This window comes from Bos taurus, chromosome 15, assembly GCF_002263795.3.
Source record: "Bos taurus isolate L1 Dominette 01449 registration number 42190680 breed Hereford chromosome 15, ARS-UCD2.0, whole genome shotgun sequence".
Taxonomy (NCBI): Eukaryota; Metazoa; Chordata; class Mammalia; order Artiodactyla; family Bovidae; genus Bos; species Bos taurus.
This window is the reverse complement of record NC_037342.1, coordinates 65,169,720-65,313,898: the sequence shown is the minus strand read 5'-3', so window position 1 is coordinate 65,313,898 and position 144,179 is coordinate 65,169,720. Positions and strand designations below refer to the sequence as shown.

At 42.4% G+C, this 144,179-nt stretch overlaps 1 protein-coding gene, 1 long non-coding RNA gene and 1 pseudogene across 8 annotated transcripts; 2 read left to right on the top strand and 1 right to left on the bottom strand.

The window, feature by feature from the left end:
- Positions 1-39,515: 39,515 nt before the first annotated feature.
- Positions 39,516-127,516, bottom strand: EHF (ETS homologous factor). Of its 7 annotated transcripts, none has more exons than NM_001038036.3 (9): positions 121,948-122,123; positions 105,304-105,403; positions 101,251-101,496; positions 98,749-98,811; positions 95,397-95,465; positions 95,209-95,277; positions 89,780-89,842; positions 87,891-88,086; positions 83,660-87,787 (listed from the first exon to the last, which is right to left on the bottom strand). In NM_001038036.3, exons 2-9 carry the CDS (start codon positions 105,398-105,400, stop codon positions 87,688-87,690), a joined length of 903 nt encoding a protein of 300 aa, NP_001033125.1. In that variant the 5' UTR covers positions 105,401-105,403; positions 121,948-122,123; the 3' UTR covers positions 83,660-87,687. The 7 variants fall into 7 exon arrangements, with proteins under 7 accessions (XP_015330334.1, NP_001033125.1, XP_005216430.1 ...); XM_005216373.5 differs by lacking the exon at positions 121,948-122,123 and adding an exon at positions 127,381-127,516 and having other exon boundaries at positions 83,668-87,787; XM_024975071.2 differs by lacking the exon at positions 121,948-122,123 and adding an exon at positions 126,597-126,729 and having other exon boundaries at positions 83,668-87,787.
- On the top strand, positions 54,814-57,917 carry LOC100140140 (protein kintoun-like; annotated as a pseudogene).
- Positions 122,187-127,662, top strand: LOC132342357 (uncharacterized). The gene is made up of 2 exons (XR_009490699.1): positions 122,187-122,275; positions 126,894-127,662. It is a non-coding gene; the product is annotated as an uncharacterized lncRNA (long non-coding RNA).
- The last annotated feature ends 16,517 nt before the right edge of the window (positions 127,663-144,179 follow it).

Below are 144,179 nucleotides of genomic sequence, written 5' to 3'. Positions count from 1 at the left end.
TACCTGGCTCCTTTCACTTAGCATAATATGTTTGAGATACATCCATGATGTTGCCTGTGTTATACTTTTTTTCATTGCTAGTAGGATTCCACTGTATGAAAATACAACATTATTTATCAACATACAAATGGATTTTTTTTTTTTTTGCTATTACAAAAAAATGATGCTTGATCTCACTTGTATGTGGAATCTAAAAAAGTAGAAAGCATGGAAGCAGAGAGTAGAATAAGGTTATCAGGGTTGGGGAGTGAGGGAAAATGGGGAGATGTTGGTCAAAGGGTACAAAATTAGCAGTTGTGTTGAATGAATAAGTCTAGAGATCTAATGTACATGATGACTATGGTTAAGAATCCTGTTTAAATACTGGAAATTTTATGAGAGAGTAGATTTCAAGTGCTTTCATCTCACACACACGCAGAAAGTTTAACTGTGGGGAGATGATATATTAATTAGGTTGACTGTGGTAAATTAATATTTCACTCTGTTCTTGTCTATCAAATCATGTTGTACACCCTAAATATACACAGTTTTTATTAAGAAAAATACTCCTATAAACACCTGTGTGCAAGTCATTGTGTGGACATTTTTTACCCACTTATCTTGAGCCAAATCCTAGGAGTGGAATTTCTGGATAATATGGTAAGTTTATGCTTAATTTTTTGAGAAATTGCTAAACTGTTTTCCAACGCAGCTGCACCATTTTGCATTGTCACCGGTGGTGTATGGAAGTTTCAGTCAATCCATTTCCTCATCAGCTCATAGTACTGTTGGTCTTTTAAATTTTTGTCATTCTGGATGTGCTTAGTTGCTCGGTCATGTCCAACTCTTTGCAACTCCATGGACTGTAGCCTGCCAGGCACCTCTGTGCATGGGGATTCTCCAAGCCAGAATACTGGAATGGGTTGCCATGCCCTCCACCAGGGGACCTTCCCAACCCAGGGATCGAACCTCGGTCTCTCTCATTGCAGACAGATTCTTAACCATCTGAGCCACCAGGGAAGCCCTTCATTATTCTGGTTTATAAGTGGTCATATCTTCTTGTGGTATTGTTTTTCCCTGATGAAATATGATGGTCAGCTTTTCCTGTGTTTATTGTAGTCCACGTATCTTCTTCAGTAAAGTATCTCTTTCAAATCCATTACCCATTTTTAATTGGGTTGTTTGTCATCTTATTATTGAGTGTAGAAGTTTTCTATATATTCTAGACATATCTGCATTATAAGACATACTTGCCTTTTTACTTTCTTAGTGATGCATTTTTGAGATGTAAAAGGTTTTTTTTTTATGAAGTTCAATTAGCAAATGTTTTTAGTTGTTACAGATTGTAGTTTTGATGTCAGATCTAAGAACTATTTGCCTAACCCAAGGTCACAAAGACCTTTTCCTATGTTTTCTTCTGGAAATTTTATCCTTTTAGCTCTAAAGTTAAGGTCTACACTCTATTTTTATTTAAAAGTTTATGTGTAAAGGGAGGCAGAATCTTAGTTCATTTTTTCACATGGATATCCAATTATTTCAGCTTCATTTTTTAAAAAAAACTATATCCGCCCCTTCCCATTGAATTATCTTGGTATCTTTGTTGAAAACCAATGGAACAAAATTATATGAATTTATTTCTGGATTCTCTATTCTGTTCCATGCTTTATATGTCTACCCTTATGCCAATACTGCACTGCCTTGAGTGTTTTAGGTTCACAGTTACTCAGTCTTCAAGTTAAGTAATAGAAATCTCCCAACATAGTCCTTTTTCAAAAGTCTCTTGGCTATTCTATGTCCTTTGTATTTTCATATCAATTTTGAATACACTTCTCAATTTATTCATACAAGCCTTCAGGGATTTTGTATGATTCTGTGTTCAATCTAGAAATTAATTTGAGAAGAATTACTATTTTAACAATACTGAATCCTGTAATCCACAAAAATGGCTTTTCACTTATTTAGATCTCTAATTTCTCTCAGCAATATTTTGTTGGCTTGAGTATCTTTCACTGCTAATGTTAAAGTGTTCCGACGTATTTATTCTGTCTGATGCTAATATGAATTGAATTATTTTATTAATCATTTTTTTTGGAGTGTTCATTGCTAGTATTTTGATTTAGTATTTCTTCTTGAGTCAGTTTTGATAATTTATGTCTTTCTAAGAATTTGTCCATTTCTTCTAAGTTATTGAACTTATTGCCATAAAGTTCTTAATAATCTTCCTTATAACATTTTAATTTCTGTAGGTTTAATAATGATTATAGTATAGTGATTTTATTCATGATTTTATTACTTTCTGTTGTCCCTTTTTCTTCATAAACCTATCTTAATGTTTATTAATTTTATTAATCCTTACAAATTATTAAGTTCTGGTGGATTAATTTTTGATTGTTTTTATTTTGATTTCCACTCTGATCTTTATTTTTCTTCTGTTTATTGTAAATTTTATCTGCTCTCCTTCATTTCTTGGGATAGAAGCTCAGATTACTGAATTTTAATCTTTTTTCTTTAGCATGTAAGTGTTTAAGGCACTGCTGTAGCTGCATATACAAACTTTTATATGCTGTGTTTACATTTTCTTTCAGTTCAGATATTTTCCAATTTCCTTTGTGATTTCTTCTTGTACCACGGGATATTTATGAATGTATTACTTTCCAGATGATTGGAAATTTCCAATATTTCTTTCTGTTGTTGATTTTTAATTTAGTTAAATTGTGGTCCAGAGCACATAAATGCTGTTGTTTCAATTTTTATATATTTATTGGAACTTTTTAATGATTTAGAATATGGTCTATCCATGTGGAATGTTTCATGGGTGCTTGAAAAGAATGTGTATTCCACTGTTGAGTGGAATGTTCTATAAATGAGTATATGTTGAAGTGGAATCAGTTCAGTTCAGTTCAGTAGCTTAGTTGTGTCCAAATCTTTGTGACCCCATGGAATGCAGCACACCAGACTTCCCTGTCCATCACCAACTCCCGGAGTTTATTCAAATTCATTTCCATTGAGTCAGTGATGCCATCCAACCATCTCATCCTCTGTCATCCCCTTTTCCTCCTGCCTTCAATCATTCCCAGCAACAGGTTCTTTTCAAGTTGACCAGTTCTTTGCATTAAGTGGCCAAAATATTGGAGTTTCAACATCAGTTCTTCCAATGAACACTCAGGACTTATTTCCTTTAGGATGGACTGGTTGAATCTCCTTACACTCCAAAGGACTCTCAAGAGTCTTCTCCAAAACCACAGTTAAAAAGCATCAATTCTTCAATGCTCAGCTTTCTTTATAGTCCAACTCTCACATCCATACATGATTATTGGAAAAACCATAGCTTTGACTAGGTGACTTTTGTCGGCAAAGTAATGAAGTGGTATAAAATAATGAATAAGGCATAATTTTGCCCTCTAAATGCTTAAATCTAGATGAACAGTAGTTCTTAACTTTGGGCAATTTTGTCCCCAAGGGGACATTTGGTAAAGGAAACCAGTCCTGGGTGTTCATTGGAAGGACTGATGCTAAAGCTGAAATGCCAATACTTTGGCCACCTCATGCGAAGAGTTGACTCACTGGAAAAGAGCCTGATGCTGGGAGGGATTGGGGGCAGGAGGAGAAGGGGACAACAGAGGATGAGATGGCTGGATGGCATCACCGACTCGATGGACATGAGTTTGAGTGAACTCCGGGAATTGGTGATGGACAGGGAGGCCTGGAGTGCTGCGATTCATGGGGTCACAAAGAGTCGGACACAACTGAGCAACTGAACTGAATTGAACTGAACTGTAGACGTTATTGGTTGTCACAACTAGGGGGTCCGTGGTACTGGCATCTAGTGGGTAGCGGCTAGAGATTCTGCTAAACACTTTACAGTGTACAGGACAACCTCTACGACAAAGAATTATGTAGCCCAAAATGTCGAAAGTGCTGAGATTTAGAACCCCTGTTGTAAAGGATATAAATGGTATTTCAGTTCAGTTCAGTCACTCAGTCGTATCCGACTCTTTGCAACCCCATGAATCGCAGCACGCCAGGCCTCCCTGTCCATCACCAACTCCCAGAGTTCACTCAAACTCATGTCCATCGAGTCGGTGATGCCATCCAGCCATCTCATCCTCTGTTGTCCCCTTCTTCTCTTGCCCCCAATCCCTCCCAGCATCAGGGTCTTTTCCAATGAGTCAACTCTTTGCATGAGGTGGCCAAAGTATTGGAGTTTCAGCTTCAGCATCAGTCCTTCCAATGAACACCCAGGACTGATCTCCTTTAGGATGGACTGGTTGGATCTCCTTGCAGTCCAAGGGACTCTCAAGAGTCTTCTCCAACACCACAGTTCAAAAGCATCAATTCTTTGGTGCTCAGCTTTCTTCACAGTCCAACTCTCACATCCATACATGACCACTGGAAAAACCGTAGCCTTGACTAGATGGACTTTTATTGGCAAAGTAAGCTCAACATTCAGAAAACAAAGATCATGGCATCCGGTCCCATCACTTCATGGGAAATAGATGGGGAAACAGTGTCAGACTTTATTTTGGGGGGCTCCAAAATCACTGCAGATGGTGACTGCAGCCATGAAATTAAAAGACGCTTACTCCTTGGAAGGAAAGTTATGACCAACCTAGATAGCATGTTCAAAAACAGAGATATTACTTTGCCAACAAAGGTTCGTATAGTCAAGGCTATGGTTTTTCCTGTGGTCATGTATGGATGTGAGAGTTGGATGGTGAAGAAGGCTGAGCGCCAAAGAATTGATGCTTTTGAACTGTGGTGTTGGAGAAGACTCTTGAGAGTCCGTTGGACTGCAAGGAGATCCAACCAGTCCATTCTGAAGGAGATCAGCCCTGGGATTTCTTTGGAAGGAATGATGCTAAAGCTGAAACTCCAGTACTTTGGCCACCTCATGCGAAGAGTTGACTCATTGGAAAAGACTCTGATGCTGGGAGGGATTGGGGGCAGGAGGAGAAGGGGACAACAGAGGATGAAATGGCTGGATGGCATCACCAACTCGATGGACGTGAGTCTGGGTGAACTCCGGGAGTTGGTGATGGACAGGGAGGCCTGGCATGCTGCGATTCATGGGGGCGCAAAGAGTCGGACATGACTGAGTGACTGAACTGAACTGAATGTCTCTGCTTTTTAATATTTAGCTATAATGAAAAGCTTCAGATAGTAATTTCTGTGCTATGGGAATGACTTCACTGTAGCTGAAATTAATCAACACTTTAGGAGTTACCACATCTCTGGCATGTTTGTTTGTCTGACTTTCTCCCTAGAATGTGAACCTCATGAGTGTGAGATCCACCCAAGACTTTACAGTGGTTAAAAGCAGAGCATCTGGAGTCAGACAGACTTAGATTTCAACCTTATTTCTACCTTCACTAGACATTTGACTTTGGGCTAGTTACTTGACCTCCCACACCTCAATATTCTCTGTTGGGTAATATGAACAATGTACCTATCTCATAGGATTATTGTGACAAATAAACTAATCAAGGAAGCCACTTGATATAGTCTTAGCACATGCAGTCATCATTTTATTACTGTTATTGTTATCTGCAGCACCTAGCCCAGTGCCCTGTAAATATGTGCAAACAAATGAATGAGTAATTAAGTCACTTCTCACCTTCTTTACCTCCACAATGGAGCACTGGCTCTACAAAGTAATCCTGATCAGGATGAGAACTGTCCCTTCTTATTCCTGGACCAAGGCATAGCTCCCATAGAGGAGGCCTCCTGTGTCTACAGGAAATGGACGGCAGTCCAAATAGCACAAATAAGTACAAGACAAATAGAGGCTGACTTCAGTTCCACCCTTGAGACTCCTACTAACGTGATATGAAATGATCATGAGGGGAGTCACCGAGACTCCTGCCCCAAGGGGCCCCATGATGCTGTTCACTGTGTCCCACTCTGTACCATCTTCCCCAGTTCTGCTTCAGAGAAGCAGTTCTTTCTTCTCAGTGGCTATCACCTGCCACAACACTCTCCACCCCATTCCTGAGTCTTGGGCACTTCCTCCACACTGGGAACCTCTCCCAGACAGTCTGATTACCTATTAGGCAACTTCTTTGATCAATTTTAAAGGCCTTTGGACCCCTCCCTTTGTACCTCACCCCCTGTCCCCATCTACTTCTAAGTGACCTGGCAAAGATCACATCCGTGAATCAGTTTGATAACTCTTAAAAAGGGTGGGTGAGAGCAAAGCTTTGACAACCTGATTTCTCACCATGTTTACTCTTGAGGGAGGAGTTCACAGTGAAAGAAAGGATCACTTCAAGCCTCTAAAGAGCCCCTTGGTATCTGAAGCAGGATTCACATGGTGCCTGGCAACCACTGACCAACCAGAAAGGTACAGCTTAGAAGCAGAAAGGGGTCACATTCATTTGACATAGAGTGCAGGGCTCCATTTTACTCTCTGGTTCCTAATATGCCTCAGGTTGGCAAGCATCTTAGGGCACAAACAAAATCTGGAACCATTCTCCTTATTGAACTGTATTATTCATTCATTGATTGATGCCCTTAATCCTCAAAAAAAAAAAAAAAAGTAATTATTGGCTTTATGAGGTTTCTTTGGCATTGCCTTTCTTTGGGATTGGAATGAAAACTGACCTTTTCCAGTCCTGTGGCCACTGCTGAGTTTTCCAAATTTGCTGGCATATGGAGTGCAGCACTTTCACAGCATCATCTTTCAGGTATTGAAATAGCTCAACTGGAATTCCATCACCTCCACTAGCTTTGTTCATAGTGATGCTTTCTAAGGCCCACTTGACTTCACATTCCAGGATGTCTGGCTCTAGGTGAGTGATCACACCATCGTGATTATCTGGGTCATGAAGATGTTTTTTGTACAGTTCTTCTGTGTATTCTTGCTACCTCTTCTTACTATCTTCTGCTTCTGTTAGGTCCATACCATTTCTGTCCTTTATCTAGCCCATCTTTGCATGAAATGTTCCCTTGGTATCTCTAATTTTCTTGAAGAGATCTCTAGTCTTTCCCATTCTGTTGTTTTCCTCTATTTCTTTGCATTGATCGCTGAGGAAGGCATTCTTATCTCTTCTTGCTACTCTTTGGAACTCTGCATTCAGATTCTTATATCTTTCCTTTTCTCCTTTGCTTTTTACTTCTCTTCTTTTCACAGCTATTTGTAAGGCCCCCCCCAGACAGCCATTTTGCTTTTTTTGCATTTCTTTTCCATAGGGATGGTCTTGATCCCTGTCTCCTGTACAATGTCACGAACCTCTGTCCATAGTTCATCAGGCACTCTATCTATCAGATCTAGTCCCTTAAATCTATTTCTCACAATTGCACTCATCTCACACGCTAGTAAAGTAATGCTCAAAATTCTCCAAGCCAGGCTTCAACAATACGCGAACCGTGAACTTCCAGATGTTCAAGATGGTTTTAGAAAAGGCAAAGGAACCAGAGATCAAATTGCCAACATCTGCTGGATCATCGAAAAACCAAGAGAGTTCCAGAAAAACATCTATTTCTGCTTCATTGACTATGCCAAAGCCTTTGACTGTGTGGATCAGGAAGCAACAGTTAGAACTGGACATGGAACAGACTGGTTCCAAATAGGAAAAGGAGTACGTAAAGGCTGTATATTGTCACCCTGATTATTTAACTTATATGCAGAATACATCATGAGAAACACTGGGCTGGAAGAAGCACAAGCTGGAATCAAGATTGCTGGGAGAAATATCAATAACCTCAGATATGCACATGACGCCACCCTTATGGCAGAAAGTGAAGAGGAACTAAAAAGCCTCTTGATGAAAGTGAAAGAGGAGAGTTAAAAAGTTGGCTTAAAGCTCAACATTCAGAAAACGAAGATCATGGCATCTGGTCCCATCACTTCATGGGAAATAGATGGGGAAACAATGGAAACAGTGTCAGACTTTATTTTTCTGGGCTCCAAAATCACTGCAGATGGTGACTGCAGCCATGAAATTAAAAGACGCTTACTCCTTGGAAGGAAAGTTACGACCAACCTAGATAGCATATTAAAAAGCGGAGACATTACTTTGCCAAAAAAAGGTCCGTCTAGTCAAGGCTATGGTTTTTCCAGTGGTCATGTATGGATGTGAGAGTTGGACTGTGAAGAAAGCTGAGCACCAAAGAATTGATGCTTTTGAACTGTGGTGTTGGAGAAGACTCTTGAGAGTCCCTTGGACTGCAAGGGGATCCAACCAGTCCATTCTGAAGGAGATCAGCCCTGGGTGTTCTTTGGAAGGAATGATGCTAAAGCTGAAACTCCAGTACTTTGGCCACCTCATGTGAAGAGCTGACTCATTGGAAAAGACCCTGATGCTGGGAGGGATTGGGGGCAGGAGGAGAAGGGGACGACAGAGGATGAGATGGCTGGATGGCATCACTGATTCGATGGATGTGAGTCTGAGTGAACTCCAGGAGTTGGTGATGGACAGGGAGGCCTGGCGTGCTGTGATTCATGGGGTGGCAAAGAGTCGGACACAACTGAGTGACTGAACTGAACTGAACTGATGAGGTTTCTTTATATAGTTATATAAACACATCCTCTCCCTGATGACAGTATGCAGCAGAGATCAAGGCAATATAAGATCAAAGTGATCTGGACCCAGAAGAAATACAGGTACAAACATCAGAAAGTGTTAAGGACAGAGTATTGACCTTATTTTTTAAATATCATGAAACAGACTTTTCATTTTCTGTTACTTTAATATTAGGAACTCATAACAAATATTCCTACTTTGTTGAAATTCAAACATTACAAAGAAAATAGTAAAAGCTAACATTCGTGAATGCTGAATGTGTGCTGCATATTTTTCTAAATCCTTTATGTATTAATTCATTCACTCATTTAAGAAATCCTTAACCATGTAATCCTTGGCCAGGCATTGTTCTAAGTTCTGGGCATAGAGCAACAAATAAAGCCCTCAAATATCCCTGCCCTCATGGACCTTACAATCCTTGGGGAAGTCAATAAACAAATAAATATGCAGATTATATAGTACCTTAGGACTTCCCTATAGCTCAGATGGTAAAGACTCTGCCTGCAATGCAGGAGACCTCTGTTCAATCCCTGGGTCGGGAAGATCCCCCGGAGTAGGGAATAGCAATCCACTCCAGTATTCTTGCCTGGAGAATCCCACAGACAGAGGAGCCTGGTGGGCTACAGTCCACAGGGTTGCAAAGAGCTGGACACGACTGAGCAACTAACACTATTACTATATGGTACATTACACAGCTGAAATTAACCTGGGCAAAGGGATAGAGAGAGTTGGGTTTAGGGTGCTGCAACTTTCAATCAGGCATTTAGTGAATGTCTCACTGAGAATCTGTCATTTGGCCAAAAGCTTGAAGGAAAGCTCACATTTAATAAGACGGGGTTGCTGTTGGGTGTTCTATTTGGTTTTTACTAAACCTTGTACTAACCCCCTAGCCACCAGTAAATCTGTGTGAAACTCTACATTTTGTAAATGACTGAACCTTGGTCAGGTACAAGTGAGCTAAGGCTGAAGTCACCCATGTAGTCACTGGTCTCATTCTGTGGTAGATCCAAGTGCTGTTGATTTTTCATGCTACTTGGGGGAATGAGCAGTGTGCTTCTGAGGGTACATTGGTATCATGGGCATCTGGAGGGGTTTTCTCTGGACTATCCTTCCCCAGATGAATCATAACATGCTTTTCTTTCTTTTTTAAATTGCCCTATTTCCAAGAATTTGAATTTCTTATTGACAGAATTGATCTGAATGCTAATATTCAGAATCTCCACATGTGAAAAAAAGAACACAGGGACCAGGCCTTCCAAGAATTCAGGAGAGTCTCAGCCCCTGAACCTGTGACCTGATCATAACTTGGCCTCTGCCATTTTGTCCAGCATAAACCCAGGCTGTTGTTTTCCAAGTTCCTCCAGATAGCTTCCCCAAGTCTCTCAGCTATCTCCTCTCCAACACCACCTCACTGCTCCACCAAAGCCCAATCAGCTTTGAAAGATATAATATCAGCCGTGCATCATATTAGTTTGATTTTTCAATCTAAGGACCTCCTCTCCCTTAAAGCTAACAGTGTTTTAAGACTTATTTCTAATTCTGCAAATGGGATTTTAATCATCAAGGAGCCAAGAAACAAGAGAGAAAAGTACTTAAGACAAGTGACCCTTGGGAAGCTTTGAAATTCTTTCCATGTGATGGGTCACACAAGTATCTTGCTTTCTCTGATTTGCATGATGTGATAGTTTCCCTATAATGATACATAGGAAGGCCACAAGTACCCTGATACTTTGTGTGTGAGCTGGGCAGAACAGAAGTGCCGAAAGTCCCCTTGTCCATAAACGTCCTGAATGGTACTTTGCAAAATTCACTTATTGGTTTCTCCTACAGCTCTGTGCATCAGGGTCAAGTTCAGTTCTTCTCCAACTTTCCACCAATAAGAATTCTTTAAATGTTTCCCCATTCTCCATTATTTTAAAGATTTCCCCTGTCAAGCATTTATTTAATAATAGTGATATTACAAACTCCTGGCATGGAATAAATACTCAAGAAATAACCCAATATCATGGCTAACTCTTTTTGTTTTTCCAGCACCTTTATATTTGGGAATTACCCTATGCTTTATTGACTATGCCAAAGCCTTTGACTGTGTGGATCACAATAAACTGTGGAAAATCCTGAAAGAGATGGGAATACCAGACCACCTGATCTGCCTCTTGAGAAATCTGTATGCAGGTCAGGAAGCAACAGTTAGAACTGGACATGGAACAACAGACTGGTTCCAAATTGGGAAAGGAGTACGTCAAGGCTGTATATTGTCACCCTGTTTATTTAACTTATATGCAGAGTACATCATGAGAAATGCTGGACTGGAAGAAACACAAGCTGGAATCAAGATTGCCGGGAGAAATGTCAATAACCTCAGATATGCAGATGACACCACCCTTATGGCAGAAAGTGAAGAGGAACTAAAAAGCCTCTTGATGAAAGTGAAAGAGGAGAGTGAAAAAATTGGCTTAAAGCTCAACATTCAGAAAATGATCATGGCATCCGGTCCCATCACTTCATGGGAAATAGATGGGGAAACAGTGGAAACAGTGGCTGACCTTATTTTTCTGGGCTCCAAAATCACTGCAGATGGTGACTGCAGCCATGAAATTAAAAGACGCTTACTCCTTGGAAGGAAAGTTATTACCAACCTAGTTAGCATATTCAAAAACAGAGACATTACTTTGCCAACAAAGGTTCATCTCGTCAAGGCTATGGTTTTTCCTGTGGTCATGTATGGATGTGAGAGTTGGACTGTGAGGAAGGCTGAGTGCCGAAGAATTGATGCTTTTGAACTGTGGTGTTGGAGAAGACTCTTGAGAGTCCCTTGGACTGCAAAGAGATCCAACCAGTCCATTCTGAAGGAGATCAGCCCTGGGTGTTCTTTGGAAGGAATGACGCTAAAGCTGAAACCCCAGTACTTTGCCCACCTCATGTGAAGTTGACTCATTGGAAAAGACTCTGATGCTAGAAGGGATTGGGGGCAGGAGAAGAAGGGGACGACAGAGGATGAGATGGCTGGATGGCATCACTGATTCGATGGACGTGAGTCTGGGTGAACTCCGGGAGTTGGTGATGGACAGGGAGGCCTGGCGTGCTGTGATTCATGGGGTCGCAAAGAGTCAGACATGACTGAGCGACTGATCTGATCTGATATGATAGGTGGTAAATATATATCTATATATTTACAAGTTATATATATATATATATATATATATATATATATATATATATATATATGGCAGGGTGACCACATGACCCAGGCTGTCCAGCTGAGCATTTGCTTACTGTGGCCCAATAATTGGTTTTGAAGATATCATTTAACTCAAGGCAGGCCAATCAGAATGACCCCCAGAAACTCACTGAAACTATTAGGATACAGGTAGTCTTTCTTTCCTGGAGTTACTAGTTGTAAGGATCGTGCAAGTTAAAAGCTGCCAGTGGTCATTTTTGCTACCGTGTCAGAATCTACCTGAGAATAAAACCAATGAACTACACAGATGAATGAAGAAAGGGAAATGATGACCAAATGCCCTAGTTTTCCCAAGACAGAGGAGTTTCCCAAGACGGAAAACTTTCATTGTCCCTGACTAAACCAGAATGGTCAGTCACCCTGGGATGGAGCCCTGATGATATCATTTTAACACTCGTGGGTCTGAAGACAGCTTATCTTTGTACTGCTTAATCATAAGAACAAATAAATTAACTTCTTTGCTTTTGCAAGTTGAATTAGGTTTCTATCACTTGCAGTTTCCTGTTCCCTAAATAAAGAGATATTTCTACTAAGCTGTGCTGTTTTATTACAATTTCCAATAGATAACAGCCACCAAAGTTCAATGATTATCATTATTTTTAAATTTATGGAACCCTAAGAATTCAGAGTACCCAAGCTGGAAACCATTGAAGTGATATGACCTTCTTTTATAGATGCTGATTCTGAGTTTTACTTTACTGTTAATTCTTAAAGCTTAAGCTCCATACCCACTTCCCTATGAAAGGAAGGAAGGAAAGAAGAAAGAAGTAAGTTTTCCTCAAACATGTTTGAGAATAGAAGACCAAAGAAACATTTTGGAAGAAGGACCCTGGAAATAGAAATGGACTGGTATTTCAACCTTGTCTTCAGAATGACATTTATAGACTATTAATCAAACATTTAGCAAATGTAACCGTGCAAGGTGCAAGCTACTGTACCTAAGGTAAATAAGCAAATGGAAGCCCAGCGTCCTGAGGCATCCAGCTCAAAGCAGATTAGTCACAGAGGGATTTGAGGAATGCAAACTCCACCCCTGGTCATTACCACCATTTTATTGCTCTTCTGTCTTTCTTATTATTGCTGATCATGGCTACTTATCTGGCTATTTTCATAGCTAGGGCAAATATTTCAACTTATATGAGCCATGATAATCATGACCCACAAGGAGGAAAATAAGAGAAGAAAGAACATCTAAAAGAAGTTAGAAAAAAACAAACAAGTCAACAAAATGGTATGTTAGATTGTAGAGTCATTGTTGTTCAGTTGCTAAGTCATATTCACCTCTCTGCGACCCCATGGACTGCAGCAAGCCAGGCTTCCCTGTCCACTGTCTCCGGGAGTTTGCTCAAATTCATGTCCATTGAGTTGTTGATGCCATCCAACCAACTCATCCTCGGTTGCCCCCTTCTCCTTTTGTCTTCGATCATTCCCAGCATCAGGGTCTTTCCAAAGAGTCGGCTCTTCGCATCAGGTGGCCAAAGTACTGGAGCTTCAGCTTCAGCATCAGTCCTTACAGTGAATATTCAGGATTGACTTCCTTTAGGATTGACTGCTTTGATCTCCTTGCAGTCCAAGGGACTCTCAAGTCCTTTCCAGCTCCATAAGGAGATTGATTTGTTTGCTAGATCAACTGACATTCTTGAGGTGTCAGATAATTTCCCCTGCACTAATGTCTGCCTCCCCATTTTGTGGCTCCCTGATGAGTTCCAAGCAGTATGTTCCTCACTGTGGGGAAATCCAGAAGGACTAGAATGCGTTTGCATATCACCTGAGTAGCTCCTTGTTGGCTACCTACCCTTCCTTTTATCATCTCCTCACCTCTCTAGTCATGTTCCCTGCATTTCCTAAGTGAACTGCTGCTGCTGCTATTTAGTCACTAAGTCATGTCTGACTAGTTTCTAAAACTGAACATTGAATTTCCTAGCTCTTTGAGCCTGGATAATTTATTTAAATTTTCAGTGTCTCAATTTCCTCATCAACAAAATGGAGATAATAGTGCTCATCTCACAAGTTTTCTAGGGAGATGTGGGCTCAATTTCTGGGTCCAGAAGATCCCCTGGAGAAGAAAATGGCAACCCACTCCAGTACAGATGAGCCTGAAGGGCTACATTCCATGGGGTCACAAAAGTTGGACATGACTTAGGAACTAAACAACAAAGGTATAAAGTGGTCAGAATATTGCCAGGGGCTTAAGAAAGACTCTTTCCTTGTGGTGTAGGGGCTAAGATTCCATACTCCCAATGCTGGGAGCCCAGGTTCAATGCCTGGTCAGGAAACTAGATCCCACCTGCCTCAACTGAAAGTCCTAAGTCCTAAGACCCAGTGCAGCCAAATAAATAATTTTTTAAAAGCACTGATTGAATATATATATATATGTATATTTTATATACATATATATAAAGCTTTTGCTTTTTCTGCCATTTTTGCCCAATCCTCTTCAGACAAGGGATCACTTTTGCTTGGGCAAGTAGAAATAAGAAATCACAGTGCATTTAAAAATATCATCTTGCTACTTCCATAGAATTTGAGACTTGATATTTAGATTCCTCTTGTGCTCTGGGTGTATTAATATTCAAAGGGAGAAGAAAACAGAAGGTAGGATGCTTGTGCCTTGGGGGAATTTCCTCCAATCAGTAAAGTCCTAACCAATTGAATACCAATGGCTTTCCAGTGGCCTCTTCTTCAGAAACATGACGTTAAACAAGTGATTTAGAGAGAAGGAACCCTCTTGCCTTGGTGTATATGCGTCAGTGATGCAGCATTTCTGCTGAGGTACTTCTGCCCCTGGCATCTAACACTTTGTCTTTTCTACCTTTTGGAAATTCTAATATCTTAAAAGCTAGTTCTGGTGTTCTGTTTTCTTGGACATTTGCCAAGCTAATTTCCCAACACTAAAGAGTGTTATGGAAGTTAACCTGCATGAAAAGGAATAATAATTTTGTTCTGCCTATTAATATAAGGTTTAGGGTCAGCACTGCCTTTGTAAATTTGTGTGGTTTTCTTGGGCAGCTGCCAAATAGTTTTCTTAGCCACCAGCACTTTACCCTCACATTACCACATCAGTTAGCTTTTTATTCAGTTTAGTTAATTTGGCTGAGGGAATTGTGCCAAAAATTGCTATTAGGAAGCTAATCATATTTGCCCCAAAGCAGCTAAAGGATTCTCAAAGTGATTTTCTCTGATTTTTTAAAATTAAATTGTTTTAAACTTTAAAAAATCTCATTTTTTTCTCCTATTGAAGCAAGACAAGGAAACAAGTTACGAAGAGTCTATATCATTCAGCTGTAGTTGATGAGGGAGACAGAACTAAGTCAACTGTAGCTCTCTCCATGTCTCAGATTTTAAGATCTGAATTTAAGGTAAAAAAATAAATAATGAGACAAATGAAGAGTTGAGATTGGAAGGTCTGTAAGGTGTATCCTGGTTGCAAAGCAGACGAGTAAATGTCATTTTCTCATGCTGCAATATGACTCACACAAGCACGGGAACATGGGGTCCCTTTGGATTATCCTAGATGCAACCTCTGTGAGGGAAGGAGATCCTCACTGTCTGACACTGAAAAATAGACCTTAATGTGCTTTTAAAATTAAACAAAATTTTATTGATGTATAGCTGATAGACAGTATTAGTTTCGGATGTACACCATAGAGATTCAGTATTTTTTGCAAATTATACTTCATTATAGGTTATTATGGGCTTCCCTGGTGGTTCAGTGGTAAAGAATCTGCCTGCCAAGAGGGAAATGCCTAGGTCGGAAATATATCCTGGAGGAGAAAATGGCAACCCACTCCAGCATTCTTGCCTAGGAAATCCCATGGACAGAGGAGCCTGGCAGTCTTTACAGTCCACGTGGTTGCAAAGAATTGGACACGACTTAACAACTAATAACAAAATATGGGTTATTACCAAATAATGGCATTCCTGTGTTTTAAAGTATATTCATATTGCTTACCCATTTGATACATTAAAATACATATCTGTTAATCCCATACCCCTAATTTGTCCCTCTCTCCCTTTCATCTCCCCTTTGTTAACCACAAACTTGTTTTCTATGTCTGTGAGTCTGTTTTTGTTTTATGTATACATTCATTTGGTGGTTTTATTTAAATTTTTTTGGATTCCACATATAAGTTATATAGTATTTATCTTTGACTGACTTCACTAAGCATAATACTTTCTAGGTTCACTCACATTGCTGCAAGTGGCAAGATTTCATTCTTTTTTATAGCTGAGCAATAGTCTATGATATATATATATATATATAATATCTTATATGTATCATATCTTCATAATTAAGAAAATATGTATATGTCACATCATCTTAATTATATTGTTTGTTGATGAGCACTTGAGTTGCTTCTGTGTCTTGGCTACTTGGCTATGTATCTTTTTGAATTAGTGTTTTCATTTTTTTCCGTTAATATATGCCCAGGAGTGGAATTTCTGGATCATATTGTAGTTCTATTTTTAGTTTTTTGAGGAACTGCAATACCGTTTCCCATAGTGGCTGCCCCAATTTGCGTTCCCACCAATAGTGTACAAGGGTGTCCCTTTCTTCATATCCTCTCCAATATTTGTTATTTGTACTTTTTATGATGGCCAGTCTGAAATGTATGAGGTGATATATCATTGTTTTGATTTGCATTTCTCTAATAATTAGTGATATGGAGCATCTTTTCACATGCCTGTTAGCATTCTAATATCTTATTTAGAAAAATGTCTATTCAGGTCTTCTGCCCATATTTTGATTGGGTTACTTTTTGTTGTTGTTATTGAATTGTTTGAGCTGTTTGTACATTTTAGATATTAATTCCTTGTCTGTAACATCATTTACAAATATTTTCTCCCATTCTGTAGATTGTCTTTTCATATTGTACATGGTTTCCTTTGCTAAGCAAAAGTTTTTAAATAGGTTCTATTTGCTTATTTTTGCTTTGATTTCTTTTGCCCTCAAAGACTGATTCCCCCCAAAAATATTACTATAGTTTATGTCAAAGAATGTTCTGCTTATGTTATCTTCTAGGAGTTTTAAGGATTCAGGTCTTACTTTTAGGTCTTTATCCATTATGAGTTTATTTTTATATATAGTGTGAGTAAATGTTCTAACCTCATTTTTTTTTTTTTTACACATAGCAGCTTTCCTAGCACCACTTACTGAAGAGATTGTCTTTTCTCCATTGTATATTCTTGCCTCTTTTGTCATAGATTAACTGGACATAAATGTGAGGATTTATTTCTGGGCTCTCTATTTTGTTCTGATGTTCTATGTGTCTATTTTTGTGCCAGTATCATGTTATTTTGGAGAAGGAAATGGCAACCCACTCCAATATTCTTGCCTGAAGATTCCCATGGACAGAGGAGCCTGGTGGGCTATGGTCCACAGGGTTGCAAGAGTCAGACACGACTTAGCAACTAAACTACCACCATCACGTTATTTTGATAACTATAGTCTGAAGTCTGATAGGGTTATACTTCCAGCTTTATACTTTCCAATCTCTTAAGACTACTTTGGTAACTCAAGGTCTGTTGTGGTTCCACATGAATTATTAGGATTATTTGTCTGAGGTGCTTTAAACACCAAGTCCTTTAATATTTATCCATCTTCAGAAGCCAAGTGTGTTGTTTTAGTCACTTGGCTGTGTTCTACCATTTGCAACCCCATGAACTGTAGTCTGCCAGGCTCCTCTGTCCATGAAATTCTCCAGGCAAGAATACTAGAGTGGGTTGCCATGACCTTCTCCATGGGATCTTCATGACGTAGGGATCAAACCTGGGTCTCCTGCATTGGAGGCAGATTCTTTACTGTCTGAACCACAAAGACAAAATAATAAAGACTGTTGAGCTTCAGAAGTCAACTGGAGTTGTGTGAGATTCCTTGGACCTGCCAATGAAAAGCTGTTCTTAATTTGAATGATTACATAAGGATGCCCAAGGGGCTCTGAGATGCTGCAGTCAACAGCTTCGCGTTGTGCAGAAGTTTTCTCACCAGCATGGAGCATTAATGTTATGCCAGTTAAGGTGACTCAATGCCTCTACATCCTGGTACCTTCCTTTCTTCCTTTCTCAGAGGAGACTTCCCTTTTCTGTAACTTTATTCATCCCCAATTCTTTCTGTACTAAAAAATTAGTCCAAGAGGTTCTCTTGATATTTGTTTCCATTCCAAATCAACACATCTTCGATTTCAAGTCTGAAAGTGCATTGATTTTCCTAAAACTGAGTGGGAAATTAGCTAATCTTTGGAACCACCACTATCGATAGATGAGTTACAGTGTGTGCATGCTAAGTCGCTTCAGTTGTATCCAACTCTTTGCGACCCCATGAACTGTAACCTGCCAGGCTCCTCTGTCCATGGGATTCTCTGGCAAGAATACTGGAGTGGGTTGCCATGACCTCATTCAGGGGATCTTCCCAACCAGGGATTGAATCCATGTCTCCTGGGTTCCTGCACTGCGGGTGGATTCTTTACCCCTGAGTCACTAGGGAAGCCCCATTTATCATATGAAACAGGTATTATTGTTATTATGATATCCATTTTACAGATGAGGAAACTAAGGCCAAAAGACACTCGATTGCTTGCTGAAAGCTATATATTTTGTAATAAATCCAGGTCTATCTGTGTTATAGCCCATGCTCTAGCACACATGCATAGCATAAGTGAGATGATAAGTGGAGATCGTGGATATAAAGCAGTGAGAGAAAGTAGCTATCACAGTGTAATCATTCGTTCTTCCTGAGGTGGTCAGGTGGGGAAGGAGTAGACATAGCTCCATTTTACAGGGGCGGAGTGCACGTGTTAGAGATAAGTGATTCCCATCAACCAGCCGATTTAGTTCCAGATCAGGAGCAAGAGCTCACGTCTCCGGATTCTTTAGCCTTTTTTCTTTGGCTTGGAGACAAAACTCGAATGAGGCTTTATCCTCCTGCTAATGACAGCCCCCTCCCAAGTCCCCAAGGGCCCAATTCAACTGCTTTTCAGCTCTGAAACCAGATCACATTTCCCATTTCCATTTTCTAAATATCTATGGAGCCAATTTCTGTTGTTATTTTTGCAGGGAATTGGCAAGATCTGATTTTAAACAGTTCTGCTGTGATGGAAAGGACAATGGCTGAAGGACTTGGGAGCCTGGGTTTCCTTTTGAGAGGCAGCATAGCAGAGTGTCGAGAAGCTTGGATTTGGCCTCATGCCATATGTCCTATTTTTTCCCCGAGATAGCTTACTGTATGGATGTATCCCCAAAGTAATTCTTATTAGCACCTTTTTTTAATTCTTAAAACTGTTCCAATTGGGACTTTAAAATATGTAGTCACCCTAACTCTAGAGTCAAGACTATCTAGACTTAAATCCCATACTGACTACATACCATTTTTATAGCAAGTCACTCCATTGTGCCTCAGTTTCCTCTGCTGTAAAAAGGAGATAATGATAATAAAAGGACCTACCCTTGGGATTATGAGATTTCAATGTGTTAATTTCTATAAAATGCTCAGAAGAGTACCTGTCACCTACTGTGCACTATGTCAGGGTGAGCTATTATTAATCTCTTACTAGCAAAACCAGTGGACACCCAGCCCCATTTAAAAATGTGTTAAAAGAGAATTATGATATCTGGCCTCCTCATTTTACAGAGTTCTTCTGGAGATCAGAGGAAATACTGTAATTAAAACATATTAAGCAATTTATTATTTAAAGCATTATTGTTACTCTGGGAATATGACTAATACAACAGTCAGTGAAGTATGGAACAAAAAGCACCAAACGTCATCACGTCATCAGAGCTATAGCTCCTTTTTCCTTTTCTTTTTTTCAAATTACTCTTTACATTTTAAAATGACTGGACATTTAAAAATTCAATTCATCTCCATATCTCACTCTCATACCTCTCTCATCCGCTAGAAAATCCTGCCACTGTCTTAATCTTTTTATAGGTATGTATTATTGTCGGAGAAGGCAATGGCACCCCATTCCAGTACTTTTGCCTGGAAAATCCCATGGGCAGAGGAGCCTGGAAGGCTGCGGTCCATAGGGTCGCTGAGGGTTGGACACGACTGAGCGACTTCACTTTCACTTTTCACTTTCATGCATTGGAGAAGGAAATGGCAACCCACTCCAGTGTTCTTGCCTGGAGAATCCTAGGGACAGGGGAGCCTGGTGGGCTGCCATCAATGGGGTCACACAGAGTCAGAAATGACTGAAGTGACTTAGCAGCATTACTGCAAAATAAACAGTTGTAGTTTTGTGTTTTTATGCTAATTGGTTATATATATGAATTTATTTCTTAGTATTTTCACTAAACACTATTCTTGAGTCCAGCCATGTTTTCATGTGAGTGTGTAATCTTTTGCATACTGTGATTTCTTAATATCCTATGGTGTGTGCCATGTTTTATCAGTGATGGACTCTGTGGTACTCTTAGATGATGGTTAGCATTTTATAACAATACCTTATTTTTAAATTAAGGTATATATGTTTTTAAACATAATGCTATTGCACACTTAATACACTACAGTTCAGTGTAAACATAACTTTTATATGTACTGAGAAACCAAAACATTTGTGTGATCCACTTTCCTGATATATTTACTTTATTGCAGTGTTCTGGAACCAAACCTGCAATATCTCTGAGACATGCCATGTATAAATACCTTTTCAATTTTAGATAGTGTGAAAATCTTTATCTTCCCTGTCATTTGTCAAATAAATTTGTCCATAATGTCCTTCGTTGAAAGAGATCTTTATTTTTGCTTAGAAATCTTTTCCTACCCTGAGATTACAAACATGTTTTGCTTTGTTCCCTGACATTTGATGTTTTATCTTTCACATTTAAATGCTTTATTCATCTGAGACCTCTTTAGGTAGGGATCCTGTTTTATTTTTCCCCAAATGGTGAAGTGCATTCCTGTACTCCTTCTACTAAACAATCTGGCCTTTCTTCCACAGAACTTCGATGCCTTTCTATGCCGTATACGATGCTCCATACACACATGGGTCTGACTCTTGCCTCTCTGGATGTCTCATAGACCTATTTGTCCATTTTTAAACAATTCCAAACTGTATTTTATTACTGTCACCCTGTGATGCATCTCAATGACTGGCAAGGCAATCCTTCCCTTATATTCTATCCTGGAATGTGAAGTCAAGTGGGTCTTAGAAAGCATCACTACGAACAAAGCTAGTGGAGGTGAGGAATTCCAGGTGAGCTATTTGAAATCCTGGGAGATGATGCTGTGAAAGTGCCGCACTCAATATGCCAGCAAATTTGGAAAACTCAGCAGTGGCCACAGGACTGGAAACGGTCAGTTTTCATTCCAATCCCAAAGAAAGGCAATGCCAAACAATGCTCAAACTACCGCACAATTGCACTCATCTCACATGCTAGTAAAGTAATGCTCAAAATTCTCCAAGCCAGGCTTCAGCAATACGTCAACCGTTAACTTCCAGGTGTTCAAGCTGGTTTTAGAAAAGGCAGAGGAACCAGAGATCAAATTGCCAACATCTGCTGGATCATGGAAAAAGCAAGAGAGTTCCAGAAAAACATCTATTTCTGCTTTATTGACTATGCCAAAGCCTTTGACTATGTGGATCACAATAAACTGTGGAAGATTCTTCAAGAGATGGGAATACCAGACCACATGACTTGCCTCTTGAGAAACCTATATGCAGGTCAGGAAGCAACAGTTAGAACTGGACATGGAATAACAGACTGGTTCCAAATAGGAAAAGGAGTACGTCAATGCTGCATATTGTCACCCTGCTTATTTAACTTCTATGCAGAGTATATCATGAGAAACGCTGGGCTGGAAGAAGCACAAGCTGGAATCAAGATTTCCGGGAGAAATATCAAGAACCTCAGGTATGCAGATGACACCACCCTTATGGCAGAAAGTGAAGAGGAACTCAAAAGCCTCTTGATGAAAGTGAAAGAGGAGAGTGAAAAACTTGGCTTAAAGCTCAACATTCAGAAAACTAAGATCATAGCATCTAGTCCCATCACTTTGTGGGAAATAGATGGGGAAACAGTGGAAACAGTGTCATACTTTTTCTGGGCTCCAAAATCACTGCAGATGGTGATTGCAGCCATAAAATTAAAAGACGCTTACTCCTTGGAAGGAAAGTTATGACCAACATAGATAGCATGTTAAAAAGCAGAGATATTACTTTGCCAACAAAGGTCTGTCTAGTCAAGGCTATGGTTTTTCCTGTGGTCATGTATGGATGTGAGAGTTGGACTGTGGTCATGTATGGGTGTGAGAGTTGGACTGTGAAGAAAGCTGAGTGCCGAAGAACTGATGCTTTTAAACTGTGGTGTTGGAGAAGATTCTTGAGAGTCCCTTGGACTGCAAGAAGATCCAGCCAGTCCATTCTAAAGGAGATCAGTCCTGGGTGTTTATTGGAAGGACTGATGGTAAAGCTGAAACTCCAATACTTTGGCCACCTCATGCGAAGAGTTGACTCATTGGAAAAGACCCTGAAGCTGGGAGGGATAGGGGGCAGGAGGAGAAGGGGACAACAGAGGATAAGATGGCTAGATGGCATCACCAACTGGATGGGCATGAGTTTGGGTAAACTCCAGGAGTTGGTGATGGACAGGGAGGCCTGGCATGCTTTGATTCATGGGGTCGCAAAGAGCTGGACATGACTGAATGACTGAACTGAACTTAAAGTTGACTTAGTGGGTCTCTCTTCCTCCAAAGACATTTTAAAAACCATTTTTTGAGACTTCCTTGCCGGTCCAGTGTAAAGATGCCATGCTTTCAGGGCAGGGACTCAGGTTCAGTCCTGGTTGCGGAACTAAGATCCTGCATGCCGTACTGTCGGCCAAAGCAAATGAACAAAACACTTGTTTTCAATGTCCTCCAAAAGCCCAACTGGTATCTGATCACATTAAATGTATGGATTAATCTGGGAATAATTGTTACCAATATAATCTCAAAACACCCACTGAAGAGTGTAAAATATCTCAAATCGCCACATATTCAGGTCAGGTTTTATGTTTTTCTATAGAACTTAAAATGTTTCTGCATGGAAGTCACATGTATTCCATGTTCATTTATAGATACCTATAATCTTTGTTGCTTTGGCACGTGTAACAATTAGGTTGAAACTTGGGTTCTAAAGTTACTCTGTCACTGATTATGCTCTATGAGTTTAGGCAAGTCATTCCACTGCTCCTTGGTGCCAATTTCCTTATTTATTAAAAGATCAAATTGAAGTTGATGGTCCCTATGCTTATCACAGATAACAATAACAATGACCAATCCAGATTAAAATCTCAAAATGTTAAGTTTGGGGGGAAAAAAAATCTCAAAATATGTCAGCCTTTGCAGAGAGAGGTGACTGCATGTACAGTGCTTAGCATGCCTGGGACACAGTTGTACTCAATATATGTTAACAACTACTGTTATCATGCCTACTTAAAACGGAAGAAGCAGACACTCTTGAGAGGTGAAGTAACTTTCTCAGCTAGTAGGTGGCTGGTTTGGGACATAACACATGCTAAAATCTTCAGGAGAAACTCCTTGCAAGCAGTGATATGTCCTACCTTGATCAGCTCCTACAGCCTCCAAAGATTTGCATTACCAGCTCAGAAATGCCTATCAATGTACTGGTTATCTTGCCTGCTGGAGCTCATGCCATGCTCCCAAACACAAGAGGCCATGAACAATGTCCAGAACTTCATTGTGTGCACATCTGCTAGAGTTACCATCAGGTCTGGCTGCATGCATTTGCTCTTGTAGAACATCACTTTTCCTAGAAGTCCAACGTGTTCCTGGATGCCGCTGGCTGATAGTGGAGTCAGATAACAGCCTGGGAAGGCAGCCGACATTCACAGAACAGGAAGTGGGTGCCATCCAGCCAGCTGGGTGAGAATCAATGCCTCTCTCAGGTTGAGCATGAAGATTAAGGTGGGGATGATGGAAATCTCCAGAAAAGTGCTTTCTCTCCCCAGCAGCCAGGGAAGGTAGCCTTGAAGCCCATGAAGGCCCAGCCTGTAGCCAGATATGAGGAGAGAATGTGAAGAGAATCTCCTGATGAGTTTTTCTGCTTCCGGGTTGTAGCCCATTTGTCAAGACCCTTCCAACTGCAAATGACAGGAACCCAACTCAAACCAGCTTAGTATGGACTAGCTTAAACTGAGTTGAATAAAAACAGAAATGTTATTAGCTTAAGTAACCCCTAGATAGATTTAAGAGTCAGATCCAGAATGTTAGAATTATTTCATCAGTCTTTCTCTCCCCTCTTCCCCTCCCACCCCTCTTCCCCCCATCTCTCTACCCTACCAAACTGTTCAGGTAAGCCCTCTCTGAAAGAGGGAAATATGGCTACTGGTAGCCCCAAGTTTATGTCTTCCTTAGGATGGAGTCCCTCATTCAGCATCCATATCAGTTCCTATAAGGATTCTGGATCTGTTTGGGTCAGGGGCGCATAGGCAGAAAATAGAAAGCCATTGTTTAGTTGTTAAGTTGTGTCCAGCTCTTTATGACCCCATGGGCTGCAGCATGCCTTCCCTGTCCTCCACTGTCTCCTGGAGTTTATTCAAATTCATGTCCATTGAGTCACTGATGCTGTCTAACCACCTCATCCTCTGTCACTGCCTCCTTTTGCCCTCAATCTTTCCAGGCATCAAGGCCTTTTCCAAAGAGTTGGCTCTTCACATCAGGTGGCCAAAGTACTGGAGCTTCAGCTTCAACATCAGTCCTTCCAATGAATATTCAGGGTTGATTTCCTTCAGGATTGACTGGTTTGATCTCCTTGCTGTCCAAGGAACTCTCAAGGCTCTTTTCCAGCACCACAGTTCGAAAGCATCAATTCTTTGGTGGTCAGTCTTCTTTATGGTCCAACTCTCACATCTGTACATGACTACTGGAAAAACCATAACTTTGACTATATTGACCTTTGTCAGCAAAGTGATACCTCTGCTTTTTAATACACAGTCTAGGTTTTTCATAGCTTTTCTTCTAAGGAGCAAAGGTTTTTTAATTTCATGGCTGCAGTCACCATCTGCAGTGATTTTGGAGTCCAAGAAAATAAAGTCTGTCACTGTTTCCATTGTTTCCCCATCTATTTGTCATGAAGTGATGGGACTGGATGCCATGATCTTAATTTTTTGAATGCTGAGTTTTAAGCCAACACTTTCTCTCTCCACTTTTGTCCTCATCAAGAGACTCTTTAGTTCCTTTTTGCTTCTGCCATTAGGGTGGTGTCATCTGCATATCTGATATTTCTCCCGGCAATCTTAATTCCAGCCTGTGCTTCATCCAGCCTGACATTTCTCATGATGTGCTCTGCATATAAGTTAAATAAGCAGGGTGACAATACATAGCCTTGAAGTACTCCTTTCCTGATTTGGAACCAGTCTGTTGTTCCATGTCTGGTTCTAATTTTTACTTCTTGAGCTGGAGCATACAGGTTTCTCAGCAGACAGGTGAAGTGATTTGGTATTCCCATCTTTTTAAGAATTTTCCACATCATTTTGTATCTTTCTCCTTACCTTCTCAAACTCCAGGAACAAGAGCTCTGTGCCTTGGCAGGATTGAGAGCTGGTGAACTCAGGTGGTATTGGTGACCTCTGTGCTTCAGTAATTATATGCTCTTCTAACTCTCTAGTGTTGGTATCTTTATTTCAGACTGTAAACTTGTGTGTGAGTGCTTAAACCAGCAGAAAGCCAAGTTCATTTTTTAAAAATTCAACAACTATTTATTAGGGACCTACCAGGTGTCAAGCACCTCCTTCCTGACTGGTTTGCCAAGAGTAGCCCTCGCCTTCTTCTTGGCAGCCAGGGCTTCCCATAGGCTCAGCCACGCCCTGCATCACTCCAGAAATATGAGTCACACAGATAGTGAAGGCAATGGTATGTCCTGGGTGTTGTGCATCACAGCAGCCCTGCTGGCAGCTCTCACTATTCAATTTCTAGTGAATAAGAGATAATTAAAAACCATTGAATACATCAATTTAAAACTTAGACTTTGGTTCCAAATCCAGCTCAGCCAGTTGCCTGTAATGCCATTCAGGGCTTTCAGCTTCTTTTTTCTCACTTGGAAAACAGAAATCTTGGAGCCTCTAAGGATTATTGGGAGGATTAAATAAAATAACATGTATGCAAGGAGCTCTAAGCATCATAGTTGGCACCCAGAAAGGACTTGATAAATGTTAGCAATTATGACCCTCATGGTTGATATATATTTGACAAAATTAATATGCTGGGGGTCTTTCGTGGTCATAAGTAATTCAAGACAGCAGTATAATCATCTCCTTTAATAGAATGAGCCTGTCCACTGCTGCATGCATAGGTTAGCCCAGGGTCAAGCACATAATAAGTGGTGGGTAATGTTTGTTGAGTGAATTTACACATCACATCTTCTGTTTTCATAGTTGTTTACACATGTCATCACACTTGGACTTGAATTCAGTTCAAGAGGTAATTGTGACAGAGAGAAAACAAGAAGAACCTAATGCTGATGGAGGTATTGCTAGACTTCGGACCTGTGCTTTATAAGCATGGTATCACATAACATTTAATACAGCCTTTGGGCCCCATATTACAGGTAAGACTGAGGCTCCAAGAGGCCATTACATGCTCAATATCCCCCAGCTAGCAAGTGGCTGAACTAGCTTATGATGGAATAGGGATAGTATTCACCATTCAGTAAACACTCATTCAATTCTAACTGCATGGCAGCCAGGGCTAAGAACTGGGGTTCAGAGGGCAGAGAACAGACATCTCCTTAGGGTGTAGGCAAATAGTTCATTTTTCTTCATCAGGTTGTTCTGCTCTAGCTTTATATGGAAACATTTTCTGCTCAAACCTGAAAATGAAAAAACAAAAAGGAAAGAAAAGGAAGCAGCAGCAACTTGTGCTCTTTGCACAACATCTGGGGGTCCATGAGTAAAACCAGCATCATAATTATACAGTGGAGGAAACCCCAAACAAGTGAGGCATTTTGGCCCAGACCACAAAGTGTGTTATGACATGATCAAGGCTAAGGCAAGGGACCCTGACTTAGTGCAGAGGAATAGAGAGGTGAGTAAAAGCACAGGCACTGGGATCAGGCTGGCTGGGTTTGAGATCTGCCTCCACTTAGAAGCTCGAGTGGGTCATTAAATCAGCCTGAAATTTAGTTTCCTCATATGTAAAGTAGGACAATGCTGCTGCTGCTACTGCTGCTAAGTCACTTCAGTCATGTCTGACTCTCTGCGACCCCAATGACGGCAGCCCACTAGGCTCCTCTGTCCCTGGGATTCTCCAGGCAAGAACACTGGAGTGGGTTGCCATTTCCTTCTCCAATGCATGAGAGTGAAAAGTGAAAGTGAAGTCGCTCAGTTGTGCCCGACTCTTAGCGACCCCATGGACTGCAGCCCACCAGGTTTCTCCGTCCATGGGATTTTCCAGGCAAGAGTACTGGAGTGGGGTGCCATTGCCTTCTCCAAGTCGGACAATGAAAGTAAGTAATTGATAGCCTGGATGAATCTTACAAGCATTACGGTAAGTGAAAGAAGCCAAAACAAAAAGCTACATACTATATGATTCCATTTATACGACATTTTGGAAAACAACAAAAAACAGATCAGTAGATGCTTGGGGGGTGAGGGGACAGGACTGACCATTAAGGAACATAGATTCACTCTTTGGAGTAATGGAAATACTTGATATTTTGGTTATGGTGTGGCTACATCTGTGTATATATTTGTTGAAATTAATCAAATTATACACCTAAAATGTGACCCCTACTGTATTTGAATTGTAGCTCTATAAAACTGACTTAAGAAAAATAAATAGTTCATGGGTTCTTACGTGTGCATGCGTGCTAAGTCGCTTCACTCATGCCCCACTCTTTGCAACCCTATGGACTGTAGCCCTGGCTCCTCTGTCCATGGATTCTCTAGGCAAGAATACTGAATTCAGTTGCCTTGCTCTCCTCCAGGGAATCTTCCCAACCCAGGGATCAAACCTGCATCTCTATGACTCCTGCATTGGCAGGCAGGTTCTTAAACACCAGGGCCGCCTGGGAAGCCCTCATGGGTTCTTATTACCATTAAATTAACTAATAAGGCACTTGGAACATCACCTAGGAGAGTCAGCCCAGATGAGCATTTGATCTTCTTGCCAAGTCAGCTCATTCAAGTGTGCACATCTCTGAAAACCAAAAAGGATTCTGCAAAACTCTGGATTAAAAAAAAGGAAATTTCTTCTTGCATTCCTAAAATTTGATATTTATCATTTAATGGAAAATGATGCAGGAAATGTTAAATTCACTGAAATAATTGCAAATCTTCTAATGTACCATGACAAGACCAGCTCATATCAAAGTGAAAGATAGAGACAGGTAATGGGTTAAAATGGCAATTTAACCTATGAAAGAGGAGAATGAAAAAGTTGGCCTAAAGCTCAACATTCAGAAAACTAAGATCATGGCATCTGATCCCATCACTTCATGGGAAATCGATGGGGAAACAGTGGAAACAGTGTCAGACTTTATTTTGGGGGGCTCCAAAATCACTGCAGATGGTGATTGCAGCCATGAAATTAAAAGACGCTTACTCCTTGGAAGAAAAGTTATGACCAACTTAGATAGCATATTCAAAAGCAGAGACATTACTTTGCCAACAAAGGTCTGTCTAGTCAAGGCTATGGTTTTTCCTGTGGTCATGTATGGATGTGAGAGTTGGACTGTGAAGAAAGCTGAGCACTGAAGAATTGATGCATTTGAACTGTGGTGTTGGAGAAGACTCTTGAGAGTCCCTTGGACTTCAAGGAGATCCAACCAGTCCATTCTAAAGGAGATCAATCCTGGGTGTTCATTGGAAGGACTGATGCTGAAGCTGAAACTCCAATACTTTGGCTACCTCATGCGAAGAGTTGACTCATTGGAAAAGACTCTGATGCTGGGGGGAATTAGGGGCAGGAGGAGAAGGGGACGACAGAGGATGAGATGGCTGGATGGCATCACTGACTCGGTGGACGTGAGCCTGAGTGAACTCCGGGAGTTGGTGATGGACAGGGAGGCCTGGCGTGCTGTGATTCATGGGGTCACAGAGTCGGACACGACTGAGCAACTGAACTGAACTGAATCTTCATGTCCAACTCTTTGTGACCCCATGGACTGTAGCCCATCAGGCTCCTCTTTCTCTGTCCATGGGATGCTCCAAGCAAGAATACTGGAGTGCATTGCCATTCCTTTGTCCAGGGTATCTTTCCGACCCAGGGATCAAACCCAGGTCTCCTGCATTGCAGGCAGATTCTTTACTGTCTGAGCCACCAGGGAAATCCATAATATCTTCTGGCTGTGTATAAATAGATACTTATTTTAAGAGGGTGGAAGAAAAAACAACTCGTGCCACTCAAATACGCAGGCTATTCTCTCCCTTTTCCTAGAATCAACCTAAAGTTGCTTGATTTCTGACATTTCTGAGATTGTTTTTGTCTCCAAACTCTGATGTTAGCTATTCCAGGTACCTAAATCTAACCCAGAAACCATAGTGGAATGGGCTTAGACTGTTGCCCTGTTCAGGAACAATTGTTCTACAGCCTCATATGTTTGTGCTTTAGAGACATGAGGTTGAATCCTACTTCTTCCACCAACTGATGACCTGAGGCCAGATTCCTATGTCCCCAAGCTTTAGTTTTCTCATCTGTCAATTCAAGAAGTAAGACTAGATAATATGCTAAACCTTTCACATCCCAACTTCTAGAATTCTACAACCCTTGGGATGAAGAGGCAGACATGTTTTGATCAACTTTCAATATCTCCCAGGTATAAACATTCTCTGGGGCAGAATTTCTTATGCATAAAATGGGATAATAATATCCACTTCAACAGGCTTTTGTTGAGTGAATGAAACTTTGTGTGTAAAAGCTCCTTATAGTTTCTAGCCCAAAGATTTAATCTTCTTTCCTCTCTTCTTCTATTCTTTCTTTTCCCCTCCCTCTCTATTAGTGTAAGGGGCTTCCCTGGTAGTTCAACTGGAAAAGAATCCACCTGCAATGCAGGAGACCCCCGTTCGATCCATTGGTTGGGAAGATCCCCTGGAGAAGTGAATGGCTACGCACTCCAGTATTCTGGCCTGGAGAATTCCATGGACAGAGGAGCCTGGCAGGCTATAGTCCATGGGGTTGCAAGGAGTCAGACACAACTGAATGATTTTCACACATATTAGCAGAACAGATTTCTACAGAATTTTAAGAACTCACATTCTTGCTCCCTTTATTTAGAAAGCACATGTGGTCTTGAACCTGTATATTTGTCTGTCACAAGTACTGATACATGGTAAAAGTACTGGCTATTCATTAGAAGAAAGTTTAAATAAATTTGTAATTATTACAAAGGTAAAATAGCTCAGAATGCTAAAACTGACCTCTTGCTTTTTCAGATGTATCAGTAGATTGGAATTGTCTTCAGTGCGTAAAATTATCATTTACTTCACTCATTCATTGATTCATTTGACAAATTTTGACCCCTCTATGTGCCAAGCATAGTGCTAGGTCATACAGATACGATATGAATCAGATGTTGTCATTAAGCTCAAAAATCATCCAGGTAACTGGAAGGAGGCACAGGGATTGTGAGAGAAGTCCATTCAGGGTACATTAGAGGTCCAAAGAAGGATGTGGTGGATTCTTCCGGGGGTGGTCAGGAAGGCTGCACAGAGGAGTGGAGGCTGGCCTCGAATCATAAAAGATGAGGAGGTATTCACCAGGTAGAAGTGGTAAAGAAGGGACCTGCATGCAGAAGGAGCAGTGTGTGCAAAGACCCGGGTACGTACAGTAGTCCTGCATAATCTGGAAACACGAGTGGGTCAGGGTGGTAAGAGTGGAGGGTCCAGTGTGGAGGATCCAGTGAGAGAAGGAGCTGGAAGTCCTAGACATGTTTTCTTTAAGCCAAAGCAGTTCTGTTCAAAAGGAAGGACATCAGATGCTGCACAATTGTTGATGACAACAGCAGGGAAACTCAACTATGGCCCAACTCAACTGCCAACCACTGACCTTGACAGGTCATAGCTCTGTTGCACATGATGAATCTGGACGTGGTTTTCCAGGCACTCAACACCAATTGGATTGATTTCTTTCTATGTCAGATCATCATTGTTAGAGACAGCAACAGGTGAAAGCCATTTGTTTGAATTCCAACACTGTGGTGGAGTTTTTCTTAGAAATGGGGTCATATTTTTTACTCTCTGCTAGTTGCTCAAGTGGAAGGATAGGAGTTACAGATTAAAAAATAGATTTGTTTTTAACAGGGCAATGATCCACAATGTTCTGGTGAGACGAGGTGAATTGTCAATAAGGAAACCAAAAGTCGTCTAACACCTAAATTGTACTAGCTGCTTTCTAACTTTGTCAGCGCTCTGCATACTCCAAAACATACTCATCCCACTTGACTGCCTTGCCTCTGAAGGGTCTTCTTGTAGAACCTTGGGTATGTCTTAGCATTTGGCTTCTAAGGAGCAAAAATAAAAGGAAGGTAATGAGAAGACAGTGGTCTCCTTCTCTTCTTATACAGTGAGGCCACTGACAAATACCCACAGCTCCAGGTTGAGATTTAAGTGAGGAATAAAGGCTGGGCTTTGGAGCTAATGAAGGAGCAGTGCTAGACTATCCTAAATGTATGAAACTAAGAGAAGCACCTTGGAGTTCTGACTCCTATTCTTTCATGGAAAGAAGGAGGGAAAAAAATAAACTTACAGATACAGCAATGTGCTGGAACAAAGGTAGGAACGAGAGTAGTAAAAAGAGCAAAAACCAAAATGTCATCTCTTTCAGAACCTATCAGCTCTCTCCCATATTACAAAAAATTCTTCCCCCATTAAATGTCTGTATTGCTTTCTTTTTCTCGCCTTTGCTTTTTCATTCCTCCTTATAATCCTTCCTTCCATTATGCCTGCCTTTCATTCCCCCCTCTCTCTCTCTTTTTTTTATCTCTTGCTGTTGCTTCTGTACTGTCAGTCTCTTTTTTAAAGTTCAAATTGAAATACCAGCGTTAATCCCTGAGAAGCAGCTCTGTTTTCCCTGCCACCGCGTTGCACAACTTGTGGTGTGGCTTTGTGCCACCATCACCTATGCAGCGAGATTTTACGTGGCCAAGGAACATCGTGTACAATGCCACTTTTGATCAAAACCAAATAGCATAACAATGCATACAGGGCTCCGTTCACATCAACCTCATAAGATTTCACTATGATAAAAACAGTGAGGTTGAAATAGAAAATCCATCTCTGTTTGAAAAGAAACAGCCCTGGTGCCTCTCCCAGGCCCCCCTCATAAGCCCCCCGCTGCTCCTTCATTCTTTCTCCTCCCCACCCTCTTGTCATCAAGTGCTTCTTTTGGCCTCCAACTGTTCAGGTTTCACCAGTCTGGTGACCTATTAGGATGAGGTTGCACCATACTGGGGTGGGGCTGGAGCGGAGGGAGGGAAAAGGCTTAAGCTGAAAGTCCCACTGAAGCTGGGTTTTACTCCCCGACTATCGTGGTCCCCATAATCCTGGCTGGGCAGGAAGGTCTTAGGGATGAGTATTCTCGCTGTGGTGATCAGAACAAAGAAAGAAAAAGGAACATCTTCAGATGTAAGTTACAGCTGCTAATTCAAGAGATGCCTGGCCTTGCTTGTCAGCTTAGAGATGTCCTTAGCCAAAGAACTCAGAGGAGAGGAACGGGCGTCAGGAAAACACTGACTGGAACACAGCCCAAGATCAATGACAGAAGCCATGTTGTCATGGTGTAGACATGTCACAGGCTTGGGATTAGGGAGGCATGGTGAAGGATGCCCTTTCCCCTTCATGACCCCCTACAAAATACTTTCTAACAATAGGGCTAAAAAGGACTGAGACCTCTCTTTGTCTTGACACAATCCTAACCTTAACCAGGATTAAGAGTCATAGGATTCCTAACAGGAAGGTTTTATGCTCTCTCCCTGAGCATGGAAGCAAGACCTTCAATGCTGGGTAGGTAGGAGAGAGGATGGAAACAGAGATGACTTGCTAAAGCCAATGAGAAGGATAATTCCTCAGTTGGAAAGTCCTTGCTCTCCCTCCAAAAACATAGACTCAAGACTGGGCCTTCCCCCTATCTAGTTTGTGGACATCATTCATTCATTTACTCATTCATTTATGTCAGAAATTGTCATTAGATTTCTACTGTATATTAGCAGTGTTCTAAGGCTCTGGTGGTAATGAAATTTACACAAGACAAGGTCCTTGTTTTCACACAGAGGAAAAGGCATAAAATAAATATATAGGTAAGATAAAAACATAAATTCAGCTTGTGATAAGTGCTATGAAGTCCTTTTTTTCTCTCAAAAACAAGATATGGGAAATCAATGAGCATAGGAAATAAGTGGCCATTTTAAATTTAGGTGGACAGGTTGCCTTCTCTGAAGAGGTAACATTGAAATGAGACCTACACGGGAGAAAGAGGCAGGGGAAAGCATCTCAGACATAGGGATAGCAGGTGCAAAGGCTCAGAGGTAGGTGCAGGTCTGGCAGGTTGGAGAAATGCAAAGAAGTCTCATTAAGTCTGGAATGAGATACAGGGATATGGAGGGTGCACCAAGAGGTCATGGAGGCAGGGCCCACCTCCAGCCGACTTCCTGCTGCCTCTCTCCCCCAGCTATAAGTGCCTGGGTACATCCAATTCAAGACGATCTGGGTCTGGATTGGAAAGTGATTCCTGTTGTGAGAAGGACCTTTTGAGAGCTCCACATGGCCTCCCCAGGAGAAAGCCAGCTCTCCACCTCCCCACTGCAGCCCCAAACACAGAGATTAGTGAACGATTCTCTGAGTGTCAGCCCTTGGGTGTGAGACTTAAACTCTTAATTCCAAACCATTACAACATGGGTATCCGATTGCTGCTGATGACTTCAAATGGTTTGCTTGTGAGTGCCAGGCATTTTTTGTCAATGAAGGATTTCTCTCCCGGATTTGGTTTTGTGTGAGTCTGATGTTTGCCAAAACTCCAGCTTAATTAAAAACAAGCTAGATGGTTGAGAGAGTCACTAAAAGTCTCTATGAAAGGATATATGGGTGCTCGAGAGGAAAAGAATATTAAAGTGTGTGAATTAGAGGGTCAGATGAGTGAAGCTACTAACAGCAGGAGCTCTGGGTTTAAATCCTCTCCCTGGCCCTTGCAACTAACTTATCCTCTTTGGGCCTCAGTTTCCTCATCTGTAAAATGTGAAGAGTGGTAGTACCTTTAGTTGTGGATGATTAAAGGCGTCAGTAACGTGAAGGGCTTAGAACAGTGCCTAGCAAGTTACAAAGAGGCAACGATTGCTTGCTTTTTTGCTGTAAGAGCAACATCATTGTGCTCCCAGGTCTGAATTCTCAGTGGCTTGGGTCAGCCAGGTATGGCAGTGGGACACCGAGGCTGACCGTAAGCTCAGGGCCTTATGTCTGCCTGTTAGTTCTATCTCTTTTTGGAATCATACCACATTCTCAATCCCCAAACATTCATCTCACAGACAGAGGTCTTTGGTCCCAGAAGGGAATAAATAAATAAAAGAACGTAAATAGGGCATCATGAATCCTTTCTTCCACTGGGAAAAAAAACCCAACAAACTCAAGGTCATAGTGGTGAGAGAGAGGTCCTTCTCCTGCACCTGGTCAGGGAGCCCCTGGGCTTGACACAAGGACCCACTGGACAATCAAAAAATCTAGTCCCTAGAAAGGTGTGTCTAGGTCTGTGCTTTCAAACTTCAAAAAAAAGTTTTTAAAATAATTGACCTTTAAAAATAAGTGAAATCTCACAAGGAATCCCAATACATGAAACCAAAAAAAGTGTTGAAGAGCTGTACCTTCTCAGCCTTTCCTTTCCCTCTGTGACTGTCCCTGAAGCAACTGTTGGAACATTATGTTAAAAAAAAAAAAAAATACAGGCTTAGCTGTCAAAAGCTTCAAAGAAAAGAAGTTTGCATTAACTCCCTCAGTTACTCATCCTCGGGCACTTTTATATTAATTTATTTAATTTTTGAAAATCATTTGTGTACCTAGTTTTTTTAAAAGTCAGTCTTAAAATGGAAAACAGCAGTTTCCACTCTACTTCTTCTTGCCCTTGAGTTGTTCTCCCCAAAGGCAATGACTTTTAACCTTTCTAGCTGTTTCTTTGGAATTTACCTCTTTACCTTGAAATGACATGCTTATACTGCTGATTCTTGATTTTTCAATCTCAGACATTTATCTTTGACTTTCTCTGATTAAAGATAAGCACCCAGCTCTTTACAGCACTTTTCTTTAGCTCCTCCCACGTCCCTCCACAACACACTTGCCCTCCCCTATTCATTCACATAGAACGGCACCAGTTTTTCCTTAATCTAATATCAACTATTTACTTGATCACATCTATAAAAATATTGTTCACAGATGAGTCACATAATGTACCACGATTTATTTTTTCTCATGTATATTTCTTCCTATAGTTACCTATTGACTCATTTTCCTTTGTGGTTTTGTGTTCTCACGTAGAATTTAAAATTTCTCGCGATGAAATCAAAGTCGTCTAAAAGGTTCAGAGTTCTTTTGTTGGGAACGCATCCCTTACAGAGACCCTTGGTCCCGCTCCGCTCTGGATTGGCTGCTTTTTCCGTCTGCTTGGTCCCGCTCCCCTCTGGATTGGCTGCTTTTTCCGTCTGCTTGGTCCCGCTCTCCTCTGGATTGGCTGCTTTTTCCATCATTTCAGTCTTTGTTTTATCATCATCCCAAGAATCCTCTGAGGCTTCCCTGTAGCTCAAACGGTAAAGAATCTGGTTGCAACACAAGAGACCTGGGCTCAATCCCTGGGTCAGGAAGATCCTCTGGAGAAGGAAATGGCAATCTACTCCAATATTCTTACCTGGAGAATTCCATGGACAGAGAAGCCTGGTGGGCTACGGTCTGTGGGATCACAAAGAGTCAGACACCACTAAGCAACTAACACTTCTATTACTACAAGAATCCTCTGAACTCCCTTCTCGACTGGATCCCTGGATCCCTGGAGATTCTATGTCTTAATTTACTGCCCCTTTTCAGTGAAACACATCCTCCTGTAGCTTCCCAAAGAAATAAGCTTGGAAAGTGACTTTTCGAGAACATGCATATCTGAAAATATTTTTACTATATGCTCACACAATTTATAGTTGGCAGATCAATCATTTTCCTTGCTGTAAATTTGATGGCACTTGTTAGATCCAAGTATTTTGCTCTTTGCCCAAAAGTTGAAAAATAGGTGTGTATTTAACTCCACATATGAGGCATGATCCTCCACCTCTCTTGTGAAAGGATTCCTGGAGACATAAATATCTGACTCTGCGTACATGACACGCCATCTGTCGCAAGACAAGGCAAGAGATAATTAACCCTATCCTTCACCCATTGTCACTAGCAAACACTTGTGGAAAAGTGCCTGCACCGTGTGCCATGTATTGCGCTCAATGCTGGAACTTGTTTTGGTTTGGGATGATTAATTCATGTGTATTTATTTTGACAGGTTCACATGGAGGCCTCAGGCCATATAGCAACACTAAGACTTTTCTTTCAAGCTATTCTCCTCAACTAGGTCAGCTTCCCTTACTTTAGTCAGCAGACGCCAAACTCAACAGATGAGTCTGCCAAGAGAAGGGCACAGCAATGAATATTGGAGTCTTGCAGGTGTCACCGGGCAAACAGCATAGAAGACCTATTGTCTAAAGTTGAGGGGCTCTGAAGGCTCAGGAAAAGCTTACCTCACCTGCTCACACAAAGAATGTACCAGAACCTCTGTGCTATGCTCCAAGGGAAGTCAGTAGAGCTCCCAGAAACGGCCCACTCCCCCCTCGTGAGACCAACTGGAGGGGACCTCAGAGCAGGAAAACAGTACAGAAGATAGCATTACAGCAATAGCAACAATGACAACAACGATAATAATTGTTTTTATTTTGCTTATAAAGCCAGAAGGGAAATTCTGCTTTCAAGTAGCTATTTGGGACGCTAACCCTGTGCTAGGAACTCAGTAACATTAAGATAGAATGCTCACATCTGCTTTGCTTCCCAGGGTATTTTTCATTATCATTAAGTAAAACTACAAGAAAGGGATCCAACCGAAATAAGGGCCATTGTGCTTAAAAAATACATTCCCTTTCTGACCCAACAACATTACTCCAGAATTTATCCCTAGGAAGTAATAAATGAGATGAAGTATCACTGTTAGAAACGATGATATAATGAAAGACGTGAGAAAAGATAGAATCTTAAAGATATTTACTGAAATACTGCTAGAAAATTAATACTGTTCAAAATAGCCTACATATTTCCCCAATTAAAAATTGGGGCAGTGCCTTCACTCCGTGAAATACCATTCAGCCATTAAAAATTATGTAAGAGAAATGTGTCCCTTGATGTAGAAAGATATTTCTGACATATACTATTTTTATATATGTATATGTACATGAATACATATGTGTGTGTATATAACTACATATATTTCAAAAATATTGATAAAGAATATATCAGGAGTTAAGAGCAGTTATCTCTGGGTTGGTGGAGTAAAGGTTGGTTGGGCTTTTTTCTTTCTTTCTTTTTTTGGGGGGGCTTAGCTCTATTTTCCACAATGTTTTGCTCTGCAATTAAAAAACATCCACCAAAAGGTATTTTAAATATCTAGGATGAAAAAGAAAGAAAGGGCTTCAGCAAGCCAAGGGTAAACCTTGAAAGACGCTTTCCCCAGAGGCACGATTTCCCAGCAGCTTCCTCTGTGCATCCCTCCCTCCTGCAGTCTATGGTTTCTGTAGCACAGGCTTGAGCACACCTGGCTGCAGGTGGCCTGGAGGTTAACTGTTGGCTGTGGCCGCAAGGGTCCCAGCCACCCACGTAAGTTGGTGAGTCAGGGCTTGTTTTGTGCTGTTGCAAGAAGCATCCAAGCATCAAGCCGGGAGGTCAGAGAGAGGTCGTCTCCCATCAAGAGCCCATACAGAGGTGCTGATCTGGTAGACAAAGCTTTTCCTTAGGGCAGATTCTGGAAACCACCCCACAGTCCCGAGCTGCATTTCACATGCCTCCAATTAGCTTATGGCTTAGGTACAGCCATGCTCACATCCTTGAAACGTGGCACTATCTGCCCAAAATTAACTGCTCATTCTCAGGGCAAGACACTAGCCATCACTGTCAGCTATAGATCACTTACTATGCACCAGCTGCTGCTGCTGCTGCTGCTAAGTCGCTTCAGTCGACTCTGTACGACCCCATAGACGGCAGCCCACCAGCCTCCCCCGTCCCTGGGATTCTCCAGGCAAGAATACTGGAGTGGGTCACCACTTCCTTCTCCAGTGCATGAAAGTGAAAAGTGAAAGTGAAGTCGCTCAGTTGTTTCCGACTCCTAGCGACCCCATGGACTGCAGCCTACCAGGCTCCTCTGTCCATGGGATTTTTCAGGCAAGAGTACTGGAGTGGGGTGCCATTGCCTGCTCCACTATGCACCAGACACCTTGCTAAACTTTCTGTACACATTGTTTCCCACTTGTTATCGTTATGCATGCCAGATGTTATTATATCTATTTTCTCAACAGCAGAAATTGAAATCGGTGATTTGTCTGCCCTTCCCATGAAGGAACAGAGCCAGGATTTGAATTAGGTCTGTGGACTTCTCATATAAAAGGCTGCTTTTCCACCATTCTGGCTTTTGGTTGGGAGCCCCCATTCTGGCAGCAACCATATACATCTTTGTGGGTGACTCTATTGTTTTTAGCCATGTCAGGAGCTACGCGTCTCTTCCTTTGGGTCCCACGGAGTGCCCAGCAATGGACCAGAGCATCGTGGATGAGAGAAACTGAAGTTCTGGGCTAGTGAAATCAGGTTTAGGGAAAATCGTAACTTCTAATCTTCTGCCTCGCTCCGTTCTCTGCTCCATTGTCTCTCAGCAATCTTGGAGTAGGGGTTGTGTTCCTAAATGCCTGTGGTCATATTAAACATTCTTCCAATGCTTGAGGTCATTCTCGGGCAGCGGCAGAGGAGAGCACCAAGATCTCCTCTGGCTGTTTCCTTATCCACCTGTTCTGCCTTATCACCCATGTGTCTCCACCTCAGTCTTCAAGCCCAAGCTGTCTTTTGTTCATCATTCCCACATCTCAGGCTGTGTCCCCACTGTGTCTGCCACCTAGATTGCCTGACACTGAGGAGATAATAAAGAGTTGTTGGGTAAGTGAATGCACCATGAGTAGATGAGTGAATGCCTTCCCCTTCATCTAGTTAAGTCCTGCCCTTCCTCCAAGGTCGGGCTCCAGTCCCACCATCTCTGTGAAGCCTTTCCTCCATTGCCCTGGGCCTCAGAACGAACTCTTCACTCAAAATACTTGGAACACGTGCAATCATGGCACTGGTGTGACTCAGTATGTGCTGTCTCATACATATAAGGTGTTTGTGTGCCCTGCTTTAGTGAATATATGATGCTATTCAATGATTTTGGAGCCAGAGAGACTTGGCTTCCAGTTTCGGTTCCACCTGTGTGACCTGGAAAACTTGGCTTAATCTCTCAGGCTCAGTTTCTTAATCTATTAAAAAGGGACAATGCCTACCTTCTAAATTGTCATGAAAGGGAACTAAGAAGTGCCCTTTCTCAAAATGCCAAAGAGTCAAATGACAAAATAATATGTAGAGCATGATCTTACTCTCTTAAAAATAGGCATTTCTTTTTGTAGACTTGCTTGCAAGTGTTTTGTGAGAGAATGTATGTGTAAGTCTGAAAGAACACACACTGAACTACTAATATATACAGTTAATCCCATCATGAGTGAATGGTATAATAGCATTTGTTCATACTATGTAATATAGTATAATAGTGATTTGTGCAAATATTTATTTCCCCCCCAACAAATAGTAACAATCTGAAAGGCAGAAACTGATTTTACCCATTAGGATGCTAAATCATGCAGTGGTAACCACTTCAAAATCTCAGATGCTGAAACAGCAAGGTTATTTTTTTGCTTCTGTGGCATGTCCATTGTGGGCTTGGCTGGCTCTAAACATCAAAATCTCTAAGGGGTGCAAGCTGCCAGACCACTGCCATCTTGAACATTACCAGGTAGCACATGAAGGGAAAACAGAGAGGGACAAAGTGTTTGCTCAGACTGCTTGGCCACTCTGAACTTTAAGGAGGCAGAAAGATGCAATCTTCCCATGTGTCTGGAAGGAGGTAGCATCCAGGGTATCTGTGGAGTACCCCGCTGATTCACCTGCTGACAACTTCTCGTCTCTAAACTTGGGGTGGTGCTTGGCACATGTGGTCACTCAGGTAGTACAGAAGATAATGCAATGCAATAGCATTCAGGTGGTCTTTGAGGCTCTGGAGAAAAACATAAAAATGGATAAGACTGCCAATTTAATAAAAGATTAGTGAGAGAAAATACACATGCTCAAGCAATTACAGTAGGTATGGTGCACACATGCTCTAACAAAATCACAACACCTTAGGAAAGTGCATTAGTTTTCCATGGCTGCTATAACAACACATTCAGCAGCTTAAAATAGCACAAATGTGTTAGTTTGCAGTTCTGTAGGTCAGACTTCTAACACAGGTCTCACTAAACTGAAACCAAGGGGTTGGCAGGATGCATTCCTTTCTGGACGATCTTGAGTTCATTTCCTGCTTATTCAGTTGGCTGACAGAATTTAGTTCCTTGGGGCTGTAGAACTGCCGTACCATCTTTTGTTGGCTGTCAGCTGAGGACTCTTTGCAGTTTCTGGAGGCTTCTACATTCTTTGGCTCATAGGCCCCTTCCTCCATCTTTAAAGCCAGCAAAGTGGTGGGTCTAGTCCTTCTTGTTTTGCGTCTCTACATCCCACTTTCCTGATTTTCTCTTCTACATTTTTAAAAAACTTTTTGTTTTATCTTGCAGGATAGTTGATTAACAATGTTATGATCATTTCAGACGTACAGCAGAGTGATTCAGTTATACCTGTGTGTGTGCATGCTCAGTTGCTTCAGTCATGTCTAACTCTGTGTGATGCCATGAACTATAGCCTGCCAGGCTCCTCCTTCAGTGGGATTCTCCAGGCAAGAATACTGGAGTGGGTTGCCGGCCCTCCTCCAGGGGATCATCCCGATCCAGAGATCAAACCAGTGTCTCCTACATCTCCTGCATTACAGGTAGATTCTTTACCCACCAAGCCACCTGGATAGACCCCTGGTGATACCTATACATACACCTATTCTTTTTCAGATTCTTTTCCCATTTAGGTTGTTACATAATATTGAGGAGTGTTCTTTGTGTTCTACAGTAGGTCCTTGTTGGTCATCCATTTTAAAAAGAGCAGTGTGTACATGTCCAGCCTAAACTCCCTAACTATCCCTTACACTCACTCTTCCGTTTTTAAAGACACGGTGATCACATGGAGATGACCCAGATAACTCAGGACAATCACCACATCTCAAAGTCTTTCTTTGTAACTGTATCTACAGAGTCCCTTTTGCCTTGCAAGGTGTCTTATTCAGTGGTTCCAAGGAACAGGGCATGGATGTCTTTGGAGGACTATTTTTCTGCTTCCCATAGGGAGTTTTAAAAACTATATATACATAAATATAAATTGTATATATATGCATATGTACATGTATATATATTTAATTATAACTTAATATATTTTGTGGTGGTGGATTCCAGGCTGAGGGTCAAACACACACAAAGGGAACAGTGAGTCTGTGCCTGTTGTGTTCAAGGAACCAAAAATGGGTCCCTGCAGTAAGGGAGTGATGCCTCAGGAGACACAAGGCAGGACAGGAAGGTGAAGCAGACTTGACTGGCTGACTTGCTAGATAAAGTGCATGGGGCCTGTGAAATTAGACAGACCTGGGTTTGAGGTCAACTCTACCACTTAGCTGTTTGATAATGAACAAAGTGACTTAACCTCTGTGAACTTCAACTCCTAAACTGTGAAAAGAAGCTGCGAACAATAATGCCTATTTCATAGGGTTGTTCAGAGGCTTATTTATGATAACATTTAAGGTGTTTAAAATTTAATGAAGGGTACCATTGTTAATATTACCAGCCATGTCTTTCCTGGCTGTGGTTGGGTCACCTGCCCTGAAGGGCAGAGTCTGAAGGAACCAGACAGGTGGGCTGCAGGAGAATTCTTCCCAGCCTCCTCTCCTACCTCTCAAGCCAACCCCATGGGTTGCATGGATGACTTTTCCACTCATCAGATGTGCTTACTGTACCTTAAGGAGAGAGCCTGCTTCTACAAAAACTCTCTTTGTATGTTCTGAACTTGCCCTGATACTATGGTTAACCACGATGGACAAAAAGATGGTACCAAGACCAAACCTCAAACAAACTCATGTTCCCATATCCTCAAAGGGGTCTCAGGCACCTCTTCAATGCCCAGATACTTTTACCAATTCATTCTTCTATGATCCAAGGCAGTGAGCTTGATGTGTCCAGATCTTTTCTCAGTCTAAAAATTCTGGGCCCTAAATACAGACAGAGATGTCACAAATAATTGAACTCTGGTCAAATGTTCAGAACCCACCTGCAGAGAATTGGGGAAAGAATAAATAGGCTTTGTGTATGTATGTATGTGTACGTAAAGAGAGCAAATGTACTTTGCAGAATTATTGATTTTAATACACTTTGTAATTCTAAGCTAAAAAGCAAGTGAAAGAGGGAAAACACATGTAGCAGAATTAACAGTGAGTGCCAAATTCTGAATTTTTTCTGCAAGGCTATAGCTCATATGTGGTGGTGGTGGTGGTGGTTTGCTAAATAAACAGAACAGGGTTTTGAGCCCAAACTGCCCCAGATGATGCAGGTGGCAGGTGAGAGCAAAGCCTTTAATCCTTGCCACCCACACCCTCTGCCCCTTGGTGAAGGATGACTTTTTTCATCCTAGTGCTAGTGCTAAGTTGCTTCAGTCGTGTCCGACTCTGTGCGACCCCATAGACAGCAGCCCCCCAGGCTTCCCCGTCCCTGGGATTCTCCAGGCAAGAACACTGGAGTGGGTTGCCATTTCCTTCTCCAATGTGTGAAAGTGAAAAGTGAAAGTGCAGTCGCTCAGTCATGCCCGACTCTTAGCGACCCCATGGACTGCAGCCTTCCAGGCTCCTCCATCCATGGGATTTTCCAGGCAAGAGTACTGGAGTGGGGTGCCATTGCCTTCTCCGTTTTTATCCTAACAAGGTAATAAATAATCATCTTAGAAGATACAGGTTACTAAACAAGAAAAAATTTATGTACTAACTTACCTCCTAGATAAATCACAATGTTTTACAATATCCTTTCCATTTTATTTCCACACAAATACTTTTCAATTTTACCAAAATAGAATGACTTTGCATATGTTATCTTGAGAATATGAATATTTATTAAGCACCTGTATGTCACCTCCTGAACCCTAGTTTCCTGCTCTGTAACTCAAGGGTATTTGTAAACTAGTACTACAAATATAAACATAGTCAATACATATTAACAATGATCATATCATAAACAAGAATCATAACTATTATTGTCTTGCTTAGTCATTACAGAAACTCTGCCAAATTATTACATAAAAAACAGAGGCTTGGAGAATTGTCATGTAATCAACCTATATAAGTTGGAAGGAGTAAATTTATAAAAACCCAAATTTATTTGATCCACAACCCAAAGTCAGTGCTTCCCTAAAAGATGAAAAAGAAGAGAGAGCAAATATTCCACAGGAGATTTTTTTAGTCTAGGATAAGACAGTTTGCTTCAGAATCTTCTTTCATCAGCCACACTAATTCATAACCAATTTTTTCCACCCAGATTAATTGCTCCAAACCTTCCATTCAGAGAAGGATCTGCAAGATCCTTCTGCAAGATCCAACTATTCAAGATGGCTTTTCCAAACTGTAGTCACCTCCACTTTTGCCTGGTTCTCTTGACTTCTAGCTTTGGTCAATTCCTTTTTGATATTAATAACTTCAGCACAAATAATAGATCTTCCAGCAACAACTCAGTTCCCCCTCAACCCCTTGTAAATGCTGTGGAATTAACAATTGAGGCCTTGCACCTCCTAAGCTTCTCGTTAGAACACAAAGTTGAGAACAGATTTAAATGAAATTCAACTATCATTGTCATCCATCCGCAGTTCATTAGATTTCATTTGTTGGGTTCCCACAGGCCTCCTGGCTAGAAAGACTTGGGCAGGTGTCACCCTTGCTGCCCTGCCTCACACACAGATACACGTGCATGTGTGCATGAGCATACACAAAGACACACACACAAATGCACACACTGAGCCACTGTAAATCATGTGTCTGAGTCTCCCAAAATGTGGCACCTCACGCTGGGCTGGTCCAGATCATACCAGGTAGAGGTTGGCTTGGCACAAAGCTTGGCTGTCTGAGGGATATAGATTCAGGTGGAATTAATTAAGGTTAAGGGCGACCCAGTCTCCAGCTCTTAATTAATGTGTTGCACTTGCATCCAAGTGTGTTGCTCCACTGAGACCCAAGACCAAGTCCAAGCAAGACACGGGGCGTGAGGCCGCACCAGGATGAAATTCATGTTTACATGGCCTGTGGGACTGTGTGAGGAACTTCTGCCCAGAGAGCTCCATTGCTAGCGTGGTTTGTCTACTGATGCTGACAGATGCCTGGATTTCTACCCTTAGAACTTCATCCCTGTGGATGAAAGCTTCGGAGTAGCAGAATATATCTGTTAAAATGCACATACTGGGACTTCCCTGGCAGTCCCGTGGTTAAGACTTCACACTCCCAATGCAGAAAGCACAGGTTGAATCCCTGGGAGGGGAACTAAGATCCCCACATGCCCCACAGGCCTCAGTAAATAAATAAAATAAGATGCACATACCTGTGGGGGAATAATATAAGGCTTATTAACCAGTAATGCATTCATGTAAATTATTGCATTGGACAGCTTCATGGCCCTCAAGGCATCAGGACACAGAAGTTTGAATGGAAGGCTTTACCAGGATAACTGGAAAGGGGAACTAGACAGTAGGAGAGCATTGGGCCCTGGGGAGGAAGGTACGAGAGCAGGGCTGACTTCATAAACTTGATTTCCACTGGCTGGTGGGGTGACTGAGCTGCAGACACTGCTGGGTGACCTTCGGCAGATCCATGGCCTGTCTTGGTGACTAAGCCACACCCTGGAGGTGATTGAGGTGACCTACAGCTCCAGGCAGCTGGGTGAAGAATTAATTAATGACTATGAAAGGGACCTGAAAACACCAGGTTCTTTGACATGCAAGGCATGATTATTAAGTCATTAGGAGGACTGGCTAATTATTATTTCAAAAGTTGCTAGTGGAAGGGGCAACTACCTATTGCACTCCATGGGAAAAACTTTGAGAAGGCTATGGGATGGGAAGATGGAAGGGATACAAGTGTAGCCCTCACCACTTGCTCTCAGCCTGTGATGGAAAATTGGTCTTTCTGCATCCAGAGTAACCAGATTGTGGTACCATGTTGGTATGTATTAGGATGTATGAGGACCAGCAGTCTGCAATGAGTTTTCTAGACTTCTGATTTGGCTTTTCACCACCATTCTCCCTGGAAATTAGTTCTCCCAGGAATTAGGAATACCAAACACTAACAGGAGGAACTGGTCCTAGCAACTCACACCCACCGTCCTTTTTTGGATGGCCCAGGTGGTAGGTGTGACCAAGTACTCCAGAGACCAGACAGGGAGGTGGAGCCCAAGAAAGGTGTGGTTAAACTCAGCCACTAAAGACATATAGGATCTGGTGCAAGTTATTTCCTTAAACTTCTGCACTTCACCTTCTTCATCTACAAAATGGGGTCAAAAGCCCCATCTTACTTCCCTTCTCTGAGGACTGATATCAAGACCAAATGGGACAGCAGATACAAAAGTTCTTCATGCAGCATAAAACGCTCATAGGATACCATCTTTGTCACTGATCTTTAATATCAGCGTCTGAAACTGTACCTATTTACTCCAGAAGCTTTATCAACCTTTACTTGGAGATTGAGACGTCTTTAAGTTTGACATGATGAATGAAGAAGAAGATGCCTCAGGGGTATTATGTGAAGTTTTATTTGATCCATTGAATCTCACCCAACTGTCTGCCATGAGCACCTAAAATTTTGAGCACTTATCGGTGTTTTCATTAAAGGATTTTCCCTCTTGAAGGTTCATCTTTAAAATGTTCATCTTTAAGAACAAGATGGAGGAGAAGTGGGAGAATCCATGTTTATCTACTGATGCGTTCATGTTTAGTCGAGTCCAACTCTTTGAGACCTTGTTGACTGTAGCCTGCCAGGGTTCTCTGTCCATGGGATTCTCTAGGCAAGAATACTGGAGTGAGTTGCCATGCCCTCCTCCAGGGGACCTTCCCAACCCAGGGATCGAACCTGCGTCTCTTATGTTTCTTGCATTGGCAAGCGAGTTCTTTATCACTAGCGCCACCTAGGAAGTCCCTATCTATTGATAGATAAATAAAATTGGTTCATCAGATGAGCCAGTTTTCCACCATGACCCTGACAGATGGGACTTGGGGTCTGTAACTTTTAATGAATGGGAAGAAGAGCTCAAGGAAGCAGCAACAATAGAACAGCAAGAATGCTTGGTGCCCAAAAGGTTCAGAGAGGAGAATCCTATAAAGAGAAGGATGAAAAATAGAAACATGTATTGCTAATTCTATTAAGACTTTTGTATATGGAGGTGAGGGGTGGGAAGGAGGTTCAAGGAGAGGGGACATATTTATATACTTACAGTTGATTCTCATTGTTGTACAGCAGAAACCAATACAACATTGTAAATCAATTGTCCTACAATTAAAAATAAAATTTAAAACAAAGCAAAAGACTTCTGTATAACCCTTTAGATTGGAGCCTTTGTGCATATTTTCTCTCCAAATCCTCACAGGAGTCTGGTATATTATTATTAATATTTCCTTTCTAGAATTATTTCCTTTTTAGAATTTCTTTTTATTATTTCCTTTTAGTAGAATAAACTAAGATCTAGAAGCTTAAATGACAGATCCAATACGTGGTGGAGACAGGATTCAGATGCAGGTCCTGAGTCCCTAAGTCTGTGCTTTTCCGACACATCCTCATGGCTACACTTCACATTTTACCTGGAGAAAATCTCTTTTCTAAGTTCAATTTTCCTAGTCCTAAAGATTTTATCTGTCCTCCTCTTAGAGAATGACTGAGACATTGGGAGTATTCTGTAAGTAGCTGTCTCCTTTCTTCTCCTTTCCCTTTTAGTAGGTCATGTCCAATCTGTTCAATGGAGGAATAATAATAGTAGTTGACATCCATGGAGCATTCTTATGTGCTGGGTGTTTTGTCTGTAGTATATCTAATTCTCACCACAATCTTTAAAATAGGTCTCATATCCTCAGTCTATAGAGGCACAGACCAAGGCTTCCAGAGTATAAACAGCTTGCCCAAGGTCAAAACAGCTTACCAAGTAGCACTCATGTTAAAGAACTCACCTGCTGATGCAGGAGGTGTAAGCGAGGCATGTTTGATCCCTGGGTCAGAAAGATCCCCTGAAGAAGAAAATGGAAACCCACTCCAGTATTCTTGCCTGGAGAATCCCATGGACAGAAGAGCCTGGCAGGCTGCAGTCCACAGGGTCACAAAGAGTCGGACCCGAGCACGCGGCAAACAGGAGGGCCAGGATTCAAGCCCAGTCTGCCAGTCCTTAAAGCCCATGTAAGAGGCATTGTCATCAGTACACAAAAGCTATCAGTTGGTATCTTTTTCCTTTTTAAAAAAAACTATCTGTTCTCAAATTTCTATGAAAGCTAAACCATTAGAAGCCACTTTTACTTATAAATACTTCTATCCATGTTTTAGTGGGGCCCATGAGCAAGATCATGGCATCCAGTCCCATCACTTCATGGCAAATAGATGGGGAAACAGTGGAAAAAGTGGCTGACTTTATTTTTCTGGGCTCCAAAATCACTGCAGATGGTGATTGCAGCCATGAAATTAAAAGATACTTACTCCTTGGAAGGAAAGTTATGACCAACCTAAATAACATATTCAAAAGCAGAGACATTACTTTGCCAACAAAGGCCCATCTAGTCAAGGCTATGGTTTTTCCAGTAGTCATGTATGGATGTGAGAGTTGGACTATAAAGAAAGCTGAGCACCGAAGAGTTGATGCTTTTGAACTGTGGTGTTGGAAGACTCTTGAGAGTCCCTTGGACTGCAAGGAGATCCAACCAGTCCATTCTGAAGGAGATCAGTCCTGGGTGTTCATTGGAAAGACTGATGTTGAAGCTGAAACTCCAATATTTTGGCCACCTGATGCAAAGAGCTGACTCATTGGAAAAGACCCTGATGCTCGGAAAGCTTGAGGGCCGGAGGAGAAGGGGACGACAGAGGATGAGATGGTTGGATGGCATCACTGACTCAATGGATATGGGTTTGGGTGAACTCCAGGAGTCAGTGATGGACAGGGAGGCCTGGCGTGCTGCAGTTCATGGGGTCGCAGAGTCAGACACGACTGAGCAACTGAACTGAACCAAGGAGCAAGACTTTCTCCATGTTATACATCTAGAAGCAGCATTTGTGTTTCCTCTAGTGAAGGGCATTTTCATCTTTACTAGGTAAAGTGGTATCAACTGAGATAGCTACCCTGAGAGACTGTGAAAAAAAAAGAGAGAAAAATTGCTCGCTCTACTTTCTACTCAAAAGTTAGCTTTGTGAAAGTTTTATTTTCCCCAGCCTAGTAGAGTAAAATGATGTCTCAGTGTGGTTTTCATCTGTATTTTCCTGAAGACTGATAAGATTGAGCGACTTTTCATGGATTTTGGCCATCGTGTTGCCTCTTCAGTAAAACCCCTATGCATAGTTTCCAATTTTACTGTTGGGTCATCTATTTTCTTGATTTGTGCAAGCTCTTTATATATGAGATAATCTGGCTACCAATTCTTTGTGGATTATATGTATAACATATATTTTTTTCTCATTTTTGTGGCTGGCATTTCACTCTATTATGCCCTTCAGTGAACATATTTTACTTTTAATATATTAAATTAATATATTTTAAAGGGTTTTGCTTTTTGTGTCTTATTTAAGACATTCTCTGCTACTCTGAAATTATATAATATTATTTATATGTTATCTTAAAATTTTTTAAATACTTAAAAACAGCAACGCTTTTTAGTGTTCTCATTAATTTTAGTAACTTATTAGTAAATGTTTTTGGGTCTTCTGGGAGTCAGATTTTGTTGTTGTTGTTCCATCACTAAATTGTGTCCAACTCTTTTTCGACTCCATAGACTGTAGCCCAACAGGCTCCTCTGTCCACAAGTTTCCCAGGCAAGAATACTGTAGTGGGTTGCCATTTCCTTCTCCAGGAGATCTTCAAAATCCAGAGATTGAACCTGTGTCTCCCACATCTCCTTCTTGGCAGGCAGGTTCTTTACTGCTGAGTCACCAGGGAAGCCCAGACAATCATATCATTGACTAGTAGTAATATTTGTGTTTCTGTCTTTCAATACTTATATATTTTTTAAATTTGCTTTTCCTGACCTACCATCTTGTAAGGACCTCCAGCAGAAGGTTCATTAGAAGTGGTGATGATGGGCTGTCTTGTCTTGCTCTTGATTTTACCATTATATAGGATCTAGGTTGTAGATTTAATTTGATAAACTTTTTTTAGGATAAGGAATTTGCTTGTGGACTAAATTTAATAAGACATTTTTACATGACTATGTGTTAAATTTTACCTATTCTTGTTCAGTATCTATTAAAGATATGTTTTTTTTTTAATCTTTTAATGTGGTGAGTTATATTGTTTTCCTAACGTTAAATCAGCTTTGCATTCATGGTATAGAGTCATGTCATTCTTATTCATGTGATTTACTAAAATACTGCCTCCACACTGAGTGAAATTAGTTGTACTTCTCTTTCTCATACTGTATGTACCTGGTTTTGGTATTAATTGTTATACCAGCTTCATAAAATCAATTGATGGGTATTACGTCTTAGCCTACCCTCTAAAAGAGTTTGCTGCTAAGTCGCTTCAGTCGTGTCTGACTCTGTGTGACCCCATAGACGGCAGCCCACCAGGCTTCTCCATCCCTGGGATTCTCCAGGCAAGAACACTGGAGTGGGTTGCCATTTCCTTCTCCAATACATGAAAGTGAAGAGTGAAAGTGAAATCGCTCAGTCGTGTCCGACTCTTAGCGACCCCATGGACTTCAGCCTACCAGGCTCCTCCACCCATGGGATTTTCCAGGCAAGAGTACTGGAGTGGGTCACCATTTACATAAGAACTAAAATGATGGGTTCCTTGAATATGTTTGATAGAATTTCTTGTAAAACCATCTGTATCAAAAAAAAATTTTTTTGGGGGGGGGGTAAAATTTTAACTCCTGATTTGTTATCATTAATGGTCACAGAGCAGTTATGATCTGTAATTTCTTCATAAATGATTTTGTTGATCTGTATTCTTTGGTATTTATAATTTTGGTCCATTCTGTCTACAATTTCAACTTTGTCTTATCATCATCATAGTTTTTGCTGCATCTCAGTTTGAAAAAAGTTATTTCTAACTTTTTTTAAGGTCTTCTTCCTTATTTTTTTTTAAATCCCTGTTGTCTTTTCTAACTCCTGGATTCTTTGAAGTTTACTACAGCCTGCTTATTTAACTTATATGCAGAGTACATCATGAGAAATGCTGGACTGGAAGAAGCACAAGCTGGAATCAAGATTGCTGGGAGAAATATCAATAATCTAAGATATGCAGATGACACCACCCTTATGGCAGAAAGTGAAGAGGAACTAAAAAGCCTCTTGATGAAAGTGAAAGAGGAGAGTGAAAAAGTTGGCTTAAAGCTCAACATTCAGAAAACAAAGATCATGGCATCTGGTCCCATCACTTCATGGCAAATAGATGGGGAAACAGTGGAAACAGTGTCAGACTTTATTTTGGGGGGCTCCAAAATCACTGTAGATGGTGATTGCAGCCATGAAATTAAAAGACACTTACTCCTTGGAAGGAAAGTTATGAGCAACCTAGCTAGCATATTGAAAAGCAGAGACATTATTTTCTCAACAAAGGTCTGTCTAGTCAAGGCTATGGTTTTTCCAGTGGTCATGTATGGATGTGAGAGTTGCACTGTGAAGAAGGCTGAGCACCAAAGAATTAATGCTTTTGAACTGTGGTGTTGGAGAAGACTCTTGAGAGTCCCTTGGACTGCAAGGAGATCCAACCAGTCCATTCTGAAGGAGATCAGCCCTGGGATTTCTTTGGAAGGACTGATACTAAAGCTGAAGCTCCAGTACTTTGGCCACCTCATGCAAAGAGTTGACTCATTGGAAAAGACTCTGATGCTGGGAGGGATTGGGGGCAGGAGGAGAAGGGGACGACAGAGGATGAGATGGCTGGATGGCATCACTGACTCGATGAACATGAATTTGGGTGAACTCCGAGAGTTGGTAATGGACAGGGAGGCCTGGCGTGCTGCGATTCATGGGGTCGCAAAGAGTTGGACACGACTGAGTGACTGAACTGAACTGACAGCAATTTTAGCTATTAATTTCTTTATATCTATCCTGCTTGTAATTTATTGAAATTGAAGTCTCTGAATCTAATTGGTTTATTTCTTAAAATATGGAAAAATTTTAATTCTCAATATCTTCTTAATATTGCTTTCTACAAATCTTTCTATTCTCTGGTACAGCAACTACTGTTAGATATGTTAGCTTTTGCCAATGTATCACTAACCCAGTTTCCCCTTTCATCCTTTTGTGTCTCTATACTTTTTTCATATTTTCCACATCTTGATCTCCACAGGCTGTTTACAACTTAGTGACCAGAGATGTATTAATATGTCCTTTGTTACCCAAACTTTGTTGACCAGAGACATTTCAGTATTCACCTACATAGTAAATTGCCAACCAAAGGCAATCATTTCTGAAAAAAATCCCTCAGTTAATAATGTGTTAAGATAATTTCTTTAGATCTGTCTTTAATTCTATAAGGATTTTGACTCACTGCTATTTTCTTAATTTCTAGAAGTTCTATTTTATTATTATCCAAATCTGCCTGCTCATCATATTCATTCATCACGTTTTAAAATATTTTAATTACTTTTTATAGTTGCTTTACAATGTTGTATTAGTTTCTGCTGTACAGCCAAGTGAATCAGTTATACATACATATATATCCACTCTGATTTAGATTTCCTTCCCTTTTAGGTCACTGCACAGCACTGAGTAGAGTTCACTGTGCTAAAGAGTAGGTTTCATTAGTTATCTATTTTATATATAGTAGTGTGTGTAAGTCAATCCCAATTCCTAATTTATCCCACCCCCCTTCCCCTCTTAGTATCCGTAAGCTTGTTCTCTTTATCTGTGACTCTATTTCTGCTTCGCAAATAAGTTTGTCTTTACCATTCATCATGTTTTTAATATTTAATTTTTATTCAGTATGAGCCAAGTATGGGTCTGTTTCTCATTTATTGTGGCTTGTTCTCTCATGTATATAGGAAGTTTTATTTACATGATATTAAAACATTACCTATGGCTGTTCTTTGTGTTTGGGTTTAAATGGCAATCCACCACAGAAGACTAGCATTTTCTCCTGCCAGTTACTTGAGAGAATGAACTCAGGAACTACTTTTGATATTTGGTTTGAAGTGTTTTTGTAAACACACAGGTAGTATGAATTTGAATTCAAGTTCACATGATGACTTATGAATAGAAACTCTTGGAGGAAGCAGTTTTTCTCTTTACTCAGAGTCATAGCTGAAACATACCTTGCTCCTTGCCAACCTGCTTACTGGGTAGATCTTGTTTTCCTAGATATTGTTTCTTTGAGGGAGAGGCCCTCTTGGGGTCCTGATTTTATATAGCAATCTCTATTCTGACTTCCTCCTCATGTGTTACAAGGATAGTTGTCAAGAACAAACAAAACACTTTAGGTTATAAGTTGTTGGAGAAGCCGCCAGATTTAGTGCTTAACTCTCTGGGACTGTATTGCAACTTTGGATTTAGCCTCTGAGGGATTCTTTTCTTGAAAAAATCTGCTAGATTGCTTTAAATTTTTTACTTTACCTTTTATCTAGCATTTCTCATTTTTCCCCTCCTTTCTTTTTCTTTCTTTCTTTTTTTTTGGTCAGAAGGATTTTATACTACCCAGTCCTCTATATTTCTGGAAATAGAAATCTCCATAACATATTCCCATCTCCTTCTCAGATGGAGAACCCTCACTTATCCTTAAATTTCTCACTGAGATGTCATCTCTTCTGGGTAATATTCACTGTCTCTCTCTCTTTCCCCCTCCCCTCCAAAAGCAGAATAAATGAGCCCATTGTCTGTGTTCTCAAATACTTGGAATATATGTCTAATAAAGATCTCCCACATTTTTTATTATGGTGGTTTGCTTATCTGCTTCCTCCTACTGTTCTGCAAGATCCTGGCAGAGTGTTTTAATGATCATTTTACATTCAGTATTTAACACAATGCTGGACACAAAATAAACACTTGAATGGATATTTATTTGAGTGTGAATAAAGAAACAAATATCTTTATTTAGCAAATGAAGTCCAAGCTCATCAGCATGTCATTCGGGTACCTCCATGATCTAACTGCAACCCACTCTTCCAGCCTTATTATTCAATTAATGCATTATTAATGAGTGCATCGATTCTCTATTAACTCATTCATTCATACATTTATTCATTATACAAGTACTTTTTGAGTGCCTATTATAGGCAAGACTCCATGCCCAAAAGTGGGAATATCTTCATGATCTCAGTCTTTGTGGAAAATGTAGCAAAGGGGAGAAAATATTAACAAGTAATTACATGATACTTAATTACATTGTGATAAATGTTAGAAGGAGAGATAAGAGCCCTACAAGATAATGAAATGTGATGCGCATGTGGGAAGAGCATCCCAGATGGGAAGGCTCTGAAACAAGAAAGCACCTGGTGAATATTTCCACTGCTACCTCTCACTGGCTCTGCAACAGCAGCAAAGGACCAATCCTTGTTCCCTGAACAGCTCCACAGTAATATCTGGGCTCAACTTGTTCCCTCTGCCTCATCTGTCCTTATCACTCATTTATTCCCCTCCACCTCTATCTGTCAACATATCAGGATCCTACTTCTTTCCCAAAGGTTTTGTTCCTGAGGCCTCCCTTGGTCTGGAAATGATTTTACTGCTCCTTGTTCCCACTTGGTATCTCCAATTATGGTGTTTATCTTATAATTCAGTTATCTATGTATGCAAACTACGTGAGGGCAAGCAATATGTTTTATTCAGCTTGATGGATTTGTGCTTGGGTAAAATCTCAATTTGGCCACAGTTTACTTTTGTGGCAAGGTTATAACCAGATTGTGCCAGACCAGAAACCGCAATAACGTCAGAAAAGAACTTCAAACTGGTTTACCAAGAGAAGAGTTTTTTTAAAAACCAACCATGCCAAACCACAAGTTCACAGCGTTTTGGACAGGTAGCCAAGACCAAGACCTTTTCAAGCTTCCTTAGCACTATGAACCCACTGATCTGGCATGAAATAAAAAAAACCCCGAACTATGTAACTTGATTTGGTCATGTTGAATAACACCAACTATTCAGCTCTGCAGGCAAGGAGTTAGTGTGAAATGGTTAACTTTTCCCTGCTCCTTCCATAAGGAATAGATTCCAAGTGCTATCTGCCCCAACCATGCTGGGTTGGAGGGCAAGGTATCTTGGGTGGGAGTACACTTAGGTAAAATCAAAGCAAAATTTAAAATGAAGACCAACACACCATATTTTTAAATACTTTAAATTTTTAAATTATAATCATACACAGTTAATTGAAACATGTTCCATCCTCCTACCTTGACAAATAAACCCTGAGAACAACGTAGCAGACTAGGTGCAAGTGTGGAATTCTCCAGCGCTCTGCAACATGGTGCTCAAGAAAAAGCAGTCCCTACTGTTTTCCAGGAACCCTCCTCCCCTAACTGCATCCTACACCAGGAGTGTCTTGCATACACATAAATGTAAATATCCTAGCCCACGCATTCAAGCTGCACCATACTTCTCACAAAGTGGTGCCCATTGACTAACTCTCCCAGGGGCAGAGTTTATCCTCAGGAACAGTCCTTACTAGGGAAGAAGGCTGGGCAACCCCAGAAGCAAGTTCAAGACCTCTTGAACAGGGAATTACTGGGTCTAGAAGCATGGTCTTGAAGGAAGGATATAGGCTTCAGGTGAGTGCCTTTCTTTGGTTTCATGGACCAGGTGCCCTAGCCAGACAAGGGCCAGAGTAAAGTCTTCCAAAGGGTAGGGCCTGCATCAGGAACCCCTCTTACTTGCAACTAAGGGTCAGAACCATAGAAAGTGACTATGGTCTTGGTACTAACAGTGGTAACAAAGAGGAAGGCAGTTTCCAACACTTCAAGGTTGGAGACACTGGTAAAACCATGACCAGTGTATCTTAAAATATCTTCTATATTTACATTAACACCTCAGATGATCTCATTCAGTTTTATGAATTTCAATATCACCTATATGCAAACCAAAGCTGTTATTGCCATGATATCTATCTACACTATAAGAATTGATACAGGAAGTTTATCAAGTGGAAGGACATTGAAACTAGAAGAAAAGTTGGCTCTACTTTAAAGAATGAAGAGAAATGAAAACTAAAACTAAAGCCCAAGAAGTAAAACAGTATTTGCTGCTAAGTCGCTTCAGTCGTGTCCAACTCTGTGTGACCCCATAGATGGCAGCCCACCAGGCTCCCCCATCCCTGGGATTCTCCAAGCAAGAACAGTGGAGTGGGTTGCCCTTTCCTTCTCCAATAAGACAGTATTAGTGATAAAATTGAATCCTAAAAAAAAATCATTTAACCCAAAATAAGGCAAGATAAGGGAAAGAGAAAAAGAGGAACAAAGACACAGGGCATAAATACAAATCACAGGATAAGAGATTTAAATGTATCAAATTGATAATGATATTAAGTGTAACTGGTCTAATCACTTGACTTAAAATCAGAGTCTTTCAAAAAATATAAGAAGGTAAGACATAACTAAACTATGTCTAAAGAAACATAATTTAGATAAAAAGACACAGGTAAATTAAAAGTAAAATGCCAGAAAGTGGTACATCATGAAGTACCAAGCAAAAGATATCTGGAATGGCTATATTTTTATCAAACAAAACAGAATTTGCAATAAGGAATATTCAGTCAGTTCAGTGGCTCAGTCATGTCCAACTCTTTGTAACCCCATGGACTTCAGCACACTAGGCTTCCCTGTCCATCACCAACTCCCAGAGGCTACTCAAACTCACGTCCATCATGTAAGTGATCCCATCCAACCATTTCATCCTCTGTTGTCCCCTTCTCCTCCCCTCTTCAATCTTTCCCAGCATCAGGGTCTTTTCCAATGAATTGATTCTTCGCATTAGGTGATCAAAGTATTGGAGTTTCAGCTTTAGCATCAGTCCTTCCAATGAATATTCAGGACTGATTTCCTTTAGGATCGACTGGTTGGATCTCCTTGCAGTCCAAGGGACTCTCAAGAGTCTTCTCCAACACCACAGTTCAAAAGCATCAATTCTTTGGCGCTCAGCTTTCTTTACAGTCCAACTCTCACATCCATACATGACTACTGGAAAAACCATAGTTTTGACCACATGGACTTTTGTTGGCAAAGTAATGTCTCTGTTTTTTAGTATGCTGTCTAGGTTGGTCATAGCTTTTCTTCCAAGGAGCAAGCGTCTTTTAATTTCATGGCTGCAGTCACCATCTGCAGTGATTTTGGAGCCTCAAAAATTAAGTCTCTCACCGTTTTCCTTGTTTCCTCCATCTATTTGCCATGAAGTGATGGGACCAGATGCCATGATCTTAGTTTTCTGAATGTTGAGCTTTAAGCCAACTCTTTCACTCTCCTCTTTGACTTTCATCAAGAGGCTCTTTAGTTCTTCATTTTCTGCCGTAAGTGTGGTGTCACCTCCATATCTGAGATTATTGATATTTCTCCAGCAATCTTGATTCCAGCTTGTGCTTCATACATTCCAGCATTTCTCATGTTGTATTATATATATAAGTTAAATAAGCAGGGTGACAATATACAGCCTTGATGTACTTCTTTCCTGATTTGGAACCTGTCTGTTGTTCCATGTCCAGTTCTAACTGTTGTGTCTTGACCTGCATACAGATTTCTCAGGAGGCAGGTCAGGTGGCTGGTATTCCCATCTCTTTAAAAATTTTCCAGTTTGCTGTGATCCACACAGTCAAAGGCTTTGGTGTCAATAAAGCAAAAGTAGAGTCTGACATGACTGAGCAACTTCACTTTCACTTTTCACTTTTCACTTTCATGCATTGGAGAAGGAAATGGCAACCCACTCCAGTGTTCTTGCCTGGAGAATCCCAGGGACAAGAGAGTCTGGTGGGCTGCCATCTATGGGGTCACACAGAGTCAGACACAACTGAAGTGACTTAGCAGCAGCAGCAGCAGCAGTTTTTCTAGAACTCTCTTGCGTTTTTGATGATCCAACGGATGTTGACAATTTGGTCTCTGGTTCCTCTGCTTTTTCTAAATCCAGCTTGAACATCTGGAAGTTCATAAGTCACATACTGTTGAAGCCTGGCTTGGAGAATTTTGAGCATTACTTTGCTGGCATGTGAGATGAGTGCTTAAACAAAGATTGTTTGGAGGAAGGGTTATTTGTCAATGAAGACAACTTTAATGAGTTTCTTGAAGAGCTCCTGAGTCCTCCATTCAAACAGACAATACCCCTGAGACCACCATTAATTGAAGTTCCTCAGGTTACTGATAGTAGGGCTGAAATACCTGCAAAGTTGCCAAGAATGCAGTAACTCTGAGCAGCTTTATGAAAAAGAAGAGTCAATGAAGGAAGTCCTCTAACAGAAAAAGAAGATCTAGAACGCCACCACCTCAAAACCTGATTCTGATTCATCTGTAGCAGTACTAGAAGAAGACAGTTGCGATTAAGTTGCATGCTTGCAACAAGAGGCTCTTGATGTTTCTCAAAAGCTGTTTGCAAAGTCTCAGCATTCTAAGTTAGAAAAGGAACCTGAAGTTATAAAAGACAAAAGTGCTGTTTATGTAAATTAAAAAAAAGATAATTTAAAAGAACCAGTAATAACTGAAGAGAAAGAATTGGATGGAAATCACCCATCTTCATTAGTGAACAAAACCGCAGTTCACAATACACCTGGTTTTGACCACTAAAGTAAACCAATATGCAAGATGATAGTGATCAGGAAGCTTCTATAACCCTCTTATCCCTATCTATCAGAGGGCAGACAGAATGAAAACCACAATCACGGAAAACTAACCAAACCGATCATATGGACCACAGCCTTGTCTAGCCTAATGAAACTATGAGCTATGCTGTGTATGGCTTGGGCCACGGAAGTTGGACGGGTCATGGCAGAGAGTTCTGATAAAAAGTGGTCCACTGGAAAAGGGAATGGCAAACCACTTCAATATTCTTGCCTTGAGAACCCCATGAACAGTATGAAAAGGAATATTACCAGGCACAAATAGGAATTATTTTATAAAATTGATTAGATCATCAGAAAATGAAAGCCACCCATTTGTGTCCGAGTCTTTGCAACCCCATGGACTGTATAGTCCTGGAATTCTCCAGGCCCAGAATACTGGAGTGTGTAGCTGTTCCCTTCTCCAGGGGATCTTCCCAACCCAGAGATGGAACCCAGGTCTCCAGAACTGCAGGCAGATTCTTTACCAGCTGAGCCACGAGGGAAGACCAAGAATACTGGAATGGGTAGCCTATCCCTTCTCCAGTGGATTTTCCCAACCCAGAAATTGAACTGGGGTCTCCTGCATTGCAGGTGGATTTTTTACCAGCTGAGCTAGCAGGAAAGCTGGAAATCATCAGAGTTCAGTTCAGTTCAGTCACTCAGTCGTGTCTCTTTGCCACTCCATGGACTGTAGCAAGTCAGGCTTACTTGTCCATCACCAACTCCCAGAGATCGCTCAAACTCATGTCCATCAAGTTGGTGATGCCATCCAACCATCTTATCCTCTGCCGTCCCCTTCTCTTTCTGCCTTCAATCTTTCCCAGAATCAGGGTCTTTTCCAATGAGTCAGTTGTTCTTCATATCAGGTGGCCAAAGTATTGGAGTTTCAGCTTTAGCATCAGTCTTTCCAGTGAATATTCAGGACTGATTTCCTAGAAGACCTAAATAATGCTATCAAACTAACCTGAACTAACTGGGATTTATAGAACAACAGCAAAATATACTTTTTTTAAAAATATTCATGAAACATTCACTAGACCACATTCCTGGTCAGAAATCTGCTTCATTTATTTTAAAGCATTGAAATTATACAGAGGTTGTTTTTGAACAAAATGGAGTTAAATTGAAAATCATAATAAAAATATATGGATAATTCCAAGTTTGGAAATAAAGCATTTGGAAATTTTAAAATATATTTTAAATAATTGATGGGTCAAATAAGCTATCATAAAGGAAATTGGAAAATGTTTAACTGAGTAAAAATGACAACAAAATATATTAAGACCTGTAAGATAGAATTAAAGTAATGCTTAAAATGAAATTTTGGTGTCTCAGAAGATAAAGAATCTGCCTGCAGTGCAGGATACCTGGGTTTAATCCCTGGGTGGGGAAGATAACCCTGGAGAAGAGAATGGCAACCCACTCCAGTATTCGTGCCTGGAAAATTCCATGGACAGAGGAGCCTGGTGGGCTACAGTTCATGGGGTTCCAAAGAGTTAGATTTGACTGAGTGACTAACACTTTCACTTTCACTAAAATGAAATTTACATTATTAAATGCTTACATAAAAAGGAGAAAGACCCGCTATTTGTCTAAGTTTTCAAATTAAGAAGCTAGAGAATAAGAGTAAATTAAACCCAAAATAGCAAGAAGGAAGGAAATAATAACAATAAGACAGAAATCAATGAAATAGAAAAACGACAAACAATAGAGAACATCATGAAATCAAAATCTGAGTCTTTTGAAAAGATTAATAAATTTGGCAAATCTGTACTGATCAAGGCAAAAGAGAAAAAGTATAGATTATCAATATCAAGAATGCAAGATGGATATCACTGCAACTCCTACAGACATTAAAAATATAACAAGTTCATATAATAACCAACTGTAACAATAAATTTTAAACTAATCTAAAGCTACCAAAAGCATCTCAAGAAGAAAGTTTAAAATCTTTACAGTCCTGTAACTATCAAATAAGATTACTTTATAATTTAAAATGTACCCACATTTAAAATCCAGGCCCAGATGGCTTCATTGCTATATTCCAACATTTAATTAAGAAAGTATATCAACCAAAAAGCATGTTTCAGAAGGGCTTCCCTGGTGGCTCAGATGGTAAAGAATTTGCCTGCGATGTGGGATACCCAGGTTCAGTCCTTGGATCGGAAAGATCCCCTGGAGAAGGAAATGGAAACCCACTCCAGTATTCTTGCCTGAGAAATTCCATGGACAGAGGAACCTGATGGGCTACAGTCCATGAGGTTGCAAAGAGTCAACATGACTGAGTGACTAACACATTAATTCATAAGCATGTTTCAGAAAACAGACGAGGAGAAACTACTTCTCAATTCATTTTATGAAGCCAGCAGTACTATAATTTCAAACAGCTATTTCAAAGAGGAAAAGAGAGCAAAAGCAACAGATAAGTATTTCTTGTGAACATAGATGAAAAATCCTCAACAAAATTCTAACAGATTGAATTCAGCAATCTATAAAAAAGATAGTATATTATGACTATATGTGATTTATTCCAGAAAAAGAAAAAAACCACGATGCTATAGAAATGTGTCCATTTACATAGAAGTACATTGGCAAAGAGACTGGAGGAAAATATCAGGCCATAAAGAGTATCTCTTAAAGGAGAAAATATATAAATGTGTACAAACAGAAAAGAATCTCAGTGACTTCCATACGTTTGATGGAACTGTCTGATTCAAGACCAGAACAATGACTTTCCATATAAAAGTAAGTATTGGAAAGACACTGTAAAACTCAACAATAAGATGTACTAGAAACAACAAATGTAAAGTTATGAGTGTTGGTTAAAGTCAAAGATGAACTTGGTTCTGGATCCTGAAGCACATAGTAACAGCTGAGTCTGTTCCTGGGAGGTAAAAGGAGCAAAAAGTTTCATCTAATAAGTATCACAGTACTGCATAATCCACAGATGGTTGAATCCAAGGATACAGAACTTGGGACAAAGAAAGTCGACTGTAGAATTAAATGTGGATTTTCCACTGTGTAGGAAATCAGTGCTCCTAACCCCTGAGTTGTTCAGGGTCAACTGTAGTTAAAAATATTGAATATAAAAAATAAATACAGTCACAAAGGAAAGAAATGCAAAAGATAGAATCAACTCTAAGTTAACACAAAGAGAGTATCAGTTAACTATACTGTGCTGGGAAGCTCATCGAAAACATAGCATAAAGAGACAAAGATCTGAAAAATTAAGAGAGGAGATAAGAGACATGAAAGATAGGTTGTCAAGCCTCCAAAGAGGAGAGAGAAAGAGGTAATAGTAGGGAAGCAATATTTGAAAGAATAAGAGCTAAGAATTTTCTATGATTGGAGAAGAAACTGAATCTTCACATTTGAGATTTGAATGTCAAGCAGGATAAATAAAGATAAATCTATCCTTTAGGCAAAATGTGGTAAAATTGTATAACATTAATGATAACTAAGAATATTAAAAGCTACTGAAAAAAAAAAACCAGTCTACAGCAATATTGATTTCCAGAAACAAAAGGGTAATTTCTTCCCACTAATAAGGAAAAATATCATTAATTAAAAATTTTAAAAACAGTTAATAGTTAGTTGAGTGAAAGCTAAATTAAGACATTTTTAGACACAAAAGTACCAAGAGAAACTACCTCACCAACCTCAAGAACTATTAAAAGATATGTTTCATCAAGAAGACAATCAAACCCATAGAAGGAAGGTCATTGACAAACACAAAACTTATAAAATATGTCAATAAATTTAATTAACTAATAACTTTTATTTTAAAATTGTATTTTTCTTATTTTAGAAGGTAAAAATAAAACTTCACACAACACAAACAAGATGAGGAATATGCAGTGGATAAACTTAAGGCATGCTTAGTTCTGAGTCTTGTGTATGAAAAAGCAGACATATAAGGCATTGATAAACTTTGGACTGTCAGAAAAAATTCACAGTTGTGTTTGTATGGCAAGTTGTAATTCTATTCAACAAAGTTTTTGCTTCTTGTGAGATTTCCCTGCCTTTAAAATAATAATACTTCTCTGAATTACTGACATTAGGCTTGGTCATTAGACTTCTTTGACCATTGCAATGTATTTGGTAATAATATACATTACTTTCAGAACCATTGTGTACTCCATGACTTCTTTTCCCTCTACTTTCAAACTGGCATTGCCAGATAAATTGCAGGCTAGCCCATTAAATTTGATCTTCAGAAAAATAACCTACAAATTTTAGTATATGTCCCATACAATATTTATGACATGCTTACACTAAAAAATTACTCATTGCTATCTGAAATTCAAATTTAACAGACATAAACATCCTTCCCCCAAATTAACTCAAAATGTGTCACAGAACTAAATGTAAAACACAAAACTGTAAAATTCCTTGAAGATAACGTAGAAGAAAACCTAGACAACCTTGGGTGTGGTAATGACTTTTTAAATGCAAGATCAAGGACCTGATTTGTGAAAGAAATAATAAGTTGGACTTCATTAAAATTTAAAACTTCTGCTCTGAAAAAAAAAAGAAAACCAGTGTCAAGAGACTATAAAGACAAGACAGACATGGGGAGAAAACATTCGTAAAAGACATTTCTGATAAAGGACTGTTATCCAAAATATACACAGAACCCTTAACAACAAATAACCTGATTTTTTTAATATAAATTTATTTGTTTTAATTGGAGGTTAATTACTTTACAATACTGTATTGGTTTTGCCATACATCAACATGCATAACCTGATTTTAAAGTAAATCAAAGATCTTAACAAGCATCTCACCAAAGAAGACACACAAATGACAACTAAACCTATGAAAAGATGCTCTACATAATATGACATTAGGAGAACGCAAACCAAAACAATGAGATGTCACCACATATCTGTTGGAATGGCCAACATCCAGAACACTGACACCACCAGACGCTGACGAGGCTATGGAGCAACAGGAGTTTCCATATGTGGAGCTGATCCACATTATCATACAGCAGACACTAACAGAACATTGTGAAGCAATTATACGCCAATAAAAAAATGTTTGAAAAAAAGTTGGCCAAGATTAAAGTGAGGGAGAGGAATGAATAGGCAAGCAAGAGACTTTTAAGGTCGTGAAAATGCTCTGTATGATAATGAATATCATGAATATATGTTATTATATGTTTGTCCAAACCCATAGAATGTACAGCACCAAGAGTGAATCTGAAGGTAAATGATAGACTTTGAGTGATTATGATGCATCAATATAGGCTCATCAGGTATAACAAATGTACCACTCTGGAGGGGATTGTTGATAACAGGGGAAGCTGTACATGTGTAGGAGCAGGAAATATATGGAAAATCTCTGTACTGCCCTCTCAATTTTGCTGTGAACCTAAAACTGCTCTAAAAATATTGTCTTTTTAAAAAACAAAAAAAGCATATACTGATTATAGATACATAGATACTTGCAAAGTTATACCCACAAATGGTTTCTATCCAGCATGTTATTTAAAATGCTTACAAATCAATAAGAAAAATTATCAATGCAATGAAGTATGTTCAAATGAACTGTCAATTCACAGGAAAGAAAACTTGAATAATAATAAATATATGAAAATGTACTCAACCTCATTAACATTTGTGGAATGCAAATTATAACAAAAATGAGATATAGTTTCACATCCCTCATATTCGTGAAAATTCAAAATTTTCAAAAAATATATATATGTAAAGTATCAATTACAGAATGATACAGACAGCATAAAGCCATCTATATAAAATTTTAAATTGTGCAAAATTCGCTACTTGCAGCTTAGAGATGGATACATAGATAGCAAAAGTATTAAATTCAGCATGAGAATTAAGGAGAGTGGTTATCTTTCAGAAGAGAAAGAAGCTAATAGAATATGGGGTAGGTACCCAGGGGATTCCATTTGTATCTGTCCATGTAATTCTTTATTTCTCAAATAGAAAAAGCCTATATGCTTCTTTATATTTGAAATATTTCAATGACTTAAAAATTTAGAAGGAAAAGTAAAATCAAGGAATTGACAGTGCTTCTCTCTGAGTATATGAATTTATTTTATTGTTGTTTTAGGATTTCTCGTTTTCATTGTTGTTCAAAGAAGGAAATTCTTTTTTTTTCCTGAATATTAAATAACTAGGCTTTTCTCCAACCCGAATATTTTGGATGTGTATATGAGCATATGTATGTGTGTGTGTGTGTGTGTGTGTGTGTGTGTGTGTGTATCTATATATATACACACATACATATACGTGTGTGTATGTGTGATGTAACATATGTATATATGTGTGTATGTGTGATACTACACATATTTCTTAATAGTAACCATGACAACACAATTGGAGACATTTTTTTTCTCCATCAGTTTTCTGGAATGCTTGGTGGAAAAGGGTTTTTCTGGGCCATGCAGATGGTAATCTCACAAAGGTCGTGGCATGTGCAGAATGGCCTCACCCATGGTGGTTTCCAGGGTTTGGACGAGAACCAGTTTCTGGCTATTTCACCATCTCAGGAGAGGTGAGAGGTGTTGCTCTGAGACACCCAGTCAGCACCGCTTCTACCTGAGAGGCCCTGCCCAGCCTTGAAATCATTTCTGAAACTAATGAGATCAGCAGCTTTTCACGAAACCATGAGTCACCTGTTGGTGAAGATTTCCAGGAGCCTGAGGAGTGCCTTCAAGTGCTGGCTTCGCCAGATGTGGGAGAATCACCAACCCTCCCCAGCACCTAGTGCTGCATCCGGCCCATTGCCCACAGTCATGAGGTCACAGCTGCCAAAGAAGATGCCTTGGGTTTCAGGTGAAGACTGTAAGAGTAATGCAGTCCCAATAAAAATTCCAGTCAGATTGTTTTTCAGGAACTTTATCATTTAACACTTACGTTAGCTCAAAACTAATTAAGACATTACTAATTTTAAGACACATTAGAAGACCAATAATAGAAACTGTATGGTATTCAACAGAAACAGACAAATCAGTCAGTGAAAGAGAAGGAAGTATGTCATATAAAGACAGATAGACAGATAGTCTGAAAGATTTATTGAGACACTTGCTTAATAAATAACATTGAGAAACTAGAAAATTGACTATTATAGGAAAAAATTCTGAAGCTAGATTACTAACCCCATTAATAAGGGTAGATTTTAGACAGATAAAAACCTCAGATGTGCAGATGACACCAACCTTATGGCAGAACATGAAGAAGAACTAAAGACCCTCTTGATGAAAGTGAAAGGGGAGAGTGAAAAAGTTGGCTTAAAACTCAACATTCAGAAAACGAAGATCATGGCATCTGGTCTCATCACTTCATGGGAAATAGATGGGGAAACAGTGGAAACAGTGTCAGACTTTATTTCTCTGGGCTCCCAAATCACTGCAAATGGTGATTGCAGCCATGAAATTAAAAGACGCTTGCTCCTTGGAAGAAAAGCTATGACAAACGTAAACGGCATATTAAAAAGCAGAGACATTACTTTGCCAACAAAGGTCCGTCTAGTCAAGGCTATGGTTTTTCCAATGGTCATGTATGGATGTGAGAGTTGGACTATAAAGAAAGCTGAGTGCCGAAGAACTGATACTTTTGAACTTGGTGTTGGAGGAGACTCTTGAGAGTCCCTTGGATTGCAAAGAGATCCAACTAGTCCAGCCTAAAGGAGACCAGTCCTGAACATTCATTGAAAGGACTGATGCTGAAGCTGAAACTCCAATACTTTGGCTACCTCATTCGAAGAACTGACTCATTGGAAAAGACCCTGATGCTGGGAAAGATTGAAAGCAGGAGAAGGGGACGAGAGAGGATGAGACGGCTGGATGGCATCACCGACTCAATGGACATGAGTTTGAGTGAACTCTGGGAGTTGGTGATGGATAGTGAGGCCTGGCATGCTGCAGTCCATGGGGTCACAAAGAGTCAGACACGACTGAGTGACTGAACTGAACTGAAAAACCTAAATGTGAGCGCTAAAACTATAAAGTTAATAGAATAAACTGTAGAATATGGAGAGAATTTAAAGCACTATTATAACTATGCTACCCACTCCAGTATTATTGGGGTCCACTGGTAAAGAATCAGCCTGAAATGTCGGAGACTTGGGTTCAATCCCTGGATTGGGAATATCCCCTGGAGCAGGGAAAGGCTACCCACTCCAGTATTCTGGCCTGGAGAATTCTATGGACTGTATAATCCATTGGGTCACAAAGAGTCCCACACGACTGAGTGACTTTCACTTTCACTTCATTTTCATACCTAATGTAAAAAATAAAAAATTGAATGAGGTATATAATCAAACATAATTGACATAAAATAGAAATAATATACATAGTGTTAGTCGCTCAGTTGTGTCTGACTCTATGATCCCATAGACTATAGCCTCTGTCCATGGACTTCTCCAGGCAAGGATACTAAAGTGAGTTGCCCTCTCCTTCTCCAGGGGATCTTCCCAACCCAAGGATTGAACCCAGGTGTCCCTCATTGTGGGCAGATTCTTCACTGTTTGAGACACCAGGGAAGCCGTACTATATAATCAAACATAATTTACATAAAATTGAAATAGTACACATACAGTATATATTTGAAGAACACGTGTTTTTTTAAAAAAATGAATGTGAACCACCACAAAAACACATAGATAGAATAGAATGGTTGTTCATGGAAGTGGGTATGAAAAAAAAAGACAGTGAGTAAGTAAGTCAAGTAAAAAAGAAACCCTTGAAAGGCCACTAATAATTATGTCCCATAAACTGAAGAATGTGATTAACTCTGCAACTGAAGATACACTTGCCCTGTAAATGCTCATACTCTCATATGGAAAAAGATTCTACAAACATTAAAGAAATTATATATGTATTAAGGAATTCACGTGCTATCCAGCAGAGAAGATACACTCATTATACAGATGCTCCTATTTAAGCCAGGCAGACCATAATAAAAGCAATCATATAGGATGTATTACAGCATAACAAAGAGTGTAAGTAAGTAAGTAAGTGTTAGTCACTCAGTCGTGTCTAACTCTTTGCGACCCCATGGACTGTAGCCCACCAGGCTCCTCTGTCCATGAGATTTTCCAGGCAAGGACACTGGAGTGGGTTGCCATTTCCTTCTCCAGGGGATCTTCCCAACCCAGGGATCAAACCTGGGTCTCCTGCACTGCAGGCAGATTCTTTACTGACTGAGTGACTAACATCTTTTTTTTTTTTTTTTTATGGATAAAAGATCTTAGATGTCTTCTTCTAGAAGTATATTAATGGAACAGTTTATTCAATAAAAATCTAAGCACAAATTACCAGAGGCAATGCATCACAGATGCATGTGTGGGAATTGATGGAACTGCATTAGGGTATTGCCATCTTCATCAGCACTTTGGATAGTAAGTGACAGAAATGTGAGCCTATCTATCTTTTGCAGTATCAATAAACTGTTTATTACTTACATTTATCTAAGTTTTTAGATTTTATGATTTTGTAGAAGAAAAAAGTACCAACAAAGAAAATGAACCTTTCCTTTGCACTCTTTTCTCTCCCATCTCTAGAATTTCTCCCCCATCATCTTTTAATACTTTTCCTACTTTAATTAAATAAGAATAATCCTAAAGATTTGCTGGGCTTCCTTGGAAGCTCAGACACTAAAGAATCTGCCAGGAGTACAGGAGACTCAGGTTCAAACTCTTGGGTGGGAAGATCCCCTAGAGAAGGGAATGGCTACCCACTTAAGTATTCTTGCCTGGAGAATTCCTTGGACAGAGGAGCTTGGTGGGCTATAATCTGTGGGGTCACAAAGAGCTGGACACAACTGAGTGATTTTCACTTCACTCACTTCATTCACAATCCTAAAGGAAATCAACCCTGAATATTCTGTTGCTGTTGCTGAAGTTGAAGCTCCAATACTTTGGACACATACTGTGAAGAGCTGAATCATTGGGAAAGACCTTGATGATAGGAAAGATTCAAGGCAAAAGGAGAGGGAGGCAGCAGAGGATGAGATGGTTACATAGCATCGTCAACTCAATGGACATGAGTGTGAGCAAACTCTAGGAGATAGAGAAGGACAGAGGAGCCTGGCGTGCTGCAATCAATGGGTTCGAAAAGAGTTAGACATGACTTAGTGACTAAACAATAATAACAACCTTATTTAAATGGTAAAAAGGTTGAAATAACAAAAATGCCCCCCAAATAGGGGAATAGCTAAGCCAATGATGTTTCCCATTTGATAGATTATTATAGACTCAAGAAAATTATATTAAAGTAGAAGAGGAAGAATGAGCACTAAGGAGGTGCATTGTGGCTGGAAACACAGATCCACAAGCAGAGCTCAGTTTCTCCCCGTGAGTTGTTCTGGCTGGAATCTCTGGTGATTTGTCTCATCTGCATTGCAAGCATTATTTAACAAATTCCACACCTCTACCAATTCTTTAGGAATTCAGAATGGTTTTTGCTGACAGTGGGAGGTCATGCAGGGAAAAATATTTTTTCAAAACTGGTTGGATGAGGGCATAGAGATTTGTAGAGGGGTCATAAGTAATTGGCATAGCACTACTTAATTTCATCTGTGTTAACTGTGTTAATACTCCATTATTTTATGTATTATTAAGTAAGAAAAACACCGTCAATTTAACTATGACATAATGGAGTCCTTAAAAAAACAATACAGCAGTCTGGAAAGCTGGGGTGTATGTCCCAACCCTTCTACTTCTAGCTATGTGTCTGTGAACACATGAACTAACCTCTCTAAGCCTCAGTGTCAGCATTTGTAATAAGAAAACAGTAATAGGATCCACTGAGAAGTCTGTGTAGAGATTAAACGAGAAGAAAACACAGTGTTTAGCATGGTGTCTAGAACATAATGAAACAATGGACTGGTTCCAAATTGGGAAAGGAGTACGTCAAGGCTGTATATTGTCACCCTGCTTATTTAACTTACATGCAGAGTACATCATGAGAAATGCTGGGCTGGATGAAACACAAGCTGGAATCAAGATTGCCGGGAGAAATATCAATAACCTCATATATGCAGAAGACACCACCCTTATGGCAGAAAGCAAAGAGGAACTAAAGAGCCTCTTGATGGTGAAAGAGGAGAGTGAAAAAGCTGACTTAAAACTCAACATTCAGAAAACTAAGATCATGGCATCCGGTCCCATCACTTCATGGCAAATAGATGGGGAAAAAATGGAAATCGTGACAGACTTTACTTTCTTGGGCTCCAAAATTACTACAGATGGTGACTGCAGCCGTGAAACTGTTGCTTGCTCCTTGGAAGAAAAGCTGTTACAAACCTAGATAGCATAAAAAGCAGAGACATTACTTTGTCAACAAAGGTCCATCTAGTCAAGGCTATGGTTTTTCCAGTGGTCATGTATGGATGTGAGAGTTGGACTATAAGGAAAGCTGAGTGCCGAAGAATTGATGCTTTTGAACTGTGATGTTGGAGAAGACTCTTGAGAGTCCCTTGGACAGCAAGGAGATCAAACCAGTCAATCCTAAAGGAAATCAACCCTGAATATTCATTGGAAGGACTGATGCTGAAGCTAAAGCTCCAATACTTTGGTCACCTCATGCAAAGAACTGACTCATTTGAAAAGACCCTGATGCTGGGAAAGATTGAAGGCAGGAGGAGAAGGGGACAACAGAGGATGAGATGGTTGGATGGCATCACCAACTCAATGGACATGAATTTGAGCAAGTTCTGGGAGTTGGTGATGGACAGGGAAACCTGGCGTGCTGCAGTTCATGGGGTTGCAAAGAGTAGGACACGACAAGCAACTGAACTGAAATGAACTAGTACATACAGGCCATTGATACTTAAAATATATTAGAAATTTTAGGATGAATGAAAAGTTTGTAAGAATATAGAATGTGTTCACAGAGTTAGCATGCTCAGTCATGTCTGATTCTTTGTGATGCCATGGACTATAGCCAGCCAGGCTCTTCTGTCCATGGAATTCTTCAGCAAGAATACTGGAATAGTATTGCCTTCTCTAGAGGATCTTCCTGACCCAGGGATTGAACTTGGGTCTCCTGCATTGCTGGCAGATTCTTTACCATCTGAGCCACCAGGGAATCTCCAAAAGTTGGTAATAATATAGTGTGTACTCATGGTATAATGTAATGAAAAAGCAAGAGATAACATTACTATAATCTCAACTATATATTTTTTAAGTAATGTGTAGGAAAAATACTGCAAAGAAATATATCAAAATTTTCACATAAGTGTTAACATATATAACACACATTTGGAAGGTAAAACAATGGGTTATTTTTTCTTTTTTTTCCTTTTGTATTTTCCTGGCTTCCTAACTTCTCTATAAAATTAATTTTAATGGGAAAAAGGTATTTGATTACTTTTATGATTTATTCCTAGGTGCTTTTTTCATACTTGGGTACCACCATTGAATGAGGAAACAAATGCACCCTCAATGTGGCTACGAAGCATCAGTTCACCACTTATTCTAGCCTGAGGACATTGCTGATTAAACAAAGCCTCCTGTGATTCTCGCCCTGAATTCTATTAATACCTGATATTTACAAGCCTTATAACAATAGTCCAGCTCTTTCCTTCTAATCAATTGAAATAGCACAAACTGGTAAAGCCTGTCTTCGGTCTCATGCATTATTCCTCCCCAGGATATTTATACATTAACTATTAACATATTTGATCACTAGGTCAAAACTTCAGGCTAAAGACAAAAAAGAAAAAATCAAGGTGGAATTTTAGGAGGCCAATTTTTGGGAAAGGAGATTTGGAAAGAAGGACCTTTCAACTGCAACACCTTCATTTTCTTTTACCAAAAGACCATAGGCTTACCAGCAGAGCTTCATGTCCGTAAACCTCTGGCAGGATTCCAGATTTTCCTAAGCAGTCCTACTATTGAATGTTCTACCACTTGTACTGGTCAGGCACTGTGCTCCAACCTTGGTTTTCCCTCTAAGATCCTGTGAACTCATCCCTTTTTATATTCCAGGCACCTGGCTCTTGGCAGATGTTAAATCAATTGGTTGCCCAGTGATCAATTTCTTCTAGCAAAAAGAAGACCTCTTCCCTTCCTAGCAAAGCCATAAATTTCCCCTCACTCTCAGACTTTGTGCCTCACCTCTTCAGACCTCTTCTACCAGGATGGCACAGCCCATCTGCCTCATGCGTGAACTAGACTAGTCCTCCCAGACGTGTCCTGGAGCCAGTTTCCCAGGAGATGAGAACAGGTGGTCAGGGCCATGCCATGCCCATGATGTGGAAAGCCACTGGAAATGACTGGTAAGTGAGTCATATAGCTGTGTCACTGTTTGTTTACAGAGACCAAAGCTACATTTGTCCCAAGCTTGTAGATTCAGAGAAGAAAAAAAATCTCAGGAAAAAACCAGAGGCTCATATTATTCCAAATTACCTGCAAAAGGCAGAGTGATAGGCGGCCTGCAGGTCGAGATAGGACAGCTCTTGAAATTCCACTGAAAGGCTGCACGCACCTGTCCCCAGGTGTCGTGGGTAGCTGGCAGAGAGATGTTTCCCTGTGAAAAGACTGAAGAAGAGATACTGTCTTTGATGCGCCCAGAGAAGGGGTTCTTGGACAGCCTTTGGAACTCTTGGTTGGTGTAGCAGAGAAAACTCATGACTTGGTTTCAGAAAGCCTGCATTCAAGTTCTGCTTCTCTCACCTAATGATGGTATGATCTTGGGTGAGTCTCTTAATTTCCCTGAGTGTCAGTTTTGTCATCTGTAAGCTGGTGGCAGTAATTCCAGGGTGTTGAGATAATTCAGAGAGTTTACATGAATCTTCTGGCATATAGGAAGTGCTCAATGAATGTTTCATTCCTTATCCATTCTGTGGAAATTTAGGCTAGGAGAGATTCTATGATTTGCCAAAGGTCTCCCACATCAACGGTGAATGAATGACAGACCTCCATTTTCTGCCTGGAAAGTGGGAGAACTGGGACTCGAGTCTAGTTAGTTGCCTGTTTTAAAATCAAGGAATTTCCCTGGTGGTCTAGTGGTTGAAACTCTGTGTTTCTAATGCAAGGGTTTGGGTTTGATCCCTGGTTGGGGAACTACGATCCCAGATGCCATGCAATGTGGAAAATAATTACTTACAAAAATAAAATCAAATGCATTTTTCTGAAGATTCTTTTTGCCTTCTTGCCAGTCAATGCCAACTGGTGGAGGCCTAGTCAGAACCGAAGTTGAGGAGGGGAGCACAAATTCTTAGGGCCGAGAGAGGAGAAAATCCAACAGGCAGAGCTCACTGAGAAAAGCCCTGAGCTCTGTGCTGCTGTCCTCCTCCGCAGCCAGTGAACCAGGTAGAGGCGGCACGTGGGAGGGTCCAGCCCAGAATCGTCACATGTGGGTGCTCCCTGCAGTCACCTGGCACTGCTGACCCAGGACCCTCTCACTGTAACAGCAACAGCCATACAACGACAGCTCCCACTTACTGACTGCTTCCTGTGTAGCCAGTCACAGGTCAAACATGTCCCTTAACAAGGTTGTTGTGGAGACGCAATAAGGTACTGTCTACAACACTGGCCAGAGCAAGTGGTCTATAGTAAGTGTTCAATTAATGGTAGCTTTGGGCACTTTATATACAGTCCCCTTTCATCTTTCCAATGACTTTATAAATTGCTTATTATCAAACTCTCTGGGCTTTCCTGGTGGCTCAGACAGTAAAGAATCTGCTTGCAATGTGGGAGACTCAGGTATGATCCCTGGGTTGGGAAGATCCCCTGGAGAAGGGAATGGCAATCCACTCTAGCATTCTTGCCTGGAAAATTCCATGGACAGAGGAGCCTTGTGGGCTACAGTCTATGGGATTGCAAAGAGTCGGACATGACTGAGTGACTAACACTACCATTGAGGATATGGAGGCTTAGTGGATAAAGGAACTTGGTCACAGACAAAAAGCTGACCATCAGTAGAAATCAGGATTTAAAGTCGATATATCTGAGTCCAAAGCCTGTGCTTTTAACCATTAGGACATAGTAGCTCATAGGTCAGCTAGTGAAAGTTGTGAGTCACTGGATAGTCTCAGTGTAATGTTGCCAGAGTTCCCTCTTTCACAGGGGAAATTGTGCTGAGCCCTAAACAGCACAGCAGGAGGGAAACAAATGCCCTGCCGGCTGGCTCCCTCCTCTGCATTGCAGGCGCCTCTCTGAGACTGAAGACTGGTGGCTAAGGAGAGAAATGAACTGGGTTTTTCTAGGAGAAACCTTAGAGGTTTCCTGATCTCAAGGTCAGTAGACTGGTTTGTCTGTTCCAGTTTGACTTGGTTTGATTTTGCTTTGGAACACTTTGCTCAAATGAAATTTTATAGGAAAGTCTGAAGTGTGAAGTCAACAAAAGTGAAACCACTCTGTTGAAAATGAATGGAAGGGCCAGAGCCTCACCTCCTCCAAGGAACTCTGATATGTGCACCTCTTAATGTGGGAAAGGAGGCCATGCATTTGGGGAACAAAGGACCATGCCCTCTGTACATGGATGGAGACAATATGGGCAGTGCAAAGTGTGTGGGGCTTTGAAATCAGATAGAACTAGGTTCTCATCTCTCTTCCTTAACCTATGTCTGATTTGAGCAAGGAAAATCATCCTTCTTAGCATGTTTTGTCCCACGGAAAATGGAGCTCTGATCCCAACCCGAGAAGGTTGTTGACAGAAAATGGAACAATTGGTGAAAATGGCCTCAAACAGTAAAAGACACAGAAAAGAAAGGAAACAACTGTTAGCTCTTGGATCACCAATCAGGTTTTGCTTCTTTTATTTTCATGAAAGGAAGAATAAATTTTTATGGGTTAAAATGAATAAAGAAAATATACCTTTTAAAAAAGCATATATAATCACAAAACCTGAAAAAATGCACATCCTGAGACTTCCCTAGTGGTCCAGTGGCCAAGACTTCCCAACACAGGGCACCCAGGTTCGACTCTTTGTCAGGGAAATAGATTCTGAGAGCTGCACCAAGAGTTCGCATGCTGCTGCGGAGAGATCCAGAATGCCTCAACTAAAAACCCGGCATGCCTCAATGAAGGTCGAAGACCCAGTGTGCCACCACTAAGACCCAGGGCAGCCAAATAAATAAATAAATAATATGTTTAAAATCCACATCCTTGCCTTCATTCAACATTTGCCACGTGCCCAGAACTGTGTGGTACCAAGATGAAACAAGGGGTACGACTAGCGTCTGCCCCGGAAGATCTTACAGTGCAGTGTATGCACAACCACACACACACAGAGGAGAAATTTCCAAAGTCGTCCCAGTGTGGCGAATGCTGACAATGCAGCAGCTTGACGTCCTGAATCCTGGGAATCCCTCCTCTAGTTCTTGTCAGAGCAGGAAAAACACCAAAGCAGTGAACCGTCCATCACCCTCCCAACTTAGATATGGTAGAATTCCAAGACTTTATGTACCAGAACAAACACATTTTTCTACTATTCTTCGTCCAGTGAGACCAGAAAGGCAAATATTTTAGATAAAATATAGTGACCATGCAACCCTTCCTTGCATTTATTGAGTGCTCACTCTATGCAATGTGCAGACATTACACGGATTATCTTTGGGCTCCAAACTACTTAAAAGCAGGGAGTTTTGTGTTCCCAGAGACAGAGCAAAGGACTAGACTTTTCAGCTCTTTCCAGACTGAAATAATTTTTTTGTCCCCGAAGAATTCCTTTCAGTATTTGTCTTGGTGTAGCCAAAAAATAACTAAAATTATAAAAATAATATAAAATAATTCCATCTATATAACCTATCTTTTTTTTTTTTTTTACTGAATAGCTCGTCCATTAATAAAATTTATATGTAAGGTTTCACAGTGTGAAATCATGCTTTCACCAAAATCCTCCAACCTCCCAAGTCCCAGCCCTTAATTCATCTATCTTTTTATTAGTCTAGAAGCCTGGAATGACATCCACCAAATGTGTACATGATTATTTGGAGTGGTAGGATTTGGTTTTTTTTTTCTTCATGTTTTTCCATACTTCTTTTTTCAAATAGTGATCAGATATAGTTTAAATTCCACTGTTGTGTGAAGACTTTGCTGATTGTCAGGACCAGAAATTATTTCTTTCTTCTCCATCATCCATATCCCTTACTCTGCAGCACTCGCACGTTATATATATACTCTCTGAGACCGATGCTATTTGTAGACATGCAATGCATTCCTGCTGTAGCAGCTCCCTGGAAGTCCAATCTGTGGTTCCACCATTAGCATTGAGTTCAGTTCAGTTCAGTCGTTCAGTCGTGTCCGACTCTTTGCAACCCCATGAACCGCAGCACGCCAGGCCTCCCTGTCCATCACCAACTCCTAGAGTTTACCCAAACTCATGTTCATTGAGTCAGTGATTCCATCTAACCATCTCATCCTCTGTCATCCCCTTCTCCTCCTGCCCTCAATCTTTTCCAGTATCAGGGGCTTTTCAAATGAGTCAGCTCTTTGCATCAGGCGGCCAAAATATTGGAGGTTGGGCTTCAACATCAGTCCTTCCAATGAACACCCAGGACTGATCTCCTTTAGGATGAACTGGTTGGATCTCCTTGCCATCCAAGGGACTCTCAAGAGTCTTCTCCAACATCACAGTTCAAAAGCATCAATTCTTCGGTGCTCAGCTTTCTTTATAGTCCAACTCTCACATCCATACATGACCACTGGAAAAACCATAGCCTTGACTAGACAGACCTTTGTTGACAAAGTAATGTCTCTGCTTTTTATGCTGTCTAGGTTTGTTATAGCTTTTCTTCCAAGGAGCAAGCAACAATTTCATGGTTGCAGTCACCATCTGTAGTGATTTTGGAGCCCAAGAAAGTAAAGTCTGTTACTATTTCCATTTTTTCCCCATCTAATTGCCATGAAGTGATGGGACCGGATGCCATGATTTTAGTTTTCTGAATGTTGAGTTTTAAGTCAGCTTTTTCACTCTCCTCTTTCACCATCAAGAGGCTCTTTAGTTCCTCTTTGCTTTCTGCCATAAGGGTGGTGTCTTCTGCATATATGAGGTTATTGATATTTCTCCTGGAAATCTTGATTCCAGCTTGTGCTTCATCCAGCCCAGCATTTCTCATGATGTACTCTGCATATAAGTTAAATAAGCAGGGTGACAATATACAGCCTTGACGTACTCCTTTCCCAATTTGGAACCAGTCTGTTGTTCCATATCCAGTTCTAACTGTTGCTTCCTGACCTGCATATAGGTTTCTCAAGAGGCAGGTCAGGTGGTCTGGTATTCCCATCTCTTTCAGAATTTTCTATCGTTAGCATTACAGGGACCAACTAACCTCAAGAAAAGATGATATCTATCATGAGTTTTGAGTTTCAAATTACACTCAATGCCCCAGGAAGCTGTTTATTTTTGCATTTTTGGCAAAATTTGACTTCCTGTTTCTAAGAAAGCCTACTCAACAAAAGAAGGGACTTTGCTCAGCTGTTTAAATTTCAGGACATTCTTCCTCTAGCAGCTTAAGGGTTCATGCAATAGAAATGTCATTGCTTGGGAGCTGTGTTCAAGTTCCAATTCTGCTATCCGGGCAAACTGTTTAATCATACTAAGTCTCCACTTCCTCCTCCCAAGGGAAAGATGGTAACAATGCTATTTACCTACTTCATAGAGTTAAATGAGATCATATAAGTAAAGTGTATGGTACGCTCCCTATCAGAGTAAGCACTCCATAAATATCAGCCCTCACTGTTACCCTTGAGTCATATTCCCAGGAGCTGCTTTCCCAGATGGAGATATGGTTCTTAGATCCTGAAGGGCAGCTTTCTCTGGAGTTGACCACATGTGTCCAAGGATCCAGGCTCTGCGGCTTTTGTCTCGACTCCCCTCACTTCCACAGCCTTACAAAACCATCAGAGATAATTTCACGTTTACCTTAGTTCACCAATGCTTCCCAGGGCAGAATCATAAATACTTAAATATATTTCAGATTACATTCAAACTTAATTTCATAAATTCTTGAAACTTTCTATTTGGGACAACCTCAGACATGATCTAGTTCAACCTGTTGACTTACAAATGAAGAAACCAAAGCAAGAGCATTTAAGAAACTTGCCTAAAGGCCCATGGCCAGTTAGCCATGCCTGGAACCCAGGTCCCATCTTCCTGCAAGTCCCTATTATGGATTGCTTTGCCATGTAATATGCTGGTTAATTGGCTGTCTCCCCCAGAAATTATAAGCACCAGCTTAGAACACCTGCTTGTTCATGAGGAAGCGGAGGTTTAGAGCTTAAGTCATTGGTCACCGAGGTCACCCAGCTGGCCAGTGAAGGTATGAGATTTGGAACTTGGATTATTCCCATTCAGAAGCCTGTACTTTTTATTCTACTAGCCTGTTTTCCAGTCTCAGTGACTTAAAGATATCTCCTTTCTCAAGAAAGAAGGAACATCAATGGTGGATGCAGAACAGTGGTGTAATAACAGGAAGTCAAGGGGCTCATACACTAACCTGCTGTGTGAACTTGGACCAGTCATTTGACCTTGCCTTGTACTGTGTCTTAAGCAGCAAGACTGTGGCAGCCTCTAGTGCAGTGCATGGCACCCGGGATGCCATGGAGATCCATATGGAGCTGAAAATTGTTGACTGTGGGAAGCCCTTTTCCCCCAGTACCACATAGCCACCACATTCTTTACTTCTTGTTTTCCCTCTCACAGGACACCTCAGTGGAGAGTCCATCACAAGCCCGGAATCCTGTGTCTCCCTCCCCACTCAGGTGAGGCGTGTCCTCAGGTCAAAATGAAGAGATCGCCTCTGTTTTCACAGCTTCAGCAGGGATCACCGGCTCTATCAAGTGTGAATCCACTGTTTGCTTTCCTTTTTGTCTCTCTGTTTGCCATTGGAAAAGTCCATTAGTGCTGAATGACAAGACTAAATAGTCAAGGGGAGAACAGTTGATGTGTTAATAACTCTTGGGTAAATACCATTTGTTATTGTCACCACTGAGGCTTTCAGAGACATGGCACCATTCCGGGCCCTGGACTGGAACTGTCGTCTTGTCAGCTCCCCGTCTTTCAGCAACCTGGAAAGACAGGTTTGGAGAGGGAAGGAGTCTGAAAGGGATTGGTGAGCAAGAGGAAGGGAAGGTATGGGAAAGAAACAGGGACTCTGAAAGCAATACAGAGAGTGAGAGAGAGGAGGGTAGGCTCATATACGTGCCCACACGTGCCTCAGCACACACCACACACACACACACACACACAGTGATGCCAAGATGTGAAGTCAGAGAGCTGGTGATTAATGGAATTTTTACCAGATTTCATAATCTCTTATATTCCTTCCTTCCCAGTGCTAGGGATCTCTGCATTCATCACATTTTAGCAGCTCTGACTTTGTTCCTTTGGTTCCACATCTGCTCTTCTACTGACATCCAAGATGTGCAATTTGTCCTACTGAGCCTGTCTGGGACCCAGAGGGGAGGTGATGTTGAAGAACCAGTGTAAGATTCAAAGGGTCAGCATAAGAAGGTCACATGGCATTACCATGGAGGTCAGGAGAAAAAACTTTGTAAAGGATATCTCCATGTTGCGGAGGATGGTGGAATCCACAATCAGGAAAGCTCACATTTGCATGAAAAGATTCGTGAACAGAAAAATTGGGAAACTGGCTTCTGCTCTTAGTTAAGAGGCTGGGTGACCACCTTGGGTCTGTATATTAAGTTCTCTGCACTTGTATTATGGTGTGTGTGCTCGCATGCTCAGTTGCTCTGTCATGTCCAATACTTTGCAACCCCATGGACTGTAGCCTGCCAGGCTCCTTTTTCCATGGGGTTTTCTAGGCAAGAGTGCTGCAGTGGGTTGCCATTTCCTCCTCCGGGGTTTCTGATGGCAGTTTGAACCAAATGATCTTCCAGCTCCAAGCATCTCTGGGACTGAGATCTTAAGGCAGATCAGACACTGAATACTCTTTGAATCATCATCTCTGGCTAGGAATGATCAAGTATGACTTTAACACAAGGTAAAATGGCTTGAAAACAACCGTGTTGGTTAGAGATCATTGGGTTCCCAGACTAAAGACCTTAAATACCTATCTTAGAGTCGTCACAAATTTAGTAATAATTCGTTTACATTTCTTAGTGGTTAATTCTTTTCACAGCACTCTCCAAGAGAGGCAATAGAGCATCAGATTGAGACACCAACTCTGGACTCAGCCAGTGTGTGCGTGCATGCTGGGTGGCTTCAGCTGCGTCCCACTCTTCATGACCCTATGAACTGCAGCATGCCAGCTTCTTCTGTCCATGGGATTCTCCAGGCAAGAAAACTGGAGTGGATTGCCATTTCCTACTCCAGGGCATCTTTCTGACCCAGGGATCAAACTGGCATCTCTTACATCTGCCTGCATTAGCAGGTGGGTTCTTTACCACTCAGGCAGAGGTTCAAATCTCAGCTCTGCCACACACCGGCAGGGTGAAGTCAGGTAAGATTCTTTGCCTCTCTAAGCCTCAGTTTCCTCAACTATGAGATGGAAAGAACAGTGAACCTATCTCATGGGCAAAGATTTAAAGAAACAAATAAATAAACAAATGCAAAGTGTTTAGCACAGTGTCCATCTGTATAAACCCTCCATAAATATTAGACTCTGTCCACTCCATTCCCACAGCACTGCTGTGAATTAAGTGTGTATTTCCATTTAGGAGAGTAAGAAACTAAAAAATGGAGAAGTTAAATGACATGACCACAGTCTCCAGCCAGTTAGAGTTGAAGCCAGGACCAGAAAGAAAATAGCCTGTTCATCCCTCATATCATCACAAAGTCTCTAAACTGAGCTTTCAAGAGCCTAAGCTTTGAGGGTGAGAATGTAAAGAGACGAGGGTAAGGGCTAAGGATCTTATCTTGGGGAACACATGTCGTTAGAAGGATGGGAAGGGTAAGAACTGAAGAATGAGGAAAGCAAGAGAAGAAAACTGTTGCAGCAAAGGAAATGCATCTTTTCCAAAGTAGAGAGGGAGGTCCACAATATCAAAAACCATGAAGTCAAAAGAAAGGTCTTGGAATTCGAAAACAAAAAAAGTCCTTCATTTATTCAACAAATATTCATTGAGCCAGATACATATGTTAGGCACATCCTAACGCTAGGAATATGTTGGTGAATGTGGTGGACAAGATACCTGCTCTCTTGAAGCTTCCATTCTAGCAGGGAATATAAATAATGTAAGAGTAACCTAATGTCCTAAAAATATAATTTCAAGCAGTGATAGTTCTAAAAAGAAGATAAAATAAGGATAGTACAATAGCAAGTCATGGAGAAGGTGGGTGAGGACCTAAAGCTCAAGTGATTAACAAAGGTGGCTTTAGGAATCTACCAACCACAAGGCTGTCAAAAGTGTATTTTAGGTGAAGGGAACAACTGAAACCAAGTCCCAGAGGTATCGATGAGTTTGACTATGACCTTCAGGGGGCATTTTCAGTGACTTGAACAGGGGCCAGATTATGGGTTAACAGAAGAGAATTGACACATAAGGAAATAGAGTCTATAGGTCAACTGGGCTTCCCTAGCGGCTCAACAGTTAAGAATCCGCCTGCTAAGGCAAGAAACACAGGTTCAATCCCTGGATCAGGAAGATCTCCTGGAGAAGGAAATGGCAACCCACTCCAGTATTCTTGCCTGGGAAATCCTACGGACAGAAGAGCCTGGTGGGCTACAGTGCGTGGGGTCACAACTGAGTGACTAAACCACCACCACCATTGGTCAACTACTCACTCAAGAAGTTGGTCTTGAAAAGTAGGAAGAAAATGGTATTCATGGCATTTATCGCTGACAGTGGCAGTATCAGCTATTCCTATTTTGGACGTTTCATTTCCCTTCCCATTTCAGTGATATCTCCTCACTACCAAAATTTTCAACCAGAGAGCCACATTCTTGGAACATTCACATTATAGATGGGGAAACAGTGGCTGACTTTATTTCTCTGGGCTCCAAAATCACTGCAGATGGTGATTGCAGCCATGAAATTAAAAGACGCTTCCTCCTTTGAAGGAAAGTTATGGCCAACCTAGACAGCATATTAAAAAGCAGAGACATTACTTTGTCAACAAAGGTCCGTATAGTCAAGGCTATGGTTTTTCCAGTGGTCATGTATGGATGTGAGATTTGGACTATAAAGAAAGCTGAGCACCAAAGAATTGATGCTTTTGAACTGTGGTGTTGGAGAAGACTCTTGAGAGTCCCTTGGACTGCAAGGAGATCCAACCAGTTCATCCTAAAGGAGATCAGTCCTGGGTGTTCATTGGAAGGACTGATGTTGAAGCTGAAACTCCAATACTTTGCCACCTCATGCAAAGAGCTGACTCATTTGAAAAGCCCCTGATGTTGGGAAAGATTGAGGGCAGGAGCAGAAGGGGACAACAGAGGATGAGATGGTTGTATGGCATCGCCAACTTGATGGACGTGGGTTTGAGTGAACTCCGGGAGTTGGTGTTGGACAGGGAGGCCTAGCGTGCTACGGTTCATGGGGTCACAAAGAGTCAGACACAACTGAGCGACTGAACTGAACTGAACTGAACTATAAAATATTTGTGGGACTTGGAGATAAGCATACTCAATTCCTCCCACTCCAAGACTCCACTGACAGCATGGAACTTGTTTGCACTCGTAGATAACTGTCACCATTCCAGCAAACACAGAGATATTTGCTTTGGATCTTTATTAATTTTTTGTTCTCTAGAATTCAGGGTCACCTCTGGTTTCTAAGGCTTAGTGGATCTTATTTCACTGTTGATTATTTTTGCTCACTACCCTTTCCCCTTTCCACCCTTACCCCATCCTCCCAAGTCAGATTCTAGAGCAGTGCTGTCCATTGGGACTTTCTTTGATTATAGAAATGTTCTATATCTGTTTATCCAATAGAGAAACCTTTAACCATATGTGACTACACATATGGTAGTGCAATTAACAAGCTACATTTTCATTTACATAATTTTAACTAACTTAAATGTTAATCACCACATGTGGGTAGCACCTATAGTTTTGGACAGACAGATATTTCTAAAGATTAAAATTCAGGAGAGTTCCTGTTTCCCAAAGAGGAGACACTCTGCAAGATCTTCATGATTACTGAGAAATGTGTCAGTGCAAATAACTCCCAAGGCAATGAGGGAATTTCTCTTCCTTGGAGAAAAATGGAATTTATATAAAGTGGGCCGAGTTTGATGTGCTTGAATATTATCAGCATACTAATTTGGCCTGAAAATGAACATACTGCTTCTTGTAGCTCAGAGAGGTAATCTCAAAAGATCATCATTTCCCTAATAGTGTTCCAAAGGGTGCTGATTTCATGAAGTCTTCTTTGATGAAAAAGTTCCATTGTCAAATAAGCTTGGAGAATTGGGAACACTTTTTTACCTCTCTTACAGATTCACAATGCACGTCATAACACAAAGGCTCTGGAAAATCCCACAATAAATAACTCTGTAATACATCATTTGACTCAGTACTATTTCCTCAATGTCTTTAACCATGAAACTCTGTGTGTGTGTGTGTGTGTGTGTGTAAGACAAGACATTAGTGTTCTGACACATTAGAGAAATGTTAGGGTTATGAGTATGGACTTTGGGGGAATGCCCTGGTGGCCCAGTGGTAAGGACTCGGTGCTGTCACTGCCACAGCCCCTGTTAAGTCCCTGGTCAGGGAGCTAAGATCCTGCAAGTTGCCTGGTACAGCCAAAAAAAAAAAAGAACGTGGACTTTTGGAAAAAGAGAGCTGAGTGAACAATACCAGTTCTACCAATTACTACTAACTATGTGACCTTAATAAAGCCACTTAACCTTTCTGACCTTCATTTCCTTCAGTTGAAAATTGAAGATAATATTTATATATAACAGGAAAAAAATGGAAATTATATAAAGCGGGCCAAGTAGATTAAATGCAATGTAGATTGCATGTAGATTAAATGCAATCATGTATACAAAGAACACATCCCAGTTCCTGGGATCAACTGCTTCTTCCCCAAGTTATTTTCATTGTGACTTATGAACTTAAGTGACTGAAGGACTGCAGACTCCGCACCCCCAGGAGAAATATGCTATGAACTGGTAGAACGCATGTCCTGCCTGGAAATATTTTTAAGTGTGGTATTGGAAAGCTGGATGTGACAGTGGTCTTTCCCGCCTCCCTTTGTTCATCCTTCACCAAGAATGTACACTCAGCATTGAATGGCTTCCTGCAATTTATTCTTAACAGAACAGCTAGAAGGACCCTTTCAAACCAGCAATGGAGCACGGCATTCCTCTCTGGCTCCCCATCTCACTCAAACTAGAGCCTTCAGCATGGCCTCCAAGCTCTAACATTATTTCCTACTATTGCTGAGTCTATCTTGCAAACAGACTACCCTCCTTTTCTTTGGATATCTCAGGAACAGGTGTCAAGAACCTCAGGAACTTTGCATTTGAGGTGCCTCCAATAGGGTGCCATCCCCTTCCCCCACCCCCGCCAGCCCCAGCTATCTCCACGGTTCCTTTCCTTCCATCTTTCCTAACCCTGCCAAAAGTTGCAAGCACCCCCCATACTCCAGCACACTCTACTCCACTCCTTGCTCTACATCTCTTGACTACACTTCTGATACTCCATGTTGTGTTTATCAATATCTTGTTTCTTGTCTGTTTCCATCCAATAGAACATAAATGTCACGAGAGCAGAATTTTTTTGTCTCTTTCATTCTCTGCCGTAATTCAGCGCCTAGGACAATGCCCGGCCCGTAGGAGTAGATGCTCAGTAGATGATTATTGAGTAAACACATGCAGAAACTGCCTACGTTGTGTTGCTACAGACTAAGTGCATTCCTCTAAGCCTGGTTTTGGATGGCTTGTTGAAGCATCAAACACACGGTTACAGGCTGGTCTCTGTAATTTTTATTAGTGTTTTCTGGGACCCATCAAACAAACAAACAAAAAAAAAACCTGTATTTTGAAAAAAATAATTCTTTCATAAAACAGAAATACTCAGTTTTAATTTAACGAAGTTTCAAGGGCAAGGTTTCTGATTGTTAAAAAAAATAGCGGCAGTAGGGTTGCTTCCCCAAAAAATGTCAACCCAGAAGCCAGATGAGAAGAAAAGCAAGAAATAGGTAGACAGTTACAGAAAGATTAATCCCAATTAAGCTAAACTCATGAAGGCTTACACATTTCAGTGGTTTGCAACACCCAGTCTCAACACGTTTTTATTCAATGTTCTCTCTCTTATTCCAGAAATGGAATCCTGAGAAGCAATGCTGAGGCTAATTCAGCTCACGTACTTTCTTTCACACAGGAAGTAGCCATTCCATGGGCTCCTCTGGAGTTTCTCTTACACCCCATATAGTTAGACAAACTCCTCCCGAAGATGGTTCCATGCTGTGCACACAGGTAGGCACTCAACAAACTTTTTTTTTTAACTATAGAAGAATAATATAACTGCCTTTTTCTCTTACTATTTTAACTTCTCCTATATTTTATACATTTGAAAAACAACACACTTGAAAACTAAAATCTAACATGCATGACTAACCTTATCAAAAGATCCCTCAATATTTTTCAAAAAGAAAAAAAAATACAAACCAACCCCAAAATACTAAAACTTAGAACTGCTTTACACTTAAATAGAAATTTACATCATATAAACATTCATAATCTTCATCGTTTAAGACAGGTTCAAGGTTCATGACTGGCTTCTCATATACCGGGTAATTCTCACAGTTCCCAGTGAGGTGACAGAATTCTCACACAACATAGGCTGATTTGCAGAACCAAATAACCTGTTTTGGTTTTATTTCAGCACAGGTAGGAAGGCAAAGTAAAGAACCTCACAGTAAAATGTTCATCTGACAGATAGTAAGTCCTTGAAGTTTTGGCTGTTGTGCTCTTTGTCCAGTAAAGAAACAATTTATATCACAATTATGGATGTGGGCTCCCAATCCGAGGAGTCTTCCAGAAGACATTTATTCATTACCTCATCATATAGTTACTAAGGACCTATCTCATGTAGGTATTGAAAAAACAGTATTGCTAAGATATCATCCCTGCCCTCACAGAGCTTACAGTCTAGCGAGAGAAGAGTTTGAAAAAGAACAAGCACATTTCAAAGAAAAACTCACTGCCCTGGTCTGTGCTGCTCAGAAAGCAACTTCCAGAAGTTGTAGGCACGTTGCTGGGGGTCAGGGCTTTGCTCGTTTCATCAAGTCAATTATCTAGAGGCCCCAGATGATCTGAATCTAGTAAAGTCTTAGCAATACATTTCCTTCCTCAGGTTCCCATGCAAAAATAAAATAAGAGCCCAAGCCTTTAGTGTAAGAGGGGTTTAAGGAGGCCATGTGTAGTGATCTTAGGAGTGTTGGCTCAGATGAGAGCTTCTCAAGTGAGAAGCTGTGAGTTGCCAAAAGAAGGGGGCTTCTCAAGTAAGAAGCTGTGAGTTGCCAAAAGAAGGGGGCTGGCTTGTTGCTGAGATTTTGCTCTCCCTTGCAACACTGGGGTGGGAAAGATTCTGTTCACACCCCAGGTTGGCATGGCTCAATTACCTTGAGTTCTCCAAGTCACGAATAGCACATAGAAAATGCATCAAACTCAAGCCAAGACAATAGAGATATATGCTGAGAACTTAATACGCCAACCTATTTAAGTAGGAACCAGGTGCCAAGAAACCGTCACTTTCAACAAATAACACAATCTGCTAATTATCTGCAGTGTTCCAGTCAGTACATCCCAGACTTACTACCTAGCAGGGGTTGCTCTTCAACAGAGAGGGTGAAGAAACAGCCAAGACCAATTTGGAGGAACAGGAGAAACTTACAGTTTTGAGGAAGGGAGAGCTCAGAGAATGATCCAGGCAGCTTAGATGATGAATAGGCCAAGCCAGAGGACAGCAGAGAGCAAATTAGCAGATGTCTCTTAATAACTACACACAGACATGCAAACATTCACATGTTTACATTAATTCAAATATCTGGAAGTTTAATCTCTTCTGTGGAAAGTATGGTCAACTGCTGGGAAAGCCTCAGTTCTATAGCCTTGCTTGGAGAGCAAGGTTTGTCTTTCTTGTGGGAATGTCTCAGATTTGTGCTGCTCATCGTCCTTCTAATGAGAGCCATGATGGCCAGTGACCTTGGAACACAGCTTAGTGAGATGAATGACCTTCTGAAGGTACAACTGAGTTGTTTTTCTTTCTGCATGACTTGGTCACCTCCAGAGGTGCTACTCAGCATTGTCAAAGTACAGATACTGAGGAAAGTCTCTAACTCCTTCCTGGCCACAGCTCCTGAACTGAGTTTTCTGTTTTTCTCTTCCATCTTTCTTTCTCTTCCATCTTCCTTCCTTACCATCCTTCGTTTTCCTCTTCCATCCTTTCTTTCTTCTTCCTTTATTTCTAAGGAAGTCTTTTTTTGTTTGTTTGTTTTAACATTCCTCTAGATCCAAATCTAGGCAAGACAGCATTCACTTTGGAATGAGTTAAAATGCGACAGGAAGGTTATCCCAAAGAGGAAAGATTATAAGAAGCAATATCTGCGAATGTGTCTCCCTGGCACTAACCTCTCTCTGTCGGTCTCCCTCTCTCTCCTCTGTGTTCCCTTCCACAATATTATTTTTTCTCTGTTTTGTCATTCTACTGAAAATGTGTTGTATTGTTAGCTCTTGTTTAAGTTATCTGATTCTAGCTTTCATCTGGGGTTCTGAAAAGAAGTCCCTCTAGCGATTTAAACTCACTGTCACAACATTTTAAAAATGAAAAATAAGTTGACTTTAAAGTCTTCACTCCAGGGATTTTTGTTGTTGTTGTTCTGAGAGTAAATCACCATCTTCATCTTGACTGGCTAAACCAGTGGTTCTCAGTCAAGGGCAATCCTCCCACCTAACCAACCTGCGGGACATTTGGCAATGTCTAGAGACATTTTTGGTTGTCGCAACTTTGATGACCACAGTGCTATTGGCATATAGAAGGTATAGGTCATAGATATGCTAAACATCTCAAAACACACACTACAGCCAAAATAATACACAACGAAGAAGAATTCAGCCAAAAAATGTCAGTTGTGCCAATTTTGAAACCACAGACAATGGGAATACAAGAGAAAACTCATCATCTCCTTTTCCCACTTATTTTTTAAGCAATTAATATAAAAATAACCAAGGCCAGACCTTCTCTTAAATAACCAAAAGTAAGCAGAGGTGGCAATTGAAGTTTTTCACCAATGAGTTGAGAAGGAGGAGGGAAGATAGACTTCACCCCAGGTAAATCATTCCTGAATGAGTATAAAGCCCCCTGCACCATTATTCTTCTCTGATTTAAACAGGAAAGTTATGTGATTATGCAGTGATTACAGTCCACCCTGGACTGTGGAAGTCCTCAGTCTCCACTCGCTCACGCCTGAAGGTCAAGGTAAACATCCCATGCATCCTTCTGGTTCATCCCATCAATCTGAGACCCTGAAGTTCATCCTGGCGACCACATCCACCTCACTTGAGGAGGCCACATGAATGCTTACGTGTGGAGGACACGTCACCTTTTCCTAAATCATTTTGCATATAAAAACATTTAATGCCCTCTGATTATTTTTCTTTCTCTTAACAAGAAGCACAAGACTCTGTCCTTCTTGCAGCAGAAAAAAAGTTCACAATAGAGTCAAAAATTACAACCAGACACAGCGTCATATTTCACAGAAAACTGTGTACGTTTGTTCCCCATATAGGACATACTTCAAAAGTAACAAAATCATTTTATCAACTGTCATGTTCCTTCTTCCTGTTAGAAGTAGATGTATTTTTTCCCCCTCGTGGTACATAAATATCAGAAAACAAGTAGTCTTTGAAATATTTACGTCCGGGAACTTCATGGTTGGTTATCATTTCGGGGGTTATTTAGCTTTATGTTCAAAGGTGTCAGCAGCTTCAGTTTTCATTTTCCCTCCATCCACGTGCATTCTTGCCAAATTTATATACCAGTCTTCGTCCATCCACACGTTCCAGAATTTCTCTTTTGTAGTAATATCTGTAACAAAAGACATTGCGTAAGGGGCCTGGTCTAATTAAGATGGCTGCGGGAACAAATGGTCACGTGGTCTTATCATGTTCGGAGACGTGAAACTCCTAACCTCATGGCTCGGCTGAGTTTTTCGTAGGTCATGCTGCTGTTGTTTTTCTTTTTCCCCCATAGCTGGGCCACAGCCTCTGATTTCAAGAACCTGAAGATGCCCTCAGACCGGTCTTCCCACTTGATTAACCCTGGATTCTTGTCTGGGTTTAGCAGGATGTCGCGGATGAATTCCCATAAGTGAGTCCCTCTCGGATCTGAGGCCAAGTGGAAAAGAAGAGTTTATTCACAGCTTAAGTCACAGCGAAGAACAGCTCGAGGAAGCCTAGAGTTGAAACATCTTCCATCAAGTAAGAAATACTCAATACCTTGCTACCCATCTATGACACCATATCACAGCATCTCCAGTACTGAGTATTTAAGAATGAACTAGCAGAATTTTTTAATTTTACAAGTCAGAAAGCTGAAGCATGGAGAACTTAACTGACTTGACCAAAGTCACACAAGCAAATTAGCGGCAAAGCCAAGACAAAAGAATAGGTCTTACCTAGAGAACAGATTTGTGGTTGTCAAGGGGAAGGGGTTGGGGATGGATGGAGTGGGAGGTTGGGGTTAGCAGATGTAAGCTGTTATAGATAAAGTGAATAAACAACAAGGTCCTACTGTATGGGACGGGGACCTATATTCGATATCCTATAAATAAACCACAATGGAAAAAATATTTTTAAAAAGGATGCAGAGGGAGGGGATATATAGATATAGATATAGATATGACTGATTCCTGTTGATGTACAGCAGAGACCACCACAATATTATAAAGCAATATCCTCTGGTAAAAAGTAAATAAAATAATAAAAAAGAATGTGTGTGTATACATACATATATATGTATAACTGAATCACCTTGCTGTACAGCAGAAATTAACACAACATTGTAAATCAATTTCAATAAAAAAAACAAATGTAAAAAATCAGTCCTAGATCACCTAGGCTAGTGGGAGTACCTTCAAAATATGGTTGACAGATTGCTGGGGACTCATTTCAACTTGTTACTTCCCAGGAGAACAATGCTCAACCGCTTTTATTTATTAATAGGACCTCAACCAATTTGACGGCTGCAACCCAACAATTGTGTGTCAGCCAAATGCACAGGGTTCTAGAACTCTTAGGCCTAGAATATATTGCGGTGGGGTCTCACGGGGGTTGAGGGAGTCAATCTGAAAATAAAACAGCAACTGTAATGACATTAGCAACCAAATTCAATTCTGTCCCCATTGGATTTGTGACACACAACTCCCTCCCCAAGCCCCAATTAGCGAGGCTGTGTTCCTTCAGTCCTTCAGGATGACGTGGAGTAGCAGATAGCAAAGATGTCCAACCACTACAATTTCCAGATTATACCACCTCGATCTCTTTTCCCCACCAACTCCACATCTCTGGTATTTCATACACTTTCATAAGATTTTATTATTGGGGGAAATATAGCTCCACAAAAGCACTGCTGATGCTTAAGAATAAACAATATTTCTTGGAACAGTAACTCAACAAAAGAAAGAAGCCAACATTCAGCAAAAGAAAAAAAGAATATACCTCAGCTGTTTCTTCCCACCTTTCTCCTCACCCCATCCCTTTTTTTTTTTTATTTTCTGTAGAAAGGGAGATAGCCCACCGCATGCCTGTAAGAAGTTCCCATTCACAGAGGTCTCAGTGTTAGAACAAATAGAACAGAGTGAGGAGGAAATATCCATTGAAATTCTACTTTGAGAAACCACTGCAGAGGGGTTGCTTGGCCAGCAAGTGATGCCTCTCTTTTCACACCCCACCCAGTCTGAGGTGAAGAAATGCAGGCAGCAGGAAGAGGCAGTGTTTGCCTTAAAACTGGTGGCCTCCAGCAACCCTCCACTTGAACGAAAGGAACGGCCAGGAGGCAACTGAAAGCCAGCCAACTTACTGTGCTTTTTGGTGTGGGGCTTGGTCGGGTGGTCTTGCTCCTTTTTCGTATCAGGTGACTCTGCTAAAGAGAAGACAACGAGAACTGCTTCATTTCCCTGTTTCCTGCAATTGTCATCTCCATTCGTCCATTCATTTCATCAGGATTTATTAAACACCTACTACATGCCTGGCACTGCTCATGTAGTTGGTCATGATCAAAACAGAGCAGAGATGATAAGTGCTCCAGAGAAAACATTTCAGGATAAGCAAAAAAGGGTAGACATGTGGGAATGGGAATAATTCGCAATTAAATATAGGGTGGTCACAGAAGAACTGATAAGGGGACCAGAAGGGTGTGAGGGAGACAGTCACACAGAGAACTTGTGGAAGAACCTGCTGTGCCTGAGAATAGGAAGTTCAAAGACCCTGAGGCTGATGTGCACAGAATAGAAGGAAGCCAGTGTGGCTGTGAGCAAGGGGCAGAGGGGAAACAGTGGCGTTCAGATCACTAAGGCCTGATAGGATATTATGAGGATTTTAGTTTTTATTCTGTGAGAGATAAGAAGCCATTGAAGGATTTATGTCATCAGTTTTTTTTTTTTTTTAATGAAATACCAAAATGTAAACATTTAAAACAAAGAAAGATGACTTTTAAGCCAAAGGAGTGCCTTTTTTGGCATGCAAAGTTACATTTTAATCAGCCAGACAAAGGTGCCATTGACTGGCCTGAGCTCAGCACAGAGAGCCACAGTGGACTGTGGAAACACAAATTAGTTTAACAAATGACTCATTATGGTGACCCTTGAGATTATCAACAAGAGAAAATTACAGAGGCAAATTTGTGAAATAAAACTTGTTAAAAAGAAAACTAAATGACTTAGCAGTGTGTGTGTGTCTGTGTGTATGCCTCTGTGTGTGTGTGTGTGTGTGTGTTTGTGTCAGTGGGCATGTCCAGTATCAGGAGAACTAAAGCAGATCTTACCAAAAAAAAAAATCCCACCATCAAAAATCTGCCAACTTGAATACAGAGCTGCTTGTAAGTGGTAGCCAATCCCGATAAGAAATTGGACCAGTATATCACATCTCTTCTGTGGGCATTACATCAGAGTTCCCTCACTTAGGGTTTGCTGACCCACGTGTGGCTTTCAAGAGCATTTTCATCAGACCGACACTGCTGGCAAAGGAAGAGGATCCAAGCATTCGAGATTGTCAAGAGTGGTCCATTGTTCAATAAGGTTTGAACATCATTAGATCCTAATGAAAATGGTAAAGACTAACTCTTGTTTCTTTAGCACTTACTATGTACCAGGCACTGTGATCAGTACTTTACATGAAGCACCTTATGTGATTCACACAATAACCCTATGAGGAAAGTGCTAGCAGGATCCAGAGGTTTTACTCATAAGCACTATTCTATGCCATTTACAAAGATGGTGCCACATAACAGATTTCATAAATGCCTTCCCTGCCAAGAATCAGGTTCAGTTCTGCAACACTCTAGTCAGTGGGGAGAAGTCATTCCAATTTGATGATTCTGTATTTCCCAACGTGCATAGACACATTCACCTATCTGAGTACCCAGACTGTCACAACTCAGAGCTCCCAGCAGCTTGAAAGTCGTGGTGCGATGGATGAAAGAGTTTTAATAAGATCTGGTTAGAAGAGAAACCTCTTTTTCTGGTGGTTAAATGCACCGCCACCCTCCACTCACCCCCGACTCCCTCCCCACTACAACAATGTCAGCAGGAGGGTTTGCACCTGACTCAGATTTCTCTGAAACCTGGAAAAACAAATTCACAGAAAATGCAAGGAGACTCCACTCTCTCTCTCTGTAGGTTTCGCAGTGAGGTTGCGACATCCCATCAGGATGTGACAATATTGCGACAGGTTGGCACCCACCCCGGTTTCCAAGTGATGCATCACTCTGACAGGGCCACGTTGTTCTGTAGACAAAGAGTGGCATTTACCCAGCAGGCCACAAGCAAAGCTTATTTTCAAATGGCATCCAGGAGTGGTGCAGGGCCATTATTTCAGAGCCAGGGTTGAAGTCAGAAAAACCCAAGTGTAAGTGTCTCTCAGCTTATTGGCCTCAATCCTTACTTAGGGGTTGCAAGCACATGTAATGCAAGAATCAATTACTTTGGGAGATTGAAGTACTTTATGAATAAACTGGAAACCTTGGACCCTCTCCCCAGAAAAAGGCACATATGTGTGTGTACACTCATGAAATTCTGTAACAGTTTCAGGAGTTTGTGGGTCATTTAGCTGTCCATGGATTCCAGATTAAGAACCCCCAGACCAGCTACACCAAGAGGAAATGTTCTCTTTAAGATGTCAACCATTTACCCAAGCTAGACTTCCATCCATCTTAAGGAAGAACTTCAGCCAAAAAAAAAGCCCTCAATAGAAATGTGACCATCATCGTATGGAAGAATATGCAGCCACAGGCAAAAAAACTCGAATTTCTTCCAGCCTCTTCTAGTCCCCAGTGTGTGGGGGGCAAGCTGTAGAATCACCCACCTGCCTCAGCACTAAAGTCTTTTGATCTGAAACTTCACCTTAATATGATGGCCTCTCCCCCTGGCTCTTCCCCTGGCCCTCAAATAAAAGTCAGAACCTTTGAAGTTAGCCGTGTGGTTAAGTGACTCATCCTTATAAAATAATAGTTTGCTCTGAGGAAGTTGTCCAGCTTGGTTTTCTCCTGCTCTGCTTCCAGGCACCTCAGGCCAAGGTCCAGTCTGGACCGGGGCAGCACCAAGGCACAAGTTTATGAAGAGCTCCAGAGCATGACTTCAGCTAAGTTGCTTCGCAAGAAGCAAAGATTAGAAACATTTGCATATGATTCAGCTGTGAGCCATTTCTTTACGGGATATACAAATTTCAGTGTTATAATAGACCATGCCACCCTCGCTCTAGGCTCAGCGAGTCGGTGAATAAACACATCAAGCCTGCGTTGGCATGATTGGCTTGAGGACTATCGGGCAGATCAGGAACACTGGCGGCAGCCATTTTATGAAATGAGCAGATGACAGAGAAATCAAAACACGGCCGCTTCCCTACCTGTGTTTATCAGTGAGGGCATCAGTTTATGTGTGGCCTCGCCTCAGTGTGGCTTGTAACTTGCATTAAAACACATAAAGATACTTAACTGCCCTCCATTTCATGGGAGCTGGAAATTTGAAGACTCAGACGAATGACAGGTCTTTGGGGCAGGGCTCGGGGGTTGCGGCAGGGTGAGGGGGTCCTGGTCCCATTGAGTAGAGACTAAACTATTCTGAAAGGGATTGATCCTTACAAGGCTGTAATTAACTATTCTACCTGGAGGGCTTGTTACCCCAAAGAATTTACCAACCCAGACACTGAATTGATTAAGTGATCATTCTGATAGAGCTCCTGAATGGCTTATCTCTTTTTTCAGCCTGTTACAATTTCAGGATAGGAATCCAGGATAAAGAGATTAAGAATCAATGAAGGGACTTCCCTGGCGGTTCAGTGGTTATGTCTCTGTACTTCCACTGCAGGGGGCATGGGTTCAATTCCTGGTCAGGGAAGTAAGATCCCCACATGACCAATATCAGAAAAAAAGAAAGGAAATTTCTTGAACTGAATAAAAATGAAAATACAACATATCAACTTAAAAAAAATTTTTTTTTAAAAATCAAGGGATGTGAAGGAGAGTAGATTTATAAAGCTCATTTTAAGGACTATTCAAAAGTTGAGTAAGTGAACTCAGAAGGCAGTGAGTTCCCCGTTACCTCCACGGGATCTTCCCCACCCAGGGATCAAACTCATGTCTCCTCCACCTCCTGCACTGCAGGTGAATTCTTTATCCCCGAGCCACCAGGGAAGCCCACAAACATGAAAACAGACATCGGTCCCTATTGATTCTGAGATTCTAGCAGGTAAGTCAGGATGCAAAAGAGAGCCGGGTCACCCGGCGTGAGGGCAGCAGAGCTGTGAGGACTGCTCTTGGTTCCCCCGGTGCCTCGAGATCTAACTACCGCTGAGGCTCGGGAAGTGGCTGGTTTAAGTTCATTCTTAGTTGCAATCTTCTGCCCTAAGCCAAAGACTCAGGACATGGGATCAGTACCTTAGGAAGCATGGCAGGAAGTCAGAGGGTGATGAGGGTGGTCTCTTCAGTTCTGAAAACCTTAGTCTTAACTGAGTGACAACAAAATTTTACCCTGACTGGCTCAATTCCTCCAGAATGGCAAATCCACCACAGAACGCTTCCAGTGTTTGATCTAGTTCCCTAATTTCAGCAGATATTTAGAGTGACAGACAATGGGATGGGCCACCGGGGCTCCGGAGGGGGAAATCAAAAAATGAATCAACCTTCGCTCTTCACCTCGATTCCAGAAGCACTTACCCTGGCTCCCAGCCCTGTCTCATTCAAGGGGCTTGAACTGAACAAAACCTCAAACTGAAAGCTTTCGTTTTTTCAGTTCTCAAAAACACACTCAACAAAAGCCAAAAAAAAAAAAAAAAGAGAGAGAGAGAGAGAAGGGGTTGTTGTTTGACTCTTGCCTTTCACAAACACTCTTTTTAAATCCCAGTTCTGAAGCTGCCCCAAATTAAGTTCCAGGAAAAGATAGAGTCACTTGTAACAGGTCTAAGCTCTATTTTACAGAGCCAGACAGAGCCACAAGTTTGCAATGAGATCAAGAGTTGGCATGAAACCATCTCTTCACCTTCCCAGTGCGCTCATTCCTACCAATGGATCTATTTGTAAGTGGATGAAGAGTAATAATCTGAAAGCCCCTCTCCCAGACTCCCAACAGACCAACCCTCTCACTCATTTTGACTTTGACTGAGTCACGGATAGCCTCCAGACACATCCAATCTCGAACACAACTAATATGAACATAACTCATAATGTGCATGTGGTCTGACTGATTAGAGAGTCCTGATGAGCCTTCAAGCACAGACTTTAAAACTGACCCATGATTCCCAAGGTTCTAGAAGTTTTCAGCAGAAGTGAAACTCACTTCAGTTTTCAGTGAAGGTGCAGAAGTTTTCCTGCACCTTCAACCCAGAGACCATCTTCCTAAGTTCACTGACTTCTGGATTCCACTGTGAGACATTCTTTTTCTAAAGCCAAAGACAGCTTGTTGAAAATTAAATAGAGCCTTCTCCCCTAATATACCCACTTAATAATTTTATCACATGATTTCACAAAAGCAAGTTTTTATTGAAAAGAGGGTTTTTCTTGTCACAAGAGAGTGATTTGGATTCACAGGAGGAAAACACTTTTTCTAGAGGCATCTTTGATGATCATTTTCAATAGATAAATATGGTCTCAAAAGCAGTTATTTTATAAACCTTTCCCAGACCTTCACTGGGAAGGACCCCAGCAAAGCTGGAAATGTATAACATTGGTAATTCTCGTTAATTCTCAGTAAGCGCTTGTATGAGGTACACTCAGCCTTGGGTGTCAGGACAACTTACCAATGGGAAGGTGACCAGTGGTTGTCATGGAGATCTGGGCCCGGCAGAAAGTTTTGCTGTCCAGCAAATCTGTGGCAGTGAAAACATAAGGGACATTAAGATCCCCCTCCTTACAACATAAAGTTTTGGCTTTGAGAAAAACAGAATCAGAATGTAAAGGGGGTCTTAAGTGCTGGGGAGTTAGTTACCTACTGTGCTACCATAGTTGGTGTCGTATAAATAGTTTTCTTCTTTCCAGGTGTTCATGATGGAAGGGTCTACAAAGGACAGAAAATGGAAATGTCAGCAGTCACCTTCCCCAAGTGGGGAGTTTGCCTGTTTTTACTCACTGTTCTTTATCAAAAAGGTGTGGGACAAGAAGGTGGCTTTCAGAGAGAAGAGATCAGATTCTACTTCAGTCACGTGTTGATTTACAATAATGTTAGCCCAGTTTTTCTTCCAGCGCCCTGGGGGAGATGGACTTTGTTACAGCCTCATCCAGGTGTTCTACACCTGTTGCATTTTGAGGGACATGAGAGCAGTTGCAACAGTGGGATCCCCTCCTAGACCAGTGCTTTCCTGGGGATGTTTCCAGTCTGCACGTGGGGGTGGGGGAGCTCAGGGGCCTGGCATTGTCATACATTCTACTGTACTGTCACCGGAATACTTTTATACTAGTTTAAAAAAATGGTAAGGACAAAAAGTTTCATGATGAATGAGCATCTTTTCCAAATAATATCTTCCTGGGAGAATTAATTATGTTTCTTTCATAAAAAATCTGCTCAGTCTTATCATAGAATCTTTATTGCTAAAATCCAGAGTGAAACTCTTAAGTTGGGTGACAGCTCCCTCCCTCCAGGACATCTCCAATAGTCTTAAGGGGTGGACATAAAATTTTCAAAATAAAACTGAAGAGAAGACGAGGAGATTGTAACCGAATCAAATAAACAGATTTTAAGAGTAGAACCTCATTAGAATGGATAAAGAAGATGCAGTACATATATACAATGGACTATTACTCAGCCATTGAAAAGAATGAAATAGTGCCCCTTGCAGCGACACAGATGGTCCTAGAGAGTGTCATACTGAGTGAAGTAAGGCAGACAGAGAAGGAGAAATGCCGTATGACATCCCTTATATGTGGAATCTGAAATGAGTTTACAAAACAGAAAGAGACTCACAAACTTAGAAAATGAATTTATAGTTGCCAGGAGTGGATGGGATAGTTAGAGAGTTTGGGAAGGTCATGTACACATTGCTGTATTTAAAATGGGTAGTTAACAGGGACTTATTGTATAGCGCATGGAACTCTGCTCAGTGTTGCGTTGCAGCCTGGATGGAAATAGGGTCTGGGAGAGAAGGGACACATGTGTATGTGTGGCCGAGTCCCTTCACTGTCCACCTGAAACTATCACATGGTTCATCGGCTCTGTCCCAATACCAAATAAAAAGTTAAAAAAAAAAAAAGAGTAGGGCTTCATTGCCTCATCTTGGAAAAGAAGTTCTTTCTTTCTTCAGAGTACTGGATAAGCACATCTCTTGACTCTTTAGATTTCAGACTCGAAGGAAACTCCCCTCCACCTACCCCAAAAGCAGCCCAACTCCTACACACCCCCCACATCTGGGCTGATCTCCAACAGAAGATCTCTTTTTTTCCTGGCCGGGCAAGAGCTGAGCAATCTGGCAGGAGCTGTCACCTCATCCTCACCAGGAACTTCCTGCTCTCCCCTCCTCACAGATGGAGATGCCCTCAGCTCCCTCCTGCCCAGCATCTGAATTTCAGGGCTGGGGTGGTAAGCCACTGGCCGAATTTCATTTTGTTTTTATAGCATAAATGGTGTAAAACCTGACTCACTGGCTAAGTCCTCTTGTTTACGACATAGGGATTTAGCTGGTATTTGAACTAATAGCTACGTGCTTGGGCACCCCAAGCCCAGTCTCCTGGGGTTACACCCTCTCTCCTCATTGGGTTGCCTCGTACACCTGTTGTTGTCTCTGAAAACAAACTGAACCAAAAGAGGTTTGGGGGTGTTGGCCCCTGCATGAGCCTCCTCTCCCCTCCTCCCAGGGTGCACCTTCTTCCCCACCCTTCAGCTCAGCTTTCCTGAACTGGCACCACAAGAATGTCTGGATGGTCGAGGAGGAATTGTCAAGTACTTGGGACCTCTCTGGTACCACCTCCTGGCTCTTGCACTGGGGCTATCTGTCTGGTCAATAGCGGGGGTTAGAGGTGAGGGGGCACCATCCTCTTGGCCAAGTTCTATTCCTGCCTCTAAGGCAGTCAGGCCCATAAAGCACAAACCATCAGGGTAACTCAACCCCTGGTCTCTGGGGTGGTGTGGAGAGGGGGGGTGGAGGGGGAAGGGCAGGGCTGGAAAACCTAATTAACATGCTTAGCAGCTATTGTTTTTTCTTTAATAATGGTAGACCAGCCCCCTTATACAAGAGTAAATAACTGCATGGGGCCAGTTTCTGCCCCTAGTGACTCACAAATCACCCCAGGTCAAATTCTGTCCTTGGTGACTGGCACGCAAGCCTCAGGGAGGCCTGTGGCCGACTGTGGTTGGCCCATGTGGCCCATATTCTCGCTGATGTGGGCATGGGGAGGGACCCTGGGGCGGGGGCAGTTCCTGTGGACTTGGGCGACTTGCAGAGTTCTCTAGACTAAGAGGTCATAGAAGGGCAATATGCCAGAAAACTCTGATTGATACCAGGCTCTGGGATACAACTTCTGGAGGTAGTTACTGTTCTCTGCAGGTCCCCTGGAGGGGAGGTGGGGAGACAGAAAGTCCCCAGGAGAGAGAGTTCAGGACAGAGAAAGGAGGGATGATCGGGCAGAAGGAGGAGTACAAAATGAAAGTAATGGCTCTGGGGCCGCAAACTCTACTCGGAGCTCAGAACATCAGCTTTTGTCTGAAAATGCTCTTAAAGCAGGAGTTGGTTCCACAGCTGCTTGGACATCCTTACAGAAACTCCAAGGTCCCCAATCTCTCCTCAAGCCCAGCCTCTTGGGGTAACACCTTCTCTCCTTGCTGGGTTACCTCGTACACCTGTTGTTGTCTGTCATAGAGTAACTACGACACCCAGGCCGGTGCTTCCTCTTCTTGATGAAACACACTCCTTTCAAGGGAGAAGAGGGAGAGGAGACACTGATGCTTCCTCTTCTCTCCTCTTGCTTCTCCTGACTTGGCCAAGTCCAACCCCCTGACTCTCTGCAGTGAGGAGGATGCCCACTTAGACTCTGCATTTTTCTGGGCTCCTGGATCAGAGCCTGGATGCGCCCCTGACCAACCACGGGAAGCAGAGACGTGTGGGAGGAATTAGGCTCACCACCAGTCTAGAAGTCAGAAAGAGTTGGTGGTCATGGTCCCAAGGACAAGGAATGAGATTTGTGGCAGGGTGGGTGGCCCATTGGAGACAGCCAGGGAAGAGGCATCCCTGGATTTCCTGCCCGAACACCGGCTCCATCCTGCTCCCACACTCTCCCTCACACTCCCTCCCAACTTGTGTTCCCCAGACCTTTGCTTCCCACGTTGGCTCCCTTTATCTACCACGACTCACCGGTTTGTTCAGTTTTGACAATGACGTTGTGCGTGGACTGGAACAGGTCACTGCTGCACTGGCCTGTGAAGGGCAGATTGGGAAAGTCAGAGTGGGCCCACATGGAGCCAAAATGTGTTGCTTGGCTAAGGACAAAGCTGGCTTCATGCAAGAGTTTCTGCTAAGCCCACTGCCTGATCATTACCCTTTGCTTCTGAGAGGGGGCTTCCCTCTCTGCATCTGTAATCTCAAGCCTGGGGTCCTTGGCCCAGAAAATCAGTAGCTGGGGCACCCACCTCAAATGGAATTATTTAGCCTTTCAAAGAGAAGACATCCAGTATAAGGGAACTAGAAGTTTAGATGTTAGAAGCCCAGTTTCTCCACTAATAGCTGCAAGTCACTTCAGCTTTCTCGGTCTTGGTTTCCTCAACTGTAAATTTAGGGGATTAAACTAGATAAAGTCATTAGATAGCCTCTAAGGTGCTTTCCCATACTAAGATCTGACACAAAATGCAAACAAAACACAAAGCCATCTTAATCCTTTTCTGATCTTAAATGTAACTCCTTTTGGTTAGATCTGATCTGTGAGGCACGTCTAGATACGTGCAGTGATTCTTCTCTTACGTATGCCTTACAACTTCTCTTCAGATGTATCATATATAAAAGCACATGCATGCGTGTGTGCAAAGTAGCTTCAGATGTGTCCAGCCCTATGGATTGTAGCCCGCCAGGCTCCTCTGTCCATGGGATTCTCCAGGCAAGAATACTGGAGTAGACTGCCATTCCCTTCTCCAGGGGATCTTCCTGATGCAGGGATCGAACACATGTCTCTAATGTCTCCTGCATTAGCAGGAGGGTTCTTTACCACTAGCACCACTTGGAAAGCCCCATTAAAGCACATATATACATGTAAATTCTCTTTGTATGTTTGTCCTCCCCAGCCAGATTACAAATATCTCAGGAGCAGAGGTCACGCTTTAACGTCTCTGACCTTCAGTTTTCCCAGATGAAAACTTCCCCTATCAAATGGCTGTGATGTTTATTTTCTCATAAGGTCACCAAATGAATCTATTCACTTGGAGTCCTTGTATAAGTAAATACTCAATAAATGTAAGTTAGTAGAACGTTTACAAAAAGGCAAATGACAAAAACAAGGTGAGAAATCTGGCCAGGAGGCAGTCAGAGGCACCGGCTGTACACAGTGGGACCAGACAAGTCATGGAAGGCCAAAGATGGAAGGCCAGAGCTGGGAAGTCAAGGGTGACCACATCCCATCCCACGCCTCCCTGTCTTAAGCTTCAATCAGAGCAAAGCTTTAAAGGAGTGGATTTAATTGGAGGTGGGGAGGTAAATATTTTTAATTCTTCAAGTATAAGTCTGCTCTTTCTGAAGACTCCTGGATGTTATTTTTAGAGCCTTGTTTGGTTTGGTTCTAGTAAAAGAAAAATGAGCAACCACCTCTGAGGTGGGCGGGAAGCAGGGAGTGCCCCAGAGCTGAATGAGGTCATCTCAAACGGCCACCATGCTGCCAGCTCAGTGGCCAGACATTGGGTCTCTTCAGTGTTGATGGCAGCTGTAGGGATCTGAATCTGGTCCATAGCCCTGGAGCTCATGCTTCCCACAGCCCCAGCTCCATGTCCAAACACAGGTTCTGCTTGGATAGATGTGCCTGCTCCAAAGTAGATAGGCTAGCCCACTATTCATACACATCACTGCTTCCCAAAAGGGTTCTCAGAGAAGCTAGTTTTTTAAATAACCATTATCATAAGAACTTCAGGCCAGTGTCAAGGGCATTCTGCAAGATAGTTGTCTCCCCTACCAAGCCTTCCAAGCCAGTGTAGCATGCATGCATGTGTGAATCAAATATCACTGATGGATAGCCTTTGAATGCTTCCTGTCTATGCGCTGGGTGGAGCGTCAGAAGAGACATCTGGGGCTGTAGTATAGCCCCAATCCCAGAAACTGCAGAAACATACCAAACCTGTCCAGACCATTTGTTCTAACCCTTTTTCATTTAGGACCTTTTAAGAATCTGTTGTAATAACATAAGCTTTCTCTCCTCCCCCAAAACAAACTAGAAGTAATTTCACCTTTTTTTTTTTTTACCATACTTACGTCTCATTGTAAGAACCTAAGTATAGAAATATTTTTTAAAATAGCCATGGCGATCTTAACCAGCAAGTGATTGGGAATGAAACAATCAAACCCCATTTGTAAGAGAAAGAAGTGGTTTTCTGAGAGCACCAAGTATTCTGTAACTACCCAGCTAACCCTTGTCTCCTTGGAAATTAACCATAAGGAGAGAATTACATTACCCTAGATTTGTATGGGATTTGGCACACCTTGTACCCTAGGCTTCAAGCCTATCCCCTCTCACCTCCCTTCTACTTCCCTGTCTTGGGAAACAGTCATTTGGAGGTAAGACCATCCTCAGATGTCCCTAAACAGGAACCCTGCCAGTCGTGGAGTCTCTGCCCTTCCCAGCTGGCTCCCAACAGGGTAGAGAGAGTGAAAGAGAGTCACCATTCCACTTGAGATGCTGCAGGTTGCTGTAAAGAAGCTGCCCGGCCGTCCCTGCCGCCCGGGTGAACTCCTGCAGACTCATGCTGCAGAGGTGCTCGCCGTTGACGTCAAACTCCTGGAAAGGGATGCAGCTGGCATCCAGCTGGTTGGTGTCCAGGAGATGCTGGAGCCACTCCCACACCTGGTACTTGGTCCAGTACTGAGGATGGATTTCATGCCACTGGCCTCCGAAAAACCCACTGGAAACTGCAAAAGAGGAGGCAGCCCTGTGAGTGAGCCGTGTTTGTTTCTGAGCATGATCCCAGACAGGAAGGTGCACCGCCAGAAGTCACAGGGATCACAGCCAAGGTATGCACGCATCAGCAGAGGTTGGATTTGGAGAGGAGGCTCTGGGAAATGCAATTCCTTCCCTAGTTGTGGTAGGAGCCAGTCATTCAGCCTCCCTACATCTTCCTGTTGTTCCTTATATACTCACCCCTGGGCTCTGGATAAGGACACAAGACTTAAAACACTCTGAGATCATGAGCTTCTTCCCCATCTCCCACAAAGTACCATGAGAGCTAATGCATTGCTACAGTTTCAGCAATGTATTGGCTTCCTGCCCACACCCACATAGTTCCCATGTTTTTTTTTTTTTTTTTTCCCTCTCTCTCTCACACACACCTATATACACACATATACCCCCAATTCAAATCATTTTCAACCAGAAGCCTGAGACTCAGGTTCTCTTCTTTATGATGCCTTTGTTTCTCCCCAGAGTGGTCCAGATGATTCATCTGCTCGCTATGCTGATGTCCCCTGCCCAGTACTGGTTATTACAACCACTATGACGTCACTTCCCTACCCAGTTACCTTCAGCAACTTCCCTTTATCCAGTGAAATTAGGTCCAAAACTTCCAAGCCAGGCACTGAGGCTCTTCACTATTCCTCAAGTGACCCTTTGCCTTTTTTCTATATTGTCCTTTAGGACAGTTTGAGGTCTACCTGTGGCTCCCTATTGAATTCCTGCCCAACTCACTGACTCCGACCACCCATAAAGCCATCAGAGACTCCCCCGACCAACTGCTGAGGGCTGCTGTCTTTAAATCTCCAGGAAACATACTTCCCATTTCTCCTCATGACTTCTGTCCTGTTTTGCCTTTTTTGATGGGTCTTTACAGTCCTATTCTTCTTTGTAAACTGTATGCTCAATTTAGCGACTTCACTTTCACTTTTCACTTTCATGCATTGGAGAAGGAAATGGCAACCCACTCCAGTGTTCTTGCATGGAGAATCCCAGGGACAGGGGAGCCTGTTGGGCTGCTGTCTATGGGGTCGCACAGAGTCGGACATGACTGAAGCGACTTAGCAGCAGCAGCAGCAGCATATCCATCTTACCCATCCTTGTATGTCCCATAAAAACTACTTAGAGATTTTGCCATTATAGGTACTTTCTCTCCATTTCTTCAGTAAATTTATTGTTGAAGAAGAAATAACATTGGAACCTGGAAGAGCCTATGAGATCCATTCACAAGATGGCTAATTCAAGTACCAGTGAAGAAGAGGAGTTCCTCCAAGCCAATAAATATTATTGAGCTCATTATGGACTAACCATCTATGTATGTGACTCTCATACTCACTTAAGAGAGCATCACTAAATCAACCCAGAGTCCTGAAGGGATGAAGAAGAAAGAGCCAGCTCCTGTTGGCATGTGACCAGACTGAGAGCTCTTACAATCCCTTCTAAAGCAGGGACCAAGGGAGGGAGCACTCTTTTGGAAGAGGTGAGGGGTAGGGACAAGGAGGAGACCCTATTATAGCCCACCAAGCTGAAGAAGGAGAAATCTAACTGAGCATGACACACAGATATTCCCACCAACTCAAGGATGGACCAATAAAGGAAAATGTAGCGCAAGAAAATAGTCCCTAACTTTTTCTTCAAGGTCCTGCCAGATCAGTACTTCTCTAAACTCTAAAGCGATTATGAATCACCAGGGAATGTTGTTCAAATGCAGATTCTGATTCCATAGACTTGGGGTGAGGCCTGAGATTCTGCATTCCTGGTGAGTGTCCCAGGAATGGGGATGATGATGATGTTTGTCAGTGGACACAGTTTGCGTGGCAAGGAGATACAGAGCTCCAAAAGGTCTGATCCCCCATAATACCCACAGCCTGGCCCTCAACACTCCCAGAAGAGAAGCTGAAGGGTGAATGCTTCCAACCCACTCCCGTTTTTGCTCACCCTCTTGGACTTCATCCACTGCTCGCAGACTTAAGGATTGCTGAGAGCAGGAGGTCAAGATGACGTGGCCACAGAGATACTGTCCTGGGTCATACCTGCCGCTCACATTAGGTGCCATACGCCTCATATCTCATAACCACACAAAAGCAGGCCTGAACCCTCAGCTGGTGTCCTAAAGGGGAAGCCAACAGTGAAGGGGGAAGCTATAAGGATTGGAGGAATCTAGTCCCCAAATTTAAATACATAGAAATATTCCCAAATATACTAACAGACTGAGCCTAAATGGGATGTCTCTCATTTCTCCCACTTTTTTTTTGGTGTCTCACCAACCAATACAGCTGTTGAAGAGTGGGCTATATTTTGTGCAGCTCCCCCAAGTCTCTGTTCTTTTATTTTTAAATTAATTGTTTTGCTAATTGTGCAACTCTGAGTTTGCAAACAAGAGACAACAACTCTCAATAACCCCACACCAGGCCCACAGTACTTTCTTCTTTCAATGTCACATGATTCAGAAGAGAGGAGGGTTCCTGATAGTGCAGCCTATTAGAACTTGGCAGAACCAGAGAATTTTGTCTGAAGTTGAACGGAGCAGACTCCCCAGTAGCCTCCAGAAGTTTGGGGAGAAGCATTGAAAAGCCTATGAGTTCAGCTCCTCTCTGGCATTCAACTGGTCTCCCCAGTCCCATCAATCAAGACCAGGAGCTTCTGGAAGTGAGAATGTAACAGTGATGAATGGATTCTACACCCTGCGCAGCAAACAAGAGGAATGCTGCCATAATGGAGAGTCCAAGGGCTTGGGATGCAAAAGACTTTCCACCCTGAAGAACTGTTCCCTGTTTAGAATTATCCTTCAAGGTCCCCACAGGGAAGCTCATGCCCAGAAAAGACAGCAGTTCAGGAGGATAAATGATCAAATAAGAGAAGGTCTCCCCTTCCTGTTTTCCACGCTGTGTGTCTGGGGATTCCAAATTGAAAGGTGGAGCTGCCCAGGAATGGGCTGCTTCTTGGAGAATGCAACCCTTGCATTAGCATCCCACTCCTGCCTCCCAGACATTGTTCACCAAGAGCCACTTCCATGTGGTTCAAGGGAAGCAAGAGCAGCAGGTGGGAGAAGGCCCGGACCTCCTTACACCCACTGTGGTTCAGCGCAAAGGAGTTTGCCCCAGCTGACTGCCTTCACAACGAGGTGCACGGCGCTGATTAGCAACCACTGTATTCAGCCTGGCTTCTACAGTAAGCCATGGGCTGGATCCACCCTCTGTAGGCGCCAGACTAAGCCCTCCCTCTTCTAATCCACCAATCTTAGATTAAAGCGCCACAGGCAGGCACATGGTCTCCTAACAAATCTACCCGCCCCTTACAGAGGGAAGTCACTGGAAGATGAAACAGAAGGATGAAGCTGCTCTAACTCTCTTCTCCTTAATGTCCATGCTTCTACGTGACACATAGACACACACACAAACACACACACACAGAGTTTTCTCTCCTATCCATCTTCATATCCCAGCCAGCACTATTCAAATGGCCTTACTTTGGGGTAGCTCTTCTCTCACCCTCTCTGTCAGCTTGCCAACCTGGAACTTTGAATATTGAGAGGAAACCATGGAATATCTCGAGTGGGCTTCTGGCTGGGGCTCCGAGGACCTGTGGGGATCTCCTGCTTGAAGAGTTTTCTCCAGTCCCCCCAGCTCCCACATCCCCTGTATTTCCCACAGGCCTCCTGGCTCCCACACCCCCTGTATACTTCATGAAGTTGGGGAATGAAGTCTAATCAGAGCAAAGGAAGAAGCTGGAAGAAGCTGCATGAGGAGGGACATGCGTAGCTCCCTTACCATTGCACGTGGAGTAGCTGTCTGTCCAGGTCGGCTGCTGGTGGAGAAGATTGTTGCTGGGGTTGAGATTCATTACACCACTTCCTTCCAGAATCATGATCTGTAAGGGGATCAAAAAGGCCGTTCCGTCAGTGCCTCTGGGACAAACGTCATTTCAGAGTATGGATCATAGAGCAAATTTAGGAAGGAAGAAAGAACGTGTCCTCCCGTCCACTGCCTGCCAAGCATGTTGCCACAGCCCTTTCAGCAAAAGCAAAACTGACTGGCAATTAAAAATTTCCAGGTTCAATTTTCATATGCATGAGGCAAGTTTTTACAGCCACCCATTCATAAATGAATAATCTCTGATCGGGAATGAAACAGGAGGAAATGTAATACCTGCTCACCGGGTGAGTCTGGCTAGCGGCCAACTTTTTTTTTTTTTTTACAAAAGTGAAAATGTCAGAGAGATTTTGTTTAAAGTGGAATTGCCATTCGGTAAAATCCCAAATGGGTAGCAGAACAGACCCAGCACCTGTGTGGGAACCCTGACTTGAAATCAGACATGTACGAGTTCTGACACACCTGAGCAGCCCACACCTCAGCATCCAGTAAATTTCCTCGGTGAGGATATCTGCCAAGAGATGGGCTGGTCTCGGGGGACCTCAGCCATATTTTACCTAGAGCTTTTCAAGCACTTAGCTCTGTGATAAGGTTATAAATCAACGGGTTTCTCCAACAAGACACTGACCCTTCCTTCTCGGTAAAAAGTTCATCCTCACATTCCCTTTCCTTTTAGTTGTCACCCTCAGTCAATATCTGACTCTCTGCAACGCCACAGACTGCAGCATACCAGGCCTCCCTGTCCTTCACCATCTCCCGGAGTTTGCTCAAACTCATGTCCATTGAGTCGATGATGCCATCCACCTGGAGGATACTGCAGGCTTCACAGCTGACCTGAACGGGACTTTCTCAGTATGAGGCTCATTTTCTCAGTAAAGGATCAAGGAGAAGAGCCTTTCTTCAGTGAGCCTGTTTTTGGATTTTTTTGAACTGTATGAAAATTTTATGTTTTAGAAATATTCACCTCGGTCCTCCAGCACTTACAATGTTCTTACCCTCATGCCAGACTCAAAGCCTCAGAAGTGCATTCAGTCATTCAAAGGATAAACAGCCTGTTTCCAGAAGGTGACTGAGCCTTACCCGGGACCTCTAAGGGTAACTTGCTCTTTCTAAATGTTGGACTGGGGAGAAGCTAGAATTACAGTAGAAGATCATGGAAAATTCTCTGCCTGTTTGGGTGAAAACTTGCATCTTCATGTGTCACCAACATCCCCAGGATGGAAATTGCCCAACCAGAGCCATTCCACTCTCTCAAAACCCCTTCCTCTAATTTAACTACTGCTCTTTTAGGTCAATGTAGGGCTTAAGAGGGGAGAAAAGGGGTCTGGAAAAGACATAAAAATTCATTCATGTATTCATTCATTCAACAGATATTTATTAGCCTTGCAATGGGTTGGGCACAGTTCTAGGAACAGGGAGTAGAGCAGTGATTAAGAGTTGAATTAGGCTAAACAGAAACATTTATGATGATCATTAACATCATCATCCTGGTTGTTCGGCAAATAATTAGGCCTGAATCCAGCCTGAGTAGAAGGTAGGAGAGGGCAAGATGGGGTGGCAATGATGAGCTCTGTAACAGACCACCAGGAGGAGAGGTAGCAGAGCTGAGTTTTATGAGGTGATGCCATAGAGATGAGTTTCGACATCAGAAAGAGCTGGAGTTTATCCCAAGTTCCACCACTTAATACCAGCTAAGTTCTTAGCTGGTTTGTACTAAGTCAAACAAGTTATTAGCCTCTCTGAACCTGTTTCCTTTTATGTAAAATACAGACCATTGTACCCACCGTATGTATTGGTTGGGGCTTAAGTTAGTCTCCATACCTCGAGCACTTGGCACCAAATAGGACATAACTGCATAGCAGGTATGTTATGATGAGGAGGGGCACTATGCCTATGGACTACCTGAACCAGAAGTAACCGTGGGCCTCAGTTTCCCCGGGCAGAAATTGAAGAGCTAGTAAATTGCTTTTGAAGTTCATTTCCAGAAATGTCTTGGATTCTCACTCTCAGAGAAAACCAACCCAAGTCAAACTTTCTTTTCTTTTCCCATTGAGCTTTCTAGAGCAATAGCCCTAAGCTAAGAAATCAGATGGGGGACTTGAAGGCAAAAGAAATCTTCCAGGTCCCCAGAGGGTTGGCTGGGAGAGGGAGAGGGCATGGCACCAGCTCCTGTTTGCTCAAGGCTAGGCTTGTTCCTTGCCAGCATTTGCTCAACTACAAGCAGTAGAAAGGTTACTGTTTAACCCTGAAAGGGCTGAAGCTCAGAACCCAGTCCGTGTGCCCTCCAGGCTGGGGGTAGGGTTGGGTGTGCAGGGGAGGCTTCCCTGAAATTCTTTCACAAGGGTTTGCCTGCAGGGCTGTTTCAAAGTGGCTATTTCAGTGGAAGTCAGATCTGCTGGGGCCAACTATGACCTACTTCCTCAGCCGGCTGGCTCAGGGCTTCTCTTCACCAATTCCCCAAAATCTAGAAGGAAGAGTAGGGTGAGGACCGAGCACCCAGCTTTGGAGTTGGGGAGAGGTGGGCTCAGATCCTAGTTCTCCTGTTCCCCGTGGGTGACCTTGAAACAAGTTCAAGTCTGTCCAACCTGAATCTTTCTGATCCTCACTTTCCCCGCTTGTAAAATGGGAACAACCCAAACTCAAAGGGCTGTGGGCATCAAATGAGCTTGTGCACACAGAAAGCTCAGCAGGTACTAAGAATTCAATAAATGTCGCGGGAACACATGGGCCAGACTTCCTCTTATGACTAAATGCCCCACAAGCCCCAATCCTCCAGGCGGACATCATTCCTCACCGTGAGGCATCCAGAACTACTCTCAGCCAGAGAGAAGTCCTGAGGATTACAAGGTCACAGCTGCCCCATTGCCATCTGGGCCCCCAGGAGGCTGAGCGCACTCCCTGCTGGCACCCCCTTTCCAAGGGAAAGCAGCCAGCACAACGAGGGGCCCTTTTTTACGGGGCCCAGTAAATGGTTAGCACCCATAAAAGAGTTTATGTGGCTTATTCCTTAGTGAGTCAGAGTTCACTGAGCTCACCCAGGCTGCTGAGGAGAGAAGGTCAGTGTTCTCAACCCAGCTTGGGGCGGCAGGGACCATGCCCTCAGGGTGGGCACGGAAGGCCCCTGGGGCCAGCACGGCTGAAGGCCTTTCACCAAGTTCTAATCCCTTGGAGAACCAGCTTTTCAAGTGTGAAATAAGGACATTTGCCCCCCAACAGCCTCACAAGATTGTTGAGAAGATCAAATGAGATAATAGATAATAAATGTGCCTTGAGAATGGTAAAAAAAAAAAAAAGAAAGAAAGAAAGAAAAAGCATTATCATAACCAACTCACCCACACTCCCATATACAAATGTAGATTTTCCATGGTACATGGTGATTACCTTCTGCTGTGCTTAGTTGCTCAGTTGTGTATCCAACTTTTTGTGACCCGTGGACTGTAGTCTGCCAGGCTCCTCTGTCCATGGGATCCAGGTAAGAATACTGGAGTGGGTTGTCATGCCCTCCTCCAGCGGCTCGGAATTCCCAACCCAGGGATCAAACCCAGGTCTCCCACAGTTCACGTGGATCCTTTACTGTCTGAGCCACCAGGGAAGCCCAAGAATACTGGAGTGGGTAGCCTATCCCTTCTCCAGGGAAACTTCCTGACCCAGGAATTGAACTGGGTTCTCCTGCATCTCAGGCAGATTCTTTACCAGCCGAGCTACCAGGGAAGCCCAGGTGATTACCTGATGGAGTATGAAAAGCAATCCTTTTAATTTAGAAGTATTTAATGCTTCTCATTGGAGAAGGAAATGGCAACCCACTCCAGTGTTCTTGCCTGGAGAATCCCAGGGACGGGGGAGCCTGGTGGGCTGCCGTCTATGGGGTCGCACAAAGTCGGACACGACTGAAGTGACTTAGCAGCAGCAGCAGAATGCTTCTCGTTAATCTTTTTACTTTACCTTCAGCATAACTTTTATTATTTTCTTTAAAAAAAAAGTATCAATTATGGGAGGTTGAGACTTTGGAGACTTTGAGGGCTAGGTTGGAACCCAGACCCCCCATCTTTGTATTTGAGCTATGTGACCTTGAGTGTGTTACTCCTTCCGAGCTCAACATCTTTACTGATTCCAAAGAGGGAGTCAGGGGACCGTGGATGTCCTCCAAGCTTAAGGGCTATTTGGAAGGATAAGTAATGCTATGAAGTTAAAGATCCCTGGGCTTCCCTGGTGGCTCAGATGGTAAAGAATCCACCTGCAATGTGGGAGGCCTGGGTTCAATCCCTGAGTCAGGAAGATTCCCTGGAGAACAGCATGGCAACTCACTCCAGTATTCTTGCCTGGAGAATCCCATGGACAGAGGAGCCTGGTGGGCTAGTGTCCATGGGGTCACAAAGAGTGGGACACAACTGAGCTACTAAGCACAGGACAGTGTACAGTACCAGCACACACGCTCTTTCAAAATGTTTCTTTTCCTTTTCTTAAACATCAGTTTTCAAGATATTTCTCTAACACATTTTACTTCTTCCAAGATTGGAAGCAGTAAATTCAGAGCCTAAGGAAAAACAGTTCCACCCTTTGAGCTAAAAGCAAGCTGGAAAAGGATCCGCTTCACCCCATTTCAAGCTAGAGAGAGAATTCTAGGGTGAAAAGTAGTTTCTCAGCCTTGGCGTGACTGGCATTTTGGTCCAGGATGGTACTTGCTGGGAGGGCTATCTCGCACACTACAGGATGCCTAGCTGTATCCCTAGCCTCTTCCCACTAGATTCTAGCAGCATTCATGCACCAACCCTGGGAAAAAAGCCCCGGAGCCAGATCACGCCTAGTCATGAGCACCCATCAAATCAGAGCCTGTGGAAACAACAGCTCAGATTTTGCTCTTGCTGGTGTGGCGACTTTGGACTAGCCTTTCTGAGCTGCTATATCCTGTCCTGGGAAACTGCCACCTAGGCTTGCTGGAGGACTGAAGGAGATTCAGGACCATGGGGCCCCTGGCACAATGCCTCATCATACCCATACGCGGTAAGTGCCTCCCAGGTGGAAGTTTATGAAAACGCACTGACTATTGGACCCCCCTTTGTCTATTCTCACATAGTATGTATTCTGGGAACACAGCATAAATTGTTACTTGGGGTATTGAAAAATGCCCATCAAAAAAAGAAAAAAGTAAGTTTTAATTCAAACTGAAATATCGAAATGCACTGAGATATACAAGGTTTTTCCATCTGCATTCTCTTCACTGATTCCTCCACATGTCACCCTTTGCACCACAATTCTAAGACTGACACTTTGGATGACAGAAGTCTGCTCTTTATTTCAAGAGGAGGAACCATGGGTGGGATCCAATCAATGACAGCAGATGGTCCCTCGTGCCAGCCTTGCAGTCGGACACTCTTCTATCCTAGGCAGCAACTCCCTGGGCCACTAGGGTTTGGCCAATCCAAATTCAATTTGGCAGAGAGGCGGCACTGTGCTGTGCTGGGGTGGCCAGAATCACTCTTTATTCCCCACTTGGTTAAGGGGCCCCTTGGGATTAAACACAAGCACCCACAGGGCCCTAAGTTGCTACAGACTCAGACTACTTCTGGGCCACCCACATATAGAGACATCCCAGTACGTCTGTACCCACCCTACCAGACCTTCCTCAAGGGTGGATTCCCTTCCAGCACCAGCTTGACCACCATGCACAGGGAAGAGCAATGGATTGGGGAGGGGGCCAGCAGAACACCTAGCCTGACCCTAAAGTTTAAGAGTCTCACATTTTAACTGTTACTCAGAAGGCAATGGCACCCCACTCCAGTACTCTTGCCTGGAAAATTCCATGGATGGAGGAGCCTGGTAGGCTGCAGTCCATGGGGTTGCTGGGAGTCGGACACGACTGAGCGACTTCACTTTCACTTTTCACTTTCATTCATTGGAGAAGGAAATGGCAATCCACTCCAGTGTTCTTGCCTGGAAAATCCTAGGGACAGGACAGCCTGGTGGGTTGCCGACTATGGGGTCGCACAGAGTCAGACACAACTGAAGTGACTTAGCAGCAGCAGCAGCTCAAATGGGAGTGGGTGAGACCAGCCACAGAGACAGAATCTCATTAACATCTGGGTTGAAAGGACACACTCAAGGTGTGAGGAGCTTCAAACCCAGCCCAATGTTGCTATGCTTCTGGAGGGCAGTTCTCATGGTGACTCAGATGGTGAGGATTGAAGTCTTGATTCTGCTCCTTGGCAGGCTGTGTTGACCCTGGGGAAGTACCATCCTGTTTAAAGTTTCACTTTCCCCCATGATGAAAAGTGGGAGAAATGGAGTTGATGTGTGGATCAAATGAGAATGTTTGTAAAATTCTCACACAATATGTCAGGAAATGTTAGCTGTCACCATGGGGTCTGCCCAGAAGCTTCTCTCTGAACTGTGTTGGTTGGCTTGGGCAATATTCTTAAGGTTGAGGGAGACTCTTCAGAGGCAGGATGGTACAATGGTGGGAAGCACCAGGCTATGCAGTCAAATGGCCATGGTTCAATGCCTGGTTTTGCCAACCAGGCCAACTTGGACAAGTGATTCAACTTCTTTGGGTCTCAGTTTCCTCATTGATAGAATGGGGATGATATGAAAATGGTTGTTGAAAGACAAAATGAAGTGATACCAGTAGAATGCTTGGTACATATTACACATATCATAATACACGTATTAAGTACTTGGTGAATACAAGCTAATAAGTGTCAGTCGCTCAGTCGTGTCTGACTCTTTGCAACCCCATGGACTGTAGCCCGCCAGGCTCCTCTGTCCATGGAATTCTCCAGGCAAGAATACTGGAGTAGATTGCCATTCCCTTCTCCAGGGGATCTCCCCGACCCAGGGATTGAACCCAAGTCTCCTGAATTGCAGGCAGATTCTTGACCATCTGAGCCACGAGGGAAGTCCCTAATTATTATTATCTTTTATTTGTTGTGTTGTGACTTATTATTTCATTGAGTCTCCAAGGTGAAAATTGAGGGTTAAGTTAATTTCAAGCAAGGCTTCTAATTTCTACCATCTACATTATGTTCAGCAGTCCCAGTGAGCTGGCACACTCTAGCCTAGGGCTGGACTCGGGCTCCCCAGCCCCATCCTGCTCTGCTGGGTGACACGCCATTAGGCTGAGCGATGGACAGCATCTCTGAGCCTCTGCTCACAGAAGCCGTGCTCTGCCCCTCCACCCACTTCCTCCTCCCCTTCGTGCCACCAGACACACGCTGCCTGAGGCTGCCAGCAGCAGTGGGAGGGCACACCTCTGTAGGCCCTGGGTTAGTGCCCCAGCATTTTGCTCCTACACACCATGGCTGGTTTGCGGGTGCACAGACGAGCAGCCTGTCTAAGATGGGAGCTCCTGGCGGAAGACAGCCTGCGGATCTCTATCCTACAGGGTCCCTTAGCACACGAATTGATCAATTACTAGAAAAAAGGGGTCTGGGATTTGACGTGTTAAGGACAGAAAAGTGAGCAGAAGGAGGTGCCCTTGGAACTTTGGCAAAGGACCAGAGCCAGGCCTTCCAGAGCCCAGGAGGCTCTGCCCAGCCTCAGGACTCCAAACAAGGCCAAGCCCTGCTCCACTGGTCTCTCTTAAACACACAGAGAGGACCTGCCGGCAGAGACAGACACAGCCCAGCTTGGGCTCACTCATCTGGAGCAAGGTGTGCCTTTTGCTCTGTGGTGGGGCTACTGAGACCTAAGACCAAGTGCTGTACTGCTACTACTAATAGTAGCTATATACTATAGTAGCTAGGGCTTATTGAACATTTAAAATGTGCTGCCTCTTTTCTCATAGTTTTAAATCCATTATCTCAGTCAATACTCACAACTGCTCTGTAAGGCATTATGTCATTTAGCAGATGGTTCATCTGCGGCTCCAAGAGGTTGTGTCACTTGTTCAAGCTCACACAGTTTTGAAAGAACTGAAACTAGCAGAGAATTCAAACTCTGAGTGTCTAGCAACAAACCCTGGGCACTTTCTGCTGAGATGGGGTGCTTTGCCACAGAGGAAGATGCCCTCAGCTCATCCTCAGCCCCAGCCCCATCCTATACATCGTCACAGCATTCTCCCTGTGCCACCTGGGGCCTCACACCTTTACCAGTTTCTCCTGGATTTCAAAGTTCTCTGCGTCCATTCAATCATGTAGGGACCCTGATTGAAACATGTTTCTTTTTTGCCAGAGCAACCTGAAGTCATCTCTCTTCTCAATATATTTAAGAATTCTTTTTAGAATAAAGGGGAGAAGTCCGTTATCATTTTTCCATACCTACAGTATATTCAGGTAGGAATATTTAGGGCCAGTTTTATCTATGATATACTCTTTTAGCCATTAAAATAGATTTATGTGTGCTAAGTTGCTTCAGTTGTGTCCAACTCTTTGTGATCCTATGGAGTGTAGCCCGCCAGGCTCCTCTGTCCCTAGGATCCTCCAGGCAAGTATACTGGAGTGGGTTGCTGTACCCTCCTCCAGGGTATCTTCCCCGATCGAGGGATCAAACCCAGGCATCATAAAAGGAGTATTTATATATTCAAGCAAATATATTAATCTATACATGCAAATACATGAATATATTTGCATACACATATGAATATTCCTTGTATGATTCAATAAAACAATTTTTAGTTTATATTTTAGAAATAAACCAATCCACAGTGCTTTGTGCTTCATCTGGATTAGAACTGAATTAGTTCAAAAAGTAGTGTTTTCTTCTGTTGGGAGGGTGAAGATACACTGGAAGCCACCAGGGCCACAGAGCAGATCATAAGCAGGGCTTCGCTTGCATTCCCTGCTCCCAGCCCTAGGGGACTGAGAGTCAAAGCCACAATCTGCCTTCTTCCCAGATCCTTGATTCATTCAACCACATCATCCCCAAACTGCCTCAGAATACTGTCTCATGTGGGTATTTTTACTCCTCAAGCCCAAGGAGCAATTAGGCATTTTAAATAATCACTTTTGCAATGACAGCACTATCCAGACCATTCTTGATCCTTAATCAAAGTTACCAGCAGGTGAATTCACAGCATTTGCCCGAAGGATGTTGCAATAGCTTACTGACTTCCTGTTTCAATATGACTGCCATTTCAAGAGAACTACTCCCAGTGAGGAGAAAAGAAAATTCAAGTACGTGTGAAATCTAACTGAATGTAACAAAGATGATAATTCATGTTTTCCAAATGAATCAAAATATGAATCAAGCTTGGGGAATGTATTTGATCCTCTCAGGATTACATCACAGGTAATTTCATGCCCTCATAATGTGTTTCAAGACAGACATTTCATGTTCCCAGGGGCAACATCAGAAGCATTATTCCTGGGCTTTCAAGTGTCTACATGAGCAATGATGCCATAGTGGGAGCCCGAGAGTTGATTCATTACAGATACACTTTACTAACTATAAGCCAGTTGAAAATACACATCTTATGCTGATTTTTATCAGTCTCAGTGACAGTTCAGACAAGAAACAGACACTGACAGGAGACAGGAACCAAAATTGATCAAAAAACAAGATTCCCTTACATGACCTCAGAGGCCTTTATCAATCGTGTTCAGCTATGACAAACTAAAAATAGAGCAAGCTTTGAAACATGAATGTCACGGAGTCTTTTCAGACCTCAAGAGAAACTATGGTTCTCTCCTCCCCAGACTTCACACTCACACCAAGCTTTGCACATATTTTGTGCAAAAGGCCCTCCAAAGACTATCCACTGACCCCTATAAATCTATTGACACCGTGGATCTTTAAATCAAAATCTCTGTTGCACTCATGTAGGATTGAAATGAAAAGAAAACTTGTAATGGAGTCAGGGTCAGAAGAAAGTCTACCCTGACCTCTGAGAGAAGCCCTGAGAGTTTTTATTCTTGCTCTTACTTGACATGAGTGTGGCATAGTTTTCCTACAATGGCAGCAGAAAGGGCCTCCCCTTTCCCTCTCTATCAGCAGCTGAAGGAGGAACCATGCTGCGTCCAGGACAGTCATTCTGGACCTCTGTTCGGCAATGTAGTAAAAAATTCACCGTATACCCTACCACCCTGAACCTCAGTATTTCTCTCCTGACCAATCCTTGATCTCTCTTCTAAAACAAAGTAGCCATAAGCAACACATAGCAAAAAATAAAAGCAAAAACAAACAAACAAACAAAAAAAACGCAGCCTACTTTTACAACCGAGGTCTCCGTAGGGCTTTGGAAAGGCGTAGGTATGGAAACTGGGAGATTCCGTTTACAATGCTTATTTTCCTACTTGGCTGAAGAGGCCACATGACTGGTCTATGGGCCACTTGTATCATCAGCACCGAAGAAGAAGTTAAACTAGGAGTTTCCTGAGGTCCCACCCAGACCTGTGAATCAGAATCTATGCTTTTAAGACCCCACCTTCACCAATCCTTAAGCACCCTTGCCATTAAGAGCTTCTGGTTAAAGACTCATCTACTTGAGTTTTTTCAAGTTCCCAAAACAAGATAACGAACTCCAGCAGATATTGGCCCTAAAATAAACATCCATAAACACCAGGAAGTCCTCGTAAAGTCAGAGGCAATACATTTCAATCCGAAGAACTCAAGCTTCAGTTCATCTGCGGAGATTCTCTCCCTGTCTTATTGCCTAACTTGAAGTACAGCAGTTCCTAACATCCAGTACCACCATGTTCAATGCAACAGTGCTCCGCAACTTAACAAGTATGAGTCTGTGAAGGCCAAACAAAGTCCTCAGAACACAGCATTGTGGAGGACTTTTGTAATGATTGTTTTCATCAAGGGGATTTCATAGCTGGCTGAGTCACCCCTTATTCCATCCCACCCCCACCACAGCTCTTCCAAAGATTACTTAACCACCCTGGCTTTTAGACCTCATACCAAAGAAACCTGGTATCTTAGCCTTCAATGGAGAGAAACAATCATCAAGAAATGTTTGCCCTGCTAGTATATTGATCCCTTCCAATTAATAGATATTCATTGATGAGCTACTAAACGTTGGCACTGTGCTAGGTGCTGGGGGCATAACAGTGAACAAAACACAGAAGCTGCCCTGCTCAGTTGGACTGTCCAGTAAGGTCACCACTTCTGAAAATGATGTAATAGCTTTTTCCAAGGTCATCTGGCCTCATTGGCCATCTCCTGCTGGGGTTACAGTAGAACAAGAGCAGGGAGAGCCAGGTGACCTGCTTTGGCATTTGGAAATGACCAAGCTTGGAAAGAACTTCAACTCCCTTAAAAAACAGGGTTAGGGCAAGAATAGAGATGCAGATGTAGAGAAGAGACTTGTGGACACAGTGGAGGAAGGAGAAGATAGAACAAATTGAGAGAGTAGCGTTGACATACGCATATACTACTGTGTGTAAAATAAACAGCTTTGATGCCTTGTGATGACCTAGATGGGAGGGACGGGGGATTGGGAGGGAGGCTCAAGAGGGCGGGAATATATGTCTACATACAACTGGTTCACTTCTTTGTACAGCAGAAACCAATACAACATTGTAAATCAATTATCATCCAATCAAAAATTAATTAATTAATTAATTAATTAAAAAAGGAAAACCAGGACTGGTCCTCCTTTCTCCAACAACCCCAAGCCCTTGCCTTCATGGGAAACCCTCACCAAGACCTGGAGTTGGCAGCCATGAGTTTCACAAAGCAGCCTCAGCCAAAACCAATCTCCACGCAGGACAGAATAAAGCAGCTGGTTGTCTGGATGGCTGCATGTCTCTCCCTGAGACAATAGTGTGTTTATGTGTCAGAGGGTTAGGGGCAGGTTAACATAAAACCCACCGTAAACAGAGCTGTTAATTCAGTTGCTGGCAGGGGCTTCTGTTATCTTCTGAATACCTCCCAGAGGGTATAAGCCCTACCTTTTCATTTGAGTTGGCAGCAGAGTTATTTTTTTGCACCTGTTGCTCTGCTCCAATAACAACGCAGTTAAGCATTGATTTGTTGGAAAATAAACAGAAAAAAGCAAAGAAAGGCATCTGCCCAAACAGCCTGAGCTGGTTTGACAGAGCATTCATGCCAATTTGTTTTTCCTATAAAAACCAAAGAAAAACCTGCGCTTTCAGTTTGAATGCTGTCCTCCCACTCCCTAAGAAGAAAAGGTGGTATCGAAGAGACCAGCCAGAGCTGGCAGGGCCCAGGAGCCAGAAGACACTGTACTTTTCCATTGGCTGGTTCTACGAGGGCGCTGAGGGGTATCTGAGATCTGTAGAATGACATGGCCAGCCTCCAGCCAGCCCAGGTTAAGATCCTGAATCAGATTAACAAGGCCAGAGAAGGGGCTGCCAGGGTATGATCATAACCCAAACCACACTCTTCCAAATGGTTGATTTACGAAAGTCAGTAAGTTCGGGGAGTAGGTGTGGTCTCTGGGTTACCTCCCTGAGCAGAAACTCAGCGTGGCTCTCCCAAAGGCTTCTTTCATCCAGCCCTGGGCGATGAGCATAATTTGAAAACCCCCAGTCCCTGGACCGTAGCTTTCCCAATGGGGAAAGGAGGTTAGCCATACCTACCTCCAAGGCAAGCTGTGTAGACTCACTCATGTCCTGCCAAGTGACTTGAGATCCCAGGTGTCCTGTCGAAAGGACCTAAGATGTTCACTGTATGATGCCCGCGTTAATTCAAGCATCACCGCGCTCTCATTTCCCAACAGTTTGTCAATATCACATGATGTGCTCAAGCCAGAAAGGGCTACAAAGAGCTAAATAAATCACTCAAAGGGAGATCATGACAACACTAATTAAGCGGTGGCATCATCACCCAGACTTCAACACACACTGTCAGGTGAAGCCTCTTAATATCTCTTTTTTAAGCCTTGAGCAGAAAACCTGGGACATGCGGGCAATGCGTGATGTTCCCCAAGATTACCACCTCCCCGCAGCTTTCTCTCAGCCACTGGGCTTTCATTATCACCACACGATTGGCTTAATGGGGAGGGGAGGTCACAGCAGTGGGGGAAGCCTCCGAAACGCCTCTTCTCAAGGAGCGTTAAGAACAGGGTGTTCTGACAGAGGAGGGATACGGCTGGCTGAGCATTCCCAAGCATTCTTGTCATGAGCAGGGCAGGGAGTGGACTGCCTCGGAACCAAATTGGGCAGCCAGAAAAATAAAAGATTTAACAACACCCTCAGTTGACTGAAAAATAAATAAGACCCAGGACGCAGGAATGCGGGCAGGGTGGAGGGAGGTTAAGAGGCTGGAATCGGAGCCAGGGAGGGTTGGGATGGACTGGGACAATGGATTTGACCAGGTCGAGATTAAAGTTTCTTCCCAGAGAAAGACTGAAATGCCCCAATCAGGGAAAGATCAACAGCCACCAGTTTGGGATCTCCAGATCATATAATTACAAAACAGCAGTCAAAATTATGACGAGGATGACAGTTTATATTTATTGAGTGTTTATGATGCGCTAGGCATTGAGCTAGGCTTTACAGGAATTGTCTCATTCACTCCTTGCAAAAACCCCAGACGTGGATACTAATATTATCTCCATTTTTACAGAAAAGGAGGCACAGAGAACTTGAGTAACTTACTCAAAGACACAAAGCTAGTAAATGGTTGGATGTATAATAACAAATGCATTGGGGTGTGGAGGGAGTGCCATATAACTTTTCGTAGCTTTGAAAATGGACTCTTGTATTTCCAAAGACAAGGTGATTGTCTTTTAGGATTGCACATTTTATTTTTGAAACTGAGCTCCTTTAAGTACAGCTGTATAATTTTTTGTTCCCCAAATGTGAGCGTGAAGCATACTAAGCATCCTTGTGCCCTTAGTTAAAGTTATTTTAGTGTGCATCTGTGTGGATGCTACAGAAACACCCGTTCATGTCCACCCAAACCCATCTGTCAAAACTTCAGCCTGGCTTCCAGTTGAAAGCCCCAGATTGACTCAGCAATTGGGTTTGGCTGCTTGAAGTCACCTCAGACTTATTAGCCATGATAAAAGAGCAGTAATAATCACAAGGAAATTGAAAAATTAAGGGGAAATTAGGCCTCCTTTGGAAAAGCATCTGACGACTAAGCCATCACACACGAGTCCTGATGTCAGACCCACTGTGTTATGGACATCACGCCAATGAGGGGAGGGCTCTGGGAGCCTGCGTTCCATCCCTCTGAGAAGTCTAGGAAAGTTCTCCCCGACCTCCATCATACCCATGACCCTGCAACTGTTTGTAAAAACATAGCCATAAAACAGATAGGACTTCACTAGACTCATTCCAGCATCATCTTTGCAACTTAAGAAACAAATAATACATGAATTTTCTCATGTTGTTAGAGCATCTCCTCTTTAGAAGAAGTAGGGTTTTCTCTTTGTACAGACAATCATTAAACAACCATAAACAAAAAGTCGTATTCCTTTCTAGAGACTCGCTGCAAGACCTATAGACTCTAGGCATACCAGATCTCATTTTCCCTTCCAGAACACACTTCATTCTGCTTCCTCTAGCTCCCTGACCTGTAAAGTAAGCCCTCTGGAAAGTAACACATGAAAATACTCCTCAGCAAGGCAAGCGACTTCCAATCAGAAAGGTTTTCCCAGGGATCAAATCCCTTCCAGCTGATTATTCAGGTATTCCTCCCCTTGCTTCAGTGGACATCTCTGACACTCAAAGTGATCAAATCAAAACAGCCAAGGTCAGCTAGATGAGCATGATAAGGAGGAGCCGGGGTTCTCCCTGCAGAGTCCCAGCATCAGGAGTTGTCACACATTTGAATAATTTCATCATATCCAGCTACGTGACTGGCAGGACTCAGTGCAAAAGGAAAATCCAGAGCCCCTTGTCCCAAATGTGTTAAGAACTTCAAGACAGCAAAAACAGAGTGCTAAGCCAAGCACAGGTGCTTTCTAGGTGTTGGATCCTGTATGACCGAGGTGGCTGTATTTCGCTGACCCCAGCCCTGTCCCAGGGGTCAGTCCCAACTCTTGCCTTTACCCACGCCCTTGCTCTATCATCATGGAAGGCAGGGAGACACTTTGCTGTCTAAAGCTCCTAAAGGAGTTAGGAGAATCAAGCAAAATATGACATGGAACATGCCTGTAATAGCACCTGGCTTACGGCAGCACTCAACAAAGGTTAGCTATTATTAGCATGATTATTATTATTGTTATTATCTTCATGATGCCAGGGTCCTTTGACAACTCCAAAGCTATCCATAGACAAGAACGATGGGTGGGAAGAAAACACACCCCACTCTGATAGAAACTATTTATTAGCTACTGCTGTTCATCAGTCGTGTGTGAGAGAGTGCTATAAGTTAGGGACTCTTAGCCTTCTCTTTATACTGTGAACCCATCTTGCAGTCCACTGAGGATTATGGACTCCTCAAAATAACACTTTTGAAATGACAAAGTAAAATACTAAGATTAGAAAGGAAGTTTATATTGAAATACAATTTTCAAAATACTTTTAGAAATAAATGTGTGATAACATAAAAATATATGTGCTTCTCTGCTGTTGTTCAGTCACTCAGTCGTGTCTGACTCTTTGCAACCTGATGGACTGCCGCACTCCAGGCTTCCCTGCCCTTCACCGTCTCCCGGAGTTTGCCGAAACTCATGCCCATTGAGTTAGTGATAGTGTACTAATGTACTAAGCTTCTTTCTTAGTACATTAAGCAAGAATAGCTAGTGCAGGTTCAACAACTTCCATGACATCAAAGTAGTGATGAATATTGATATTTTAAGACATCTGTAGCAAGTGCAATGTGATATAAAAATATCTGTAATTTCTCTGCATGATAATCAGTTACAGCTATTGCTACTGAAGAGTTTAGTATGCCACACTCGTACTGAAATTGAATCGAATTCACATTGAATATTAAATTTTAAATTACTGAAAGTAAAAATTTTATTTGTTTTCACATCCAAGTCCACAAAGCCTCTGATTTCTCCCATGGACACTAAGAGATCCTTGGATCCCGGGTTAGAAACCTTTCCTGTTTTTGTAGCAAGGGCTGCTTGTTTAATTCAAAGAGCCTCTAGCTACCACCTCTACATGGCCAGAAGCCTCATTTGAACAATTTACAGGAGGTAGATCCCATACTGCCTTGCCAAAATAAGTAGGAATTTTTTTCAAAGCCTCTAGAATACCCAGAGTAATTAATGCCTTAACTGCCGTGGCCAGTAAGTATCTGGAGACTCTCAAGAATTTAAGGGGTGGGCAACATATATAAAGTTGTGACTAGTCATGTGGACTGCCGGGAAGGAGATCAGTTTCTTCTGGAGGCCTCTACATGCCAGACATCAAGACAGGATAAAAAAAAACGTGCTATGTACCTATCCCAAGTCTTCCTTGAGGCTCCCGTGGGTGGTGGTTTGCAGCCAGCTCAATACAAGGCTCCACTAAGAGATCCCCCTCCACAGAGCTCATCCTACCTCCTTGCTGCCCACCTTCCCCACTGAAAACCCCGCTGCCTTTCTTCCCCAAGGTCACAGCACAGAGCCAACGTCGATCATTTTGACAAACAAAATCCCAGAATTATCCAGCCACTCCTTCTCAAGAGAGACTCACTGAAAACACCCAGGTTGAGGACTGATCCTCCAACTCATTCCACAATTACTAATTGTTTACTCACAAGCATGGGTCCGGATGCTTTCAGATTCTTTGTCTAATTTAATCCTTATAACAGCCTGTGCAGATGTTATTACCCCCATTTTCCAGGTGAGGAAACTTATATTCTGGAGCTTAGATAATTCATCCAGTGTCATTCAGCTGCTCAGTGACAGAGTCGAATGTGAACCCAGGTGTTCTAACTTTAACCTCGTGTTCTTTCTACCACATTCCAACTGCTTCCAGGCAACAAAAACCCAGAGCCTCCTGCCTCTTGAGAGACAGAAGCAGCCAAAGTCTGCATTTCACCCATGTTCCTCAAGCCACAGCCTCTGGTCAAGGGCGTTAGAAAGGTAAGCTAGGTGTCCTCTGATTTTCTCAGTGGACATGATTGAGGCAGAGGCTGAATTGAGGCCAAATCTCAAGTCCAGCTGCGAAGAAAACAAGTCTTGTCAGTAGATACCCATGGAGACAGGCTGACGTAATCTTCACCTTTCAGGCCCCACTTACCTCCTCCAATAGAATATATCATTAGTCCTTATGAGAGAATTTTTTTAAAGGTTCCTCAAAGGGATCCCCCAAAAATCTCTTTGGGACAGTCATATGCTCCAAGCCCCATTGTCATATTTAGAAATAGAAGACCTCTTTCATATTCCAACAGAGACTTGATAGACTTTGGGAAGAAGTCTGCATGAGGTCAAGAAAGGGATGGCAGGTGAGCTGAAATTTCTCAAATCCACAATGGGACCAATAAAGGTCTAGCCCCAGAGGCCCTTTATGTGGTGTCTATGACATAGAGTGAGGGGTATGTGGCTGAAGAGGAACTTCTAAATTCCCCACAATCACGCCCATAAAGCCCTAACCCCCAAGGCCGTTTGTGTGGTGACTATGATACAGAGTGAGGGGTACGTGGCTAAATAGGAACTTTTAAACTCACCACAATCACAACATCAAAAAAAAAAAAAAGTGTGCACCTGGACAAGGACCTACAAAAGTAAAAATAAGTAGTTATTATAATAGTGGGGTTCGTGCGGTAGTCTAATAGTCCAGTAATCAAAATATTATAGTAGGCCTGTTGGCTCCTTTTGATTTGGGACTTGGTTTTCATCAGAGGCATGTTTGGAATGTATGAAGCATGTTTAAAATGCTGGTCATATTTAAAATAGACAGATACCCTTAATAATAACAAAGATGCTGCTGAAAAAGGACAGGAAGGAAACTCTTAGGGCCAGGGTGTTGGGGAAAATTGGAAGAGAAGACATAATATGAATCCAATGAACCAGAACAAGGGGCTCAGCCCCGTAAAACAGACCAAAGACAGAATGTGGTTAGGTGCTAGTGAAATCAATTTTCAAAGGAGTATTTTACAGGGTATCTCTTTTAAAACAAGGCCAATTAGAGCCCTGGGAGCCTCTTTAAATGGGCCATCCTGCTTGACTCTATTACAAGCTCTGATTTTTCCAGACTCAGGCCGAGGGCCTCTGTAAAGACTGGACTCTCCAGGTGGGCTGCTCAGTGGCTGGGCCAGCCATGTTCCTCTTCTGATGACCCCTCAGGTCTTCCTCTGTAGGAGGTGAGCCCACACCCATCCAATCTACCCAGTAATTCATGGACAATCAGTCAAGTGAGCTGACCAGCACCACACAGTCTGAGTGGCCTCCATGGGGGCCTGAATATCCACCTTTCAGCCAGCTGCTTTGGGGTTTTACAGAAGAGGGCATTAGAGTGCCTACCCGGGTACACCAGCGGCTTCCAGTGGTCACAAAACAGTCAGCTGCATCTGCTTCTATACTCACACTGACTCCGGATAAATGAGACAATTGATAAAGACGGGATATTGTCATGGGAACTGACTCAAGCACCCCTAGGAAAGTCGCCCGGTATCCAGTCTGCAGTACCTCCACCAGGCATATCCCTGGGCCAAAATTCTGAAGACCCCAAGGAAGCCGTTCCGACTTGAGTTCCGACTGGTCTTCTTTCCTGTCTCATCCTTAGGAGGGCATCTCTCATCCCATTCTCAGCTTTCACAGCCTCAAGTTAAACCTGCTGACCTCTAGACGTAGCTAGCTTTCCCCAGTCACCAGGTTCTGAGGACCGAAGTGTATCTTCAGGATGATCAGGTTTCAAAATGAGGGATCAAAAGCCCAGAGAGGTGGTGTGTGTTGCTATGGGCACATAGTTTTGCTGGGACTACAAAAACCAGGTCTCCTCAATGCCAGTCCGGGACTGTCCTACACCCTGCCTTGTCTACATTGTGCTCCCATCACTCAAAAACATGAGTCTGGAATTCTTCAAGGAGAATTCGTAAAGACATTTTTTTTTTCCTTCTGAAGTCCAATAATTCTTTAATCAAATAACTCTGAGGGATCCATGAAAACTTCTACTCTGGCACATCTTAGCTTCCTGACGTCAAAGCCACTTGGCTTGAATATACGTTCCATCTGAACATGACCCAGTCTCCCTCACTGCACCGTATTTCCTGCACAGCTTAATAGCCTGGGGCTCTAAAGCCCTGTCTGATTTAAATAAACATAATAGTCACACATATCTAATAAGAGCACAATTGCTGCTCCTCAAAACAAATCATATGATTTAAAATCCTATTATGAAAAATTAGATAAGAGCATATTAAATAAAGTTTATTATCTTCCCTGTCGCTTCAGTGATTGTGCAACGGATTTAAGAGAACCCCAACATGACAGGGCTGCCGTCCTGCCTCAGTCTTCAGACGACCACCCGCCGCGCACTGCCGGCGTGCCTCACCCCGGCTAAGAGCTCAGCACGGTCGGTTACCCGGTAACACAACCAGGGTGAGAAGCCAGGTCTCCAACACCAAAGCTGCATGGAGCTGAAGCCTCCCAACTGGGGCCTCACCCACAACAGAAATGATTGTCACTTCAATTCTACCAGAGAGGGATCTTAACAAGAGAAATGGTCTGAAACGGCAGAAAAAGGTTATCACCGAAAATCACGTTCCGACTTTGTATTTGATTCCTCCAAACCGTGGCGTTGCTTCTCAACTGTGTTAGCAGTTTCTACCACGGCGTTCTCAGTATCCACCCCACCCGTCTCCCAGAGGTCTTTGAAAACCCCATCTGTTCCAAAGCACTTCGGGAGGACTCTAACTGGAGGAAGCGAGGCAAAGACTGAACCACTTTGGAATGATTCGTGTAAACCTCTGCGACTGGGCTTGATGCTTGAACATTAAACAGGGTTCCTACACTGAGTTTTCAAAAAGCAAGATGGTCTAAAGAACACAATTCAGGGCTAACCTTAATTTAGGGGTGGGGAGTAGGTGGGGATAAGGAAGAAATAAAACCTTACAAGAATCCACAACACTAAATTCTACTTCCTAGAAGTGAACTTTGGCCCACAGCACTCACATTCTGGCCTAGGACCTGATATGAGTCCCTTCTAGTTTCTGGTTAGCTAACTGAATGCAGTTGAGTAAATAGTTTAGCCTCTCAGTTTCCATTTTGTCTCGGCCTTTGAAATCATCAAAAATGTACTGAAAGAGGATCTGCATAAAGTTAGTGAGTTAAAGGGAGCACAAATGTGGAATCATGAGTGTGAACACAAGACTTCTCAGAGGTCCAGAAAGACCCAAGGCATTTCCATCTGGGGGCAGACACAGTATATTTTTTTTAAAAAAGCAAAAAAAAAATCAAAAAGGCATTGTTTGAATTTAACAAATAGATGCTTTTTAACTCAAAAGAAAAAATATAATTGAATTTGAGATTTTTCATATGTACAAGGCCTGGATCTAAGGCATCACACTCCCCACAATCACCCTAAAAAGTTTCCAAATAATGCCACCATCTTGAACAGTAACGCACGAGAACTGAAAGCACAGTTGTTCCCTCAATGTTTCTTCTAAAGTGCCTCTATAAAATAGTTTGGAAATATGGAGGATTATCTCCATTATATTTATTATTCTTTCAAATGTGATCACACATTTTCAAACGACCTTCATTTCATGTTCCACTGTTTTTTAAAGTCTGTCCACATAAGCCATTAGTGATGGTGCAGAAATAATGTAATCCTACACAATTTCAGGTTATAAAAAGATGAATCTGATGAGTTATTTCATAGTCTTTGGACTCAAGTCCTCAAAAAGAAGATTAAATGCAGCCTTCTACAAAATCCAAATGCAGCTTTTAAAGTCATTCTCCTTTTTTTTAGAATTAAAGATTATTCACTTTTATAGGGCTACATAAAATCATTCTTAAAGTCTCTTAAGAGCCTTTCCTGGTAGTATCCCTTACCCCTAAAATTCTTCCTAATAACACAACTTCATCTCTCCTGTTGGAAATCAACTCTTCCCTTGACTTCAGTGGAATTAGCACGTGGCCACTCATGAGCCCCAACTACACTTTTATGCAATGAAAAGCTCTATCTAAACACATCCTCACAATCATGCCTACAGAACAAACTCCTGAACTAGACATTCCATTGAAAAGTTCTCCAGTCCAAACATTCACTCCCTTTATCCCTGTTATTAAGGTCAGTGTCACGAGACACCTGTGAACTTAGGCCCAGCAGCTTACGCTTCATTGTAACAAGATCATGCGCCCACCATCCCAGCAATATGCTAAATCTTGCCAAAGACAGATGGTGAAAATGTCACTTTCTGAATCGGCATCGCCATTACCAACAAAAAGATGGTCTACCCACCGTTTCCAGTTCTATCCACATGGAGGCCAATACTTCTCCATTGTGACCAAACAAAATCAAAAGAACCCCTGTCTTAGAAGACATTTGGTGCCGCTGACTCACGTCTGCCTGTCTGGTCACAGTGTCCTGTCATGGAACAAAGGGCTGGTCTGTCCCCTTATGATATGGCAAAACTCTTTGCCAAAATTGTTATTGTTTTCTGGACAGAGGTGTGCCACGCTCCCCAATACCCTTGCCTACCCACGCTGCCTGAACACTTTTTCTAATTTGAGTGCATACACCTTTGCCTGTTTCCAGCCATTTTCCAACACCAGAATATACTGAAGATGAATCTGCCTTTGCCTACAACTAATGGAATGAGTCAGGAAAATCACCAACAGAAGACATCTCTAGAAAATGAGAATGTGTGTTCTGAGCCCCAACAGCAATTTAGCCAACCAGTTCGTCACTGAGAAGAACCTGTCCCAGCTTTCAGAATTTCACAATTCAATCCAGGGAAATGGCTTTGTCACAAAAAGAGAGGGAAACCAGGGGACTTTTAAATTCAGTGATTGGAAGCCCAGACTCCATGCAGGGAGTTCAGATAGCACTCAAAATCAGCCTGCCGCCCTCCAAAATCAAATCCTAAGACGACCCAGGGAGGTGAACAGAGCTGAGGCACGTTCACTTCCTGCCAGCTGCCTCCGGGAGTCTCTTATTTACCTCTGTCTGATTCAAGGCAGGTTTCTCTTTCCACTCAGGTATTTAAATTCCAGATTTAACAGGTTTAAAAGTAAGGACTTACCTCATCTACCTAAAGATTCTGGGTGGAAAATCCAATAGCTGTGGCGAATGGAGGGAAGACTGCTAGAAGCACTCACGCCAGCTTGAACGGGGACAGGGAACCGGGAGTGTTATCACGTCTGAGCCCTCATCAGAGTGAAGATCAATGCACATGACAATAATTTTAAATCATTTTGTAGGATGTTAAGCAATAAGCCACCAACCGGGAATTCCCTAAGTCACTTCCCCCTCTTCTGATTGGCTGCCGGGCCCTTTAAAAAAATAAAATAAAGGATTACAAACATTTGCTCATTTGCATTTGGCCAACTCACACGTTAGTGTTCAAACAAAACAGGTCTAACCAGGTTATGCCTGTGTCTCGAGAACAGAGAGACAACCTGTTAATGGATGAGGAATTGATTTGGTGGTGACTGTTCTTTTCAGCTTAAAGGGTGTTTCAGGTGAAAAACACCAGGCTTGCTCCCCAAAGACACCACCAGGAGGGGAGAATGTAAATGCGATGTGAGCAGAAGCTCAAATCTGGAGGAGATGGTGGTATAGGGGATTCAGGGGCTCTCTTAAACCTCTGTCTTCATATACTAATTTGTGTTCAGTCCACTCTGGTTCATCATCAAGATCTTTTCCCTGCCACACAGACAGCAAGTTTTTATGGGGCTCCCGGCCAGGTTGCTGGAAGCATAAATTCTTTCTCCAGGCACCATGATTACCTCCTTGACATGGACCCTTGGTAATTTCAGTGGACTTTGAAAAGCCCATCGCCCTGGTCCCAGTAGTGAGCTTTGGAAAATTTGAAGGAAGGGTCCTGGGAGGGAGAGTCTACCCTGAGTTGACAAAGTAGAAGAGTCAGCTGTCAACAACGCAAAAGCCTGACTATCTGGTTGTCTGCTTAGCCAGATTCTTCCTCTTGACACTTCCATGGTCTTTTGTTTTTTAACTATAAATCAACCCTCCCTATAGGAGCTCGAGAGAGAAAAACCAAGATGCTGAAACTAGAAATATAACAACACACTTTGGGCAAGAAGATGGAATTTGAGGGAGGATCCATGGATTTCAAATATCCACACAATTCCCACCCCCCTGGCCAAGGGCCTGCTTTACTGGCTCACAGACGCCCCTCCTCCAATTTAGGTGAGTGTCAGCTCCTGGCAAGGAAAAATACTATGAACTTTCTCCCTTGGGTCTCCGTGGACACCGGCCTGGCATGAGCTAAGTGTCTAAGCGGATTTCTTTAACTCACCAGGCCTCCCCTCTATGGGAGGGGAAAGGGAATTTGGGTTTTGGCAAAGAGACAAAGATTTTGTGATCAAAACCAAGAAGTTCCTTGTACAAAAAAGGAAAGTCCGTATATGGGCAACGACTGAATAGAACAAAAAGTAAGCCATTGCCCAACAGGAGATGGACTAGTAAGTGGACGGTAGCAGTCTTTTTTTGCTGGTTGTCCTAGTGTGGGCACCGTGTTTGCTGAGGTTCTGGAAGGTGTCAAAGACTTGGTGGGAGGGTAGGTGCAGGAGGGTCTCAGAACTCAGGCAGGTCCTGAAGATTTTGAAAGTTTTGGAAGTACAGTTTAAGGGGGCTCTGAAAAACGCGTCTATCTCCCTGGCTTTCACTAAACATTCCCACCATTCCCTACCTTCAACCTGCGTGTTTTCCAAAGGCCTTGTTAAAACACAAATATCTGATACACACAGTAAATGTCATTATTGCCCATTATCACATTAGCCCTAATTAGTCTATCAGCTCCAGATCTGAGAGCAAGGCCCTCAGGGAGCAGACTGGGTTTTGCTTAAAGGATGAATCATGAGCAATCTGAACTAGCAGCCCCACCCACTTCAGGGGGGTGCCATGTGTATGTGTGCACATGTGTGTGTGCAGGTGTGCGTGTGTGTGTGTGTTTGTGGGAAGGGATGGTGGGGTGTTATGAGTACCAGTGTAACGCCAGGAAGCAAACTTGATCTTCTTTACAGTTTTGCCTGATATTAACCAGGGGTATATGTGGGAGGTAGGGGGTGTGTAATCAAGAAGTGGTTAACTTCAAAAACAACTCCAAAAGTGATGTGATTCTCAGGTCTAGTCCCAGCCACTTTTAATTGCAGGCTCTTTTATTAATATTTCTAGTTGAAGAGTTCCAGTTACATCTCCAATGTCTTCATCCACTCTTACCCTGCTCATTTTCTATCAGAGGACTACTTCATTAAAGGCATTCCTGAAAAGAGACATTTGAGGATGGAAATGATGAAAGGGGAAGGAACGATGTCACCCCATTCTCATAAACCACTTTATTTGTGGAGTCTTTATGTATATATCAGATCAGATCAGATCAGTTGCTCAGTCGTGTCCGACTCTTTGCAACCCCATGAATCACAGCACGCCAGGCCGCCCTGTCCATCACCAACTCCCAGAGTTCACTCAGACTTACATCCATCAAGTCAGTGATGCCATCCAACCATCTCATCCTCTGTCGTCCCCTTCTCCTCCTGCCCCCAATCCCTCCCAGCATCAGAGTCTTTTCCAATGAGTCAACTCTTCACATGAGGTGGCCAAAGTACTGGAGTTTCAGCTTTAGCATCATTCCTTCCAAAGAAATCCCAGGGCTGATCTCCTTCAGAATGGACTGGTTGGATCTCCTTGCAGTCCAACGGACTCTCAAGAGTCTTCTCCAACGCCACAGTTCAAAGCATCAATTCTTCGGCACTCAGCCTTCTTCACAGTCCAACTCTCACATCCATACGTGACCATACGAAAAACCATAGCCTTGACTAGATGAACCTTTGTTGGCAAAGTAATGTCTCTGCTTTTGAATATGCTATCTAGGCTGGTCATAACTTTCCTTCCAAGGAGTAAGTGTCTTTTAATTTCATGGCTGCAGTCACCATCTGTAGTGATTTTGTGGCCCAGAAAAATAAAGTCTGACACTGTTTCCACTGTTTCCCCATCTATTTGTCATGAAGTGGTGGGACTGGATGCCATGATCTTCGTTTTCTGAATGTTGAGCTTTAAGCCAACTTTTTCACTCTCCACTTTCACTTTCATCAAGAGGCTTTTGAGTTCCTCTTCACTTTCTGCCATAAGGGTGGTGTCATCTGCATATCTGAGGTTATTGAGATTTCTCCTGGCAATCTTGATTCCAGTTTGTGTTTCTTCCAGTCCAACGTTTCTCATGATGTACTCTGCATATAAGTTAAATAAACAGGGTGACAATATACAGCCTTGACAAACTCCTTTTCCTATTTGGACCCAGTCTGTTGTTCCATGTCCAGTTCTAACTGTTGCTTCCTGACCTGCATACGAATTTCTCAAGAGGCAGATCAGGTGGTCTGGTATTCCCATCTCTTTCAGAATTTTCCACAGTTTATTGTGATCCACACAGTCAAAGGCTTTGTCATAGTCAATAAAGCAGAAAGAGATGTTTTTCTGGAACTCTCTTGCTTTTTCCATGATCCAGCAGATGTTGGCAACTTGATCTCTGGTTCCTCTGCCTTTTCTAAAACCAGCTTGAACATCAGGAAGTTCATGGTTCACATATTGCTGAAGCCTGGCTTGGAGAATTTTGAGCATTACTTTACTAGCGTGTGAGATGAGTGCAATTGTGTGGTAGTTTGAGCATTCTTTGGCATTGCCTTTCTTTGGGATTGGAATGAAAACTGACCTTTTCCAGTCCTGTGGCCACTGCTGAGTTTTCCAAATTTGCTGGCATATTGAGTGCAGCATTTTCACAGCACCATCTTTCAGGATTTGAAATAGCTCAACTGGAATTCCATCACCTCCACTAGCTTTGTTCGTAGTGATGCTTTCTAAGGCCCACTTGACTTCACATTCCAGGATGTCTGGCTCTAGGTCAGTGATCACACCATCGTGACTATCTGGGTTGTGAAGATCTTTTTTGTACAGTTCTTCTGTGTATTCTTGCCATCTCTTCTTAATATCTTCTGCTTCTGTTAGGTCCATACCATTTCTGTCCTTTATCGAGCTCATCTTTGCATGAAATGTTCCTTTGGTATCTCTGATTTTCTTGAAGAGATCCCTAGTCTTTCCCATTCTGTTGTTTTCCTCTATTTCTTTGCATTGATTGCTGAAGAAGGCTTTCTTATCTCTTCTTGCTATTCTTTGGAACTCTGCATTCAGATGTTTCTATCTTTCCTTTTCTCCTTTGCTTTTCACTTCTCTTCTTTTCACAGCTATTTGTAAGGCCTCCCCAGACAGCCATTTTGCTTTTTTGCATTTCTTTTCCATGGGAATGGTCTTGATCCCTGTCTCCTGTACAATGTCACGAACCTCATTCCATGTTCATCAGGCACTCTATTTACCAGATCTAGGCCCTTAAATCTATTTCTCACTTCCACTGTATAATCGTAAGGGATTTGATTTAGGTCATACCTGAATGGTCTAGTGGTTTTCCCTACTTTCTTCAATTTAAGTCTGAATTTGGCAATAAGGAGTTCATGGTCTGAGCCACAGTCAGCTCCTGGTCTTGTTTTTGCTGACTGTATAGAGCTTCTCCATCTTTGGCTGCAAAGAATATAATCAATCTGATTTCGGTGTTGACCCTCTGGTGATGTCCATGTATAGAGTCTTCTCTTGTGTTGTTGGAAGAGGGTGTTTGTTATGACCAGTGCATTTTCTTGGCAAAACTCTATTAGTCTTTGCCCTGCTTCATTCCATATTCCAAGGCCAAATTTGCCTGTTACTCCAGGTGTTTCTTGACTTCTTACTTTTGCATTCCAGTCCCCTATAATGAAAAGGACATCTTTTTTGGGTGTTAGTTCTAAAAGGTCTTGTAGGTCTTTATAGAACTGTTCAACTTCAGCTTCTTCAGCATTACTGGTTGGGGTATAGACTTGGATTACTGTGATATTGAATGGTTTGCCTTGGAAACGAACAGAGATCATTCTGTCGTTTTTGAGATTGCATCCAAGTACTGCATTTCAGACTCTTTTGTTGGCCATGATGGCCACTCCATTTCTTCTGAGGGATTCCTGCCCGCAGTAGTAGATATAATGGTCATCTGAGTTAAATTCACCCATTCCGATATACAAAGTACCTAACAATGTATCTGGTGCTTAATGGGTTCTTATTAAGTATTATTTCTTTTCTTTACTTGAAACTTAGCTAAACCTCCCTTAAAAGCAAAAACATCTTCCTCCTCCATCAAAAAAAAAAAAAAAGCTAGATTTTTAGGCCTGCTACATCCATAGAGAAATCCCTTCAGAGTATGAGGTGTTTTACCCTATGGTTAACTTCAATATGACACCACTTACATCAAATTAGACAGATGGATGGTTACAAAGATAGACAGACAGATGAATCAATGGATATCACATCCATAGAGAAATTCCTTTAAAGTATGAGGTCTTTTACTCTATGGTAAAAGAGACAGCACTTATATCAAATTAGATTGATGGATAGATAGATAGAGATGATAGAATGGATGGCAGTCTTGATTTTTACAATCAAGCTACAAGAGCTTTCCTTGTAGCTCAGTCAGTAAAGAATCTGCTTGCAGTGCAGGAGACCTGGGTTCGATCCCTGGGTTGGGAAGATACCCTGGAGAAGGAAATGGCAACCCACTCCAGTATCCTTGCCTGGAAAATCTCACGGACAAAGGAGCCTGGTAGGCTGCCGTCCATGGGGTCACAAAGAGTCAGACACGACTGAGTGACTAACACTCACTTACTTACTTACTTACTTGATTTTTAACTGAAAATGCCAGAAGTTGGATTTGATGATGAGACCTTCAACTGCAAGAGCATTAAACATATCAAGCATGTCATTCATGGGTAAGTTTAACAGTTTAACCAGAAAACCATTAAACATACCAGTCTGTTTATGAACACATTGTTAATTTCTCGAAAGTCATAACCTTCTCGAGGAGAAATCAGGCAAGAGTCTCATTATTCCATCAGAGTTCTAACCCAGTATAGGTTCCATTTGCTCTATGCTCCCAGGATCTCCTGGAGACTGATAAAGACCAAGGGAGGCAATGAGGTGATGAGAAAAAGCTGACTGCCTAGGTTTTAAGGATGCGAAGACATAAAACAGAGAGGCAAAGCAGCCTGCCCTCAGGTCAAGATTGAGATAATACCGAGAACTGGAACCAACTCTGCAAAGTCAATTACTCTGAAGAGAAACCTTCCTGGTTTCAAGTCTGTAACACTGTCTCAGACCTGTGCAAAGACACAGAGGCCTTGGGTCAAGCTGCAATGCTAGTTCCCATAAAAGAAAGAGTGGGGCAGAGCAAACCAAGCCGGATTGTGTGCAGTGACCTGGGGACCCTGGGTTCAGTTGAAAAGTCTACCAGGAGATCCACATCTCAGAATCAGTGAACCCCAGGGACCTTAGTTCCTACACCAAGGCCAAGGCAAAGAATCTCTCTGAGCCAAGTATCAAGCCCTAAGGGGTCGAGTCTTAATACCAACACAGGCTGTGGTTACAAGGTTAATGAGAGCACCGTGCTTGCTGTGGGGAAAAAAAAAAAAAAAAAAGGATGCTGGCTTACTTTACACAGCACCTTTTAACTAGAGGCCCTATATTTATTTTTGAAAGCAAATGTGTGTTTATATATGTTTCTGTCTATCATCCCCTCTTGATGACATGGAATTACCTCCAGGGCAGAATGTGGCAATTTAGTGAGAGCCACACAAGAATATTACTCTAGAATTGACAGGAACAAGAAACTCTGGTGAGAGGAGGGGGCTGATGTAAAGAATTATCTGGCTAAGGGGCTGCCTAGAATTAAATAAGGAACTAGGATTAATAAATATCATCTTGCCTCACATCCTACTCCCTCCTAAGAGCTGTGCTTCCAAAATCTTTCCATCTTTCTTAGATCTACTTCTCAAGGGTCTACAAATCCTCTGGGAGGCAGCTTCCTGGGCTCTGAAGGTAGCACTTGAGTTCCATTTGGAAGGTCTGACACTGACAGCTGTCTTAACAGCCATGTAAGCACTTTTTGACCATGTCTTTTGCCGTCACATTTGTGCCTACACACTGAGAATATTCTCTGCCAATGGAACGTCCTACTTGCCTGCTGAGGTGGGGATAAACTTGGTGCTGGAGTAGTGGCGGGTAGTTCACCATTTCTGGGGAAAAAAATGACCCAATGCATGTATACATATGTGCACACACACCCACAAATACACCTCAGGCATCTGGATGCATCACCAATGCACCAAAGATAAGTGTTCTGAACTTTCCTCTCATATTTTAATTATTCTCCAAGACATCGCGATTCTTGCCTTTTTAAACGCACTCCTGACCCGTTTCTTCTGCTTCACCTATATCTTATTACTCTCTTTCTGGCCTTATCTCTCCTCCCAGACAACTTTACATGGTGCCCTGACTTAACGCCAACTCCACTGTTGGCATAAGCACTTTGCTTCTTGAATCAAACTGCTTTGAGCGTCTAAACAACATTTCCATCAGGGTCTTCAGGAAGGCTCGTTCCTCCGTCTCACAACAGAACAGACAAGGCAAAAGTTCTCCACTTCCAGACCACCTTCTCGCAGCCTATATTTTCTTCTTTTTTGTGTGGGCAAGAGTTTCTTACAATTATAGAGGTTATTTTAATGTATTACTTAACTGTGAGAACTTTTTCCACTATCATGGAACCCCCAACTTTAAAACAGAATAAGGAGATGCTGCTGAAGATGCATCAGAGGTGAGGCACGGCAGCCTGCCCAGATCGGTCACCCATCCCTGCCCCTGCAGGCACTCAGCCTTTTCTGACCCATGTATCCTTGCTCTGCCCTAATGCAGCATCAGGATCGTCCATACAACTCAGGGGCTCCTGCCTACACCGACCAAATTGACACCTCCAAAGGTGAGTGACAGCAGAGACAATAATTAATATTGCATTCATTACCATCTATTTATATTTTGTGGGCTCCTGTATTATTCCACTAATGATAAATCAGAAGACTAGGTTCCTACTGTCCAAGAGGTTCATTATAATGGGGCTGAACTTGAGAGAAGTTTTCAGTCCCTCAGTCTCTTTCAGCCAGGGGTCATGAGCAAAAGCAAACTCTCAGACCCAAGTAGAAAATATGTAAAATCACAATCTAAATGTCTAATGACTAGGGAGAACCTGTGGTGTTGCAAGATGAGGGTGCTCGGAACCTATTCCCTCATCCTCAAAAAAAAAAAAAAAAAAGACAACTCAGCTTTTTCAGAAGCAGCTGGTCCAGTGAATACGACAGAGATGTTGGAGTCAGACTGACCAGGATGACCTTGTTGTAGTTACTTACTCTTTAGCTCTCAACTTTCCCATCTGTTTGTTGGGTATATAAATACTTTCAGTGAGCTATTTAGATATTTAAATTAGAAATGTACACAGCACTAGCAGAGTGTCTGGCGTTTGGTGGGCTCTCAGGAAATGCTTACTCTCGCCTCAAAGTATGGAGCTTAAATCTCAAGAGATCCCCTTAGGAATGTATGAAGTTACATAAGGGTGCTGTTGTTGTTCAGTCGCTAAGTTGTGACTGACTGTGTCTGGACTGCAACACGCCGGTCCTCTCTGTCCCTCACCATTTGCCGCCATCTCCCGGAGTTTGCCCAAGTTCAAGTCCATTGAATTGGTGATGCTATCCAACCATCTCATCCTCTGCCACCCTTCATGGATCACTGCCTTGTCATGGCGAAGGGGCATGTGTAACTCCATGAAGCTAAAAGCCATGCCATGCAGGGCCACCCAAGACAGACGGGTCATAGTGAAGAGTTCTGACAAGAAGTGGCCCACTGGAGGAAGGAATGGCAAACCACTCCTGTATTCTCACTGCAAGAACCCCATCAACAGTATTAAACGACAGAAAGATGTGACACCAAAGGATGAACCCCCCCAGATTGAAAGGTGTCCAAGATGCTACTGGGAAAGAACAGAAGGCAATTACTAATAGCTCCAGAAAGAACGAAGCTGCTGGGCCAAAGCAGAAACAGTGGTCTGTTGTGGATGTGTCTGGTGGTGAAAGTAAAGTCCGATGCTGTAAAGAACCATACTGCATAGGAACCTGGAATGTTAGGTTCATGAATCAAGGTCAGCTGGACGTGGTCAAGCAGGAAATGGCAAGAGTGAACGTAAGGGTGATGAGAGAACTAATTCTCCACATTTCAAAGGACAAAGTAGGGGAGGGGAGGAGTGACACTGGACAAGTTACAGGAAAATGGAAGCATAATAGTGACTCTTTACATTTACTCATTTTTAACCATGTCCCAGTCACTAGAATTTAACTTGCATCACTTCATTTAATCCTCACAAAACTCCATCAGAAAGAGACTAAGACTCTTCTTACTTTGCAGAGGTGGGAGCTGAGCCTCCTAAGCCTGAGAAGTAACTTGGCCAAGGCCGCACAGTAAAGCAAGTTTCTGGAGCTCAGACAAAGCCGGTGTCATTCCAAAACAAGTCAATCACAACCATCTTCAACAAAGAGAAGCTCAACAGTGTGTTGAATTTTGGATTATAGAAAGTCATTCAATCGTGTCCAACTCTTTGAGACCCCATGGATTAAACAGTCCATGGAGTTCTCCAGGCCAGAATACAGAATGGGTAGCCATTCCTTTCTCCAAAGGATCTTCCCAACCCAGGGATCAAACCCAGGTCTCCCACATTGCAGGGGGATTCTTTACCATCTAAGCTCCTGGGGAAGTCCATAATATCTTACAGGGACAGGCAAAGCCAAGCTCAATTCTGGAAGACAATTGGAGATGTGAATGTTTCTTGTAAGAGCGAGATTGTAAAGTTGAAATGAAAAAAAAGTATAAGACAGGCAAACAGATCTGGATCTTCTAGGACAGTCTTCAACCCCTGTCCTTCCATACCAAATATTTAAAAAGCCAACTGCACAGAATAATAATTGAGGGGAAACCCATTGGAAAAAGCTGTGACTTGGTCTTGCCTGGGAATTCATGAGTCTCTTGACACAAAGGTCACCCTGCCACCCACCCAGCCTAATAGCCCTAGGCAGGCTAAGTCCCACAGCCTCTAGATGCAGAAATGGCAGAAGAATAGTCAAGAGTTGGAGTGATGATCAAAGTATTACTAACGACAGTTGAGGGAAGCAGTGGAACTTCATTAGAGGTGGGGGTTGTCATCAGTTTCTCAATTCCATTCTTCTTAAGCAACTGAGAGTGTCTCAAGAAAATGTAAAATACTAATCAATCAGATTCTGCTCCTAAATGCCTTCCAGATAGAAACTAGAAATTCTAGACTTGCTCATGCCTCTGGAAAGAATGCACCTAGAAACCTCCTGGAAATGATATCTGATCGTTGACAAGCACAACCACTGGGACTATACAAATAACCTCATTTGCATAAATAAGTTATTCATTTAATCCATTCAAAACATATGCACCTGCACGTTGGTGGAATGTCAAGAAAGAAGCCCTTGGAATTATTTATGAATAATTCTATATTTGGGGGAAATCCAAATGAAATCTCCCCACATGTATCATGGCATGTCTATGATTTTTCTCCCCTTTCTCACCCCACCCCAACTCTATTCTTAGCAACCGCATGTTGAGTACAGGGTTTGGAATTAGTCAATTTGTCTTCCTGGAGAAGGACAGTATACCAAATACTATTTTGAGACCTGGTTTCTTTTATGACTGTGAGCCAGGAAAGTTTTATGAGAATCCTGATTTAAGGTTGGAGGTTAATAGCTCTGAAATTCTGAGAACCAAAAGATAATTGTGTAGGTGGGTATACAGTAAAACTGAAATAAGGAACTCCTCTGTAAACTGAACCAAAAATCTGCAGAGTCAGTTCATCTGAAAACTTCTTTCTGGAGGACAGCCCCAAGCGAAAGAGACTGGCCACAGTCTGCCCACTTCCTTACAGTGGAAAGCCTGGAGGCCCTCGAACTCTGTTCTGCTGGAAAGAATGAGAGACGGAGGGCAGGGGACAGAGCAACCTGACCAGGTAAGCATCCAAAAAGGACATGGTCAGCTTGCCATAGACATTCTCCATCAACACCAAAACCAGATGGTTCAGGGACTTTCTCCATCAGCACCAAAAGACTTCAAAGTCTGACCAGGGTTTATCATCCTCAAGTTCACCTGTTTGTGGTTCTCCAGGAGTTGCCAGACTCACTAGAGCAGAAAACCTCAAGGAATCCAACCTTAGCTCTCACAATCGTATGTGGTTGTGCTGGAGGAAGGGAGCCCCTGGCAAATTTCTGATTTTTGCCAATCCATTTTCTTTTCAGTTGGCAGGTCACCTTAACTTGGACGCTAAATGCACAGCTGGGAAAAATAGGCTTGTTAGGGGATGGGTCAAGCCTCTGGGAACATGAGCCTTGGCTGGGGGTAACATTCTTTGAACAGCCAGGTAAGACGAGCCTAGGAAGCCATAGCACTATGCTGCCATGGACTTAATTGTTGGTCATCAAGACCCACCATGGATCATGCCCATCCCATGGCCTGACCTCCAGTAGACAACTCTTTGTTCTAACCCATCTCCACTCCTCAGACCTGTTGGCAGCAAGCAGTAGGTAGTAGGGCAGAGTTGCTGGGAAAGAGGGTAAACTGAGACCAAAAAGGAAAGAGAGCAGTTACTGTGTGCTTCATTCTGAAGCCCTTGGAGAAACTGACTTGCCCCACAGAACTCACCTTGGTCATTTTCCTTACCATTCTAGTCACAAATGAACCAGAATTGTACGTACACACCACCATTCTTCATGTTTGCCATCTTCTCAAAAAGCAACCAGATCATTCTCCTGCTCAAAAATCTTTACCAGGATTTCCCTGGTGATCCAGTTGTTAAGAATCTGCCTGCCAACACAGGGGACATGGGTTCAATCCTGGGAAGATTCCATATTCTACCCAGTAACTCAACCTGGACACCCCAACTCCTGAGTTCCCCCACCTGGATCCCATGCTCCACAATGAGAAGCCCATGCACCCCAGCTAGAGGACAGACCCTGTTCACCACAGCTAGAGAAAGCCCACGTACAGCAGTGAAGACCAAGGGCAGACAAAAAAAGTCTTTACCAGTTTCCCCGTTCCCTGGAGCTGTGTCCCTCAAAAGATGACAAGATGATTTTTAAGCACAAATAATAATTTCTATTTTAACAATTATATGTTTTCACATGAAAACTAACTTAGTAAAGTAAAAGAGAGTCAGTGCAAGTCAAAATGAAAGTTATTAAGCAAATAATATAAACAGGTATGTAGACATAGCGAAAAATAGAGTTAATAAAATTGGAGTGATTAAAATTTGGAAAATAAAGGCTCAAAGGCAGACAGTCCCAACTCTCTGAGGGCACACCGTTACTGGCCCCCATCCCTTGGCCTCCACCTATGTCCTCAGTTCTATAGTCTCCAGCTGCACCTCTGATATACATCCCAGACACGGTGGACCCACATGGCTTCTGCACAGGTGCCACGTGCTTCTCTGCTTCCTGCCAACCCACCACGTGGACCTTTCTGCGTCTTTGCCCAGCAGAACCCAACCCATTTTCTCCACTCAGTCTCCCCCAGTTGCTTCATTAGAATCTGTGTTCCCAAATGATTTGTTTGTACTTGGAACCATTCAGTAGTCAACAAATGTTTACCAAATTTCTGCCATGGGCCAGGCACTGTACCAGGAAATGGGGATTTAGCCACAGGAGGAAAAAAAAAAAAAAAGATAAAAATTCCTGCTATCATGGAACACAGATTCTAATGAAGCAAGACTTCAGTACATTTCCTAGTCTGCCATGTGGGGCCATTTGGGGTTCTGCATTTCCCCAGCCAGCCTAGGTAACCCAGGCAGACAGGGTCTATGTTGCCTATCCCTGGAAAGGCTTAACACACTTCTCTCAAGTATCAGGGCACTGAGTTGGTGAAACTCCAAAGCTGGGGTTCGGGTGTCTAAAAGCAGCAGCATAACCCACACACCCTGTGTGTCTATGATGCTTTAGAAACTGTTTGCTCTGTGTATCTCCTTAGATGCTCCCAATATCCCTGGGAAGTGTGATGCATACAAGATGGTTGAAATGATACACCTCCCCGCTTGGTTTGGCATCTATCTGGAGGTCATTCAGTGACTGTATGGTGGACAGGGGTCTGAGGTCACATGCATGGTTCCCAGCGGGTCCTCTGGGTCCTGCACCCTCTCCTCCAGCCTCAGGGGAGGCACCTCCAGGCACAGACAGCTCTAATTCCCTATGGGAATCAAACCCACAGAAGGAGCACCGTCCCACCTCAAGACTCTGTAGTGATCTCAGGAAAGAGGAGGGTGCCCAAGAACATGGTCAGGAGAGGAAGTAGCCACAGCCGTCTTCCCAGAAAGAAGCAGTGCTAAGTTATTCCTGCTGCTCTGTCTCTGTATCACCCTCCTCTCCTCTTTCTCAGTCCAACTGTTTTTCAGAATCACTGCCCGATCTTGTCAGGGAGGTAGCATATAGAGAACCCAGGTCATGCCAGACTTCCCTGGTTTTAGCAATGAATGCCCCACCTCCCAGGAAACGCCATGGTCCAGGAAATTTCTGGTAAACCAAGAAGGTTGGTCAATCCACCAGTCTGATCTTCTCTAACAGCTGTGGGTCCTTGGGCACTTACCTATCACCTCTGAGTCCCCATGCTCTCATTGGCAAATGGAGATATGCCATCCCCCAGCACTGGAGAAGATTAAAGAGGTATTATATGTTTAGGAAGCATGCCAGTGCACCATAAATGGTGGCTGGTATTAACCTTTGGAGGCTGGACTGAAACCTGGAGTTGAACCCAAGGTCCTATAAGCTGGTCTCTTGGACTAAAAGGAGATCCAACCAGTCCTCCTAAAGGAAATCAGTCCTGAATATTCATTGGAAGGACTGATGCTGAAACTGAAACTCCAATACTTTGGCCACCTGATGTGAAGAACTGACTCATTTGAAAAGACCCTGATGTTAGGAAAGATCGAAGGCAGGAAAAGAAGGGGACGACAGAGGATGAAATGGTTGAATGGCATCACCAACTCAATGGACATGAGTTTGAGTAAACTCTGGGAGTTGGTGATGGACAGAGAGGCCTGGCGAGCTGCAGTCCATGGGGTCGAAAAGAGTGGGACACGACTGAGTGACTGAACTGAACTGATTGAGCTGGTTAATACTTGCCGAGTGGCTCTTTTAGAGGTGGCTGTACAAAGGATCTGGAGAAGGCGATGGCACCCCACTCCAGTACTCTTGCCTAGAAAATCCCATGGACAGAAGAGCCTGGTAGGCTGCAGTCCATGGGGTCGCTAAGAGTTGGACACGAGCAACTTCACTTTCACTTTCCACTTTCATGCATTGGAGAAGGAAATGGCAACCCACTCCAGTGTTCTTGCCTGGAGAATCCCAGGGACGGGGGAGCCTGGTGGGAAGCTGTCTATGGGGCTGCACAGAGTCGGACACGACTGAAGCGACTTAGCAGCAGCAGCAGCAGTGCAAAGGATCACGTGGCCACAAGGACATAGTCTCCCCAGGGCCTCCGACTGGCAAGAAACAAGAGATTTGCTAGCAAAGTGCTGTAAATCAATGGCCCAACCCACCCATTTCTGGCCTAATTATTTTTATTAAGTGCGTATTATGTGCCAGAAACTGAGTACTTTATTTACATACAATTTCTTATTTAATCCTCACAACAGCCCCCCAGGTAGTATTATAATCCTCCATTTTAATGATGAGGCTGAGGGGGATTTAGTAATTTGCCTGAGGTCACACTGCTGGGAAGGACAGAGAGAAACCACAACCACCTGACCTCAGAGCCTCCATCCCTAACCACCTCTAACCTATGTGAAAAACATCCTCTTGGGTGGGAGCTGATCACTTTCCTCCCCTACAATAGAAGAAACTGGGCAATCCTATCAGCCTCGTGGAGAAGGGGAATTAACAGGCGAGCCCTTGCTTGCTAGGAGGTGATGGTTTATCCTGCAACCCTGCTGGATTTCCCAGAACCCTGAGTAAATATTTACATAATCTTGTTACATTGATCTCCAGCTTGAGACTGCAGAAAACATAGAACCAACCCATGATGGCAGACCTTTGTTGTTTGGATATATTATTTTTCAGGCCATGACAGTCTTATAGGTAGACTTATTCCTGTAGACTGTCCAGTACAGAGGACAGGGCTGTTGACTTGGAAACAAGTTTTCATCCCAACTTCACCGCTGATGAGCTATGCCACTTTGGACAACTTGAGGCTCAGTGTTCCCATCTGTAAAATGGGCATAAAGTTTGTCCCAGTATCATCATCATCACCCCTCATGGAGAACTTACAGGTATGCTAAACACTTACTTGTATCTTTGCATTAAATCCTCTCAAAAGCTCTTTGATGCAGTTACTATTTTTATCTCTGTTTTACAGTTGAGGAAATAGTCTCAGAAAAGTTAGGAAATTTGACCAGTCATAGATCTAGTAAGAGGCAGAGCAGGATCTGAAACCCAGATGGCTCGACACAAGATTATTGCCCTCTGCCCCTCTGCCTCATCCCCCCATGTACTGCCTCTTGTAATAAGTACTGTTAAGATTTCAATGAGATGGCACATGCGAACATGCCCACCTCAAAGGTCACCCTGTCGTAGCATCCTCTGGTCCCCAAATCTCAGCCCGCACTCCTTACCAGTACCTGGAAAGTCAAGAGAGGGGCTCAGGGTGGAAGTACCCTCTTCACCGGGGCACCTCTTCCTTCCTAACTGGACTGCCCTCCAAGGTGGTAGTGAGCAATGGGCCAGCCTGGATAGGCACCTGTGAGCGTGACAGTGACTCAGGAATGGAGAGGACCAAGGAAAGAGCCTCCCGCTACAGAACAAAGCCAGGCGGCAACCTGGGCTGAGGCTAATTACAGGCTGGAAAGGCGGCACAAAGACCGAGGACTGGCTGATTTACACACTGATGAATCACTACCTCAGTGCCTTTGAGGTCTAAAAGCTCCACCAGGCCACTGGGCACCCAACTAGAATTTCTAAAACAGAAGCCCAGAAGTCCTACCCCTCATCCCAACTACCGCACCTCATACCCTCATGCCTTGCCGGCCTTCATAAGCCCATGCCTAAGCCTCTGGGGATGGCTCCATCCAACCCCAAATTCTCAAAGAGTGTGAGGAGTATACTGTACCATTGGCGTGTGGTAGAATTGTCAAATATACAAAAATCGGCCACCTGGTCAAAAAATGGTCAAAAAATACATTCCATCAACGTAAAAAAACAACAAAAAAAAACCCTCCTACTACCATATCCAGAGATACAGGTGAGTCCTGCCAGGTCATGATAGAAGTTCTCCTCAGCACTGGGGTTTCGGGTCAGAGAGACGTCAGTTTCTGTTCCAGATCTGTCACTTGTGGCTATGTGACCTTGGCCAAGTGACTTGACCTCTCTGAGCCTCTACTTCCTCATGTATTAGATGTGCACCATCACAGTACTAACTCTGTAGGATAATTAAAGGAATTCAATTAAGAAATACACGTAAAGGGCTACTTCTGCCAGTTACTTGATGCATTGTTCCTGTCCTGAATTCTGCCTCTTCTTCCTCCAGTCCTCACACTTCTGTCTCTCACAGTTTTCACTGATCTCCACCTCCCCACAGTCCACTGGACTTGACTCCCTGTCCCTGCTTAAAGGAATTTTAGAATGAGGCCAGTTGAATTGGTAACCCAGCCCAAGTTGGCTGTGTTTGATTAACACAGGTGGGCCCCATGTTGTCAGTAATTGGGTCTGGAACTTTCCAACGGCTCCTTGCTTCGGTTGAAAAGGCTGGCAAGGCCACCGTCTACCCCTCCCCACTCTCATCCTTCTCTTCTTTCCGTAGCACTGACTACGTCACCTGCACACAGCACCGGGAGGTCACGGGCTCTTTCCATGGAAATGTTCTTTG

What these genes read in the sequence shown, in the direction of transcription:
- EHF (XM_024975071.2), bottom strand. Translation starts at nt 126,680, where the DNA reads ATGTCTTCTAAGACAGGGGTTCTTTTGATTTTGTTTGGTCACAATGGA. An exon ending in TGTGGATAGAACTGGAAACG is followed by an intron (nt 105,404 to 126,596) that starts GTGGGTAGACCA and finishes ATCCCCTTACAG; the next exon opens with ATCATGATTCTGGAAGGAAG. An exon ending in CACTGGTCACCTTCCCATTG is followed by an intron (nt 89,843 to 95,208) that starts GTAAGTTGTCCT and finishes TCTTCTCTTTAG; the next exon opens with CAGAGTCACCTGATACGAAA.